The sequence below is a fragment of the Xenopus laevis genome, chromosome 8S, assembly GCF_017654675.1.
Source record: "Xenopus laevis strain J_2021 chromosome 8S, Xenopus_laevis_v10.1, whole genome shotgun sequence".
NCBI lineage: Eukaryota > Metazoa > Chordata > Amphibia > Anura > Pipidae > Xenopus > Xenopus laevis.
Window position 1 is genome coordinate 29,433,299 of NC_054386.1, and position 140,644 is coordinate 29,573,942.

The window sequence follows — 140,644 nt, forward strand, 5'->3', positions numbered from 1 at the left end:
TAACGAAAAAACTATGATAAGGAAGCTAAGCTGCAGCAGAGCAAGCAAAATCACAGAACATTCAGTCTCACTCAGTGATTATGCTGTTCTCTGCACTGCTGGTTCTGACTACCTGTACCACTCTCACACTGTCAGCGCTTTTCCAGCCAAGACCCACAATGCCTTGCGTGCTGCTGCCCTCCATCTTCAATCCCAGAACATGCAAGGCATTGTGGGAATCACGAGACTTTTACTCGGATTTAACTTTGCCTTGGATCCTACAGGCACTTGAGCTCTGAGTTAATATTGGGGAAGATTATCGGTTCAATTGAAGAAAATGTAAGGGATTTTGGTGGATTTATGAGGCTTTCAAGCTGCAGACGAAGGGGAAGCAAACCCTCACCATTCGTGACTTATGCACCAAGTTACATTTTTCTGGCCTCTAGGTTCGGACTGAGAATAAAAATAGGCCCTGGCATTTCAGGTACACAGAGACCCAATAAGCCCACACAGAGGCCGAAACAGCCCCACCAGCCCACTAAATACTGACTTTCTATGGCACCTTATAGCAGCCCCTCTGGCATTTTCCAGAACCCACAGATTGCCAGTCCGGGCTTGCTGGCCTCACATAAAGTCAAAGCCCCCAGCCTCACATCTACTCCCCTTTTATGGCTTAATTTCCTCGCACCTAATAACAAAGCGGCGATTTCCGTCCTCAACTTCAACTTGTACTAACAAGACCCTTGGGACACTAGCCAGGGGCCAAAGTGCATCTGCAGATAGCTGCTCAGATATCACAAGGAGCATATAACGGAGGTTGTGCTGTTAAAGGCTCCTAGGGGGAGGGATCAGCCCTTTTATCCACCACATAAAGCTATATCCCCAGTTTATTAAAGCAATTTAATTGTGATGATTTAATAGGACATTGTCCCTCTTCCCAGCCAGCTGCTCAGCAGAGCCCCCTGGAAAGGAATAATTCAGATAGATTGTCCTTTCAAGGGGAAATTTACCCAAAAACTGATTTTTGCCTAATGAAAGAAAATTCTTTGAGATTGTGGGTGTTTTCTAATATAATGGGCAGGGCTGTGTGGAATGGAAGCATGGGCAGACTAGGGACTTAGTAGGTAGAGCGCTGGGGGCAGTAGACTAATACTTGGGGCCCTGGGAGAAGAACCAGGCTAAGTAGTGTAGGGCCCCATAAATCCCAGTCTATACAATAGGAAGGGGTGGGATTAATAATGAGGATGATGTTACTGGTGGGCACTGAACAGGTGGTCAATAGATTGCAAGTGGGCGGAGTCTATGGGTGTATTTTTGAGATTCAGGAGCCCAGAATGGAAAACAGAGGCTCAGTGGAAGGAGTTTTACATCTCCAATTCCCAGAATCCTCTACCAGCCTTTGCTTGGAAGTTAAACAGACAGAGAGCAGCAGACACCCCTACACAGCCTTGGGCACCGCTGATTAAATACTGTCTGGGCTGGGATTTCACAGAATCAATATTAGCAGAGCAAACACGTTAAGCGGACAATTTGCAGATCCGCAGCCAAACCACAGCACCAGATTCCAGCCATTCCTCAGTGATTTCACGGCATTCATTGTCCACACATTGCAACACAATGTCATCACTGTGACATCACAGAGCTTTGAAAAGGAATGTTAAGAGCAAAAATGCTTAGAGGAGCACCCACAGTTAAAAAAAACAGTATCCCCCTTGTGCAACATGAGTTCAATGAATTGGGTTTGGACAGAAATTGCACCTCCATGTCTCCAATTTACTGGTTCCTGCAAACCAGCCAATCAGATTTCCACTACACAGATTAACCCCCCTGCATGATGGATTCCTCCTGATCTATAAGCCAAAGCAGTCAATAGGAAGAGGAGTGAAGGGAGGGGGTTGTTTATACAGATCTCATCATCTCAAGTTAAACAGGGGTGGCTGAAAGTGAGATACACGACTCAGGGGTGACTTTGTAAATTGAATATAGGAGCAGATACACCAATGCAGATACTATGCTGCTACTTTGTTTATTTAACACGACATGTTTTTCTTTTTCAAGTGTTACGTAACCATACTTCATTGAGGACATAAAGTGGGGAACTAGATACATATGATATATGATGAAGTAAGTAAGATGCTGGACAGTGGGGAGGGGGCAGTAGATGTGATCTATTTGGATTTTGTCAAAGCTTTTGATACTGTGCCCCACAAACGACTGCTTTCTAAACTAAGGTCTGTTGGGCTTAATGAAGTCGTTTGTACATGGATAGTAATCTGGCTACAGGATCGGGTACAGAGGGTGGTTGTTAATGGGACATTCTCCACTTGGAGTAAGGTTCTTAGTGGGGTCCCTCAGGGCTCGGTATTGGGTCTTCTTTTATTTAAATTGTTCATTAATTACTATTGGGGAGGCTATTGTAAGTAATGTATCAGTGTTTGCAGATGACACAAAACTATCCAGCCCAATTAATTTCATCCAGGATGTGGCATCCTTGCAACAGGATCTTGACAAACCTGGGATGTAAAAATATCCAAGCCACTTATACCCTTAATGGGACTGCACTAGGCAAATCCATTATGGAAAAGGAGCTTGGAGTCCTTGTAGATGATAAACTTGGCTGTAGCAAGCAATGTCAGTCAGCAGCATCAAGGACAAATAAGGTATTTAGCTGTATTAAAAGGGGCATTGATTCACGTCAGGTAAGGCCCCATCTAGAATATGCCGTACAGTTTTGGTCTCCAGTGCTCAAACAGGTATCGGAAATCTTAGCTATGGGGAAAGACTGGCTTAGAAGAAAAGAGGTTCCACCTAAATATTTGGAAGGGTTTTTTTTACAGTGAGAGCTGTGAAGATGTGGAATTCTCTCCCTGAATCAATTGTACAGGCTGATACATTAGCTTTAAGAAGGGGTTGGATGGCTTTTTAGCAAGTGAGGGAATACAGGGTTTTGGAAGATAGCTCATAGTACAAGTTGATCCAGGGACTAGTTCGGTTTTTCCCCCTCTGAGGAAAATTGGAGAGGCTTCAGATGGTTTCATTTTGCCTTCCTCTGGATCAAATGGCAGTTAGGCAGGTTAAAAAAAAGTCAAAAGGTTGAACTTGATGGACATTTGTCTCTTTCAACCAAACTTACTATGTCTGTGATTTCTGCACAAGCTGGCCCAGCACATCACGCAACTTCTCATGGGTGACACATTTGTGTCTTTGGATGTCAGATTCAGAGGGTTGCAGTTTAGCAGCAGCTTGTCTGTCAATAGAAGCTCACTAAGAGTTAATGGGACAGGCTGAGATGGCATTAAGGAGGACTGTGATGGCATTAAAGAGGACTCAGGGGTAATATCAGGGTAGGGGGGTGTAGTGCGGCAGCAGAACACTCCTGGATTATGGCCAGTCACAGCTTGGAAGGAGATTGAGCAGCCTCTGTGTCTGGTGTCGAGCAGCCTCATCATCTGCCCAAGTGTGAGCCTCAATTCTTATTATGTACCAATAAGATACAGGAGAATTCTACTGACTGTAGCGAGTCACAGTAAACCCCAAAATATAGGGTTTAGGGTAAAATGGGGATAAAGCACTGAGTATTCAACCTTTTGTTGGTATCAGGCAGTGGTCACTATAGGGTTAATCCCCCCTGTCATGTGGATGGAACAGGCACTTGTAACAAATAAATTAGCCTCTCTTCCCCCACGCCACCATCTTTTTGAATACCCCCTTAACAAGGTTTGGGAAGCTTTGCCCACTGTCATGTTCCAGTCCAGGAAACAAAAATCTCGGTATGTATTGATTTTCCTATTTCCTGTTCCTTCCACATGGCAGTGGGCACAGTATGGATGTACAGAAGCTGCCAACAGATATAGGTGGGATATGCTAAATTTTTACTTATTCAATGCACACTTAAGCACTGCGGAACCAAAATTGGAAAGGTTTTTGGAATAAACGTGTCCCACAAACTCCATACTGCAGCCTTGCAAATATCCTCTGAAGCTACCTGGGCTCCAAGTGCACAGGATGCCGCTGTACCTCTGGTTGAATGTGCCTTAAAGGAGAACTAAAGCTTTACAAAAGAATTAGGCTAGAAATACTGTTTCTAACAAAAGAATTAGGCTAGAAATACTGTTTTGGGCTTCTGTACCAGCTCAAGGCAAAAGCAGCCCTTAAGCAGGGACTATCAGTGTCTCCAAAGTTGCCCCAGTAGCTCCCCATCTTCTTTTCTGCTGATTCACTGCACATGCTCTGTGCTGCTGTCACTTACTGAATTTAGGGACCCACTCACAATATACAGTACACATAGAATATAAATGCAGTGTCGGACTGGCCCATGGGATAACAGGAAAACTCCCGGTGGGCCCAGGTGTCAGTGGGCCCTCTTGCTTCTAACCATTTGCCATATATGAAGGTCATTCCTTATTTTTAGGAAAGAAGAGGCTTAATATTGGAACAATAGAGTATAGTAAGTAGATATAAAAGACTTGGAGAATAAAGAGGTTAAGTGAGTAGAGGAGGAATAATAGTTTGGAAAGTGGGCCCACAGTCTAAGGTCTAAGGTGGGCCCCTAGCATCCTAGTCCGACACTGTATAAATTAGTACTGATTAGTAATTAATACAGATAATTACTACATGGCAGCAAAGAAACCAGGGCAATTAGCAACAGAATTTAATAATCAGCCCTGTAGCATCAGCTTTTTTTACAGACAAACCTAATTTTCTGATTGATAATTTGTGACGACCCCTAAGCTTAGTTTCTCAACAGCTGCTCAGAGCCCACTGAGCATGTGAATGTCACAGACACTTTCCAAGACGGTGACCCCGTGACAAGTTTGAAGTCCTGGATCATTGCTGCTATTGACAAGCAGAAACTTTAGGCTGGTGCAATAAGTTCAGTATGTAAAATTGTTTACCCGTAATCATTTTTAGGGTTTAGTTCTCCTTTAACCTTAGAGGGTACTGTGTGGGACTGGTGTGAATATGCCATTCTAATGCATTCCTTTATCCAGTTAGCCACTGTGTTTTTGGAAGGTCGATTTCCCAGTCTAGAACCTTGCATGATGATCAATAAAGAATTGGCTTTTCTGATCTACTTAGTCCTATCGAGGTCAATTTTGAGACCGTCTAGAGAATGACATTTCTCCTCTTCGATGGAACTCGGGTTCTCGAAAAATGTAGGCAGAATGATGTCTTGAGACATATGGAACTTGGACACAACCTTGGGGGTAAACTCATTCAGTGTCCTAATTAACTTGTCACGTAGGAAGTTAATTTTCTCTGTTTCAGCCAATAAAGCGTGGATTTCACTTACTCTCTAGCCAATGCGATTGTGAGAAGGAAAGTCAGCTTGATGTTGACCATTTAGACGGGTACCTTGTCAAGGGGTTCAAATGGAGCCTCTGTTAGGGCTTTCAAAACCAGACTTAAATCCCACAGAGGGACCCTGGTTTTAGAAAAGGCTCTCGTTCTTTTAAAATAAAGAATCTTTTGATTAGTGGTTTGGAACTCCAGTTGATGCCTGAGAAATGAGAGATGGCCTTAATCTGGCCTTTGAGGGTAGAGTTGCTCAATCTCAATTCCACTCCACTTTGTAAGAATTCCACTATTTGTAGTTTAGAGTTCAGCATGGGAGATGTATTCTTGATGGAGCACCAATCTGAACATTTTTCCCAGGTTTTGTAATATTTTTTTCGTTGTGGAGTGTTTTTTGGCAGCTAATACATAGGGTAGTGATTTAACCCCTCCGAGATGCATAAGAATCTTAATTTTTCCCTTTCAAACGACAGGCCATTAGGGCAAGTTTTTCTGGATGTGGGTGCATCTGTGTATGCTAAATTAGGAGATCCCGTCTTTGTGGCAGTTTCCAGAAATTCCCTTTGGCCAACCTGAGAAGTTGAGGGAACCATACTTGTCTTGGCCACCAGGGAGCAATCAGAACTACATTGGCTTGATCTTCCAATATTTTCTTGATGACTTTTGGGACCAATATTAGTGGAGGATCTATGTACAGTGGCCCCCAGTTCCATGTTATTGAGAAGGCATCCACCAAGGTTGGCTCTGGGTCTCTCTTCCAGGAGCAAAAAACTCGAATTTTGGTGTTGAGCCTGGATGCCATCAGATCCATCTTGAAAGGACCCCATTTCTTCTAGATGGTTTTGAATAACTGATTGTTTAGTGCCCATTCTCCCCCCATTGGAGGAGACCTGCTTAGTTTGTCCGCAATCTCGTTGTTCTTTCCTGGGATGTGAATGGCTTTCAGAGTCAGCAGGTTCTTCTCTGCCAAGGTAAGTATAATTATGGTCAAGGATAAGAGATTCCAACATCTTGTTCCCCCTTGTTTCATTAGGTATCTGACCGCTGTCGTGTTGTCCGATTTGATCATAACTGCTTTCCTTGTCAGGTATTCTGCTTGAGTCCACCAAGTCAGTCTCTTCAGTGTTTTTTACCCCAAGTAGATGAGTTGATCCTGAGCCACTTGATTTATGTTCCATTGGGACAGAAAATCGAACTGGAGAATCCTGTAGTGTAGTTGTGACCATCTGATGCAGTATATTCATCTATCATCTTCCCCAGTATTTTCTGGCAAATTTTTGCTGTTGTGATGGGGTGCAGTATGAGTTGTTTGTGAGGTTATATCCTTCATTCTTGCGGCTGGGAGACTCAAGAGCAGCCTCTTGGTATCCAGAGTTGTGCCCAAATATTCCAATTTCTTGCTGGGAATAAGTATGGATTTTTCCTTGCTTATCTTCCAGCCCAATTGCTCCATGTAGTCTCTTACTACCTCGAGATGATTCCTTAGTGTTACCATCGACTGGGCTTTGAGGAGAATGTCGTCTAAATAGGCATAGACTTGAATTCCCATAAGTCTTAGATTTGCTAAGATTGGGGCTAGGATTTTTGTGAAAATCCTTAGTGCTGTTGTGAGCCCAAAAAGCATTGCTGCATATTGGTAGTGTTCCCCAAGGATTTTGAATCTCAGGAATCTTCTATGGGCCTTCCATATCGGTATGTGTAGGTAGGCGTCTCTTAAATCCAGCTTGATCATCCAGTCTCCCCTGGATACAGCTGAAGAAATGGATCTTAGAGTTTCCATTCTGAATGTAGGTATGTTTAGGTTTTTGTTGAGATTTTTTAATTTCAATATAATGCTGTATTCCCCATTTACTTTTCTTCACAGGAAGAGATGGAAGTAGATTCCGGTAAATCTTTGACCTGGAGGGACTTTTGAGATTACTCTGTTTTGCAGTAAATCATTTATTATAAGCTTGAGATGCTTTGTAGCGTCTTTTGTTCGTGGCTTGAAGAGGTGAAAGAATTTTGAGGTTTCTTTGAAAAATCCATGTGATATCCTCTTGATACAATATCCACAGCCCATTTGTCTGTTATATTTTGAGCCCAAACTGGCTTAAAGTTCTTCAACCTTCCTCCCAGATAAGACAGCAGGACTCTCGCACCTTCATGCTTTTTTGTCAATTTTGGGCTCTCTTTTGAATCCTTGTAGACTTTGAAAGTTCTGGCTTTTGGTTTTCCATTGACTAGGGTTGTATCCCCCTGTTCTATATTGCCTTGTATCACGAAAGGAATGCGCAGACTCTTGTTGTTGAATCTTTTGTCTCTCCTTTCTTGGGGTAGCAAAGCCGATTTTCCAGCTGAGGCTATATGATTTGATCCAACTTGGCTCCAAACAATAAGTCCCCTTTGAAGGGTAAAGTGCATAAATCATGCTCAGTGTCTTAGCCAAAGAGACCTCCTAGCCATTACTACCAATCCCATTGCTCTGGCTGCCAGTTTAACTTTACTGAATGAAGCTTTTGCAGAATAGTCATTGACTATCTTGATATCATGGAGAATTTCCAGAAGTTTGGATCTTTCTGTTCCAGATTTGATGGTGCTTTCCAGCTCATTAATCCAAATTTTGTTTGCTCTTGCTGTTGTAGTATTGGTTACCTCTGCTTGCAAATGGCCCCATTCAGGAGATATGATTTCTTTAAAGTAGCATCTTGCCGTCTTTCCATTGTGTCTTTGAGAGACAACCCCTCATCTTCAGGTAGCATGGTCCTTCTGGCTACCCTGGTGATGGATGCATCCACTTTTGGTATATTGTCCCAAATCTTGGTATCTTCCTCTGCAAAGGGGAACATCTTTTTGAATTTTCTGGAAAGAATAACTTTTTTGTCTGGGGTTTTCCACTCAGTTTCCATAGTTTTCTTAATGACCTCATGTAGTGGAAACAAATGGTTTTTGGCTGATGATTTAAACATTTTGTCACGTTTGCTGGCTGATGTAGGTTCATCTCTTAAGTTTAGTGTCTTTCCTATTGCTTTGATGAGTGGTTCCACCATATCAAGAGAGATGTCTGATTCTGCATCCTCTGGTTCAGATTCAGAAATGTTGCCTTCTGATACAGAAGAGGTAGTTTCTCTTGGTCTGGAACGAGCGATGTCATTAACACTGGTATTTTCTGAGTTGAGGTTGCTTAGAACTTTGTCTGTGACTTGGGAAAACATGTAGACATGGAATTGTTGAATGATTCCTTCATCCAATTCATCATATCAGAAAACTGTTTAGAGTTAACGCCTGCAGCCTCATCCAGACATTTCTTGCATAATCTTTTATCTGGCACTGCTGCATGTCCACACTAAGTGCATTCTGTAGAAAAAATGTTTTTATTAAGGAGCTAATCACATCTCTGGTATTTGCTATTTTTTAAATAGTACAATACACTCACCCCCTTGAGTATGAGCGTCTAGAACTCATCACAGCAGTCCCTATTTGGAATAAACAATAATACTTAAAGGGGTTGTTCACCTTTGAGATAACTTTTAGTATGATAAAGAGAGTGATGTTCTGAGACAATTTGCAATTGGTTTTCATTTTTTATTTTTTCAGGTTTTTGAGTTATTTAGCTTTTTATTCAGCAGTTTTTCAATTTGCATTTAAGTCCAAATTACCCAAGCAACCATGCATCAATCTGATTAGAACTGGACATTCTATAACATACTGAAAGTTACCATAAAGGTGAACCACCCCTTTAACTACTGATTCCTGTCTCTATAGCAGTCAATCCAAAAAGGCTGAAGCGTGGTAAAAAAAAGGGCATACTACTTACAGCTTGTTAATACAAGCTGTAGGCTGCAAACAAGGAGCCTGCATCCAAGAGCGTCTAAATCCAGTTTGCGCATATTTTTTAAATCTTGCGCATTACCTTTTTGTAGATAACGGTCCTGCATCGCTGATCGGCAATGAATGGCCATGGACTCGCCAGTCCCCCGGGGGACTCTCATAAATCAGATAGCTCGGTCCTGGAGCTTCAGCGCAGGAGATGGCACCACAATGGCACTAGTAAGGGGGCGTGCAGGAAGGAAAAAAGATGGCGGCGCTGGGGAAGGGAGGCTAATTTATTTGTTACAAGTTCCTGTTCAGTCCACATGACAGGAGGGATTAACCCTATTGTGCCCACTGCCATGTGGAAGGAACAGGAAACACACAACCCCGCAACAAAATCCCTGCCATAAAGCATCACCTGACTGCTGTTGTCTATTTCCGCTCTTTTTTGCCAGACAGGAAATAGGGACCGGCGCAGTTGCAACATGGAAAGCATTCCCCCGTGCAAACGCAAAAGGTGACATTTTTTATCACACCTGTACAACGTTTCCGCCTAGTTTTTAGACCCATTTAATCTGGACAATGTTGTCAAGGATATGCCAGAAGCGACTGCTCCCCTGAATCAAGCAGACAAGCAGCAGCAGGTTGATTATGGGCCATGTAGCAGCGTGCGGACTGATAATAAGACCACAGCCAGTGGGACATTGCTGTCCTGCAGGTGCCATGGATCAGCCAACTGTCAGCCACCCATAATAATCCCGCCCCACAGCTCCCTTCACTTCCCTTGTATAACTGTCCTTCAAAAGCGCCATTTATTCACCTTTCTGTATAAATCCATCTGAGGCCGGGCAGTGCTCAGTGCTGTAAAGCCTATCTAACCAGCTGCCCAGGCTCCCTTTCTGCAGCCTGTAATATCAGTGTGGAACGGAAATGCTCTCAAATGACTTTTGGTGCAAAGAAACAACAAGTCAATCAAATTCAGCAAACGGCATCCCTTCTTGTATACATTACATTTCCTATACAGTGCATTTAGATGGCAAGCTCTTGAGAAAAGGACCCTCTATGCCATTTATACAGCTCTGCATGTTTTTGTCCTTTGTTGCACAGTATTACGTATTAAGCTGGTCATACATGAACCTATATAGGTAACAGGAAGTCTTTTAGAGCAATTGAGAACTGAATCAGATCAGACACTGCCACAAACTCATAGATATAAATGGGGTGCAAGTAGGGTTGCCAACTTTTTAAAAAAATAAAATACTGGCCAGTGGTGGGGGCGGGTAATAAAGGGGCGAGCCATGACGCAAAAAGGGGTGGAGCCGGCGGTCAGCGACATAAAAAGGGGCGGAGACACAGAGTAGTGCCGCAAAAGGGCCGAGGCCACATCGCAGAAGCCAAAGGAAATGTACGTTTTTACTGGAGGACAAGGGCTTTTGTAAAGGGTATTACAAATTACCGGCAGCTACATTGCCGGTAAATTTGCAATACCGGCCCTGGCAGGTGTTTTCCCGGCTAGGCCGGTAAAATACCGGCCGGGTGGCAACCCCAGGTGCAAGTAGGGTTGCCTCCTTTTCTGGAAAAAAATACTGGCTACAAAATAATACTGGCTTCCTATATATTTATATTTTTTCCCTATTAATAACATTGGGATCAACCATCATTTTTATGGTTTATGCAAGCTCAGTGGGTGACACTTTTATATGATGGAATAACTGAGCATTTCGGGTGAGTGCTTATTTGTTCCCTGGATATCCCTGGCATGGTGACTGTTACCCCCAATGTTTCTTTATATCTGTAACCTTGTTTTGAGCTAAGGGGGCCCAGCATGAAAGCCAGTTAGGGGGAGATTTGGGGTGAGTGCTTATTTGTACCCTGTGTACCACTGGCAGGTGGTTATTAGCACACACCTGTACAATGAAAATGAAGAAGACAGTAATCAATCACAGCCCTCTATAATTTACTGCCCCCTATCCAGGGTGGAAGCAGCTGCCATTGTGATATCACCACAAGCAACAGGATAAGTGAGTGGGGCTTTTTCTCTCTCATTTGTCTGTATCCATGTGCATAAGGGGTAATGAATAGGTTTGCCACCTGCCCAGTATTTTACCGGGCCTGTAAAAATTAAGCTTGATCCCAATTTTACTAATAGGGAAAATGCTTAAAAATATAGGAAGGCTAGTATTTTTTTTCAAGAAAAAGTGGCAACCCTAGTTCTGAATAAGCAAACAGGTTTGGTTCCCAGGAGGGAGTAACATCTACAGGAATGTAAATCTCTTACCGTCCCAGTTTCTAGTTTTCAGCCTTGGCAGTCAAATTGGCATTTCAGGGGCAGTGCAGCGTTCTGTGCCAGAACAGAATCATTATAAATGTACAGAGCGCAGGTGATAGATCATCCCCATCCCAAATCCTGCAGGTGCTTGCCTTCTCCTGCAACTCCCCGCCACCCTCTCGATTTATGGAGAGATTCTCAGACTTCTCTGCGCCTTGTGAATAACTGATTGGAATCGCCGAGCCCAGTGATATTTATTGCTCACTGAGACACTATTTCAAGGTAAAAATCTCCGCTCGGATGTTAAAACTCTGCCCACCAATATCATCGCTGGCAACTTCGATCATTCATGGGGCTTCAGCATGCGCCTAGATATATTATAGGCTGTGAGTAAATTGGAGAGAGGCCTCCTGCTGTGCAGCAAGAAAGAAAAGCAAGGACCCCTGTCTCAGGCAATCAATATGGCACCTCCCTCCCATATGTATAAATACAAATATACAGAGAAGCAATGTTCTGGGCACACAATAAGCTATACCCTCATACTGTACTGTCTAAGGGAAACAATATGGCACCTCCTCCCATATGTATAATTACAAATATACAGATAAGGAATGTTTTGGGCACACAATAAGCTATACCCACATTATGTACTGTCTAAGGTAAACAATATGGCACCTCCCTCCTCCCATATGTATAAATACAAATATACAGGGAAGGAATCCTCTGGGCACACAAGTAATATGGGAAAGAGGTGCTGTATGTATAAATGCAAATTATATATATTTATATAATCAAATAAGCCAATTCATCTTTTCCATACACCCCCATCCAACCTGAATCTCCCAGGGTGCATTTGGATTGCAAATTTCACATAACCCTTGAAGCCATCAGGGAGCCACTAATATCGAGCAATGTTCTGCACTTCTCTCTCTCCCCGACGGTGCCCTGGGAATCTGTGGGTTATTAAATGTAATCTGCATTTTCTTACTTAAAAGCACAACCGAGATATGGCAGCTCTCACATCCCACCCACTGTCTTATATTTCAGTCACTCAATTGCAAATACATAAAATGTGTCACATCAAGGGGTCTGAAAAGGGAGGAAATAGGGGGTTCAGCTATTATAAACCTGTGAAACGCAGGTATATTATTGTTATCCCTCTAGTATGGGTGAATAAGAGAAGCAGCTTTTCCTTTTTGTACTGAACACAACTTATTGTACCCAGCTAAATAGAATGTGACTAATACATGCCTTCAATATAGCTAAAATCTCAGCCATAAAGCAGGGCAGGACTGCTGCTTCCAATAGGGATCAGATAGGATCTGTGCAGCCACTGGGACAGAATGCTCTGTTATACAGATAGCTAGAATCTCAGCTGCCATAAAAAAGACCCAAAGATTATATTTCAATGCAACATCCCTTTCAGGCCCATTGTAAGAGTTGAATTGCAGTGTGTGACAATGAGGTTTTTCATATGAAGGAATTTCTATGCTCAGCAGAACAATAGTGAGATGGTATCAAGGTGACAGTTGATCTGCACTGTCTATTTCCTATTATAAAATCTGCCAGCGCCAAGAAGGGCCTAGTCCCCGGTGCTGACGGTGTTAATAGCCCTGTCACAAGTCACATCTAATCCATCTCTTTCACTGTCTCTCTCTCCATCGATGGCATTTGTTACCTACTAAGTACAGTATCATATTCCAATTTCCACTATCAGAGGAAAGCAATGACACCATTGGTTATGACTCAAGCTCATCGTTTCAACTTTGTTAATACAGGGCATGAACTCAGGCTTGAAGAAGCTGCTGGGGGTTGTAGTCCTTGGAGATACACAGAATGAAATTGACTTATAGCAGAGGAATAAGCCGAAGAGTTTGAAAAATAACATACTGTACATTTACTATCCCTTGTATCTGAAAGGGGTGTAGTCTAATGGGCGGGGCATTGGGACAGGTCTGTGAGGGCCAGGGGCATGACCCAAATGTTAAAGCAGTAATAGTAGGAGATACATTGTTATCTTAAAAGCCCTTGAGTGAAAGAAGTTCATTTATAAACAAAGCTAGTGTCAGTGACCAGTAGTTGGGGCTGGGCTAGAAATCCAAAATGGCAGCCTACAGACAGCCGGAACAGGCAATTTTCAGCAATGATTTTAAGGGAACGACAACCTGTAATTGAATGTTCATAAGCAATTTAGAACAGGATTCAATGACTTTAGTCCAGTCTACACCGCTTCCGTCAATAAAAGCACAATTTTTGCAGCACTGCGTTTGACCAAGTTCTTATCCACATTTACTTTTATGGAACCTGTAATTTAAGTCCATTTGTATTTCTTATTTAGAGACCCGAAACAGAAAGAAATTTCTGATTTCAGGCAGGAGATTTTTTAAAACATTTCTATTGGTTCTTACGAAATGGACTTGAAACGTGAAACAGATAATAACAGATGGAGACAAAGTGCAAGGCCTGGTGCGATTGAAAACGACAATTTGTTTCCATGAAGATTAATGTCTTGTTGTTGAAGGAAAAAAATAAAAAAAGTAACAGTCGGATTGCTGGCAATAAATGACCATATTTGGCCAAAAAGGCAATTTTATCAATTGGTTCTACCCCCTAACAGAGCTGGAGGCTGTTCCTGCACCAACATAAATCTAGCGACGGTCTTGCTGGTTCCAATGTTAAAGAATGGCAACCTGCAGCATCAACAGAGCTCCCAGTGGATGCTGGGAGATGTAGTTCTGTAGCAGCTGGACAAAAATCCTTTCCCTGATACCAGTCCACTATGGGACCTCTCTGTCTCTTTAAAAGTCTACTGCAGAGATGGGGGGGGGCTATTTTTACCCTTGCAACAAGTCTGTGAATTTTGTGCGCCACCTAGTGTCCAGACTGTCTTCAGATTTCCATAGACAATCATCACACATTTTTTCCAATGGTTTTAAATTGATGTTCTCTGGGTCTGACTCTTAAAAAAGAAAATGTAGCCGAAGTCAGTTCTCCTACAGATCTACAGTTGGCTTCTGCTACATTGTTTCAGGAGTCACAACAAGCAGTGCATATAAACAACCAGGTAGTGTTTTCAATAGTAATTATAATTTACAAATAACCTCTCTTTTCCCCCAAATTATGAATCCAGGAGCCAGAACTTTCTAAATCACGGAGAGAAGTTGCAGCAATGACATTCGTGTTGGTTATTCTATCCTAAACGCATCAGAGAGGAGACGGTAGCCTTCAAAATATCATTTCTATAAGTAAATCAGCCCAATTATTCATGCAGCCTTCATGGTGGGAGCAGAGAGGTAAATGATAGGCTGCCTCCAGATTCTGACGAGAAATGGTGGGCCAGAAAGCGCCCACCTTTTGTTTATAGCACTGTTGCCTGTTGGGTTCAGGGGAGAAAGCGCTAAGGATCTATCGCCCCTGTCTCTGCTATTGTTTCACTTCACTTAGTAGCCCTTTTGTAAGGGAAACTGCACACAGAGCATTCCTACTCTCTATATTTGTATTTATACCTTTGGGAGGAGGGGGTATCATATTGTTTCCCTTAGACAGTACAGTATGAGGGTATAGCTTATTGTGTGCCCAGAGCATTCCTTCTCTGTATATTTGTATTTATACATATGGGAGGAGGTGCCATATTGATTCCCTTAGACGGTACGAGGGTATAGCTTATTGTGTGCCCAGAGCATTCCTTCTCTCTATATCTGTATTCCCTGTCATTATCTTTAGCAGACTGGGGAATGAGGCAGGCAATATGATGGAAAGTGCTTTCTGGCCAATGGATCGGTGAAGGCAGTGAAGATCATTGTGTCCAATTCAGTTAGTGAGTGTGGGTAATGGAGCGGCAGATGAGATCCGTGCACATGAAAGAGACACATCAGTACATTGAATAAGTGCTAATTTATTCCCTAAGTGTCACACTGGGGAAATGCAGAGAGAGCAGAGACAATGAAAGGGCTTGTTATTATGCACAGTGTGCAGTGTTGGCCTGGACCCATGAAGAACTGGGGGCCTATAATGTAAATATGAAATGGATCACAACCAGGGACTGAGATCTTAAGGTGGTGCTTGGTACTGATAGGAGAGAGTGCCCCTGACCCGCAGGCACCTCCCTGACAGAGGCCAAACTTACACCCTTTGCTATAGCTCCTGTATTACAACTCCCGAAATCCTGTCTAATTGATCCAAGGGAAAGTCATCCACTAAATGAATACTTGGATGTGGCTGTGACTGTTGGGCTGTATATTTGCCATGATAAGTAATCTCTTTATACGAGTGAGACATCGGAACAATAAGCCTTTGTTTGCCGGCCCCTCTGCACTTTGGGAACTTTTAGGTCAAGCTGACCAAACGGAGAGCAGTTTCATACTACATTGTGTTGCTAAGGGTAACATAACACCGGGTGAAATGTGGAATAATTGTATTCTATAGTGACAAACACATGGAGGCCTAGAAAAGAGAGGCTAGTGTTGCAGCAACAATATTCTGTCTTGGAGAACTGACGCTACAATGCAGTTTCTTGACATCTGCTTTCTCATTGTGATTTCATCATTACAATTAAAGCAAGATTGCAATAAGCCAACAGAAAACAGATAAACTAAGGAGTTGTTATCATGAGATTTCATGTAGGGGTTGTACAAGAGTCCAGAATTCAGCTGTGTGCGACCTTTGGGTCAGGCTTACTGGTTTGCAATAGTAAGATATTTGGATCCAAAGCCACACCTCCCATCGGATCAAAGCCCAGAGTGGGGAGGGAATGTGGGTTATCATTTTTGGGGGTTAGGGGGATGCTGTATCTATCCAACACTAGCTCTATGGATTTGAATGGGCAATTCAACATGTACCCTCTAAGCAAATTATACGGGGGGGGGGGGTGTTCCTTTATGCAACAGAGGCCTAATGTATCCCAGTGCATAAGCAGCAGTACTAAAGGCTCCTCTCTTATTTATATATATTTCTAATACTTGGCAGCTGTCATATTGCTTCCCCTCGGCTGTCAATCATGAGATGTCGATGTTTTAATCAGCTTCCCAGTGACATCTTGCACTTTTTTGTGATAGACAGCAAGGCACTTGTCAGCCCGAGACGACTGTCACCCACACTGAGTCTGCTTCTTGCTTTGTCCTTGTGGGATATTAATCTGGATCTCTGCACAGTGGCACCACTGGGGTGTAAGGAAAGGCAGCTACACAGGGATTAACATTAATGGTTTTATCAAAAGCCAAATAATTTGAGAACATTATGATAAAGCAGGGCAGGACTGCTGCTTCCAATGGGGATCAGATCTGTGTAGCCACTGGGACAGAATGCTCTGTTATACATATATCTAGAATCTCAGCTGCCATAAAGCAGGACAGGACTGCTGCTTCCAATGAGGATCAGATAGGATATGTGCAGCCACTGGGACAGAATGCTCTGTTATACAGATAGCTAGAATCTCAGCCATAGAGCAGGGCAGGACTGCATCTTACAATGGGGATCAGAGAGTTTCTGTGCAGCCACTGAGACAGAATGCGCTGTTATACAGATAGCTAGAATCTCAGCTGCCATAAAGCAGGGCAGGAGTGCTGGAGAGCAGGGATAAGCCCTGGGTCAAACTACAGATTAACAATCTACACTAGTGGGAAATACATATTGAGCTGCACGTAGTAGAAGCAGAGAAATATTTGAGGCACTTGGTATCTTTGTCCCTAATCAAAATTTCACACATTTATCACATTTTGGGAGATGCAGCAGATGGACCATAAAATTGCAGAGGGAGAAGGGGGGAGGCGGCTAGGTGCCCGGATGTGCCATTAGACAATACAGAACCTGACTCCAAGGCATATCCAATGCCCTTTATAAAAATGTGCTAAAAGTCATTTTATCAAAGTTGAGATTGAACATATAAATTTTTTTGTAAGTTCTACTACCCTAGGCTGTTGAATTTATCTGGTTACTAAGGGCGTTCACCCTGGAAACCAAAAGCAGGCTAATCGGAAGCCCTGGTTTTCATTATTAGCACTTTCCTACCTTATTCTTCAGCCTCTCCCTCCAGTTTGTCCTTAAAATCAATGGTTTGGGTCAATGGAACCTAGAAAACTCGAACCCTAAATACATTTTAATTGTTGCACTTTAAAACAATGTAGCAAAAGCCAGCACAAAAAAACAAAACATGCACAGCAGCATACTTTTTCTAGAAGCAGCAGTGCAAAGAATATAAACAGCCTTGGGTACAGTTATGTCCCATTGCCCCTGGAACAGGAATTTCACCCATGGGAAAAAACTGACTGTGCAAGGGGCCCCTTCCCGGGGGCCGGTTTAATAGCTATCACCTTGATCAGACCCAAATAAGGAATGAGAAGCAGAATGATGAACAAGTAGGTCAGTGGTGCCTGCTGGGCAAGCCCATTAACCACTTTAGAAATAGGGGGCGACTCTGCCATCAGGGCCGTTTTAAGGCCTTGTTGGGCCCTGGGAAAAAAGTCAATCAGTGGGAACCCATACCCCTGGCGGGTAAAAATTAGGTTAAACCACGCCCACTTTTGGTCACACCCCCAAATACCACACAAAACATTTTTCAGTCATGCCAGTATTAAATGGAAAATCAGAATATATAATGCAGATAATAATCTGCATTATACAACGCATGCACAACGTTAATATTCCCTGATGTTCCCGCATGGCCTCGTCCATTACAGCGGGGGGGGGGGGGTTGGAGTGCGAGCAGATCATTCAGCGAGGAGCCCAAACTGCCCCTGGTACCTTTTTTTCAACTTAAAAAAAAAATCCTAGCACGATCAAACCAAAAATGTTGTGTGTCAGTGGGCCCCCAAGACAAGTGGGCCCTGGGCAGATGCCCCTTTTGCCTGCTTATTAAAGTGGCCCTGTCTGCCATTCATGACAACTCCTGGAGCCCAATCAGGGTTCTTTCGTGTTATTGGTCCGATTCTCACTATACTGCTACTTTACTACTAATATATCACATGGGGCTTCCAGACAATAACAGAGCACAGAAGGGCCCCTGGTTATTATAAAAAGTTGTGTGTGTGTGTGTATCTGCTTAATGGATAAACTTCTATCATGTAGAAGAGAGATTCTGACACAAATTGCAATTGGTCTTCATTTTTTTTTATTATTTAAGTTTTTTAGCTTTTTATTCAGCAGCTCTCCATTTGGCAGTTTCAGTAATGTGGCTGCTAGGATCCAAAATCCCCTAGCAACCTCCCCTGATTTGAATAAGAGACTGGAATATGAATAGAAGAAGGACTGAATAATAAGATGAGAAATAAAAAGTAAAATCTGTCACCTTACAGAGCATTTGTTTTATAGATTTAAAAGCTGGAAAGAGTCAGAAGAAGGTGGCAAATCATTAAAAAAAACTATAAAAAAAGAAAAAAATGAAGACTAATTGAAAAGTTGCTTAGAATTAGCCATTCTATAACATACTGAGAGTCAACTTGAAGGCGAACCAGCCTTTTAAAGTGCTGTTGTGCCATTACCCTTAAAGAGACACTGACACCAGAAATTAAACCTTTATTTGCATCTATCATGACATTGTCTTTGTATGCTATCTATAATTCTGCCCTAAATGTATTTACAGATGCTTTTACATTACACATCTGATCCCCCATGTTCCTCTATGAGGGGGCTGCCATATTTTAGCTTCAGTAGTCTGTTAGCATTAGAAACTCTAACTGACAGGTTGAGAAGGGACAGTCAGGTTGGCAAAACAGTCAGGTTTAGGAACTTCAAGTAACAATTATTTACAAAAGCAGAACTATCTGGGAAAAATGATTAACATGAGCTATAGGCAACTTTTAATGTACATTAATATTTTGAAGAATATTTTTTTTGTGTCAGTATCACTTTAACATGAGGGAAAGTAACAGAACAATATAAAAGTTCATATATAAATGAAATGATATTACAAAGGGAGAGGGGGGTAATTATATAAGGCAAGAAATGACTCTGTGCTCATTGTGACATCACTCACAGTATCACTCACAGTATCCATGCAATAACCTATCCGCACGCAGGTTGAGGCCTGTTAATTAAGCATGTGACCCAGTCTCGCAGGCGGAATTTCCATACCACCTCTTATTCCATGAATTAATCACGGAGCGTTGATAAGGGCTCCGGGGACATCCGTCCAATCAATAGTAATCACTTAATTACTTGACATATTGCTACAGTGGAGGATCTGCTGGGGCCTAATTAGAATTGCTGGACAATCTCCATTCTGAAGCCTGAACTCTATAGGCCCTCCCCCCGTCTAATTATACCCGGCCGATTCTGGCCTGATAACAACCTCCAGGGGAACATTCTTATTACTTGACCTGATTCCTGGGGTCACCTTGACACTGGGGGGATGGATTATAGTTTAGGGGGGGTTTAATCTATTACTAATATAACACAGGAATAGAATGATGACAGTCACATGGTATAACTGAATCCGTGAAGATTAAAGCTATCTAGAAATGTGGCACATCTATATCCATAGATAGATAGATATCCATACATATATACTCCTTAGCACATATCTGATACCGATACATGGAAACACCATAGGGGTGTGTAGGGTTGGACTGGGCCAGTGGGGCACCAAAAAAATCCTGGTGACTGACCAAGACCCACTCCTGCTACCCACGACCATGCAGAACAAAGGCTGACACAAAATATGACATCTTATTGCCTTGACTAGGTGCCCAGGATGGGCACGAAACGCGTTTTTATTAATAAAAATCCATACAGACAGGGGTTTCTTGTCTTTCATGTTTACCAATCCTAATACCCACCTGAGGTGGTCCCCCCAGTCTGACGCTGTAAGAGAGCACCCTATATCTCATCCTAACAAACCCAAGACCAAGGTACGTCCCAGGTAAGTGTTTCCCTCTTCACCAGCAGAATGAGGGACCTTTTAACAGCCTCCCAGCAACCCCGCTGGCCCCGTATGTCTAATTATCTGAGAAATAGAAACGTGTGAAGCTCAAATTGTCATTGATGGTGCATTTTTAGCCGACGTGTCATCTGGATGTTTATAATATAATCCATCAGTGAGTAATGGCTGCAAATTGGCAGCGTTCATGCAGCGGGGAAGGCACTCCCGCAGTAATCGCTCGACTACATGCACATTCCACCAGGGGCCATTACCCAGGAGTCTATGCTCTGGCAGAATAAACTGATAATACAGATTAACTTGGACAGGGCCCAAGCATTTGGGGTAACAACTGACTTTATCAGGCCCACAAAGTGCTCTCTGCAGTAAAGAAGCACAGGGATCACTTGACAGAAGTTGGGAATGATGACAAGGATCAGCTTCTACTTTATTTTAAGCCACATGGGAATGGTGGGGGGCAGCATCACATGGAAAAGGACACGGAATGGAGTTTCCCCTGCAGGGCGCAGTAAGAACATTAGCAGGAGACACAGGGATTTAACAGAGGGAGACCCAAAGATATCCATGGTACTCACTGGAACCCGCTCCCCTGATTAATATCCCTGTTATGCCGTTGCAATGTAAATTCACGATGATAATTATTTATTATAGGGCCACAGACAATGCAGCAAGCTTCAAACTGCAATGCAAGAGTCTAATTGGCCAGGTACAGGCTACTGGAGCATGCTGGGAGTTGCAGTTTAACAGCTGTAAGATGGACCCATAGAGGCCTAGACACTTGAGTTCTGGCTCATAGTTGGGTCTCAGCTGAGGCATATTGTCATAAAGAGAGATTGAATGCTTCGGCCACATCAGTGGGACAGGGGTGCACACATGAGCCAATTTAGTTCTGTTTAGAGAGGCCATACTGGCAGCCAATGTCTAAGTCAGTCTAATGGGTATAAATACAGAAACAGAAGATCCTAGGCAGGGTTGCCAGGTTGGTGGTTTTCCAGCCAAATTGGGCTACTAATTTAAAGCCCAAATTGCTTTTGAAAGTACAAACTAGCCAAGGTACAGATTTGGGCTACTTTTTGGGCCTTTGGCTGATTTGTACTTTGGAAATCAGGGAAAGATTTGTCTTGCCCTAATGTGCCAAGCCTGTGTCTCCCAATGCATGTTGGGTAAAGTATTTTTTGTTTAACAGTTTGCCAACTGCCAAGTTTAATGTAAGACTACAATACCCAGCATGCAATGGGCTCTGTACCCCAGTCTCCCATCATTCTTAAGCATTCTTTTCTGGTGACTTTCCTCAATTTCAGACAATTTTGGGGAAAAAATCTGCTGGCCACCAAAATGTCTAGAGGTTGAGCTGTTTTACCAATATTTATTGAAATTGTACATCTTTTAAGGCCTATGGGGCCCTATACCTCCTGGGCCCCCAGTGGCGGACTTACCGGGGGAGCAGGGGGTGCGAGCGGGCCAGGGCCCGCACCCCCCCCAGGGCCCCCCGGCAGTCCGTGCACCACTAACAAATGCGGCCAAATGCGGCCGTATGGAGGGGGCAGGGCCCGGCTGCGCGTCACGCACCAGGGCCCGCCCCCCTCTAGGATCGCTACTGTGGGCCCCCCTCTCTACTTACCCCCCCCCCGGTGACAGGGATATCTGTCCCATTTTGCTTCAGGTAAATATTTGAAAAAGGCATATTTTCATTTATATTCATTTATTTTTAGTCTTTTTTTCACTGCACATATTATGCTATTTTTGGTATACTTTTGACGTGCCTGGCTAGTTTTGGGCTAGTTTCGTAGCTGACTTTTGCTGGTTTTGAAAATTAGACCTTGCAACCCTGATCCCATGACAGATGAGGGCAAGGAATATAAAGGACCCAGTTGGGAAAGCTCCTTGCTCTGGCAGCGGTTGCTGCATTTGATTGCAAGCTCTGCAAGTCAAAGGCTCACCATGCTTGGAAAAGTACAGCCTTTTATATAATCAGAGACATTTGAGATGATGCCTTCTAACTGAAATACATTTCCCAGCATCCCCTGCTGACCAGTCAGCAGTTGCAGCTGAGGGGGGTTGCAGTTTTCTGCATTACAGATTCTCAGCGCTTTAAAGGGAAAATTAAATAAAAAGAATCAGGTCTGTTTCCCCCCTAGTACAGAAAATAGGATGAAACTCAAGACAGATCTAGAATTCTGTGGGTGCAAATGCCAATTCTGCCCATCCAGGGGGCCACTACAAAGCCCATGCAGAGTAAAACAAATGACAAAAGCCTGAGCTGCTGCAGAACTTCTTGGGTGAAATTTTGCCAATACAATTTGTTGACTAATGCCAATTATGCTCATCTGGGGGGTCCATGGTCCCAGAACAAGACAGGCCAAACAGACTCAGGCTGCTGCAGAACCTCTTGTGTGGCAGTGGTTTCTGGGGGATCTGCCATTACTATGTTTTTTGACGTATTACTGGGTAAGGCTAGCTGGGGAGCCAATACAAAGACCCCCTAGGACAGGCCAAACAGACCCAGGCTGCTGCACAACCTCTTGCATAGAAGCGGGGTCTGCCATTACTATGTTTATGACATAGATATCAGGGGCAAGGGTGGTTGGGGAGCCAATACAAAGTCCATCCTGATCCCAGAGTAGATCAGATCACAAACACCTGTTCTGCTGCTGCAGAACCTCTTGTGTAGTAGCTGTTTCTGGGGGATCTGACATTACTATGTCTATGGCGTATTGGGGGCAATGCAGGCTCGAGAGATGCCAATATAAAACCCATCCCAGACTGGATCAGACGGCAAACACCTGTACTGCTGCTGCAGAACCTCTTGGGCAGAAGATCAGTTTGTGTCCAGGAGGTGCAACAATCCTACACCCCAGTGTGCGCCCTATAAACTCTCCCCAGCCTGGTGGCACCTGCCCGTCTCTGTCCCCCACAGGCTCATCCTCCGCCGCTCGCAGCCCCCCTCACCCCTCCCCCTCTCTATCCCTTTCCTGTCGGAGGACACAAATCCCAGGCTTTGCCTTTAAGGCAGCGAGGATGCGAGCGGAGGAGCACGGAGAGCCCCGATCCCGGGAAGGGGACCCCCAGGCACCCACACTGGCACCGCGCTGCCGCATGTAAGGGGCTCTACTCGCTGGATTGGCAGCCCGAGCCGCCGGACGGAGAGGGAAGAGACTCGGGGACGGAGCGGACGATGCCCAGGGCACTGCAGAGCTGAGACACGGGGAAGGGCAGCTCCCCACTGGGTGAGAACTGACAGAGGAAGAGAAAAGGGGAGACCGGGCAGGAGGGGAGCGGGAAGGTGAGGGGTCGCCAATCAGCTGGAGAGTCGCTCAGGTATAGGAGAGTTCCTTCGGCTGTCAGACAGGTTAGGGAAAGGGTTAATCCCCAGTATAGTCAGGGGGGAGTGTAGGACAGAGGGTAACTAACAGAGGGGTCCCCCCAGGCTGGGCAGAGGGTAAGGAAAAGTGGGGTCACAGCCAGGCTAAGTGGAGAAGAAAAATAAGGGGACACCCCCAGAGGCAGGGCAGAGGGTGAGGAAGAAAGGGAGAACCCCCCCCCCCAGAGGGTGAGGAAGAGAGTGCTCCCCCAGACTGGGCAGAGGCAAGAAAAAGTGGGGTCCCCCCAGGCCTGGCAAAGGAAAGGGTAGGCAAGAGAAGGAGGAAGTGCAGACACCCCAGATGATTAGGGGGACATGATTTTGCAGCTGTGGTGGGAGCAAAGAGACACATTTGTGGCAGTGAAATAGACAGGAATAGAATAGTATTCTGCCTGTAGACATAAAAGCAAAGTGACTGGGATAGAGGAGTAACAATGGGGTGCCTGGTATAAGGGGTGTATGGGATAGGAAGGGGGTAGAAAGGCTCCTTAAAAAGGGAGAAAAGAGGAGAGTGTTTAGTAAAGAACAAAAGAGACTTCCTGGGATTTGTTCTTTGTGTAGGTGAGGGGGGTGCCTTGGACATGTAGGGGTTAATTGGTTTGGAAAAGGGGGATCTAGCAATAGGGGAATAAGGTGCACATGGATACAAGGGAAATTCTGGGATAGGACTGAGAGGGATTTGGGAATAGAGAGTTACAGTCTGAGCTCTCACACAGTTTAGTAACAGGGAATGAGGTGCAGCTGAACAGAGACACAAGGGGAACCTCCACCCTGAAGAGGAAGCACACGGCGCCATCCCCAAATGATTCCCACCTGCCTGACTCCCTGATCTGGATCATCTGCTCGGGACTCGGGAGGATGAGAAAGCTCAGAAGACTGGTGCACATGGTGCTGTTCTGCCCCATCTCAAAAGGACTCCAGGTAACTGCCATCAATCCTCCTTCCCCCCTTATCCCTGCAGATTGTAGGCTCTGGGCAGCCCCAGGGTCCCCCTAAACTCTCCTGCACCCACCTGCAATGTTTGGTGCCCAAGGAGCAATGTCCTACCCCACACTGATGTATCTCTAGAGCTGCGCTGGGTGCCCTGACAGCTATTGGGTTAAATGGAAGGGAAAGACTATTTACATCCATCATCATCAATAATAAAAAAGGCAAAGTTGTGAATATCAGCAATTAAATCCCATTCACTTTCTGTTCCCAGAGGAACAGCTGGGAGCCTAATGATGTGGCTTGGGCTGGGAATGCTCTCGGATAGATCTGCCTTATTAGATACACTCAGTGCTGTTCCCTGACTCCTACATGAGCTTCCCAGACAGCATTCAAAACTGTTATTTTGGGATGTACATGTGTCTTTAGGCTCCATGCTCCACCCCATTAACCATCACTGCTGTGAATTCTGCATACAAGATATATTGATGATGTCTACTGAACCCAGATAACACTGCCTGGGCTACAGAGAGAATTTACCCATTGTTTTAGTGGCCACATTTGGTATATTAAGAATTACTTGCCTTGGGTATTGGCTCGGAAGTACAAGCTCTGGGCAGGGATTGTGTCCATTTGGGCGCTGTACTGGTGCTGAGCTTGTGATGGAGGATACAGCGGATTGCTTTTTATACAGGTGTAGACATATACAGTAGGGGCCTGAAAATTGTCCAACCCTCTTTTTTTCTCTTATGGAAACTCCCTCTTCCCGTATGTATAAAAACAAATATACAGAGATGGAATGCTCTGGGCACACAATAAACTATACCATCATACTGTACTGTCTAAGGGAATCAATATGGCACCTCCCTCCTTCCATATGTATAAATACAAATATACAGAGAATTACTATTCTGGGCACACAATAAGCTATACCCTCATACTGTACTGTCTAAGGGAAACAATATGGCACCTCCCTCCTTCCATATGTATAAATACAAATATACAGAGAATGACTGTTCTGGGCACACAATAAGCTGTACCCTCATACTGTTCTGAGGGCAACATGGCATATTTCCTACTCAGCACATCTGACTATAAAGCAGGATTTAGTCCCCAAAGCAACAGCATTAGCCTAAAGCTGGCCATAGATGTTGAGATTTTTAAAAGATCAGATCCTGATCGTGAGACCACGATCTTCTCAGAACGATCGTACAAATTTACTAAAAAGACCAATTTGCCAGGAAAACAAAGGGGAGCTGCCTGCTTGGCCCTGCAAACATAGATAGATTGCACTGGGACCGACAAACATTTTTTGACCTGGCCGATCAATTTCCTGACAGATATCGGCCGAAAGATGTATGATCGTTCGAATCCCACTAACCGCACGATAATTTCGAAAGATTGGTCGGACTTCCCTAAAATCGGTCGTTCGGCAAGAAGAATCATCGCGTCTATGGGGAGCTTAAGCTGGGGTTATAGAAAAAGGCCTATAGGATATTGATAACACTGCAGTACAAATGAGCAGTGACCAGTTGGTGCTATTAGTTATAGTGCAGACATGAAATAGGGGTTTGTCGTCATTTGATCTGATTATCCCTGAGGTTCTTTATGGGATCAGCCATTACCCGGGGCAGGCTGCAGGATTTAAATCAGAGAGAGCTATATATATATATATATATATATATATATATATATATATATATATATATACTCTCTTCAATGAGTATCCGCACTCCAAGGCTGCTGCTGATGGCGGGGTGCACGGTGATTATATGTATATCAATTGCCAATGGACCAGCACTCCCTTTTTTTAAAACGTAATATTCTTTATTGTTGTCTTGGTATCAAACATATATATATATATATATATATATATATATATATATATATATATATATATATATATATATATATATATATATATATATATATATATATATATATATATATATATATATATATATATATATATAGGATATAAAGTGATGGCACTCACAGGATTTGATGAGACAACAACTGGAGATAAAAAAGAAAAAAGTTTATTGTTCCAACGTTTCGGTCCCACACAAGGACCTTTTTCAAGGACCTTTTCCTTGAAAAAGGTCCTTGTGTGGGACCGAAACGTTGGATCAATAAACTTTTTTATTTTTTATCTCCAGTTGTTGTCTCATCAAATCCTGTGAGTGCCATCACTTTATATCCTACATGAATTTCTGACGCATGGGCACCCAGGTCTCGTCCTCTTTTCAGGGTGTGCGGCCCTTATCTGCTGCTTTATATATATATATATATATATATATATATATATATATATATATATATATTTATTTATTTATATAAAATAAATAGGGCAGAGGCCCTCTAAGAAAACTGTATCCCATTCCCAGTAAGAGATCAATAGCAAATTACCTCTATTTAAACAGTCAGTTGAAGCCCCCCCATACCATCTGCCTTCCCATATGTTCTGTATAAACAGGCCACGCCCACTTACCCATCATTCTATTTGGTGCCCCATGATATAATCGAATCAGTGAAGGCCAAACGCACCTAGACATAACCCATAGAAGCTCAGTTTGTTTCATCCCAGTGATATCAGACTGTTTGTTCTGCCAGCCGCCATTAATAATTGCATTTAAAGGGAAAGGAGTGTGACATCAGGACATGCCCTTTGGCATCAATTGGCATAAGTGATCACAAACCTGCAAATGACAAAGGGTAAGGAGCTGAATTCTTGCTGTATATCTATAATCCCCAAACAGAATATGCCTTATCCAGTATGTGTGGCCCCTGGGGGCCCAAAAGTAGAGAATCCAAAGAGAAATGTTCTGAACTTTTAGTTCAGAGCTGTTGGCTACATGATGCCCAGGGCATTGCAGGGGCTCATATTCCCCATCTCCTTGTAACCTAGTGAAAGGGGATCCAGTGATACCCAGGTCAGGACGTCCACAGAACACATCACTCAACAGTCGGCTACAGAAATGGGTGTGTTGTTTCCCGAGATCCCTTTACAGCCCCCATTGTGGCGTTGGGTGCCAGTGTCATTTGAACGATCCCTGGCAAACCCCAGGGGTAACTGGATAGCGACGACCATCATTTAGACGTTACTGTAAGAGAATAAAAAGGATAAGTACTGATCAATGTGCAGATGTAATGAGAATGACCCATTGTAATATCACTCGACAGCCCTTACTTGCTTTTGTCACATCAGAGAGGTTCATAGTCTTCCCAAAATCAAAACAACCATAGCATTAGTATGGTGTATACACTACATAGCTATACATGGCCTGCTTGTGTGCCAATACTATATATTGTAGTGTGCCCAGAGCATTCCTTCTCTGTATATTTATAAATAATATACAATTAAATATATTGCAGTGTGCCCAGAGCATTCCTTCTCTGTATATTTATAAATAATATACAATTAAATACATTTAAAGGCTCTGGGTTCCATTCACTCCCAGGCCCTGTGGCCAAAGAAAATCTGATTGGGTAATTTTTACAATTCATCCTGAGGGCTTCACAGAGGAGTCTCTCCCATTATAATGGACTCAATATGCCTGAAAATGGGGGATCTGATTATAATACATATATAAGGTGGGGGTCATATAATATATTCATATCCAACAGTAGATGCTTCCCAAGGGTGTAAGCATCACCCCCTTGAGTTCTCTGGTGGGCCGTAAGAGGTTTGGGATCCCTAAACTTTGCATCCTACAGACCAATAGCTTTATAAAGGCTACAATTATATTGTTATTGAAGCAATTGTTACAGCTGAGGATGAACCTGATCATTTATTTAGAAAAAAATGAGGCGCCCTGTCAGAAGTGGCAAGTCTAAGTGGCTCCATATTCGAGGGCCATCAAACCCACTGTGATACATTCCCAGGAGCAGACTGGGGGGCACTCAATCAGACCCTCCTGTTCAAGATGCTCCCCAGTGTTTAATTGCAATCAGTTGTGGCACATCTCCAAGTTGCCAGCCCATAAAGAGCCTGTCTCTCATCCAATAAGGGACTGCTGGGGGCTTCAGAGGCTGTCTCTGCACCCACTTACAGGGCACCCAGAGCTGCAGAAAGAGTTAACTCTTGGCATAGAGGAACACCAGCACAGAGGCCTATCTGTTGGAGCATCCTTGTAATTAGCAGCACATTTAAAAGCCATTAATTAAGGGAACATGTACTTTGTGCAGCAGTGTGGCCCACTCTTTCTCAGTGTGACAGCTGGGGGGTTGCACTATGATGTGACAGTGTGGTTTAACACACTCTAATGCAGTGGTCCCCAACCAGTAGCTCGCGAGCAACATGTTGCTCTCCAACCCCTTGGATGTTGCTCTCAGGGTCCTCAAAGCAGGAGCTTATTTTTGAATTTCAAGCTTGAAAGCAAGTTTTAATTGCATAAAAACTAAGTATAGTGCCAAGTAGAGCCCCTTGTTGGCTGCCTGTCAACATAGGGGCTACCAAATAGCCAATCACAGCCCTTATTTGGCACCCCAGGGGACTTTTTCATGTTTGTGTTGCTCCCCAACTCTTTTTACATTTGAATGTGGCTCACAGGTAAAAAGGGTTGGGGACCACTGCTCTAATGTGTATATAGAACCACTGAGGGGTTATGTGACCATATAAATGCACAAATCTGCAGGCTGAGTAATACAGGGAACTCTGAGTATCACTCATGTATTATAAGGGATAATGTACCCCCTACTGTAAATTATAAGGATATTAGAAGTCACTGAGGGGTTCTGTGACCATATAAATGCACAAGGCTACAGGCTGAGTTATACAGGGAACTCTGAGTTTCGCTCATGTATTATAAGGGATAATGTACCCCCTACTGTAAATGATAAGGATATTAGAAGTCACTGAAAGGTTCTGAGACCATATAAAGGCACAGGACTACAGGCTGAGTTATACAGGGAACTATGAGTATCACTCATGTATTATAAGGGATAATGTACCCCCTACTGTAAATGATAAGGATATTAGAAGTCATTGAAAGGTTCTGAGACCATATAAAGGCACAGGACTACAGGCTGAGTTATACAGGGAACTATGAGTATCACTCATGTATTATAAGGGATAATGTACCCCTTACTGTAAATTATAAGGATATTAGAAGTCACTGAGGGGTTATCAGACCATATAAAGGCACAAGGCTGCAGGCTCAGTTATACAGGGAACTCTGAGTATCACTCATGTATTATAAGGGATAATGTACCCCCTACTGGAAATTATAAGGGTATTAGAAGTCACTGAGGCCCTTGTGCTCTCTCTAATATGGCTGGTTGCTTGATGTGTCCTGTTCTCTTTCCAGACTCGCCTTCCCGGCATCAAGGTGAAATACCTGTTCCTGGCCTGGCTTGGCATATTCGTGGGCAGCTGGGTGGTGTATATACACTATTCCTCCTACTCCGAGCTCTGCAGGGGCCAAGTGTGCCGCATGATCATTGTGAGTACTAACTGCTCTTCCTTATCTCCTTGCTCACTGCTGACTGTTTATATACTGTATATGGGAGAGGCCTCATAATACTACAACTCCCAGCATCCTCCAAAGTACCAACCAATCACCATTGAGCTTCTGTTGATATGGTGCAATAATGAAAGTAAGCATCTGATTGGATGCAATGACTTGTTTTTTTTTTTTTTTGAGGCTACCATGCCCTTTGATATCATTAGAAATATCTATATAATAAAAGGCCAGACGCCCAGTGGAAGATACACAGTTACTGTTGATTTATTAGCCCGGTACAAACAGAGAAAAGCGCAATGAGGCAGATAAAGTGCTCGGCTCCTCCTGAACTTCTCTCCATAGAGCAAACTGAGCCCCGGGGCAGCGTTATAATTCTTATTTGATGGGCTTGAACAGAAATTTAGTTTGGCCTTACAGGCGCTCTGATCCTACTAAGAATATTATAGAAATGATAGGAACCGGCAGGGTGTTAGGCAGAACAGCGGCCGTTATTTAAAGGGGTTGTTGACCTTTAAATTAACTTTGAGTTTAATATAGAGAGGGATATTCTTAGACAATTTGCAATCGATTTTCATTTTTTATTAGTTGTTGCTTTTGGGTTATTTAACTTTTTATTCAGCAGTTCTCCAGTTTGCGATTTGAGCCATCTGGTTGCTAGGGTCCTAATTACCCTAGAAACCATGCATTGATTTGAATAAGAGACTTGAATATGAATAGGAAAAGGACTGGATAAAAAGATGAAGAATAAAAAGTAGCAATAACAATACATTTGTAGCCTTACAGAGCATTTGTTTTTAGATGGGGTCAGTGACCCCCATATGAAAAGTCAGAAGAAGGCAGGGGTCCAGGGGCTACAGTGCTAGAGCATGTTGGAAGCTGCTATCCGCCCTGCAGTTTGGGATGCACAGAGACCCTCCCATTAATCTCCCACTGGGGGGAAGAGACACCGGGAGGATTTGATGTGAAAGGGTATTTTAACTTTATGCAGCACAAGATGTTTTCTACTTTGATGTTCTCAGCACAATGGAGGCAAATCATTTAACCCGTGCCTCCAAGCATCATGCCTCATACCAACACACAACACACTATTAAATGGCAAGAAAACACCTATATATATATATATATATATATACAGTATATATATATATATATATATATATATATATATATATATATATATATATATATATATATATATATATAGTATATAAAACAGATCTACCTTTGGGGCACCCCTGCATTAGAGTAATGGTTGGGCACAGTCACATTTTATTGTGGCCCCGTTGCTGGCAGAACATGTAGGACCACTGGAGCAACACCTCTGATTAAAACAAACTCCATTTCTGGCCGGGCGCCATTGGTACATTTCTCTCTAATTTATCGGACATGGTGCGTAATATTACTTTACGCCGTTACCCCTGCAAACTCTGCCTAATTATTAGCCGGCTCCTGGCAATATCTCCACTTAATGCTGCCGCTGCCCTCTGTCTCTCTCCATTAGCAGATCCTTAATGAAAGGGAACCATCTCTATATTCCCCATATCAGCACACAAGTGCCGAGGGGTTGGACTGGCGCCCATCCACCCGCTGCTTAGGAAAAAGGGCCCTAGAAACCAGTTGTCAGCCCTAGCATTCGGTTACACTTTGTTGCCATAGCGACTGGTATGAATAGAGGCGTTGCTGTAAATGATTAAAAAAAAAAGGGAGAGACATGTAAACAACAGTAAGGATTCTTGACCCCTGACCTGTATATTTTTACAAATAAACCATAGAAGGGGGTTTTCAACATGATCACCCCATTTGCTGGGGTGTGAATAGAACCTTTCCTAGAGAGCAGTAAGCAATAGAAGTACAAGCAGAAGCTCATAATGTATTCAGCTTTAAAGAGCAAGTAAACCTGGACTTTTCCAAGCGCACAGTCAGCCCGCGAGAGGCAACAGGAACCTCCTCCTTAGATCTCACGGTAGTGGCACAAATGAGCGCTTATATTAAAGGCCAAAAATTCCAAAGCATTGGGAAAAATACAGAATTTCAAGCTCCCTTCAACCGTCTCCTTGAAGCTACACAGTTATTCCAAATAGCGAATGTATCTGTGAACTGAAAATCTGTTACCTACTCCTCCACAAAAAGTGACTCAGCCGAAACAAGGAAGTGGATGGAAAATTCTGTTTAAAATAAGCCTTGTTCATGTAGCTTTAGTTTGCCTTGAAATGATTGTTAGAATTTGTGGAATAGGGATCCAAGTAGTCCTCTGATTTGGCAGCGGGAACAGAAAATCTGTCACAGGAACTCATTGCTGTCCTTTTCCCAGAGGTTGAGGAAGAAAGAAAGGTCTGAGTCCTCTGGTCAGATTTGCAGCATGTGCCCCGGCTTACAGGATGAGCCATGGTGCATGAAAGCTATGGGCACAGCATGAAAACACAAAGAGCTTGCACTCAGTACAGCAGCCAGGACCTTACTTGGATACCATGAGTCTGTGCGAAGGAGGGGTTGCAAGCTCAATAGCCCAACACACTATGAAATTCAAATTAGGTGTCAGAATGATTCAGTGCATGTCGGCTATGAACTCATGAATACACAGGGAAAGGAATGGGAATCATCCCTGCAGCAATTCTGCGCCTGTCGCTCACTGCATGGCTTTAAAGCAAGAGCCATTCCTGGTGCACCAGCTCTTGACAATCTTGCCATTCAGTCTGTCCATATGTTCTCAAGGAGACAGGCCTATTACATCACTGAATGGCGCACCCCCCCCTATAAAACGACTAATCACGCACTCCACTTACTTACCCTTTATTCTATCTGCAGGAGTCACATGGTAACACGGCGTTTAGAGTGTTACATTGTATCAATGAATCAATACAATGCACCTTTACATTTAATGAATTGGATTTTATAAGCAACCAATCTTGGCTGAATTTGATTGACGTGGATATTTTTCAAGCCTCACCTACTATTTTATTATGCAGGTGAGGTGCTTATGGGATGATCCCAGTACTGTCATATATTAGAGGTTCTGCTCTTCAGCCGAGAATGGATTCAAGGGCACAGTTCTGTGTAATTAAATTCATATTTCTGGTGAAAATCTGACACCAACACCGGTAGAGACGGCGGCATTAAGGAGTTTATCGTCCCCTTTCCGCCAGTGGGTAGTCGTAACTTTTTACTGCATGAAATAAATGAAAATGCAATATTCAGAATATAAAATTAAAAAAAAGAGCTGTATATGGGAGGGGGGAACCAAGGGAGGGCAATTAAACCCCCAAACGTGTGTCAGTGTAATTGCTGTTGTTTCAATTTATCTCTCTCTGAGCTCCTAAACAATGTAGCTGAAGACAGACCTGTACAACAGACATTGTTTCAAGAGTCAGAACCTGAGAACAGAGAATGACTTTCTTTGCTTGTGGTGATACTCTGCACTGCTATTGATGCAGTACTATTATTAGGTAAGACTCTGCTTGTAGGCAGGACACAGGGATAGATTAAGAGAGGCCGTATGTGGTTGGGTGCATGAAATGGACTTTTGACGTGCCTAATGAGCCGTTCTTGAAAGGGAATTTACTGGTGCTGTGGTTCTGTCCATACAAAGAGCCGAGGAAATGACAAGATTGACTGCCGTTTACCTCATCTTGCGTCGGTCGCGTCACCCTGAAGGACATGTTGGTAATCGGCCTTCAGAGTAACGTCTCGTGCCCCACTGGTTTTAATCTTATTAGTCTGCACTTACTATCTGCTCCAGCTGGGCCATTATATCTGCTGCTGAAAGGGAAATATACTAACCTGGGAGAAGAGCTTATGGGATAGATGGAGTGGCCTGCCATTGAGACAATTTACTTGCTTAGGTACAAAACTTGTAAGCTCTTGTGGTGCAATGTTATAATTAGGGCTTAACCTCATACTGCACTGTCTACAGGAATGTTCTGGACACACAATAAGCTATACGCTCATACTGTACTGTCTAAGGGAATCAATATGGCACCTCCCATATGTATAAATACAAATATACAGAGAAGGAATGTTCTGGGCACACAATAAGCTATACCCTCATACTGTACTGTCTGATGGAATCAAAATGGCCCCTCCCTCCTCCCATATGTATCAATACAAATATACAGAGAAGGAATGTTCTGGGCACATATTAAGCTATAGGCTCATATTGTTAAAGCCAAGGGCTGAGATTATTTGTTCGGTTCCCGAGGGAGGGCACAGATAGCGTTATACATGTAATATTTACTGCAGGCTTTCTCTGATTAAACATGTCCCATGTATTTCAAGTCTAAATCCTGAGATTGTGCTGTCTTATTTGGAGATTTCTAACCTCCCTCTATTTTTTCTACAAGTTCTGCTCCAGCTTGTCGGGCTGCTGTTTCCATGGAGATAGCAGAGTAAGGTATACACCATAGGTACCGGGGAAAGAAGCAACCCTGTCTCTGCATCCTGCCCAAGGTCAATACAGAGCCAGGCAGCTCTCATATGCACCTAGGGCTCCTCAAAATATGTGTCAAGCTGGATATATTTTATCTCTCAAGTACCCTGGGGCCCCATCTGTCCTGCTCATGGCTGAAAGCAAAGCTGCAAATCTCTGACTTTCCATTTCTGCCTGAGGCAAGAGCCGATGAGATACAGTGGGAAGAACAGATTCTACCCTGTTAACCCAAAAGGAAATCTGCCTTCTGCCTGCCATCTTGGCACTTTAATTAGCGATATGCATACACAATACCTGCATTTAGGTCTCACAGAACTAAATTTCCTTTCAGAGTGCCGGCAATTAAAGGAATGAGCAAATGAGTTAGTAAATGTGCTGCAGTGGCATCGAGAATTAGCACATATGCAGCTTCACCTCACAGTATTGGGGATTTAGCTAAAAGTCAATGCCACCCCCACTTCCTGATCTGTAGCTGTCCTTACCTTCTGTTCTATGGCTATCCTTACTTCCTGTTATATAGACCAAGATACCATCCCCATTTCCTGTTCTGTAGCTGTCCTAACCTACTGTTCTATGGCTGTGCTTACTTCCTGTTCTGTAGACCAAGATGCTATCCTCATTTCCTGTTCTGTAGCTGTCCTTACATTCTGTTCTATGGCTGTCTTTACTTCCTGTTGTATAGACCAAGATGCCATCCTCATTTCCTGTTTTGTAGCTGTCCTTACCTTCTGTTCTAAAGCTGTCTTTACCTCATGTTCTGAAGTCCAAGCGGTCTTGTTTTCTATTTTCCAGCATTACTTTCTGTACTTAGCTTAAGACGTCATCTTCATTACCTGTTCTGTAGCTGTCCTTATTCTACTGTTCTATGGCTGTTCTTACTTCCTGTTCAGAAAACCAAGAAGGCTTCCTTGTTTCCTATTGTGTAGCTGCTCTTACTTACTGTTCTGAAGACCAAGACGGCTTGTTTATTTCCTATTCCATAGTTGTCACTACTTCCTGTTTTAGACGTCATCTTCATGTTCTGTTCTGTAGCTTCCTTACTCCCTGTTCTGTAGACTAAGAAGCCATTACTCCCTGTTCTGTAGACTAAGAAGCCATCCTTGTTTCCTAATGTGTAGCTGCCCTTACTTCCTGTTCAAAGACCAAGATGCCATCCTCATTTCCTGTTTTGTAGCCTTTCCTTACTTCCTGTTCTATAGACAAAGAAGCCATCCTAGTTTCCTATTATTATGTAGTTGCTCTTATCTCCTGTTGAAAGGCCAAGATGCCATCCTCATTTCCTGTTTTGTAGCTGTCCTTACCTTCTTTTGTATGGATGCCCTTATTTCCAGTTCTGAAGACCAAGAAGCCTTCCTTCTTTCCTATTCTCTGGTTGTCATTGCATCCTGTTCTTAGTCCAAGAAGTCATCTTCATGTTCTGTTCTGTACCTGTCCTTACTTCCTGTTCTGTAGACCAAGAAGCCATCCTTGTTTCCTATTGTGTAGCTGCCCTTACTTCCTGTTCAAAGACCAAGATGCCATCCTCATTTCCTGTTTTGTAGCTGTCCTTACTTCCTGTTCTATAGACAAAAAAGCCATCCTAGTTTCCTATTATTATGTAGTTGACAAGATACCATCCTTCTTTCCTATTCTCTGGTTGTCATTGCATTCTGTTCTTAGTCCAAGAAGTCATCTTTATTTCCTGTTTTGTAGCTGTCCTTATTTCCTGTTCTGAAGACCAATAAGCTTTTCTTGTTCCCTGTTTTGTAGCTGTTGTTAAAAGACACAGGAAATTATATGGCGACAGTAGAATGGGTGGCCATGAGTGTTGGGAGCCCAGGGAGGTCCTAATGAGTCATTTTTAAACAAAATTTGAATGTGTCCTTTACTTTGCGTGGGAGCTGCCAAACCTGCAGCTTGCTAAGATCAATGGAAATACCTCTTTATCTGTGTCTGTGAGGGGATTCTGGGAATTTTTGTTCAATCATAGTTATGGTGTGATATGAGGACCCTGTCATCCTACAACAGTCCTAGCCAATAAATCCTGGCGCTGATTTATACAGTATATGTATCTCATGCATGAAGTGGTGCCCGGATATATGTGTGTGTATGTACAGAGACTGGTATAGGAGGGTCCCCCAGGGAGAATGACACCAGCTCCAATCAAACGGCAGCTGGAAAGAGGCTCTCACCTTATTTCACCCGCTGCCAGTGTGTATGATTATAGGGGGTAGAGAGACTATCAATTAGGAGAGAAGGAATTTTAGAAAAGGAATGTGTTTGGCAGATGATCAGACGGGCACTTGGGCACCTGCAGCTATAACTGGCACCTCCAGACGCCCATTATGTTGGAAACTGAACAAGCCCGGGATTTCCAATCGCACAGTCACACCCGGAGTGATGCAACGGGACCCTCCTCCATAGATCTGACGGTAGTGGCACAAAGTGGCGCTTATATTAAAGGCCAAAAATTCCAAAGCATTGGGAAATATAGTGAATTTTAAGCTCCTTTCAACTGTCTCCTTGAAGGAGTTATTCCAAATAGCAAATGTTAATGGGGTGGAAAAAAAAGAAAAATCATATAAAGTAGCACTCAATAAATTAAGACATAATTAAGACCCCCGGCCTAAAAAATTACTGGGTTAAAATGATCCAAATAGAGACGCGAGTTAAACATTATCTATCCCAATACTTAGGGGGGTTTAAATGATGATATCTTGGCAAATTTCATCTAATATTCTCCCCCCCCCCACATGCCCTGTGTGTTTATTATTAAAGGTCTTAAATGCTTTTTCCATCATTCACACACCCCCATTTTCCCCTTCATGGTACATTTGCCAGCTGGCGTGTGCAACATCAATATTGATCCAAATGGGTTCATTAATACTCGTTAGGGGCACTCGTCATTCCCACATTCAGTAGACCGGCTTGTTTTTCCTGCAAGACTTCTGTTAAACAGGCCATCGGAGGTTTGGGTGGCAATTTTATAGTCGGGTTTCAAGAGCCATCTGTGACATACAATCTCACTAAATATGGCTCAGCTGTCGCTCTAGTCTCCCACACAACTCTCCATAAGAGAAAGAAGTAAAATAATGCCACAAAGTAACAAACACTAACACAGTAGCAGTCCTGCCCTGCTTTATGGCCGAGATTCTAGCTATCTGTATAACAGAGAATTCTGTCCCAGTGGCTGCACAGATCCTCTCTAATCCCCATTGGAAGCAGCAGTCCTGCCCTGCTTTATGGCAGCTGAGATTCTAGCTTTCTGTATAACAGATTCTGTCACAGAGAATATCTGATCCCCATTGTTTTGCTGAGGTCAAAGATTATAAATTGATACATCCCTACTCTCCAGCCTCTCAGCCTTTCCAAGTAGAATCCTGGCAGACAGTGCCACCTATGCCAGCCAAAGGCCTCCAGCAATTTTTTTTTTATCCCATTGATGGTGCACAAACCAAAAATAAGGATTAATTCTGTCTATAGCCGGTGCCTGGGGGGCAATGAGAATTTCATGTAATGTCAAATGAACCCCATGGATCAGCGGTGGGGCAGGAGCGGCAGAACCTAAATGAACCTGGCATCAGATCTCTGGGAATATAATAATAATTAAGTATAATTTATACCTTTCAGCATGTGGAATGCTTCATCTGCTGCAGCCCCAACGTTGCTCCATTGAAGCTCGGATAATGATTTAATTTAACAGTAAAATGGATACAGCAGGTCCTTGCTTTGTGTCTATGTATTGCTGCCTTGCAGCGTTGGGGCCCTGGGTTCAATTATAATCAAGGCATCATCTATAAGGAGTGTGTATGTTCTCCCCATTGCTGGGTTAAGGAGGGACAGCCTGCTGTCAGAAAAACCAGGATTTTACAGATACTGAATACGAATAACTGATGACATGTTTGGGTTATTCCTGGCTCATAAAGAATGAGAAGAGTTGTAAGCAGCAGTGGTGCTGTTGGCATGTCGCCCCTGCAGTGTACCCCCCCCGCAATAAACTGTCACTCGCATTAACCTTGAAGCAGAGATTGTATCAGTACATCCGTCCCTGTGAAATGTCCCGTCTAATATGATCACTTATCCAAGTGCCAGCCTCCGGCATAACTCTGTCCCGTGATTAGTCCTCCCTCCCCCTTTGTTGGTGTCTGTCTGGTGACATAACAAATTAATATCCAATTACTGAGCAATTCTAATGGTACAGGAGGGTTATCACGAGTGCTCTGGACCTGTAGGGAACTATACAACTCCCCTAAGTTTGCTCATAGCCAGTACAGAAAGATCCAATAAAACTATTGCAGCATATGCATTCCCCTGTACTAAGCGCAATTCAGCAGGAACAGCCCCCTAAGTTTGCTCATAGCATGTACAGAAATATCCCAAAAAATTATGGCAGTATAGGTATTCCCTAGTGATGTGCGCCCTCCAACCACCCGCGCCTCCCCGAGCCTGAATTCCGGGTCTCTTTTATAGATACTGCGCCGCCCCACCGATGACGTCACAAAAGAGGCGTGGTGAGAGGTGTGCGTCTATAAAAACTCAACCCGGAAGCCGGCATTTGGAAGGTCACAACCCGTAAAGGAGCATGCGAGTCCCGCGGGTATTGTTTTGGCCCGCACAACACTAGTAATTCCCTGAACTAAGCACAATTCAGCAGGAACGGCTCCTAAGTTTACTCATAGCCTGTACAAAAAGATCCCATAAAACTATGGCAGCATAGGTATTCCCTGTACTAAGCACAGTTCAGCAGGAACAGCCCACTGGCGCATGATATGTAAGGGTGAGGGATGCCGGGGGAACATCGAACGAACCAGAGAAATCCAGCCAGTTCCAGCCCCATAGCAACTGCACGTAAGTGGCAGGCTTTATCAGCAGCCCAGAATGAGCAAGATTAATGATGAAATAATAACATTGTAATGAAGCAGCGCTAATTACTGGGAAGGCATTCTTCTGATCGCCATGGAGATTAGAGTGCTGCGAGTGAAAGAGATGCCACTTTCCATACAACGAGAGCAGAATCCCTTTAATAAACCAGAAGATGATGGGTTAAATACCAGTTGGCGCAAGGGGAACTCATTTTAAGTAATGCCCCCTGCCCCCCAAAATAAATAATTGGGTGTTCGTTATGGTGCCTGTTTGATCCTATTGAAATACCCTACAATATTTTAAAGGAGCATGTGGATTGTGTTACAATTTCACTAACAGTTCTAGCAAAACTCTTTTAGGCCCCAAGGGCTGTTGTGCAATTATCCATGCATCGGGGGGGGGGGGGGTTAATTATAGCTTTGTGAGTTTATGATAAAGATTGCATTGATTTCTATCAGTTAGTGTAAGCAAAAGATCCTGTCGGTCCCCTTGAAAACACATGCTAGGGTGTAGCATATTGTATGCCAAGAGCATTCCTTCTCTGTATACAGTATTTATATTTATACATATCGGAGGAGGGAGGTGCCATATTGATTCCCTTAGACAGTACAGTATGAGGGTATAGCTTATTATGTGCCCAGAACATTCCTTCTCTGTATATTTGTTTTTGTATTTATACATATGGGTGGAGGGGGTGCCATATTGATCCCCTACCAGTGGCTCATGAGCAACATGTTGCTCACCAACCCCTTAGATGTTGTCCCCAGTGGCCTCAAAGCAGGTGCTTATTTCTGAATTTCTGGCTTGATGGGATATTTTGGTTGCCTAAAATCCAGGTGTTCTGCGAAACAGAGCCTCCTGTAGTGTGTTAGTTCACATAGGGGCTGCCAATTAGAACCCTTATTTGGCAACCCAGAAACTTTTTTCATTCTTGTGTTGTTCCCCCAACACATTTTAGATTTGAATGTGGCTCACGGGTACAAAAGGATGGGGACCCCTTGCCTTAGACAGTACAGTATGAGGGTATAGCTTATTGTGTGCCCAAAACATTCTTTCAGGGTTTAGAACAAAGAGTCTGACAGACACAATGGGGGTCATTTATCAACACTGGGCAAATTTGCCCATGGACAGTAACCCATGGCAAGCAATCAAATTGCTGCATTCATTCTTCTACTTGCAGCTGGCTTTAAAAAGCTAACCACCGATTGGTTGCTATAGGTAACTGCCCATGGGCAAATTTGCCCAGTGTTGATAAATGAGCCCCACTGACAGTTACACAGAACTATAAACCCAGTGAGAATGAGGAATTAATGGATATTGGGAAGTTGCTTAGAATGACAATGTCTTTCATTTTTGGTTCAGTTTCCCTTTAAATGCCAGTATCTGAACCTGAAAATAAAGTGGTGCCAGTGGTGGGCACAATCATGGCATCTCCTGCACCCCTACAATTGCAGTCACCCCCACAGGTACCTTAGGGAAACCCGCCACTGCATGCTGAATATTAACATCCCGGGTCCCATTAGCGCATGAAAGTGATGCAGAATGTGCAGCCGCAGGGAGCGCAATGCTCTGTTTCTTATTAGGCACCGGGCGGCGCCACCACTCAGATTTAATGAAGCTGCTTGTGGGTCTGTCACATGGAGATTACTGGTAACCATGGGCTGATAACAAAGTATTAACCTGCTGTCCCCTGGGACTTGATTTTTTACTGGAGGCTGTGAGATTTGTGCCTGCGCCTGTGTTATGCACTGACACACAGAGAGGAGGGAGGGATTGCTTAAATAGTGCCGGGGTCATGGGGAATCCCACCATGGACCTCTCATTGCTTCTACAGGGGATCCTACAGCAGCAACTAAGCATAGATACGCAGCACCGTTATACAGAACAGCAAGGGCATTGATACTCAGTACAATGCGCCAAAGCATTATCGGCGTATACTTAGTACCATTATACAGTGCAGCAACAGTCTTATCAGCGTATACTCAGTACCATTATCTTTTATAACAGTACTGAGTATTTATACACTGATAATGCTCTTGCGGCTCTGTATAACGGTACTGAGTATATACTGATAATGCTCTTGCTGCTCTGTATACTGGTACTCAGTGGGGACACCTAGCGGTAGGTCTTCTAACTGTTTCCATCATTGTCTCCCCAGTGTGACCAGTACAAGAAAGGGATCATCTCTGGCTCGGCTTGTAAGGACTTGTGTGACCAGCGCAACTTGGTGTTCCAGCAATGCTTGTCTTCATCGCCCACCCACCAGGTACTTAGTTGCCCTTTTTTTCTAACAGAACCCCCAGTTGTGGCACACTAGCCTGGCACCAGGCAGGTCACACCACTTGTTCTGTCGCATGAAAAACTGGGGGATCCAATTATTTAAACCTGACATATAAAACCCACGTGCTGCATGGCTGAACTTGCAATTATCTCTAGCTTCGTGGTGCATATTGCACTGGTTTCTGTGCAACCATGCAGCATGCTCCAGAGCAATTTGCATATTAAGCACACAGTATGTGCAGCCATGCAAGATGCATCCCAGTAACTTGCTAATGTCATGCAGCATACAACTTAATTATTTTCTAATTAGCCATGCAGCATTCATTTCACTGACTAATTAGTCATGCAACTTAATGACTTCCTAATTAGCTATGCAACATTCATCTCATTGACTTATTAATTAGCCATGCAGCATATTAATTGCTTACTAATTAGCCATGCTGCATGCATCCCTAATGTCTGACTAATGCATCCCTAATGTCTGACTAATTAGCCATGCAACATGCATCCCAAATGCCTGACTAATTAGCTAATGCAGCATGCATCCCAAATGTCTGACTAATTAGCTAATGCAGCATGCATCCCAAATGCCTGACTAATTAGCTAATGCAGCATGCATCCCAAATGTCTGACTAATTAGCTAATGCAGCATGCATCCCAAATGTCTGACTAATTAGCCATGCTGCATGAATCCCAAAAACCAGACTAATTAGCCATGCTGCATGCATCCCTAATGTCCGACTAATTAGCCATGCAGCATGCATCCCGTGTCTGACTTATCTAATTCAGCATGCATCCCAAATGTCTGACTAATTAGCCACACAGCATGCATCTCAGTGACTTGCTAATTTAGGGCTCTTACACATGAGCGTTTTTACCTGCGCTCCGTTTTTCGGCGTTCAGCCGCAGGGGAGCGCAGGAATAGACGCATTTAATTATTTCAAATGGGGCTGTACTCACACAGGCGCATGTAGGCGCCGAACGCAGGTTGAGACGCAACATGCTGCATTTTTCCTGCGTTCGGCGCCTACATGCGCCTGTGTGAGTACAGCCCCATTTGAAATAATTGATGCGTCTATTCCTGCGCTCCCCTGCGGCTGAACGCCGAAAAACGGAACGCAGGGGAGCGCAGGTAAAAACGCTCATGTGTAAGAGCCCTTAGTGATGCAGCATGGGGGGTTTTATGCAGTGGCGTAACTAGATATTACTGGGCCCCACAGCAAATTATTTTTCAGGCCCCCAAAATGTTTAGAGGTTGACTTGTTTCTCCAATATTTATTGAAATTGTATATGAATTAGGGCCTCATGGGGCCCCTAAACCTCCTGGGCCCCCCTGCAGCCGCAGGGTCTGCTTCCTCTATAGTTACGCCCCTGGTTTTATGGGTATTTTGCCTATAAAGGGGTAACTGTACCTCTGAAAGCTGGTAAACAACACCTGCTGCCCCTGTTTATGCTATGAAGTGCCCACCTAACCACTGGGTCTTGCAGCAGGTTTATAGATTAGAATAGATTAGCATGTTGGTGCCTCATCTTTAACCAAGATGCCCAGAGCATGTTATTTAAAGGGACCTGCCATGTAGAGCTGACACATTTACACTGCATGTGCCCATCCCCCAGATCTACAGTGGCAAATGGAAGAACGGGGAAGTGATAATCAAATGTGGCGTGGAGGAGAACCTGAAAGTGGACAGCAACCCTGACAACCCCCCACGCAGGGAACTGGTTCTGTTTGACAAGCCCACCAGAGGGACTTCCATGGATGAATTCAAGGAGATGCTGGGGAATTTCTTAAAAGTGAGTTGTTGGTGATTAACAGCAGAATTAGCAGAATTAACTACTGCATGTGCCGGGGGGCCTGTATGGTGAAAAGGGGGCAATTCTCTGTTGCCGTCTCCGTTGGTCACATTGACTCAGACGCTGGATGCCTGACTTAGGATGCTGATCCTTGAGCAGGCCCTCCAGTCGGGAGGACGAGGGGGGGGGGTGACATAACGAAAATATAAAAGCTGTTTCTGCTCTAGGTCTGTTAATCAGATTACCTATTTTTTTACCAGAACCAGCAGTGCAGATAAATAAATGTACAATTGTTATAGTTTCTAAAGCAGTAATGCCCATATTTTACTAATGCAGGATCTACTTTTAGTCATGATGTTCAATTATGATCTACATGATCCATAATATCACATTCTGTTCCATGGAAAATATTACTTACGGTAAATATATTAGTTTATAAGATAATTTATATTGCTATATTTAGGTGATTAAGTCAAGCTGTATGTTGACAGTGTCTTGAGATCTACTGATCACCAACTAAAGATCTACTGGTAGATCCCGATCTACCTTTTTGACACCTCTGTTCTAAAGTATTAGCCCCTTTCTTTTGACTCTTTCCAGCTTTCAAATGGGGGATCAGTGACACCAGCAGCCAGAAGTTGTTTCAAATTCAAAATATAATTCACTATTAGTAGCTGCAAATAACTTAGAGAGTTTGTTTCCATAGAAGATTAGGCAATGATTGCCACAACAGCAGGAAGACCCCAAGCCACAAATTCTTAATTGTCTTACGTTGGTGGAAATTCCATGAAATGTGTTTTTTTTTTTTTTTTGTATTTCAGGCCAACTTAGGAGAGCAGGCGTCCCACACTGCCTTGGTGAGTCGGATTTTGACCATGGCCGACATCAACAATGACAACAAGGTGTCACTTGCTGAAGCCAAATCTATTTGGTCTCTGCTCCACCTGAACGAGTTTCTTCTGATGCTTTCTCTGCGTGAGAAGGAGCACACCTCTCAGCTTCTCGGCCACTGTGGTGACCTATACGTAACAGAGAAAATCCCACACGATTCCCTCTACGGCAATCAGATCCCAGGGTTCCTCCAGACATTGCTACCTTCTCCTGTGCATCGGCTCATCCACCAGTGGTTTGCCCCAGCGTGGCCAAGGAGGGCCAAAATCGCCATTGGGTTGTTGGAGTTCATCGAGGAGATATTCCACGGAACCTATGGGAGTTTCTTTATCTGTGATGCCAGATTCAAGAACATCGGTTACAATGACAAGTATGACTTCAAGGTGTTGGACTTGCGGAAAGTGGCCACCGAAATGACAATCAGAGGTTTCCTCAAGGGGCGTCACTGTGAGCAGAACTCAGACTGCACCTTTGGGAGAGATTGCACGGCGGCTTGTGACAAACTGATGAAACAGTGCAAAAACAATGTCATCCAACCAAACCTGGCTAAAGCCTGCATGTTGCTGCAGGACTACCTGCTCTATGGTTCCCCTTCCGACCTAAGGGATGAGCTTCAGAAGCAGCTTCAGACATGCATGACTCTCAGTGGCTTGGCCAGCCAAATGGAAGTCCACCATTCCCTCATCTTGAACAATCTCAAGGCTTTGCTCTGGAAGAAAATATCCAACACCAAATATTCTTGACTGAGCACGCCCTGCAAGTGGGCTACCAGAGGTGTCATGAACAGGGCAAGCCGACAACTATATTTAACTTGAAGGGCCTTCAAACGTGGTTGTCCAGTTGGCACTTTCGTTGTGATTATAGGCCAAATCATTGGACGGTCTGGATTTGCAGGCCAAACCATTGGACGGTCTGGATTTGCAAGCCATACATTTGTTAGGTCTGGCTTTGCAGACCATACCATGGTTAGGTGTGGCTTTGCAGACCATTCTTTTGTTAGGTGTGGCTTTGCAGGCCAAACCTTTGTTAGGTCTGGATTTGCAGTACAAACCCAAGTTTAGTTCTGGATTTGCAGACCATACCATGGTTAGTTCTGGATTTGCAGACCAAGCCATGCTTAGGTGTGGATTTGCAGGCCATACCATGGTTAGGTGTGACTTTGCAGTACAAACCAAGTTTAGTTCTGGATTTGCAGACCATACCATGGTTAGCTCTGAATTTGCAGACCATACCATGGTTAGGTGTGGATTTGCAGACCATACCATGGTTAGGTCTGAATTTGCAGGCCAAACCATTGTAGGGTCGGGATTTGCCAGACAAACCATGGTTAGGTCTGGATTTGCAGGCCATACTATGGTTAGAAAGGGATTGGGCCACTCCAAACTCACCCCTTGTGTGTGTTCTCCTTAGTGCAGCTCTATTTGACGTCCTGTGTGCTCCACCACCAGCAATCGCACTGTAGTTAAGACATGCTCAGTAAAAAAGAAAGGCGGAACTCTGGATTAAAAGGATGGTGGTTTATTGCAACAGATCACAGACCGTAACCTGATGCATTTTGGGAGCAACTCCCTTAATCATAGGCTTCAATAATAGCCTATGATTAAGGGAGTTGCTTCCAAAACGCACCAGGTGACTGTCTGTAATCTGTTGCAATAAACCACCATCCTTTTAATTTGGAGTGCTGCCTTTCTTTTTCTCTGAGCACATACCACGGTTAGGTGTGCAAGCTATACAAGGTTAGTTCTGGATTTGCAGAACAAATCATGGTTAGGTGTGTATTTGCAGACCATAACTTAGTTAGGTGTGTATTTGCAGGCCAAACCATTGTAAGGTCTGGATTTGCAGGACATACCATGCTTAGGTGTGTTTGCAGACCATACCTTTGTTGGGTTGGATTTGCAGACCAAGCCATTGTTTCCTCAATCTAAAATACTGTAAACATCCAGACAATTCTATTGTAAATAAATTGCTTTTATGTGAATTTTACTAACTTCTCTGTTTAAGTGCACAGCAGCTTGCAGTAGAGAGAACTTAAGTGGAGATGTGAAGCGATATCACTTTTCCCCTCTCCAGAGCAAACATTTTGCTCATTATTACTTAAAAGTGTAGAATCTCTTAGATTGGTTCTGCGGAAATTCACCAGGAAAACAGCTTTGAGTCTGCCTTATCTTCCTTAGCATTCATTTCCCAATATCAGTCAGAGCTCTGGTAATGGCAGACACACACTTGAAATATTTCTATGGCAACCTCAATTACCAGTGAAGGGTTATTCTGTCATGGAGTGGAGGGAGCTCAGTAATTTATTAATCCACCTACTGCTGGAAAGGGTCTCAAATCATTGTGCTATGCAGCTAGATACATTGTTACAGTTGTCAAGATAGCCACGAATGCTGGGATTTGTAGTCATTTGAGTACACTCCGCAGTCATGATTAATCGAAAGAAAAGATTGTGATGTTGTTCAGCTTAGAACTTCCCAGATAACGCTCCTCTGCTCACAAATTTCATTTTCTACCGCCTGGACTATGCTTAAATTTAACCCCCTTTAAACAGTTTGAACGGTATAGCTCCCACATCTCTAGGCGGATAGAATAATCACTATGACCAGCTGGCAGATAAATATCCAAGGAGTCAACCTGTAGATTCCGAAATCATAGAGTGTCTGAATGTGGGGAGGATTCACAGTGAAGAGATTGCAAGCAAGTATAAAAGGGCAGAGTGGCAAGATCTGTTGCTTTATTAGATGCCTGTATTTTAATTAGAAATGAAAGTTCTAATTACTGACAACATGATCTGTTTTAATCAGCTTTTGGAGAAAAGCAATAGGTTGTATAAACCCACAGTGCCCTCTAGTGGGATGTTGCACAAACTGCAACACTTACCCTCTGCTATATAGTGTATAGTCCAACAAAAACCCCTTTATGTTTCATTTAAACACCCCACCAACTGTCCCCCCCCCAAATGTAGAAAAACCACACAAAAGGCAATAGACAAATGATTTATTAGGAAATAATATCTACAGGAGAAAATAAAATTAAGGAACATGCAATTACATTCTCCAGGATGGAAACAGATATTTTTAGCAAAATGCCTTGCCAGACCTCCAGCCTTCCATTTGCTCCTATGGCTTCCTGAGAAGGAATGTTCTGGGCACAAGCTAAATCCTCATACTGTACTGTCTAGGGGAAATAACATGGCAATTCCCACTCTCGTATGTATAAATACAAATATACAGAGAAGGAATGTTCTGGGCACACAATAAGCTATACCCTTATAGTATACTGTACTGTCTAAGGGAATCTATATGGAAACTCCTCCCACATGTATAAATACAAATATACAGAGAAGGAGTTGCTCTGGGCATACAACCTATAGCATGGTCCTTTTGCTCCATCTGTGGCCCCTTGGATTCCTTGTTACTCACTCAGCAATAGGAGGCCACTATGTTGGCAAGTTGTTGCTTCAAACCTGTGGGCAGAGAGGAAATAATTAGGGTCAGCAGGGAGGCCCTTAAATCATTAACAGAGAAACCCAGAGCCATTAAAGGGGAAATTCACATTAACTTTTACTGTTATAGAATGGCCAGTTTGAAACAACTTTTCAACTTTCTTTTTTAATTTGCCTTTTTCCTCCGACTATCCAGCTTTCAAATGGGGGTCACTGAGCCCATCTAACAAAAATGCTCTGTAAGGCCACACATTTGCTACTTTGTATTACTTATCTTTCTATTCAGGCCTCTAATCATTTTAGCAACCAGACTGCTAAAATGACAAACTGGAGGAGAGGTACGGAAAAGCTAAATAACTCAAAAACCACAGATAAACAATGACCAATTGCAAATTGTCTCAGAATATCAGTTTCTACCAAGTATTAAAATTTAACTCAAAGGTGGAAAACCCCTTTAATTGTCTTAATTTGTTTCCTCATTTCTATGTTCACTTTAATTAAAGAGATGTGCTGATAAAGGGTAAATATATAGATTTAAATTTACAAGACTAACACCACAACAGGGTCCTAGAAGTGAGTGAATGCAGTCAGTATGTTATAGATGGGGGACAAGCCGCTGACTGGGCCTTTGTCCCTTACTCCTTATACATACAACTCCCAGCATCCTCCAGGAGCCCCTAAAAAGAGCTGGGGAATGAGTGTATGGCTGGTAACCATTCAGACTGCCCACGGGTCAGAGCTCTGAGCGTAGACTCAGCCATGGATTTGTCTCTGCCGCCTAATGACACAAGTGTGACACGTACAGTCCAACCTGTAACACCTCTAGGGGCAAATGAAGTTTATAGCAAGTGTGGAACCTACCTGAACATGACTCCCATCTGCTGCTCACTGCCCTGGAAAGAAAAGCAGAGAATTAGAGGCTTTGTATTATGTCTGTCTGTTTATATTCTCTGCACTGCTGGTCCTGAAGACTGAAACAATGTAGTAGGAGCCGCCAGATTACCAGACCTGGTGGAAAACTGACTTAAAGGAACAGTAGTCAAAAAATAAGCGTTTTAAAGTAATGAAAATATAATGCAGTGTTGCCCTGCATTGGTAAAACTGCAGTGTTTGCTTAAGAAACACTACTATTGTTTATATAAATAAGCTGCTGTGTAGCCATGGCGGCAACCCATTCAGAGGAGAAAAGGCTCAGGTTACACAGCAGATAAGCTCTGTAGAACATAATGTTATCAGTTATCCACTATTTAACCTGTGCCATATAGCTGTTATTCAATTTCTGCCATTGCTCCACAGCAGCTTGTTTATATGAACTATAGTAGTGTTTCTGAAGCAAACTGATCAGTTTTACCAGTGCAGGGCAACACTACATGATATTTTCATTACTTTAAAACGCTTATATTTTTTGGTGTTACTGTTCCTTTAAACTACACCAGCTCAAGAATCAGAACCATAGAGAACAGAAAGCAACAGAAACTGCAACACAAGTATGACTTTTTTTTTAAGAATCATTCTTGAACAGGAACTTCTCCCTTCCCCCCCCCACCAAAAAAAAAGTTAAATATGGGCAGCTGAAGCCCAACATTGCTGATAATGTCTGGCTGCTAATCATTCTTAGTACCCACAAGTAAGAGCACCGAGTGTAGACACAGCCAGTTTTCTCTATGCCACCTAATGACACAAACATGTAACAAGACACACGTCTGTAACGCCTCTAGGGGCAAGAATCCTCCACAAAAGCCATGCATACAACCCCAAAATAACCTAAAAGCAGGTACATTATCCCTTATAATACAAGGGATACAAGAGTTCCCTGTAGTCTTGTGCCTTTATATGGCCACAGAACCCCTCAGTGACTTCTAATATCCTTATCATTTACAGTAGGGGGTACATTATCCCTTATAATACAAGAGTTCCCTGTATAACTCAGCCTGCAGACTTATGAGAAAATATATATATCTCCATAGCATAAAGAAGCCGAATAAGGAGAGATTAAGTCTGATACAGTTAATCAAATGCTTACGACAGCTGTGCACACACAACTCGCTTTACAGCAGCCCCTTTTACGACACAACTATAGAGACATTACAGACTCCGCAGGGCAGAAAAGACGCAGTCAGGCTCTGAAATCAGTCAGCTTCAGTGAAATCCTTACCTGCAACTCCCATAGGCAGTGGGGCCGCGCATCCCGCTAGGGAGGCTCCATCCCCCCATGACCTTGATGCAGCGCCCAGCGAGCGACTGACTCCAGCGCAGCTCAGTACAGAAAGGACGACACGTGTTCCTGGGAGAGAATATAAATGGCTTACTACGGCGACTAAGAAGGGTCAAAATAAAACGCACATGCATTTCACAGCGCAATACCACGTTTGTCCACAAGAGGTCACCAAAAATAACACGTGTTTCTTTATGACAGTTTTTCATGTATATTAGGGGTAACACTGTAAGGGCCAGAAAAATGGTTTAACCCTCTCCACTACTACGTCCTACACCCCTGGTAACAAATGTCAATCATTAACTCATAGAATATTAAAGACAATAACCATCCCCTAACTGGCTGGGCCCCATTAGCTCATAACAAGGTTACAGATATATACCAGGGGTACCCAGGGCACAAATAAGCACTCACCCCAAATCTCCCACTAACTGGCCTTCAGGCAGGGCCCCCTTATCTCATAACAAGGTTACAGATATATAGAAACATTGGGGTAACAGTCACCCTGCTATAGTTAAAGGGGTACCCAGGGCACAAATACACACTCACCCCAAATCTCCCCCTAACTGGCCTTCAGGCTGGGCCCCCTTAGCTCATAACAAGGTTACAGATACATAGAAACATTGGGGTAACAGTCACCCTGCTATAGTTCCAGGGGTATCCAGGGCACAAATAAACCCTCGCCCCAAATCTCCCACTAACTGAATAAACTAAAGGTAACAATGGGAACACCTTCCATTAAATAGTTTGCTGATACAAATTACCAGTGTGCAGGGTCAAGTAAATTACTCATAAACCAAAGGAGAGGAAAAGAATGACCCATTGTGTTGCACCACCCCAGTATGTAATTCAGAGATTCCCACTAACCAAAAGTTTCCCTGATAAAACGTAACTTATATTAACTGGTTTATAAAAGTATGCCCAAAATAAACAAAAAATTGAAAATGTACGTTAGGAGGGAAAGCTATAAGGACTCTGAGGTCACTAGCTTGTGCCCAGATTGATATTAGAGTGTGGGGATAGTAGGTAGTCACTGCATCAGGTCACATAGCTTGTGAATACTCCCAAGTAAAGGATGTTAAGTGGGAACTATTACCAAGATGGAGTTCGCCAGTATATTGCATCTGGAGGATAGCGTACGCTGTTACTCTTGAGGATGTGTGACCACACCGCATTAACCATTCATTTGTGGCTCTTTCCCCCTCCCCGCAGGATTAACACAATAGCCCAAATCAGTGTCGGACTGGCCCACTGAGATACCAGGGAAACTCCCTGTGGGCCCAGGTGTCAGTGGACCCTCTTGCTTCTAATCATTTTGCCTATTTCATGGCCATTCCCTATTTCTTTATGAGAAAAAATGCTTAATAATGGAAGAATATAGTAAGTAGATATGAGGAGAGGAGGAATAATAGTTTGGAAAGTGGGTCCACGGTCTAAGGTTTTCTGGTGGGCCCCTGACATCCCAGTCCGACACTGGCCCAAATTAATATGGGAGATCCAGCACCCTGCCTTTGTTACCATATAGCGGAAGGTATATTTTATTACTCTTGCTGATGTATTATCAAACTGTATTGACAACTCTTATATCGACCTTTCCCCCTCCCAGTGGAGTTAGCACAATTGCCCTGATTCACAGAAGTGGGTTTGAATGAGAGATCCAGCGTCCTGCCTATATTCCCATCCACCCGACACAACCCCCAACCAGCGCAAATTCCCCTCGCATCTACCCTTCCCAGAGGACAGTTTATTTAGTAAATTCCGTCACCCTGCCTAACAAATTAAAAAATGTGCGCCTGGCTCGTGTTTCGCTCACTCTATATGAGCTTTGTCAAAGGCTAAAGTGGCACCGATAAGGGTGCACCTTTAAATAACCATGCACCTGTTTGTCAAATTCAAAGCTACTAATCACAGGGATGAAGACCGAGCATGGGAGGAGTGGTAGTGCTTCGTAGGCACATATGTCTATCTCCACTGCAATGTGATAAACTCCCCCTTAGGGACATTTTCGGCACGATCCAACATGCTGCGAGAAAAATAAGGTAAGTGAATGCATCGTTGCATGGTTGATCCGAAGCAACACGACTGTCAGATGCAGACACTTCACACTGCGTCTGCATCTGACAGTCGTGTCGCGTCGGATCAACGCTGCGACACCATGCGACAATGCATTCACTTACTTTAGTAAGGTCTACCCTTATGGTACAAAATAAATTATCATCAAAGGTGCTTAATAACCATAAATGGATATAATGTATGGCATCATTGGCTGCTACAAATTAATATCTGTAAGAATAGTTATACACTGTCCAAAACTGTAAATGAAGTGTATTAAATGTATTAGATAAAGATATTCATGGTAATACTTTCATTCAGACCGTGTGGGTTTAAGGCATCCATCATAAAAATCCATTCGCTCTCTTTGGCTAGAAGAGATGATTCCAAGTTACCCACTCTGATGCTTAGGGCTATTTTCAGGCACATTTCAGCATGTGATGCCACCTGAGGTGGCTTTTTGCCGCCCCTGGTAACTTCTGGGGAGCTGGTGATCACCTTGCCTCATGGCAGAAATGCTCCTGGCTACTTTGGATAGGCCAGTAGCTCCTAAACCTTTGACGGAATTGTTAAGATATTCCAAAAAATGTCTTCTGACTGGAGGTCATTTTCTTTCTGTTTAAATCCAGTCCAAGGCATTATCAATGCTGGATACATGTTCTAGAATTCTTTTTCCTGTTGATCCAGTCATTTGTTTGCTGGAATTACTTCTTAGTAAACGGTTTCTCAGATTGTTACTGCATTTGAGCGGACGGGACCCAAGTACTGTTGCCAACACTAGATCAGTGTTTCTTTAATAGAGTTAATTGCTGGCCATTGCTTGCTGTAGGTGCTGATAAAGCGAATTGGTTGTTCATCAACTTTATCCTTTGGCCGTAACCGATTTAAAAAAGCTATTTCTGGGGGACAGAGTGGTAAGAGTGCAGGAATATCCCCTTGCCATCAATCGTGTAGTGTTCAAGAGCGTGTTTAAAAGTAGATATATCCGAACAATTACATTGTAACCATAGAAATTCACCCACTGGGATTCCTCTTTTAGTTGACATAGAGTGATGACTGTGGAAATGTAAAATGGAGCCTTACGGAATAAATCAGTGGAAATTGTATTATTGTCCTCCAGGGTCAGTGTGACATCCAGAAACCCAAATCTACTATCACTGATGGTGTGTGTCAGCCTGACATTTAGATCATTATCATTTAATGTTAAAAAAATAACTCATCATGCAATTCACAACTGCCAGTCCAAAGGAACACCAGGTCAATATAACGAAACCATACTGATATGTATTGGGTAAAGCGGGACAACAAATTTCCAAATACCCAAAAAGCTTCCCACCAACCCATGAAGAGATTTGCATAGGTGGGCTCAAAAGCCGCATCCATGGCGACCCCTCTCACCTGTAGGTAGAATTTCTCAGTCCTTCAGGCTGGGCCCCCTTAGCTCATAACAAAGTTATATAGAAACAATGGGGTAACAGTCACCCTGCTATACTTCCAGGGGTACCCAGGGCACAAATAAGTACTCACCCCAAATCTCCCCCTAACTGGCCTTCAGGCTGGACCCCCATAGCTCATAACAAGGTTACAGTTATATAAAAACATTGGGGTAACAGTCACCCTGCTATAGTTCCAGGTGTATCCAGGGCACAAATAAGTACTCACCCCAAATCTCCCCCTAACTGGCCTTCAGGCTGGACCCCCTTAGCTCATAACAAGGTTACAGTTATATAGAAACATTGGGGTTACAGTTACCCTGCTATAGTTCCAGGGGTATCCAGGGCACAAATACACACTCACCCCAAATCTCCCCCTAACTGGCTTTCAGGCTGGGCCCCCTTAGCTCATAACAAGGTTACAGATATATAGAGACATTGGGGTAACAGTCACCCTGCTATAGTTCCAGGGGTACCCAGGGCACAAACATACTGTTCACATACCATGATATTCATTACCCACTCAGTCCACTGGAGGCTAAGGAAAGTGGGACACTACCAACCACACAGCTGCTAGAACATGCTTAAAGTTTATTGTAAGTTTAACTTCCCCTTAACACTCGGACTGTCACAGAGAAGCCAGAGACTGAAGTGTCAGGGCATGGGGCTGCTATAGATTTTCTCTTAAAGGGGAACTCTGACTATTATATAGAATAGTTGCAGGGGCATTTTGTTACCGAGGGTCCAGTTTATAGAAGGGACCCCCAAAGCTGTATATGGCCCCATCTGCTAGGGTTATATTCCCTTTAAAGGAGCAGTAACACAATCAGGTGAATATATATTTATTACGTGATTAACAAGCAGTGCAATGTTTTATTTGGGGGCGGCTTTATTACAACAAAAATATTCAAAAAATCCCAAAAAACTTTTTAAATGAAACAAATAAAACAAAATAAAAAGTCCTTCTTTACAGTGGCGAGGCTACGCGTCGGAGATTTTACTCTGCAGCCCCTGTAGCAGCTCCATCTGTTTGCGCTTGTCTTTTGCCCGGTTGATGGTCATTTTAAAGAGGCGACAATAGAGTTCCATGGCAGGCGGGGAGTCGTCGTTCCCGGGGATGGGGTAAGTGATTAAGCTGGGGTTGCAGTTGGTATCAACTATCCCCATGGTCGGGATATTCATCTTGGCTGCGTCGCGGATTGCCATGTGCTGCTCGAATACGTTGTTGAGGGTGCTGAGGAAGATGATCAGGTCCGGAAGTCTGACACCGACGCCGTATTGCACAGGGGCGTTAGTGAGCAGCCCACCTTGCCAGTAGCGTGTGTGCGCATATTCCCCACAGTCTTTGGCTGTGCTCTCAATCAGATAGGTGAACTGCCGGTTGCGACTCACAAACAAGATGATGCCTTTCCGGTAGGCAATGTGTGCGGTGATGTTTAGTGCCAACTGTAGGTGACTCATTGTCTGATCCAGGTCTATGATATCTTGTTCCAAGCGGCACCCAAATAGGTAGGATTCCATGAGCCTGGGGTGATAAAGTGTGAAACATTCTATCACTAGCAGTTCACTTAGTGTGCCCAGAGCATTCCTTCTCTGTATATTTGTATTTATACATATGGGGGGGTGCCATATTGTTTCCCTTAGTACTGTACAGTATGAGGGTATAGCTTATTGTGTGCCAGATCATTCCTTCTCTGTATATTTGTATTTATACATATGGGAGGAGGGAGGTGCCATATTGATTCCCTTAGACAGTACAGTATGAGGGTACAGCTTATTGTGTGCCCAGAACATTCCTCCTCTGTATATTTGTACTGATACACACCTATGGCGACATCCCTTCTTGTGTCCCAGATGAACTCGGGCATCAAATAATTCTCGAAGGGAGAAAAGTTCCTTTACATTGAAGAAATCCGGATGCTTTAAAGGATCCGCAAAAAGCTTCTGAGTAAAATCTGAAAACCAGAGAAAAAGCAGCCAATCACGGTCATTTATGTCTATAATTATATACATATTTATGTATATATTATGTATATGTTTCAACTATAAATGGACCATTATGGGGTGGGGGTAAAACACCATAGCTTACAACCTAAAGGTGACACCAATCACGTTCCAGTTGGCACCTTTTAATCATTATTTCGGGGATCTCTAAGCACCGCCTAAAGGAAAAATCCACCTGACATTATATAAAATAATTTAAAGGGTAAGGAGCAATCTGCCCTGTGCTATGAGCAGTCCTGTTACTCACCAGTGGTGCTGGTTTCCTGGTGCTGCTGTGCCGCAGGGGCTGGGACTGAGCTGTAACATCTCCCACGTGGCTTTTGGTATGAGACCGGCCCAACACATGCTGGGGACTGGAGACTGGAAGCGCCAATCCTTGGTAATGCTGCATGGGAACAAGGGGAATGGTCATTAATATGCAGAGAAAGCAGAGCCCAACCTATATAGCAGAAACTGGATGCAGAGGAGGCAGAACCCTACCTGTCCCTAGAAGAACATTGAATGCAGAGCCCTAACTGTCCCTAGAAGAACATTGAATGCAGAGCCCTACCTGTCCCCAAAAGAGCATTGAGTGCAGAGCCCTAGCTGTCCCTAGAAGAGAATTGAGTGTAGATCCCTTCCTGTCCCTAAAAGAGCAGAGTGCAGATCCCTTCCAGCCCCTAAAAGAGCATTGAGTGCAGAGCCCTAGCCATCCTTGGCAGAGCGCTGAAGCAAAGACAGAGCCCTACCCGTCCTTAGCAGAACATTGACTGTAGAGGCCGCCATGTTAAATCCCACACGGGGAAGGTCACTCTGCGCTGCGCTTCCTGTTCAGTCATTTCCTTTTGCGGAGAACGCGAGGTGCCACAGCGCCACCTGCTGGACATTAGAATATAGAATAGAGTGGAGCGGAGCCAAACTGCTCTCACTTCTGCAGTAAAACTCCCAGGCACCTTAACCAACCACCCTTGTGTGTTTGTGCTTAAAGGGGGAGGCGATTTTGGTTACACTCTGCATGTGTGGCCTTGTACTCTGCATGCAGTTCCTGTTGCGCTCTGAACGGTTACCTAGCAACTACTGTTACCAAGCAGTAAGTGGTTGTTACAACACATGGTGCACACACATTGATCCACAAGCAATCAACCTCTTGCACTGGATCCCCACCATGACAGACAGTCCAGCCCAGGGACCATCCTCTGACCCCCCCAATCCTGAGCCCCTGCACCCCCAGACCAGTGACTTCTACAGGGTGACTGAGGGTCTCCCTGCCAAGTTTAACCACCCAGAGATGTGGAGACGGGGGTACAGGTATGTACTGCAATGCATAGTGGGAGCCAGGTCATGTGATACAGTAAGGCTCTCGCTGGCAGATCTGTGGCCCCTAAGGGCCAGCTGAATGAAGACAGCTATTTAATGGTCACAGTGCTCATGGGCATACTCTAATATACACCAGCCTTAGTAATAGTGGTAATGGTATAAATGGCAATTACTCTTACTTGGCACAGTACAGAAACAGCTGAGAGTTTTGGGAATTGTAGTTCAGAATCTGATGCAAATGGGGTCCAATGGCAGCCAATAATATACCAATGCTTCTGGAGCAATGCTTTGGGAGGCACACTGATACATATATCAGTATATACTATACAGATATTTCCCCTTGTATTTAGTTCCACTACTAGAGTTAGACATTAGGCTTTAAACCAGTAGATATACAAAGATTGCAGCACTCCAAATGAATAATAAAACCGCCTTTATTCGAGGTACAGCATAGCGACGTTTCAGACACACAAGGTCCTTTTTCAAGCTTGAAAAAGGACCTTGTGTGTCCGAAATGTCGCTATGCTGTACCTGGAATAAAGGCGGTTTTATTATTCATTTGGAGTGCTGCAATCTTTGTATATCTACTGTTGCAGGTATGTGGAGGCACCCTATGAAGGAAAAATCCTTGAATGTGTCAAGTGTGCTGGATAATTAATGTGATTAGGCTTTAAACCCCAGCACTTAACTCGAAAACCTTCACCCCAACAGTCATCCCTAAAATTCTTGGTGGTGGTAATTGGGGTCCTAACAATAAATGTAACGCTTGGATACTCTGTTACTCCTTAATGTGGACATGTACCCTACTATATAACCTTATGTAAGAGTGCTCTTCTGAGCAATTGTTTTTCTAGTTGCCAGGGTCAGTGACCCCCAACAACCAGAGGTAGAATAGAAACACAATAACTTACTATAAGTTAACGTTAAGGTGTACTCCCCCCTAATAGTCTTAGTTACTAGGTAGCCCAGATTGGCCAATAACCATAGAAACAGAACCCAGTAGGGGAAGAATGGAGAAAGTACGACACTTGCTAAATATATTCTTTTTTTATTATAGACCCAAGGTTGATAACCCCTTGTACAGAACTTCTAACCAGGCATACGGAAGCAGACCCCCTACAGTCCATGAGATGCCGGTAAGAAACTGATTTATGTGACGTTTACCCAGTTACCGGGGGAGCATTCGCTTTTGGCCTGGGCACTATCTACAGGCAGTTTGTACAGCAGATATTCGTCCAAGTGCATCTTTTTGGGCAGATATCAGCTGGGCAGACAGTCGGGAAGACTCCTTATTGGCCCTTGTATAATGAAACCTTGGCCCAGCTTTGTGATTAGGGACGCAAATATCTGTAGGCAAACTATTTACATGTAAAGTATAGAAAATAATAATGGCACCCAAAAGTCACCACCAAAATGGACAGTGCCCCCGCTACCTCCTGTATCGGTCAGTATGTTATCTGTCTGATGTATACACCCTTCTAATGTACCCTGCTGTGGAATATGCTGCAACTTTATAGTACAGGTTGGGGACCTGTTATTCAGAAACCCGTTATCCAGAAAGCTCTGAATTACGAAAAGGCTGTCTTCCATAGACTCTATTTTGTCCAAATTTCTAAGAATTGTTTCCTTTTTGTCTGTAATAATAAAACAGTAGCTTGTACTTGATCCAAACTAAGATATAATTAATCCTTATTGGAAGCAAAACCACCTTATTGGGTTTATTTAATGTTTACATGATTTTCTAGTACAGGTATGGGACCTGTTATCCAGAATGCTCGGGATCTTGGGCTTTCCGGATAACAGGTTTTTCTGTCATTTGGATCATTCTTTATACCTTAAGTCTCCTAGAAAATTATGTAGACATTAAATAAACCCAATAGGCTGGTTTTGCTTCCAATAAGGAGTAATTATATCAAGTACAAGCTACTGTTTTATTATTACAGACACAAAGGAAATTTTTAATCATTTGTATTATTTGATTATAATGTAGTCTATGTGAGGCTGCGTTTTCGTAACTAGAACTTTCTGGATAACCGGTTTGTCCGGATAACGGATCCCATACCTGTAGTCTTAAGGTGTGCAGATCCAAATTACAGAAAGACCCATTATCCGGAAAGCCCCAGGTCCTGAGCATTCTGGATAACAGGTCCCGTACCTGTACGTGTAATAACTGTAATGCCGTTATCAGAGATGTGACTCTCTCTTTCCAGACGAAGTTTAACGGAATCTCTGACAAATTTTCGGAGAAAGCGGTGAAGTGCGGAATGTACAGGAATCACGGGTTCAATACGTCTATAGAGAAGAGCTACGTGAGTGGGCCAGACAATCTCATCACTGCCGCCGATAGGCTGAATTTCCATAGGAGCTACAAAATCGCAGGCCCTTCCCACTGAATGGCTCTCGGTTATATAGGAAATAAAGATGTAAGAACTGGGCCACCATAGGAAGGAAGCTGTTACTGTTCTTCTCAGTGCACAATATTTATATATACCTTGAGACCCTCTTTTTATTGGCTACACAGATGCATCTATTCACCTGGGCCTTCCAGGATGTGATCAGAGCCCCCCTTTAGCTCATAATGGCGACAGGTCATATACCCATAGTTCTATATGGACAAAGAAAAGGCCAGACGGTTTAACAAAGTCCAATATAAAACCTTTATTGGAAGTGAAACTTTTTTTAACCAATAAGCAGACAGAACAACACTATCTAAAATGTCATTTTTTTTGTAAAACAGGTAGAATAATGATTTGTGTATTGTGTTGAAAGTGAATAAAGAGCTAGATTTGAGCTACTGGCACCAGTCCCCCCAGTGGTTACAATAGTTTACCTGAGAGTCCTGGGTGGTGCTTCAATATGCTGAAAACTATACTGGCCGAGGGTACTATGCTAGGAGCTCCATGTTACAATCTTCTTCCATGTTTGCTGTGGCCCTGGGCCCCTGAGTTCATGTGAAGAGCCAGAGAGAACTCTGATGAGCATGAGCACCCAGACTGGACCATAGAGGAGATCTAGGAAGATGATCCTACAGTAGTACCCCAAGGCCAATACAGTTTTCAGTGAACGGGACCACTGGTCTGGGGTTGGCAATTATAACCACTAGGAGAGCTTACTCTCGTCATTGAAGGGTGGGCTGAGAGGGGCAGCTACTCACTCTAATGTACAATGTGCTATCTACATTTTATGGGTGGAAGGCTTGCCATATATCTGGCACTTTTCAGGTCGTCTGAACGTACGATGACACATGGGGTATACCTGGTATAGTACAAATCTAATATTTGTTCATGGATCCATATGGAACAGAATACATGTGCCGGAATAATAAAAAGGAACAACAAAATCATTATTGACATTTCATTACAGGTGGTGCCCAACAGGGGAAGCATGTGTCCATCTCTCGGTTTTACCACTGCAGCTTTCTGATCTCTTCAGTGGCTTTCCCTGGCAAGAGCCAATCTCTGTATTTGCTCTACTAGAAAGAGAAATAAGTACTATGTTAGATTGTAAGCTCACTGGGACAGGCACTGCTGGGAATGTGATACCTAAGATAGTAAGCTCATGGGACAGGAACTGATGGGAAAGTGATAGGGACCTTAGATTGTAAGCTCACTGGGACAGGGACTGATAGGAATTGGATAAGGACTTTAGATTGTAAGCTCACTGGGACAGGGACTGATGGGAATGTGATAGGGGCATTAGATTGTAAATTCACTGGGACAGGGACTGATATGAAAGTGATAGGGACCTTAGATTATAAAATCTATTGGGGCAGGGACTGATGGGATTGTGATAGGGACCTAAGATTGTAAGCTCATTGGGGCAGGGACTGATGAGAATGTGACAAGGAACTTTGGTTGTAAGATCATTGGGGCATAGACTTATGTGAATGGGATAGGGACCTTAAATTGTGAACTCCACTGGGACAGGGACTGATGGGAATGTGATAGGGACCCAACATTGTAAGCTCACTGGGGCTGGAACTGATGGAAGACAGGGATCATAGATTGTAAGCTCACTGAGGCAGTGATGGTAATGTGATAGGGAGTAGGGACCTTAGATTGTTAACTCACTGGTACAGGGAGTGATGGGAAAGTGATAGGGACATTAGATTGCAAGCTCCATTGGGGCAGAGAGACTGATGGGAATGATGTATAATCTCTGCAGTGGACAGAAGCAATGTCATCATTCTCTGTGCAAATCAGCATGGCAGCCCCGTTACATACCTTACAAAGCAGGCCGGGATGCAACGTACCATAAGGAAAAGGCTTATATTTTTCTGGAGACAGAACAATATAGGGTGTCGGCAGCCAATTTGCATCATTTGATGAACTCGAGCTGGAAAACAGCAGGTCAGAATCACTGTGGGTGAGGGGTGCACCAGCACCAGTCTACAGGGCAGCAACTATTATTAGTTGACACATTTAAAGGGAAAGTGTGTGCAGTGTGTTTTCTGAGAGTGACAGTGGCGTAACTATAACACAGCCCAACCCCAACGGACAGGGGGTCCAGGTCTGCTGTACAGATATCCTTTGGTTATTCAGGATAGTGTGTTTTGAGCAGCCAGTGGGTTCCTGATGGTTCTGGCACTGACAATGCGGGTCCCTGATTCCAGAATAAAAAGCAATGTCTGTACACCTTGAATGTATCTTTCCATCTCATACTGAACGCAGGGAAGGTATAAGCCTCTATACCATGTTTCATTAAAAGCTTTCAATCAAAGAATGCTCATTCCGGTAATGAACTACAACACCCAGCATCCTCTAGGGTCATGGATTGGTGTTGTACATGAATAGGAGTGATACAGTTTGCACATCTTTTAATCTATGCATGGCGTTGTGCCCCAGAGATCCGTCTCATCTGTTTCAAAGATAATCACTATAAAAGATCTTCCCTGTGGGATTCATTATAAATATTCCCCTCCTGTGACTCTTCTATTTATATTCTCTGACAGATATTTTCCAGCTGCAGGTTCTAAATCACAAAAATAAAGTTGGGAATACACAGTGCCAGTATAAGCTGTCGATTGGCCCCTCCAGATCATTGGTTCATGCATTGGGGGGGGCAATAATTATCTTTAAATTGTCTATGAACAGGTTAGAAAAACCTGTTGGGCAAGAACCGCTCTGGCTGGTTGATATAGCCCTCTCCTAAAAGTTCTGCAAAAGACCCCATTGTTAAGTCGTCACTGGCCAAGGGGTCCTTCACTAGTGGGAGATTCTTCTATATCTGTGGCTCAAGAACTTTTATATCTGGATCCTATAGGCTATGCAGGTGCTGACCCAAGCAGCCCCACATAACTTAGGTCAATGGCACATGAATCTTCTCCACTGGTGTTTCTCCAACCCAACTGCCCCCTTGTAATGATTCACTTGATTTAAAGGGAAAGAAATGGTAATACTATGGGGGAAGCAGTGGTCTAGGGACCTAGTGGTTTCTTCAGACCTGAGCATGTAACTAGAATACCTAGGAGCCTTGGAAGCTCTTGATGGGATTAAGGGAGAACTAAACCCTAAAAATGAATAGGGCTGAAAATGTCATATTTTATATAATGACCTTATTGCACCAGCCTAAAGTTTCAGCTTGTCAATAGCAGCAATGATCCAGGACTTCAAACTTGTCACAGGGGGTCACCATCTTGGAAAGTGTCTATGACACTCACATGCTCAGTGGGCTGTGAGCAGCTGTTGAGAAGCTAAGCTTAGGGTTTGTGGCAAACTATTAAGCAGAAAAGGTTGGCCTGTAATATAAGCTGATGCTACAAAGAAGATTATTAAATAATGATGCTAGTTGCACTGGTTTGTGTGCTGCCATCTAGTAATTATCCATATTAATTCTCAGCCTCATACTGTGACATTTCTATGTGGAGTACTGTATATTGTGAGTGGGTCCCTAAGCTCAGTAAGTGACAGCAGCACAGAGGATGTGCAGTGGATCAGCAGAAATGAAGATGGGGAGCTACTGGGGCATCTTTGGAGACACTGATAGTCCCTGCTAATGGGCTGTGGTTGGCTTGGGCTTTCCTTGTCCTTTGAAGCCGGCCATACACAGAAGATCGGTTTGTTTGAGGTCACCAACAATTTTGCTTAAAAACTGGTCTTGGTCCCTAAAGTGTTGAATCAAAATTCACACCCAACAGGAGAGGTGGAATCTTCAAGTCAATGTTGTCCTCTGCCAGTAGCATTTTCTCCTCTGCAGTTGACATCGGAGGCCTTCCTATCAGCTATCACCCGTGCTGTATCTGCTGGGTTTTTTTTGGAATCCAACTACAGAAGGCTGGTGTGCCCCCCCTATCGCTTCTGAGTCGGTAGTTTCACCTCAACCTCAAAGAGCCTATAAAAAGTAACCACTGAGAAGATTTATTGCTCATACAGGTATGTGATCTATTATCCAAAATACTTGGGAGGCCATTGCTTTGGCTCCATAATCTATAACCTGCCAAATCAGCAGCCAGTGTTGGCCTGTGCATGGCCATTTTAAAGGTGACAATACATTGATAGATTTGAAAAGGTAGTGTGCAGCATCTAGTCATCAGTTTACTCCACTGGGTGGCAGAAAGTCTGTATAGGTATGGATCTGAAATCCTATTATCCAAAAAGCTCAGAGTTAAGAGAAGGCGGTCTCTCATTGGGACTCATTTATCACCACAGGGAAAATTTGCCCATGGGCAGCAACCAATCAGTGATTAGCTTTTTAAAGCCAGCTGCAAGTAGAACAATGAATGCAGCAATTTGATCGGTTGCCATGGGTTACTGCCCATGTGCAAATTTGCCCAGTGTTGATAAATGACCACCATTGTTGTACTTGATCACAACAATTATTCCTTATTGGAGGCAAATAATATTCGTTTTATTTAGGGGCAGATTTATAAAATGTCAAGATGAATATTCGAATGAAAAAAATTATAATTGTGAGCTAGTTTTAGTGTACTTCGACTAGGGAATAGTCATAATGCATCATTTACATTCTCTTTAAAAATTAGACGTCGACCATTCGCCATCTAAAACCTGCCGAATTGCTGTTTTAGCCTATGGGGGACATCCTAGAACCTACTTGGAGTCAATTGGTGGAAAAAGTTTTTGAGAAAAAGCTTGAATAAAATTCGTTTGAATCCGCTATTCGTACAATTCGAATTTGGCCGAAAACTGATCTTTTCGACCAAAAAAAACTTCCAACTTCATTTCGGTTCGTCTTTTTGAATTTCGAAGTTTTTTCAACTTGAATTTCGACCCTTGATAAATATGCCCCTTAGTGTTTTAATGATTTCTTTTTTTAGTACACTTAGGGCCAGAATTAGCAAAGGTCGAGGTGAATTTTTAAAATTCCGAGCTATTTTTTGTGTACTTCGACTAGGGAATAGTCCAAATTCTATTCGAATTTGAAAATTGAAATTTATCATGTACTGTCTCTTTAAAAACTCTACTTCAACCATTCACCATCTAAAACCAGCCAAATTGCTGTTTTAGCCTATGAGGGACCTCCTTGAGCCTATTTGGAGTCAATTGGTGGACTTTGAAAATTCGAAGTTTGTTTAGGGAAAAACTTCTAATCGAATTCGCTATTAATTTGTTTCGTAAGATTCAAATTCGGCCGAATACGGACCTATTCGGCAAAAAAACCCTTCAACTTAATTTTGGTTGTTTTTGAGTTTCGACATTTTTTCAAATTCGACCCTTGATATATGTGCCCCTTAAGGTATGTGATCCATAATATGGAAAGACCCCTAGTCTGGAAAAACCAGGTCCCCAGTATTTTGGATAATAGATCACATACCTGTATGAGCAATACATCTTCTCAGTGGGTACTTTTTATAGGCTCTTGGAGGTTGAGGTGAAACTACCGACTCAGAAGCGATAGGGGGGCACACCAGCCTTCTGTAGTTGGATTCCAAAAAAAAAAACAAAACAGCAGATACAGCACAGGAATGAATAGCTCTCATTCTCTATTATCAGCCATAAACAACACCTTTGTACCATGGCTCTTTATGCTTTTTATTCCCCCACTACAAGAGCAAACACAGATGGCATTGGGTAGCCACTTCCCCCTGTAAATAAGAGCCCTGCTGCTCAAATATTTTACCTAACGGCTAACGGAAGTGAATATTTGCTAAGGCTTTAAGTGCATGTCCCGAATGTGCAAATTCTCAACCCCCACTATAGAATGGGAATATTCAGCAAACACATTTTCTTAAAGTACCCCAAACATGGCATTTACCCCGCTATTTATAACACAAAAGGAAGTTTCAAAAACGGATGAAACAGAAACAATCTGAATTTTTTATTAGGGTGTATAACCTGCACACAAATAAGTCATTTTCTTCTTTCAATCTCTTTGATAACAAACATTTGGAAAATCCACAGCAACTGGCGATGCGCAGCATAGTCAGTACGTGTATATATACAAAATAAGTTACAATTCTTCCGTTAATGGGAATTAATAGAATTTACATTGTGAGGGTAGACAACAGAAAAAAGATCACCCTCCCCACACTTTTTTTTATATAGAAATGGAATATAAAACATAGATGCTTAATTTGAGGGAGATGAAAATCAAGCAGCAGGAAATCACTTTCAGCTTTAAATTTAAAAAAAAAAGCTTTCTGAATGGATTAAAGATTAAGGGGCAGATTTATCAAGGGTCGAAGTGAATTCGAGGTAATTTTTTGGATACTTCGACCATTGAACAGGATACTACAACTTCAAATTTACTTCGAATTCGATTCAAAGTAAAATAGTTTGAATATTCTAATATTGGATAATCGAAGTACTCTCTCTTTAAAAAAAACTTTGACTTCAATAGTTCGCCAAATTAAACCTGCCAAAGTGCTATGTTAGCCTATGGGGACCTTCTAATGCATTTTTCTAGGTTTTTTGTAGTCAAAGTAATATCGTTCGATCGATCGCTGAAATCGTTCGATGAAAAAAGTTCGAATTCGAAGTATTTTAATTCAATGGTCGAATTTCAAGTATTTTTTACTTCGTAATTCGACCCTTGATAAATCTGCAGCAACTTTATGGACGAGCTTTCGGGAGGCACTCCCAGCATCCTCGAGAGCTCTAGGCACCTGGATTTAAAATCAGTGAACATGACAAGCCCTTCCATGAAGCTGTGCTAAAGCTTATCGTACAGAGAAGATCATTTTTCCACGGAAAACACAGTTGTAATCAGTGCTCCGACTACAGAAGAAAAATAATGGCCCAGATGAAGAACAAAGATCTTTTTTTCAAAAATAGTCATTTCTTTATATCCATGTGCCACGTTAGCCAAGCGGCCACAATTGGTGGCCAACAAGGTTAGCAACATTTGTGAACAAGTTTCTGTTGTAGGAACTTCTGTAACATTATGGCATTAGAGACTTTTTTTTTTTTTTAAACCCTTTATCCTGTCTAAATTAGTATTATTACTTTAAAAACAAACCAAACAAACAAATAAAAAAGTCAGTTTCCCACTTAGACTCTTTGGGGGTTATTTATTAAAGTCCGAATGCCAAAATTTTTTAGTTTTTTTAATATAAAATCTGAATCTTTAGTGAAATTTTTCCTTTTTCGTGATTTATGATACCCGGGGATGGAAATCTGAAAATCCGGCATGTCAAACCTGCCGAGGTTGTGTAATATGTAGATGGGAGAAGTCAGTCCTAAAGTTATCCTGATCTGTGCTGGGTTTTGTGCAAAAATCCGAAGATTTTGAGTTTTGGGGCAAAAAAATTTTACGATTCTAATTTTCAGACGATTTTCCTTTTTTTCACAGACTGCACTTTTTCGGGAAAATGTATTGGTAAGTAATGGGCTATAACCCTTGCGGATTTGGTCGACGTATATTTCAGAAAATAAGGAGATAAATTTGGATTTTGATAAATAACCCCCTTGGAAGTACTGTTATTTTAAGGAGAAGCTGCTAGACTATTACCAAAGCAGAATGAAAAAAAATGTAAATTAACACTTTGCACACCACAGAAAAAGTTGATACAATGTTTCCGGGGTTTCGCATTAACCTATGCGAGATTGTGATCTGCCAGGCAACAGAAACTCACGATTCCTGTTCTGGTGGAAACGGTTAAAACTTTAAATTCTGACTCCAGCAAGTAGGAATGAAATGGGCCCATGGCTGTTACAGTAAATTTCTCTCTCTTTAAAACAATGGAAAGTAGAGTGAAATTTCTTAAGACTTAGGGGCAGATTTATAAAGGTTGGAATGGTAAATTAGAATTTTCGACCTTTGATAAATAACCCCCTTAGTAGACTTGTAGCAGGGTTTTTAATGTATTTTTTCCACTTAACCCTATTGGAAGTGTTTGGCTGTGTTAAATTTCACTTACACTGAAATATCTCCGCCAGTGTCAACAGTCGATAAAACTAATCAGCATCCTCTGCTTGAATGCAGATAAATCTAAACAAGAGGCAACTGGCTTTGACAAAACACATGGTTTTCAAATAATACACCGCCAAGTATGACTTATTCCAATGCTTTTTCTTGATTTCTTCTTTTAAATTTTTAGAAAAAAATGAATTTGTCTTTGTATTTGTTTTAAAACAGAAAGCAGTGTCTCTATTTGCGGTTATACTACTGGAAAAAAATATTTAGGTTTTGTAAAGGTGGACTCCCCCTTAATTTCTCTTCTTCTTTCATCTATGCCATTGTGCTAAATTCAGTATATATTGTCATCTACATTTTTAGTGCAAATTACTACCATTACTTAATCCTCTCGGAAGGATCTGATACCCAACAGAAACTCCAATATGGTGCAAAATAACATAAGCCAGGAAAAGTTGTTTTTTTACTGTAATTTCTTGGACTGTTTTAAACGCTACAACTGTTCCGTTATGAATTAGCTTTCCTATAATACATAAGAGCCAAGAATAGCCTAAACATATAACCTTTTAAACAGTGTTTAGTGATGTCACTTGTGTCGTGTAGTATATGAAATTATTTACCCCCTAATATTCGAAATAACCACAGAGTTCTTAGACCTGCGTGAAAGAATTGCCGGTGACCTTGTGCCTTTAAATGGCCACAGAACTCCATGATGTATTTGAATCTTTTTATATTTTGCAATAGGGGGTACATTATTTAAAAAACAAATCTAACGCCTATGTCAGGAAAAAAAATAACAAGAAAAAGTAAAAAATGGTGCAAGTCAAAATAGTCAGGTCATTCCTTCAATAAAGCATTGGAACTCTAGTCTTTGTAAAACCACAACCCCTATTCCCACCGGCAAAGAATGATGGCAGTTGTAGTTAACAGGGGTCGCTCCTTGACTAATAGCACACAACGAGGTTTATCCTCCTCTGCCCGCAACTGCCCATGTTGTATATAGTAACTGACATGATAATTGCAGACGGGGTGGATTTCAATCCAGAAAACGCATTGGATGCCATTAAGCCAAGGCTGCCGTCGCGGTTGGGGAGAAGTTTATACTGGCCATAAAAGAAACTAGTTATCAAGTATCTGCCTCCGTATGTACATAGCTACTCTTTGGAAGCGGACACCGAGCTAAATAAGTTTTCAAAAATAAGCTTCATTTAAATGACAAAAAAAAAACAATTAAATGTTAAAATCAGTGCATACCAACGCTTTCCGTTGCCAAGGGATTTGGCATTGGAAAGAGAAGAGGAAAATATTTTATACAAACGAAGTTTGAAAGCTGAAGTTTTACGTTGCCAAGAAAAGAAGAGCAAAATACAATTGGTTAATTTATTTACACGAGATTGTAATTGACTAAATGGGATATGCCGTCCGTAAGCATCTGGAATGTACGAGTACACGTGGAAATACCAGAAACAAAACGCAAAGGCCTACCCCGCGGGTGAGATATAATCATGCCTGGTATAATCTCTGCGGGAACAGAACTGCTCCTGCAGAAAGGTCGGAATTGGAAGTGATCTTTGAAGAGATACGGTCATAAAAACTTGAAATTCTGCTGTTCTATGCAGATCTTTAAAGTGCAAACGTGAATTTTATTTGAAATTCATTTTTTTATTTAAACTTAACACGTTGTTTTAGGGGTGAATGGTGGGTTTTTTGGTGACAGTATCCCTATAAGATCATCAGAAATTTGCCAGCATTTCATTCCAGCAAAACAAGCCTGACAAAAGGAAGCTTTTCGGAATATTAAACATGCAACTTCATTAAAGCGATGGGCAGTCTCTTATAATACAGTTTATAAAGCCCATGCAGTTTATAAGGGATCATATATCAACACCTGGGGGCAATTTATGATCAATCTGCTTTTGGATTCCTTAAAAATTAACAAATGGACGCATTTTCCGAAGCAGCTTTAAACAGTCGAACACATTAATTTCCTATGGAAATCAAAAAGGATTGAGACGATTACTTTACCAGCTGAGACCAGTGTGAAAAATAATTTGATAAAATGTAAAACCCTTGGTTTTTCACCTAGTAGATGGGGATGATAAATCAACCCAGTTTGTGTTTTTTGCCAGAATTTTTTTTAAAGAAAAAATAATAGTGATTTCCAGGATTTTCGAAAAATGCTGGGAATCACTAGTAACACAAGGAAAAGCAAACGTATGGTGAGCAACAAAATCCTGCATTGACAACAGTGCGAGGCGTACTAAAAAATACAAAAAAGACTGAAAATCATTATTCTGATAGTTGTTAAAAAAAACAAATTCATGCTACCGCACCACTTTGTCGGATACTGGGCATGAAGAGCAAAAATAAAATGATATACAATTCTAAAAAATATTTTTTGAGATAAAATTACACAAACTCTAATGAGGGGAGGAAAAGGGGGCAGGGGATCTTTATAAACAATCTGTGCATTATATGCGATAACAAGATGAGTAACGCCATGTCATTTATGTCTTATCTTTCAGGTATTTACATCCTATACAGCTACAAAATTGATATGTGGCAAAACAACAACAATAAAAAAATAGTTACACGTTTTTGCTTTCTTGTAAATTTTTGATTTCCTTCATATTTTTAACAGAGTCTGCCACTAAGTCGTGACTGGCTGCCTCGTCAAGGTTTGTTCTGCCTTCCCTTTCTAAGCCCTCTCTCCCTGTCTTAAACTCTCTGCTTCTGGTAATGAAGAGAGGTGGGTTTGCTGCATGACCCGGCATGGGTACCCTACTTTCTGCACTTTTCTGTTGATCAACTGACCGCTCACTTACGCACGGAGGTTTCTGCATGTTCACCTGGCAGTACTGAATGCTCATTAAATTAATCCCTGTTTCATATGCTGTGGTGTTAATGGGGAGACGCAAGGAAGGAGAGTTCTCTTTAGACACTTTCGTGGTGAGCAAGTACAACCCAGAGCGGACAATGGGAGCTTTGGGAATGATGTTAATGGTTGGCAAGTCTTTTGATCTGTCCAAGATAGGCCCCTTCCTGTCCAGTGGTGGGCAATTAGCCAGCCGGGAATTATGCACCATGCTTTTGCAAATCTCGGTGGCTAATTTAGACGGACCAGTATTTCCTACGTTTATTAGAAGTTGTTTTTCAGTGCCGGACACACATTTTACACCAGCCACAAAATTTCCTGCAATGGGCAAGTGCTGGGGGCTGCTGAGATTGGCCTGCACAATCACCCGGCTGGGAGCAGTTGGAAGGCACTGCTCGATGGGTTTAATGATACTGTTCTGCTCTAATAAACATTCTTTTTTTATTATGAAACAATTCGGTGTACTCTGGGGACTCATTGCTGTTCTGAGGGAATTCAACGGTCCTACAGGCAGTAGACTTTGTTTGCCACAATGTAGCGGTAATGGCTGAACCGCAGTGGTCTGTGAAGTGGCTGAAGCAGAAATGTTTTTACACTTATCAGGTTGAAGTACAGTTTCAGGTGCAGGATCTAATACAACTGCCTGTTGCGGATATATAGTTTGGGTATTTATTTCTATTTTAGGCAAGGGGCATGGAATAGGAACAGCCTCGTTTTGTGCTGCTGTAAGCGCCGCTGACTCTCTCGCTCTTTTGGCCAGGAACTTCCTGATCTCCTGCTCTATGCTGTCATCGCTATCCACAGAGCTGCTATCCTGTGCATCGTGGAAGGCACGTGTTTTGCTGCTAGGCTCATCGGAGGCACAAGCTGGCATATGTTGACCATCTTTATTACACTGGGGAGGAAAAGAAACCGATGGAACACTTCTCTCCACTGCCTTTTCCTCTCTTCTTTTCTTTGACTTCTCAGGAGAATTTTCCTTTGCAGTATTGGAATTTAAAAGGCAACTTTTGATGAATGGTGGATTTATGGGAGGTTGTCTGGAGTCCTCGGATATCTCGAGTGGCTTGCTAATGGTTTGATCAAATCGGACTCTCTTCTTACACTGAGACTTACCATCTTTAGGACGCTTTTTGCATTTCCTTTTTGACTTGAGCAGATCTTTTATGGCGGTGTCTAGATCTTCGTCACTGTCCAAGGAACTGCTTTTATCTCCACGAGAATAGCTTCTTGCCAGTTCATGGGATCTCCCTCTGCCCCTGTTTAACGCTGTTGAGACCTCAAGAACCACAAGACTTTCTCCAGTTCTCATGTTCATTTCTGAAGGTGCAGATTTAGCAGATAACTTACCACTGCTCTGTAATCGCTCATCTGGCTGTGGCTGCTTATTAAACTCTACATTAGAACCCATTTTATCCGAGGGAAGAGTTTTTCTCATTAAATCCGATTGTATTGCCTTGGCTTTTTTCTTGTGTGTGAGAGAAAGCTTTGATTTTGAAGACAAACTTCCAAGTTCGGGACTAGTTTCCATTGTTGACTCCTCTTTAACAGGTGGAAAGCCGGCACCATCCTCCTGGGCCTTGCGAGCCAAAAATGTCCTTATTTCTTGCTCTATGCTGTCATCACTGTCGACCAAACTGTCACTATCAGACTGAGGTTCAGGAGGAGGTGGGGGAAGCTCTGCAGGAATCACATTAGTGCTTTGTGGTTGAGAAGGCAGGATTGCTTTAGAAATGTCAAGTATTGCTTCTGCACACAAAAGCTCTGTAGCAGTCTCCGCTCTGCAAGTTGTTTGAGCACCAGTTTCACGCTTCAAACAGCTATCCTCTCTGGATAGGAATGGTCTCTTGCTGAACAGAGGCTGGCAATTTGAGATATCCTGGAAGGCAGCAGGTTTGCTATTCAAGCTTTTTCTTTTCCTGCTTTCCAAATTTATCTGCAAATCAGCCAGGGTGGAACTTTTTACTTTCTCTGGTGTGATGGTGGGCGTTACCCCTTGCCTTTTCTTCTCCAACTGATAAAGCTGAATTGCTTCTTCGATTCCATCATCGCTGCTTGAGTCTGAAAGCTCTTCCATTACAATTGATGTGGATTTTTGAGACGGAGCGCTTGTCTTGGCGTTCTGCTTTAGAAAACAGGCATTTGGTTGTGTTTTAGAAGTCTCTGAGCTAGGTCTGGGGCATTTAGAATCTGAAGCATGTTTCTGCAAAATCTCAGACCCTCCTTGGTTCGAGTTTTGCTTTTCTGAAGTCTTATTGGTTTTAAACGTTGGTTTTGCCGGAGCTTCGATGCGAGGAACTTTAGGTGGTGAACTGATGCTGGTCTTACTATTTTGCTGTTTTTTCTCATTAAGGAATTGCTCAATTTCTGCCTTGATGCTCTGCTCAAAGGAGTCATCACTGCTCACACTATCGGGGGAAGAGCTTCTTTGCAGCTCTTTCAGTCTAAAGCTATTGCAAGTGTCACTTGCAGTAACCATACCGACGGGACAGGTATTGGCTGCAGAGATGTTCTGAGGGTCTTTTAGCAGAACTTCATGCCCAATGGAAGTGCAGCTCTTTGTGTTGAGCCCTTCGTTAGATGCTTCACCGGTACCTTTCTTTTTAAGGTACTCCTGAATTGCATCCTCTATATCTCGATCTACAGAGTCATCACTATCCGATTCCAATGCCTGAGGGCCAAACTCCAAATTATCATCTTTATTATCTTTGAACTCAGCAGTGGCCACCAGCGTAGCACTCTCTCTTGGGTGTCCCTTGAGCACAGTGGCATGAGTCTTCAGTCCTCTTTCGATATTAAAATCCCCCTTCCTATTCTCCTGCATAATACCCTCATATTCCACGGTCACTTCAAGAGAAGACTCATTGCTTGGGAGATTGTTGCTAACGCCCTGGATTTGTGTGGATAGAGCGGCCCTGGAAAGATCTTCTTCAGACTCAGAGAAGCTGACGGGTATTCTACAAGTTGTGGTCTGCCCAAATGGTGCCCATTTTGTTTGGAAAGTAGCCAGAGGAGGGACATTCACAAGAAACATTCTAGCAGAAGAAGCAACTGTCTGAGTGAGCCGTCCCGTGCATGATCATATCCTAAAAAAGATAAACACATGAGATAGGTGTTACGCAGAAAGCAAAGGACAACAATGACGTATTTATCCGTTTATCCGAGAGGACACAGCTTGATGGTTAGCACAGAGCTGGTGTACATGACACACAAATTCCATGACTTAACACGCAATCCCTCAATACTTTATACACTCTTGATAGCAGGTGCAGGTTATCTACCAGCAAACACTTGACTGGTACTACAGTCTCCGCCAACATTTCACCCTCCTGAGAGACAATAACCAAAACAAATTCAGGGACTCTAAATGAACTAGTATAGAAAATATGATTCTCATCTTATTCCTACCCTGATAAACATTGCCCAGTCTGTGTCTCCCAGGTGTTCCAAATAGGAAGCTAGGATCTGTAATCCAACAGCAAGAGTGCAGAAGCAGATAAGACACCCCTGCTTTACTTGATGCCCCAAGAACAAGACCAATGGCTGATTCTTACTTCCCCCTGCATTGTATGCCCATCCCATGCCCTGAAGGCTGCCATTCTGGTTTGGATTGGTACAGATCAAAGGATGTTGGGAGTTGTTCAAGAGCAACATCCAGTGGTAAAGGAGTTATTGCTGGCACAGGGGGGGGGGAAGCTACTGGGCTGGCACGGGGGGGGAAGCTACTGGGCTGGCACGGGGGGGGGGAAGCTACTGGGCTGGCGCGGGGGGGGGAAGCTACTGGGCTGGCGCGGGGGGGGGAAGCTACTGGGCTGGCGCGGGGGGGAGCTACAGGGCTGGCGCTGGGGGGAAGCTACTGGGGCTGGCGCTGGGGGGGAGCTACAGGGCTGGCGCTGGGGGGGAGCTACAGGGCTGGCGCTGGGGGGGAGCTACAGGGCTGGCGCTGGGGGGGGAAGCTACAGGGCTGGCGCTGGGGGGGGAAGCTACAGGGCTGGCGCTGGGGGGGGAAGCTACAGGGCTGGCGCTGGGGGGGGAAGCTACAGGGCTGGCGCTGGGGGGGAGCTACTGGGCTGGCGCTGGGGGGGAGCTACAGGGCTGGCGCTGGGGGGGAGCTACAGGGCTGGCGCTGGGGGGGAGCTACAGGGCTGGCGCTGGGGGGGAGCTACAGGGCTGGCGCTGGGGGGGAGCTACAGGGCTGGCGCTGGGGGGAGCTACAGGGCTGGCGCTGGGGGGAGCTACAGGGCTGGCGCTGGGGGGGAGCTACAGGGCTGGCGCTGGGGGGGAGCTACAGGGCTGGCGCTGGGGGGGAGCTACAGGGCTGGCGCCTGGGGGGGAGCTACAGGGCTGGCGCTGGGGGGGAGCTACAGGGCTGGCGCTGGGGGGGAGCTACAGGGCTGGCGCTGGGGGACTACAGGGCTGGCGCTGGGGGGGAGCTACAGGGCTGGCGCTGGGGGGGAGGCTACAGGGCTGGCGCTGGGGGGGAGCTACAGGGCTGGCGCTGGGGGGGAGCTACAAGGGCTGGCGCTGGGGGGGAGCTACAGGGCTGCGCTGGGGGGGAGCTACAGGGCTGGCGCTGGGGGGGGAGCTACAGGGCTGGCGCTGGGGGGAGCTACAGGGCTGGCGCTGGGGGGGGAGCTACAGGGCTGGCGCTGGGGGGGAGCTACAGGGCTGGCGCTGGGGGGGGAGCTACAGGGCCTGGCGCTGGGGGGGAGCTACAGGGCTGGCGCTGGGGGGGAGCTACAGGGCTGGCGCTGGGGGGGAGCTACAGGGCTGGCGCTGGGGGGGAGCTACAGGGCTGGCGCTGGGGGGAGGCTACAGGGCTGGCGCTGGGGGGAGCTACAGGGCTGGCGCTGGGGGGGAGCTAACAGGGCTGGCGCTGGGGGGAGCTACAGGGCTGGCGCTGGGGGGAGCTACAGGGCTGGCGCTGGGGGGGAGCTACAGGGCTGGCGCTGGGGGGGAGCTACAGGGCTGGCGCTGGGGGGGAGCTACAGGGCTGGCGCTGGGGGGGAGCTACAGGGCTGGCGCTGGGGGGAGCTACAGGGCTGGCGCTGGGGGGGAGCTACAGGGCTGGCGGCTGGGGGGGAGCTACAGGGCTGGCGCTGGGGGGGAGCTACAGGGCTGGCGCTGGGGGGGAGCTACAGGGCTGGCGCTGGGGGGGAGCTACAGGGCTGGCGCTGGGGGGGAGCTACAGGGCTGGCGCTGGGGGGGAGCTACAGGGCTGGCGCTGGGGGGGAGCTACAGGGCTGGCGCTGGGGGGGAGCTACAGGGCTGGCGCTGGGGGGGAGCTACAGGGCTGGCGCTGGGGGGGAGCTACAGGGCTGGCGCTGGGGGGGAGCTACAGGGCTGGCGCTGGGGGGGAGCTACAGGGCTGGCGCTGGGGGGGAGCTACAGGGCTGGCGCTGGGGGGGAGGCTACAGGGCTGGCGCTGGGGGGAGCTACAGGGCTGGCGCTGGGGGGGAGCTACAGGGCTGGCGCTGGGGGGGAGCTACAGGGCTGGCGCTGGGGGGGAGCTACAGGCTGGCGCTGGGGGGAGCTACAGGGCTGGCGCTGGGGGGGAGCTAACAGGGCTGGCGCTGGCGGGGGAGCTACAGGGCTGGCGCTGGGGGGGAGCTACAGGGCTGGCGCTGGGGGGGAGCTACAGGGCTGGCGCTGGGGGGGAGCTACAGGGCTGGCGCTGGGGGGAGCTACAGGGCTGGCGCTGGGGGGAGCTACAGGGCTGGCGCTGGGGGGAGCTACAGGGCTGGCGCTGGGGGGGAGCTACAGGGCTGGCGCTGGGGGGGGAGCTACAGGGCTGGCGCTGGGGGGGAGCTACAGGGCTGGCGCTGGGGGGGAGCTACAGGGCTGGCGCTGGGGGGGAGCTACAGGGCTGGCGCTGGGGGGAGCTACAGGGCTGGCGCTGGGGGGGGAGCTACAGGGCTGGCGCTGGGGGGGAGCTACAGGGCTGGCGCTGGGGGGGGAGCTACAGGGCTGGCGCTGGGGGGGAGCTACAGGGCTGGCGCTAGGGGGAGCTACAGGGCTGGCGCTAGGGGGAGCTACAGGGCTGGCGCTAGGGGGAGCTACAGGGCTGGCGCTAGGGGGAGCTACAGGGCTGGCGCTAGGGGGAGCTACAGGGCTGGCGCGGGGGGGGAGGAACTACAGGGCTGGCGCGGGGGGGGGGGAACTACAGGGCTGGTACCAGGGGCAGTAGGGGCGTATTCTATACAGTTGGATGTCCAGTCAGTGCACACGGGGAAGTTACAGGGCCCTATTCCATACAGGTGGATGCCCTGCAAATCCCAGCATCCTATGAAGGGTCAGGGCCTGCTGTGAGTTGGTCAGGCAGTATCTGGGGAGCCAAGGATACAGGGAGTTCTAACTGGTACCAGGGAAAGAAAGTAAAGCTGCAGCTCTCCCCCAGCGGCCTTGTCAATGGGCTACACGCTACAGGAGCAGCAACAGGAGGAGGAGGGAGGGGGAAGAGGCCCGCTGGGAGCTCCTCCCTGGCACAGAGGCCTCGGTGCGTGCCCTACTCCAGCCTTACACTCACCCGATGGGAAGAGACAGTCCTAGGACAGGAACCGGCTCCATCTCTTGGTCGGAGTCCGTCATTCAGTCAGTCTGCGGCGTGGGAAACGGTGAGATGTCCGTGTGGAGGTGCCAGGCAGAGACAAGCGGACTCAACCCGCACCCTTCTGCTGCCGCCTGTTCTCAGGCCCCGGACACCAGCACGCAATCCTACGCTCGCCTTCCCGTGCGGCCGCGCGCACGCGCCTCCTTAGCAACGCATCGACGCACCCCCCACCTCCCTGCACGTAAGGGCACGAACTCCAGAGCTATCCACGCAGCTTGGCGCCTCACCGTTACCATAGCAACCGACTCTTCCTCACTACAACTCCCAGAATCCCATCCGCTTGCCTACCTTGTGCGAGAACTCTGGGGACTGTAGTATCGCCCTTCTTAGCGCAGCTTTGTCTTTCAGGAACATAAACCATTATACTGGAGCTAGCTATTGCTGAAAGACATCTCCTAGCCGCACTTAAGCCCATGTAGTTGTTTCTCCAGCCACATATGAACTACATCTCCCACATTCACTTGAGACTTGTCCTGGACTGACTGACCCTCTGGCTGTGGTTAAGGTGAAACTGTAGTTCAGCAAGAGCTGGTGGCTCCCCAGGAATGACATGATTCGGCCTCTTTTTTACCCTATATACAATACAGGCCTTGGTGGTCCCCTCTGGCATCACTCAGCAGTTTCTATTGCCTGCTGGAATCACAATCCGCCCATTAATTCTTAAACGGGCTGTTCCCCTTTCAATTAACTGTTAGTATGATGTAGAGAGGGATATTCTGAGACAATTTGCAGTTGGTCTTACTTTTTTTAATATTTGTGGTTTTTGAATGATTTAGCTTTTTATTCAGCAGTTCTCCAGTTTGTAATTTCAGCCATCTGGTTGCTAGGGTCCAAATTACCCTAGCAACCATGCACAGATTTGAATGAGAGACTGGAACAGAAATAGGAGAGGGCTGAATAGAAAGATGATTAATAAAAATAAACAATAACAATACATTTGTAGCCTTACAGAGCATTTGTTTTTTTTAGATGGGGTCAGTGACCCCCACGTGACAGCTGGAAAGAGTCAGAAGAAGAAGGCAAATAATTAAAAAAAAAACTATAAAAAAGAAATAATGAAGACCAATTAAAAGTTGTTTAGAATTGGCTATTCTATGGTATACCACAAGGGAAACCTCCCTTGTATTCCATGGCCATTGGCTTGGCTCCTGGCTTGTTTTAAAGGGTAAATAAGACAATAAAGTGCTTTTTAGATGGGGTCAGTGTCTCTGTTGGGTCCTATAAGATCTGTTTGAACTAAAGATGCACCAAATCCACTATTTGGGATTTGGCTGCATACTGAATCCTTATTTGCATATGCAAATTAAGGGCAGGAAAGGAAAATATGGAAAAAAAATGTTGTACTTCCATGTTTTGTGACAAAATCCAAAGTCCTTCCCGACCCAAATTTGCATATGCAAATTCAGATTTGGTTCGGCCAGGTACAAGGATTCGGCCAAATCCTGCAGAAAAAGGCAGAATCCTGGATTTGGTGCATCCCTAGTTTGAACTAAAATATGGATCCAGAGTTGCTACAGGGCTAAGATTTTACGCCCCAAGAGTTATAAATTCGACCGGAGAAGATGAGGTGCATTTGGTGGGGGGTCTCATTAAACATCTGCTTCCTGGGACTCCAGTTATGTTGCCTGATATGCCGTTAATAATTGAGCTAGGGCTGATGGGAATTGTAGTTTGGTATTAGAGGGAGAGGCCGGCACTTATACAGCAAGGTAACCCTAGGGATTCCAGCTCTCTGACTTTCAGACTGATAATTCTTGTATTTGCGGTCTAAAGCGGCTAATATCTCAGAAACCACTAAAAATAGAAATTAATATTAATTGCAAAAGTGCTCAGAAGATCATGCTGGGGCAGTTTACATCAATTCATTTGGGGGGGGAGGTTTAGATCCTGCATAGAAGGATAGATATTTGCAATGTATTCGATCAAAGGTAAATGATTTTTTTATTGATAGTAATGAGAACCTACCCATAATATCTGAAACTTACCTGCTTATATACCGTTTCTTGGAGTCTTTTTTTTAGGCCAACAGGGGGAGCTGTTTACTCACATAACAGGAGCAGCCCAGGATTGAAAGGGACCCGGTAATAATTGAAACAAATTCGAGTGATCACAGCAGAAAAGCAATTAAAATGATGAGGACGGTTTGCCCTCTGTCGCTTTACACATTCTGCTCTTTAGATTTTCATTTTTCTTATAATTATTTTATGTTTTAAGCAGGAAAAATCCATTTCCATCGGTAAATTAATAACTAAACAGAGACTTCAACAATACTCACATCACAATGAGGGCACAGCGAGCATAATAACAGTCCTTTTATGGACCCAAATCTGCGCTTACAGAGCTTATACATCATATCAGTCCCTGTCCCAGTGAGCTTACAATCTAAGGTCCCTATCACATTCCCATCAGCCCCTGCCCAATTTTAGCTTACAATCTAAGGTCCTTATCACATTCCCATCAGTTACTGCCCCAGTGAGCTTACAATCTAAGGTCCCTATCACATTCCCATCAGTCCCTGCCCCAGTGAGCTTACAATCTAAGACCCTTATCACATTCCCATCAGTCCCTGTCCCAGTGGAGTTTACAATCTAAAGTCCCTATCACATTCCCATCACTCCCTGCCCCAGTGAGCTTACAATCTAATGTCCCTATCACATTGGCATCAGTGCCTGCCCCAGTGGAGCTTACAATCTAAGGTCCCTATCACATTTCCGTCAGTCCCTGCCCCTGGGGAGTTTATAATCTAAGGTCCTTATCACAATGGCATCAGTCCCTGCCCAAAAGGAGTTTACAATCTAAGGTCCCTATCACATTACCATCAGTTCCTGCCCCAGTTGTGCTTACAATCTAAGGTCCCTATCACAGTCGCACCAACCATGCACATATTTGAATAAGAGACTGGAATATGAATAGGAGAGGCCTGAATAGAAAGTGGAGTAATACAAAGTAGCAATAACAATACATTTGCTTTTTTAGATGGGGTCAGTAAACCCCATTTTCGAAAAACTATAAAAAATAAATAATGATGGCCAATTAAAAAATTGGTTAGAATTGGCCATTCTATAGCCACCCCTTTAATCCATGGCCATTGGCTTGACTCCTGGCTTGTTTTAAAGGGTAAATAACACAATAAAATGAAGTTAGTTTTCACTGCATAGGCAAAGCTACAGACCAATAGGCTCTGCTGTAAACTGTTCCGGTCACCCATTCTCCCCAAGTGCTCTACTGGGTCGCTTACACCTCCTGCCCCCCCAGTAGTCTCAGGATCTGCTTCCTCTAGTTACACCCCTATTTGGAACTTTGAATTGCTCCTGGTGCAAAATAATACTTTCACTGGGTGCATCCAAATAGCATCACCATTAGCTCTCAAAATAGGAGCTTATTTCGCCTTTAACTGCTGGGCTCCCTGTAATGAACAGTGTAACCTATGGCAAGTCCGAAGGGCAAGGCTCAAGGGGAGACTGGATTTGCATGGGTTCACATTGAGATAATTTAAGCAGGTACATGGAGCTCGCCCCTATTCCAGAATAAAATCCAAATATGCAGGGATCTGCAGTATGTCCCGCGGACTCGTTAATTAAGTGTCATACGTATCATTGTGATCACTGGGCAGAAACTGATGCCAGAACTCCAGAAATACTTGTCCCCCCTCCCTGGGGCAAGGCAAGGGTAAACGTCACTCATATCAGAAGTGTTAACTCTGCAAGGAAGGAAGTGTAGAGGAGGCTCACTTTTGTTTTGTTCGGCATCAGCATAAAATCGAATGGTAATTAGAGATTTGTACAGACAGAATTCTGTTCTGGTTTCATTTTATGATGCTAAACTTTCAACCTTTTATCTGTATTGAATAAAGGGAGAGTTGTTGCACAGGTCTGCGGGACTCTTTTACAAACGCAAGTGCAACTGCAACACTATGCATGCATTGCCACTATTCCTAAGGTCACTTGCATCTATTCATGCTCTTTAGTAACTTGGGTCACTTGCCAATGCACGCGCCCAGCCATGGCTGTGGGTTTGGTAGGGGGCCCCTGGACCTATATGATAGTTCCTGCCAGGAGGCATAGAGGACCTAGTAGGACACTGACCAATAAGCACTTTCAAGAAATGTTTATTAAAATAATAATTATTATTATTATATTATTATTTTTATTTTTTTTAAATGCATCAGTTAATAGTGCTGCTCCGGCAGATTTTTGCACTGAATTTTTTTTATATTTAATTTTGAAATCTGACATGGAGCTAGACATATTGTCAGTTTCCCAGGTGCCCCCAGTCATGTGACTTGTACTCTGTCACATGACCAGGCAAAATGACCTGAGATGTCACCTACACACCAATATTGCAACTAAAAAAAAATACACTTGTTGGGTTAGGAATGACATTTTTACATGGTAGAGTGGATTATTTCCAGTGTAAACTGTCATTTTGAAATTAAAACTACACCATAAAAATCATGACCCTTTAAAGATTAGGGGGGGTCCCAGAGTTTAAGCCATTTGACATTAATTCAACATTCAACCAATGACGGTTCATTAACCAACTGGTGACAGAACACCAATAAGAAGTGATGTATATGAATAAGCTTAGTTATTATATGTTCTGCACTGCTAAGAACATGTGCCGTGTCTGCTGTATGCCTCTCCCTATTATTATACAGCAGCTGATTATCTTATTATCATTACTGATTAACTCAGGTAAGGAAAGTGAGATTTCTTATCCGCCCCCACCAAAGCCCAGGCCCATCAACCCAGTGTGCCAAGCCTTTGCGGAGTGTGCGCCATCCCACAGTCACATTCATTTGCTGACATTTGGCAGGGAAGCCGGTAGATAGATAGAGGAGCGTCTGAACTTTGGGGAGACATCTGTTTCATTCCAGAAGTTTCACAAATTCTCATTATCTGGGACACAGTGTTATTCTCCTTGGCTGGCGCTGTGTATCCAGACTGCTGGCCTTTCCTCTAAAGTTCGCTCTTCTCATGATCAATCGTGTGGCCATTAGGGATGTCGCGGACTGTTCTGCGGCGAACTTGTTCGCGCGAACATCGGCTGTTCGCGTCCGCCGCAAGTTCGCGAACGTCGCGCGACGTTCGCCAATAGACGTTCGCGTCAAAATCGTTCGACCATTCGGTCGCTAAAATCGAACGATTTTCGTTCGATTCGAACGAAAATCGTTCGATCGAACGATTAAAATCCTTCGATCGTTCGAATCAAACGATTTTCGGATGTTCGAAGTTCGCGAACTGTTCGCGAACTGTTCGCATTTTTTGCCGGTGTTCGCGAACGGCGTTCGCGAACACATTATCGGCGGTTCGCTACATCCCTAGTGGCCATTTGCCTGGAAGAGTCACCTGACACTTTGCATTGGAGAGACTCAGAGCTCGTTTTATTGGGAGAACTGACCCTGTCATTGCAGGGATGAGACAAACTCAGATAAACCATAAGGATTTGTAAATGTACTGTATGAGTTTGTTTTGTCAGTTATACATTTGCATGCATAGTAGCTTGTCCAGGCTTGCAACTGCGTTCTTTTATACAGAAAACCCCAGTTCCCACGTATGCTTGACTCTATATTGCATAAAACACAACTATTTATAACTGTACTCTGTTTTCATTCACTTATTAGAGTGATTGTCTCCCCAGACAATGAATTTGAGAGGAGAAAGAGACATTTACATCATAGCAGAAGAAGACCATTGACTTCCAGAGTATCCCTGCTTAGTGTATCTTTTTTTGGCACCCAAAGGATAATCAAGAATCCTTATGGATTTACAAGTAAGTCATTAAATCTTACAAGGAGAAGCTGTCCTCTTGCGCCCAGCCAAAAACTGAAAATGCTCTCCATCTTCAGTGATAACTAACACCAATTACTAAATATCTACAGGTATAGTAACATTGATTACTCCCTCATAGAAAAATGAACCACCCGCAAGTTTTACATTCATGGGAAAGTGACTCAGAGCATAAAGCTGTAAACGGGCAGCCTAATGGATCAAGGAGAACTGCTATATATCATGGACGTAATAAAAAAGGAAAAAAAAATCAGCTTGACAATGCAGGAATTATAATGTAATAAATAATCAGGGGATCTATAGTGTAGGGCTACAAAGCAGGGACATATCGCTTAATCAATGCGATGTTTCTCAGTACTTAAGAACAAAAAATATTGCCAAATGGACAGCAGCATTATATTGATTAGTTAATGGGAAATATTCATCCTTACAGGATTTACTAGACACAGTTAGAGTGCTCCTGAAGAGATTCTGACCCCCCACAACCGGCAGCGCAGACTTTTGCTTTCATATGTGCTCCTTTCTGCCCTCTAAAGGAAGGCATCAATTAGTTTCCTTTAAGTCTATAAAGCTGCAAGTAAAGCCTAATTGTCTCAGTTCTACCTGAAAGCAATTTATAGACACAGGAAGATTTCTGGCCTCAGGGAACCATGGTACGGCATAGTGCTACCCCAGTGTAATGGTTCTCATTAGCTGTATTCAGAAGGGGTGGGTGGGGAGACAAGTAGGTGCCAACTCTAACTGTCTCCTAACTTGTAGGGGAGTTAACACAGGCTTCAACAGGGCCCTATGGTAGGCAGCAATGACAGGGCTTCCCTGTGCCCAGTGGGGGAACTACCCGGATGCCACAAAAATTGTTTCAGGAGGGGTTTGGGGGGCACTTAGGCCCTGTAGCTTATAGTTACGTTAATGCCTGTGCCCCCTGATGCTACACTGTGCACAGCACAGCCTTTCCCCAAGGCAGAAGTCCTCTATGGATGAACTCTAAGGGTGGCTACTGGAGGAGAATAGTCGCCCAGCACCTATTCGCCGGGCCACGAATCTTCCCTAAATGCCTTCCCACCGGCTAGAATGTAAATCACTGGCAGGTTGAACACTTCGTTTTCAGAAGTCGCCAAAAGTTGCCTCACTTCGGTGCCATGCCGCCAGCAATTTAGATTTTAGCCGGCGGGAAGACATTTAGGGGAGATTAGTCGCCTGAAGAAGAGGCAATTTGTCGCTGGACAACTAATCTCCCTCAGTAGCCACGTCTGCCATCACCCTTAGTCATACAGTCCAAATAACTATATGGCCTAGTGCAGGGGTGGCAAGACTTTGTTACACTGGGATCTACTCTTGACGCCTGCCCCCCATCAGGAGATCTACCTTGATAACGCGCATCAATTTTTGACCACGCCCATTTTTGTGGCCATACCCCTTATTACCAGGTTCATTTTACAAAATTTGAAGGTTATGAAAGTTTGAACACACTCCCTTTCCCTCCGTGCTTGCTGCTCTCAGCTTTCCCTGTTCTCAGCCTTCCCTCCTGTGTCCTTCCCCTCTGTGCCTGCAGTCTGACCTCTCTCCCTTCCTCCATGCTGTGCTTGTCCCCACCTTCCCTACATGATGTGCGTGTCCCCTTGTCTCCCACCTTCCCTCCATGTTGTGCTTGTCCCCTTGTCTCCCAATTTCCTTCCGTGCTGTGCTTGTCCCCTTGTCCCCCACCTTCCCTCCATGCTGTGCTTGTCTCCCACCTTCCCTCCGTGCTGTGCTTGTACCCCACCTTCCCTCCGCGTTGTGCTTGTCCCCCACCTTCCCTCCGTGCTTGTCCCCCACCCAGGGGTGCTTCGCCAATGAGGCGAGTTGAAGCTGTCGCCTCAGATGGCAGCGCCCCACTAGGTACCAGGGGCAGCAAAAATGCTGCTCCTGGTACTTTCAGAGCGAATTTCTGGGGGAGGGGGGCAGCAGCAACTGCTGCTGCCTCAGGCGGCGGAGGGGCCAGGATCGCCCTGCCCCCACGTTCCCTCTGTGCTGTGCTTGTCCCCCACCTTCCCTCCGTGTTGTGCTTGTCCCCCACCTTCCCTCCGTGTTGTGCTTGTCCCCCACCTTCCCTCCGTGCTGTGCTTGTCCCCCACCTTCCCTCCTTGCTGTGCTTGTCCCCCCACCTTCCCTCCATGCTGTGCTTTTCCCCTTGTCCCCCACCTTCTCTCCGTGCTGTGCTTGTGTCCCCTCCCTTTGTGCCGCTATTATCTCCCCTTCGTGCCACTCTTCTCTCCCTGTCTTTCCTCCCTCTCCTTCGTGCTGTTTTCTCTCTGCACCTTTCTTCCCTCCCCTTTGTGCCACTCTTCTGTGTGCACCCTTCCTCCCTCCCCTTCGTGCCGCTCTTCTCTCCATGCCCTTCCTCCCACCCCTTTGTGCCGCTCTTCTCTCCATGCCCTTCCTCCCACCCCTTAGTGCACCCTTCAGCCCTTTCTTGCTTACTGCCCAGTTCTGACACCGGGCCCAGAATGTCCTGGGCACCCCTGGCCTACTGCATGAAACAGCTGTTGTCTGGCAGTTGTTTCATAAATCTCCCTGATTTCCCCCCCAAATTAAATTTGTACACTAAATATATTGCAACAGTGAGCCAAACAAAGACATATGTTAAACATATTGACATCAGTTGGGGCATCTGATTTTTTTGTCAGACTTGACAATAATTCTTTTCCGCCGCACGCTTCATGCCGGCGCAATTAGTGACAAAACTGAAAGAATAAAATCTAATCTCCACTTTTACACATGCCATCTGTTTTCATAAGCAAAAATGAAAAGTTACAACGGAGCACACTGCACGGTCGCCTCTCTACGGATATTCATGTTCATCAAGAGACCCCATCCATTTAGTTTGTTTTTTAATAATATATGCCCGTTCATCTGTTGGAGGGCAGCTCCTCATTAACCAGAAACACTTGTATTTATATTTGTATCAAGCACTAATTCAAATAAAATTATTGGCGTCCTAGTTCCCAGGCTGTGCAACGAACTGTTGTACTTCAAAATGAACGTACGCTTCCCAATCAGGTACAAATTAAATGTTGTCAGAAGGTCCTAATGTCCCTGCTGAAAGACAGATTAATATGCGCAGGTTGGCAGAGACTCATACAGACTGCGGATGTCTTATTTAGTCATTAATAATCAGAACATTCTGTACCTCCACACCTGAACAATGAACGTGTTTTATAAGCTTGTCATCCGGACTGTAATAAATCCAAGGTAGTTTATCTTTATTCAGCCCCGGAAACTACACTACAAATACTTGTCAGGATTAAGAAGTATTGATCTTTTTTTTTTACATCTGGAATTGTTGTATGAAACAGTACAAAACAACAAAACATGAAATGATTCACCTGTTCCATTACCATCTGCCATGTTTCTGTGGCATAAAGCAAGGCACTAAGTTTTTTTTTTATATTAAATCGAAAGAGCTTCACATTCGTTTTGATGTCAATATTAAAACATTTGCCTTTGCGTGCTCCCTAAGCAATATTCATTTAAGGAATAACGAAGAACTAAACCTAAAGTACAAATAGCTTGTTTTAGAAAACATTTGTAACATTTATATAAATTATTCTGGGGTATATGTGGCAAAAAGGGTCTTGATACCTGGTATTAATCTGACATGTGCCCTCATTTTCCCACTACATAGCCTCTACTCTTCTGGAAAGCTTTCAACTTGATGCTGGAACATTGTTTGTGGGATTTGGTCCTGCACACGGGTGGCCACATGTTTGGAGAGGTCTGGCCAGGGCCGGACCCAACCAACCGGGCACCCTAGGCAACCCGGTCAGCTGACAACGCCCCCGCTCGTGCACATGTACGTGCTCCCATATTGTTGCGTCCTAGGCAAGCGCCTCTTCTGCCTACCGCTATTTCCAGCAGTTCTGACAGTGTATGAACAGCTTTAGATTTCATGCTGCAGTTTCCTATTCAAATATCTCACCCTAAATAACCTTTAGTCTGCCCCCTACCATCCACTTCTTTGGATCCCCTTGGGGGCAGTTATAGTGATATAGCAACTTGATAACTTAGGTTGAAAAATATCAATAGCTGCCTGTGGTGTTCATGCAAATGGCCTGTAGATGTCACCGTGTGCTCATACTTATACTGTGCATACTTCCTGATAGCTTAAAAGTGAAAGCTTACTGTTGTGTAATGCCTGTATGACTCTGCTAATAAAGCACTGTTATACTCTACTCATCCTCGGCTACCCAAAACATAACACTGCCTAATTTCTATTTGAGACAGAGCAAGGAAAATATCCATTTGAAGCCTTTCCAATTTGCCTCAGAAGGAGAAAATAATTATTTCCTAACTCCAAGAGGGCAATTTGATCTGTCTCTGGGTCAACTATGTATACACATCAAGTTTAAAGGAGAAAGAAAGCCCAAATCCAAAGGGGTGGCAAATGTTAGGGCACCCCCCAAGGATTGTAATGATTTTCCTTATACCCTGAGTTAGTGCTCCTATTAGCAGAAAGCTGGCCCAGGGCACTTGGAAGATGATTATTCAATCACAAGTTCCTGTTTTCTACTAACAGGAACATGGGCTTGGGTTATCAGGTAAGTCATTACAATCCTTGGTGGTTGTCCTAACATTTGCCATCCCACCCCTTAAACTGAAGCTTTCATTGTCCATTAGACTTATATCCCTCTATTTTCTAGGTCCTGTCTGTGTGCAGTATTCGCTCTAGGTCTAGTAATCTATAGCTGTAACGTTCACAACGAGGAACCGTTGTGACCGAGGATAGCCACTCCAAGGGGAGTGGATATGGTGGACGCCCAGGGGTGTAGCCATAGGTAATTGTAGGCAAAGACATGATGGAGATGAAGTTATAGTAGGTTTATTGCAGTTGGAACACAGAAACACAAAAGGCAGGAACAAGCAAAATGGCTGATCGAGGAATCCACATGGTGAGGGAAAAATGGGGAACACAGGAACAAAGGTACTCACTCAGGAAACAAGGTAACAAGGTTTTCAGGAACAAGACATACAAGGTTTTCAAGATTCAGGTTCAGATTCAGATTCAGGTTCAGGTTCAGGTTCAGATTCAGATTCAGATTCAGATTCAGATTAGCAGGTCAGGAACAAACAGGATACAATCAATGACTCAGCCCTGAGCAAAGCTCAGGGCGGGGTTTATAAAGGGAAGGTGATTAGGAAATGGGAAACACATGAGGGTAAACGAGGTGGGTGGAAAACGGACTGTGAATGGCAGATAACAGAAAACAATACACTCAATAGTTCAGGACCAGTCCCGAGAGCCCCCAGTGGCTCATGAGGTAAGTGCTACAATGAGCAGAACAGCACCACCAGAGTTCAAGTCCCGGGCTGATCCTGACATTACCCCCCCCTTGAGGATCGACCTCCGGGCGATCCCAGGATCAAATGGTCCCCCATCCTTTTTAGTCCAAACCCTGGGGAAATGGGCCGAAGCCTCGCCAGAAACGAGAACAGGATCTTCTTGAGAATTGAAAAACAAAACAAAGAAATTGCTGGGGTCAGGAGCCAGAACAGGAACATTGGCAGAATTAGGAGCCAAGATATCACAGCCAGAGTCGGAAACCAGGACATGAAGACAGACAAGATCAATACAGGCACCCATTACAGGTGGCGGCCCAGGAGCTTGGACACCCATCACGGGTGGCAGACCAGGAGTTTGGACACCCATCACGGGTGGCGGATCAGGAGTTTGGACACCCATCACGGGTGGCAGACCAGGAATACAGGCACCCATCACGGGTGGCGGATCAGGAGTTTGGACACCCATCACGGGTGGCGGATCAGGAGTTTGGACACCCATCACGGGTGGCAGACCAGGAATACAGGCACCCATCACGGGTGGCGGATCAGGAGTTTGGACACCCATCACGGGTGGCAGACCAGGAATACAGGCACCCATCACGGGTGGCGGATCAGGAGTTTGGACACCCATCACGGGTGGCGGACCAGGAGCACGGGCACCCATCACAGGTGGCGGACCAAGAGCACAGGCACCCATCACAGGTGGCGGACCAGGAGCACAGGCACCCATCACAGGTGGCGGACCAGGAGCACAGGCACCCATCACAGGTGGCGGACCAGGAGCACAGGCACCCATCACAGGTGGCGGACCAGGAGCACAGGCACCCATCACAGGTGGCGGACCAAGAGCACAGGCACCCATCACAGGTGGCGGACCAGGAGCACAGGCACCCATCACAGGTGGCGGACCAGGAGCACAGGCACCCATCACAGGTGGCGGACCAGGAGCACAGGCACCCATCACAGGTGGCGGACCAGGAGCACAGGCACCCATCACAGGTGGCGGACCAGGAGCACAGGCACCCATCACAGGTGGCGGACCAAGAGCACAGGCACCCATCACAGGTGGCGGACCAGGAGCACAGGCACCCGTTAGAAATAGGAAGAGGCAAGCCAGGACAGCAATACCAACACCTACAGCAATAGACCTGATAGAGACAGGATTAACCGCCCTACCAGGTCCAGTAGCAGGGAAAGTGGCACTGTCCAGGGCAGGCAGGTCCTCAGGCCCGGAGGCCAGGGCAAACAGGTCCTCAGGCCCGGAGGCCAGGGCAAACAGGTCCTCAGGCCCGGAGGCCAGGGCAAACAGGTCCTCAGGCCCGGAGGCCAGGGCAAACAGGTCCTCAGGCCCGGAGGCCAGGGCAAACAGGTCCTCAGGCCCGGAGGCCAGGGCAAACAGGTCCTCAGGCCCGGAGGCCAGGGCAAACAGGTCCTCAGGCCCGGAGGCCAGGGCAAACAGGTCCTCAGGCCCGGAGGCCAGGGCAAACAGGTCCTCAGGCCCGGAGGCCAGGGCAAACAGGTCCTCAGGCCCGGAGGCCAGGGCAAACAGTACAGAAACTGGCTCGGGAAGAAGCAGTCGTCTGCGAGCTGGCACGGGAACGGAGTCTGGCTGGGCTGCTGGCACGGAGACTGGAACCGTCTGGGCTGCTGGCACGGAGACTGGAACCGTCTGGGCTGCAGGCACGGAGACTGGAACCGTCTGGGCTGCAGGCACGGAGACTGGAACCGTCTGGGCTGCAGGCACGGAGACTGGAACCGTCTGGGCTGCAGGCACGGAGACTGGAACCGTCTGGGCTGCAGGCACGGAGACTGGAACCGTCTGGGCTGCAGGCACGGAGACTGGAACCGTCTGGGCTGCAGGCACGGAGACTGGAACCGTCTGGGCTGCAGGCACGGAGACTGGAACCGGCTGGGCTGCAGGCACGGAGACTGGAACCGGCTGGGCTGCAGGCACGGAGACTGGAACCGGCTGGGCTGCAGGCACGGAGACTGGAACCGGCTGGGCTGCAGGCACGGAGACTGGAACCGGCTGGGCTGCAGGCACGGAGACTGGAACCGGCTGGGCTGCAGGCACGGAGACTGGAACCGGCTGGGCTGCAGGCACGGAGACTGGAACCGGCTGGCTGCAGGCACGGAGGCTGGAACCGGCTGGGCTGCAGGCACGGAGGCTGGAACCGGCTGGGCTGCAGGCACGGAGGCTGGAACCGGCTGGGCTGCAGGCACGGAGGCTGGAACCGGCTGGGCTGCAGGCACGGAGGCTGGAACCGGCTGGGCTGCAGGCACGGAGGCTGGAACCGGCTGGGCTGCAGGCACGGAGGCTGGAACCGGCTGGGCTGCAGGCACGGAGGCTGGAACCGGCTGGGCTGCAGGCACGGAGGCTGGAACCGGCTGGGCTGCAGGCACGGAGGCTGGAACCGGCTGGGCTGCAGATACAGAGGCTGGATCCAGCTGCCTTGGCATGGTAACGGGCACAGGCAGCTTTCGGGGAGCAGGCACAGGCAGCTTACGGGGAGCCGGCACAGGCAGCTTTCGGGGAGCCGGCACAGGCAGCTTTCGGGGAGCCGGCACAGGCAGCTTTCGGGGAGCCGGCACAGGAGCAAGGACTGGCTGGGAAGCCGGCACAGAAGCAAGGACTGGCTGGGAAGCCGGCACCGGAGCAAGGACTGGCTGGGAAGCCGGCACCGGAGCAAGGACTGGCTGGGAAGCCGGCACCGGAGCAAGGACTGGCTGGGAAGCCGGCACCGGAGCAAGGACTGGCTGGGAAGCCGGCACCGGAGCAAGGACTGGCTGGGAAGCCGGCACCGGAGCAAGGACTGGCTGGGAAGCCGGCACAGGAGCAAGGACTGGCTGGGAAGCCGGCACAGGAGCAAGGACTGGCTGGGAAGCCGGCACAGGAGCAAGGACTGGCTGGGAAGCCGGCACAGGAGCAAGGACTGGCTGGGAAGCCGGCACAGGAGCAAGGACTGGCTGGGAAGCCGGCACAGGAGCAAGGACTGGCTGGGAAGCCGGCACAGGAGCAAGGACTGGCTGGGAAGCCGGCACCAAAGCTGGAGGCTGGAGAGCCGGCACCAAAGCTGGAGGCTGGAGAGCCGGCACCAAAGCTGGAGGCTGGAGAGCCGGCACCAAAGCTGGAGGCTGGAGAGCCGGCACCAAAGCTGGAGGCTGGAGAGCCGGCACAGGAGCAGGTGACTGAAGAGCCGGCACCGGAGCAGGTGACTGAAGAGCCGGCACAGGAGCAGGTGACTGAAGAGCCGGCACAGGAGCAGGTGACAGAAGAGCCGGCACAGGAGCAGGTGACTGAAGAGCCGGCACATGAGCTGGAGACTGGAGAGGGTGCTGGGAAACTGTAGAAAAACTAATAAACTGGGGTTCAGGTCTGAGAGAAAAAGAGGGTGACCTGGGTTTGGCAGCTGCCACAGGAGCAGAAGGTTGTGGAGGAGACAAGGGCCCAAAAACTGGAAGTGGCCGATCTGACACAGGCCAGACAGCAGTTTGTAGTTCATCTTCATCCGAGTCTAGATCCTCCCAGTCCTCATCGAAGGCTGAATCCTCCCAGTCATCATCGGAGACAAAATCCTGCCAGACATCATCAGTGAAATGGATGGCGTCTTCTGCCTTATCCTCTCCATCCCAAGGGAGTTGCAGTTTAACAACAGAGTCAGAAGGCATGGAGGGCTTTCCCAAAGGCTTCCTGTAGTTAGGCTGAGTCATTCTGTAACGTTCACAACGAGGAACCGTTGTGACCGAGGATAGCCACTCCAAGGGGAGTGGATATGGTGGACGCCCAGGGGTGTAGCCATAGGTAATTGTAGGCAAAGACATGATGGAGATGAAGTTATAGTAGGTTTATTGCAGTTGGAACACAGAAACACAAAAGGCAGGAACAAGCAAAATGGCTGATCGAGGAATCCACATGGTGAGGGAAAAATGGGGAACACAGGAACAAAGGTACTCACTCAGGAAACAAGGTAACAAGGTTTTCAGGAACAAGACATACAAGGTTTTCAAGATTCAGGTTCAGATTCAGATTCAGGTTCAGGTTCAGATTCAGATTCAGATTCAGATTCAGATTCAGAATCAGATTCAGATTCAGATTCAGATTCAGATTCAGATTCAGATTCAGATTCAGATTCAGATTAGCAGGTCAGGAACAAACAGGATACAATCAATGACTCAGCCCTGAGCAAAGCTCAGGGCGGGGTTTATAAAGGGAAGGTGATTAGGAAATGGGAAACACATGAGGGTAAACGAGGTGGGTGGAAAACGGACTGTGAATGGCAGATAACAGAAAACAATACACTCAATAGTTCAGGGCCAGTCCCGAGAGCCCCCAGTGGCTCATGAGGTAAGTGCTACAATGAGCAGAACAGCACCACCAGAGTTCAAGTCCCGGGCTGATCCTGACAATAGCAACCAGCAGGTAGTATTAAAGCAAACTACTGAATGGTAAATGTGGGTGCAAACTTTGCGTTCTTAATTACATTTCCTATTGGGAGTGTGATGAGCTCAAGCTCTGGCTGGAAAATAAGGGCGATCAGTACTTGATGAGCGCCACCTGCCTTCAAATAATGAAGCATAAGGGAAGGGAAGAAGTCAACAACCCATAGATCATTTACATGTGCATATGTGATTGTGTATAGACCCCATCTCAGTGAGTGTTAGTGAAACATCATATTAACTGGGGCACTCAAAAATATAGAGAAACGTAGCAAAACAAAAAAGAAGCTAATTGTATACCCTCCATTGCAATTGAACTGAAGATTCCTTATAGTGAATAGTCATCTGATTTGCAAGGTCCTGAGTACCGTGAACTGAAAAACAAAATAACACGTAAGAAGAGGACAAAGCAAATTCCGAGAGCGACAGTCTATAAGTCTGGCCTGGGGTGATTTCCGCTAAAGTAAAAAGGGAACTAAAAACAAAAAACAAATAAAATTCCTTGTAGCTTCCATTAACTCTAACATTTATCCATTAATTTACTTAGCAGCACTTCTTAAAATCGCATGTCAAAAGGTGTTGTCTGCATAAAGGGATGCATCATAGAATATGTTCAATCCGTATGCAATTGCTGGTCTGAGAAAATAAGAGTTTATTTTAAATGGAATGGAAATAGTATATGAAATATAAAATCCTTTAGACTCACCTCAGTTTAAGCTGCAATATAGAAACAGGTAATTGGTTTGGAACCAAAAAATGTTCCTCCATAAACCTGTGGCTGTTTATAGTATGCAAAGTTAAGTAAGTTCTCACTGTAGACTTCTTTTTATAAGACAAACTCAGGATTTCATTGTTGCAAAGAGCATATATATTGCTTCTAAGCGCTGGAGCAGTATAAAGTGTTGAGGAACAACTGACACATTAAGCTGTCGGGAAGTATTAGTGATGATTCCTCGTGGTACGTCGGCTTGTGATCATTCAAGCTACATCAAAGAGGCTTCTTTGAAAAGGTGGATCTTCTAGTGTGCATTCAAAGTTCCAGCAAGAGAGAGTGTGATAGTCAGTTTGCTATTACAACAGTAGCTTGTGTGGTCCCAGCATGTTTAGACATCACAACCATTGTGCTACAGCTATTTGAAAAAAACCTTACTAAATGTGGGAATGAAAGGCAATTTAATATGTTCTGTGTAGCATGTACTTAAACTGTAGGTCTACCACAGGGATCTCCAGCCTTTTTTACACGTGGGCCACATAGATAGATAGATGATAGATAGATAGATAGATAGATAGATAGATAGATGATAGATAGATAGATAGATAGATAGATAGATAGATAGATAGATAGATGATAGATAGATAGATAGATACAGTACATAGATACATAGACAGAGAGAGCGATAGATTGATAGATAGATAGATATATAGATAGATAGATAGATAGATAGATAGACAGACAGACAGACAGACAGACAGACAGACAGACAGAGAGAGAGATAGATGATAGAGAGATAGATGGAGAGATAGAGAGATACACAATAGATAGATAGAAAGATAAATAGATAGAAAATAGATAGATGGAGTAGCTTGTGTGGTCCCAGCATGTTTAGGATCACAACCATTGTGATACAGCTATTTGAAAAAAACTTTACTAAATGTGGGAATGAAAGGCAATGTAATATGTTCTGTGTAGCATGTACTTAAGTTGTAGGTCTACCACAGGGATCTCCAGCCTTTTTTACATGTGGGCCACATAGATAGATAGATAGATAGATAGATAGATAGATAGATAGATAGATAGACAGAGAGAGAGATAGATTGATAGATAGATGATAGATAGATAGATAGATAGATAGATAGATAGATAGAGAGATAGATAGATGATATATGAGAGATAGAGAGATAGATGGTAGATAGATAGATAGATAGATAGATAATAGATAGATCGATAGATGGAGAGATACATAGACAGACTGAGAGAGAGATAGATCGATAGATAGATAGATAGATAGATGGAGAGATAGAGAGATAGATGGAGAGATAGAGAGATACACAATAGATAGATAGATAGATAGATAGATAGATAGATAAATAGATAGAAAATAGATAGATGGAGTGATAGAAAGACAAATGGATAGATGGAGAGATAGAGAGATACACAATAGATAGATGATAGATAATAGATAGATGATGGATAGATAGATAGATAGATAGATAGATAGATAGATAGATAGATAGATAGATAGATAGATGATGGATGGATAGAAAGATATAGATGGATAGATAGAGACAGACAGATATAAAGGAGATAATAGATAGTTAAACAGATAGATAGGTAGACAGATAGATAAAAAGACAGGATAGATAAACCCATACAATGCTACTGTGAGGTTTGGCTGCAATTCATCCAACAAGCTTTAGACAACCGTGACATTTTACACGCTGACACAATTTGATTCGGACTTTCCTGCTTTATATATATATATATATGTAGGCACAGGTTTCACACACCCACACACTGGCAAAAAGTATGGCATTAGACAGCGGATGAGTTGTGAAACCACAATGGTGGTATATATTATAAAATGCCCCTGTGGGTTGTTGTACTGTGGAAAAACGGTGAGGCAACTAAAAGAGAGAATTGGCATGCACCGATCTAGCATTAGGGCAGCTTTGAATCCAGAAAGGATAGCAAGAGAGGGAAAACAAGATATTGCCCAACAGCCAGTTGCGAAGCATTGGGCTGAGGCCAGGCATGATGCCTCCTCCTTCAGGTGCATGCCAATAGAGCACGTTAAAGCGCACCCTAGGGGTGGTGACACTGAAAAAATGCTTCTAAAACGGGAAGCATTTTGGATTTATGAACTAAATTGTATATCCCCGAATGGCATGAATGGGCAAGTGAATTTGAGTTGTTTTTTGACTTGATCAGGTAGCAGTTTTTTCCCAGTTGTTTGTTGTAATGCAAATGGAAACTTTACAAAATAACATTATTGCAGTTGGAAACCTTTTCAGTGGATACAAAAATGATGCCTAGATTCCGATGTGGTAGTTACAGTAATGTTTTTAATTGTTACAAATTTATCTTTCTCTTTTTAGGATTTATGACTAATGGACACTTTTGGACACTGTAACACGAACTCTAATAGAATGCACTGATGACACCTTGTGGAGACACTAAGGTTTTACAGTTTTATATGTTGATAAAAAATTCACACTGACACGAAAAGATTTAAACAGTAAGATTTTATATATTTATATTTTTATATATTTATATGAAACACAGGATTAAAGTGTAAATTACACATATATGTTTTAAAAGATGATGTTTTGCACATATATAAATGATTTTAAATGTTATCACTGATTCAAATTTTAATCAATTAACCAATTGAGAGACACCAGGGTATGGATTGGTTTGTTGTGAAGCACTTGGGTATTTAAGATTTTGTTTGTTAGCACTGTGGATCTTCCTTGAAAAAGATCCCTATCGGGATCGAAACGTTGGAATAAGATACCATGTCACAATAAAAGATTGTTGATTTTTCACCAAAAGGGAGTGCTGGTCTGGAAAATTTTGCTGTATGTCAATATTACCGTGCACCCCTATTTATCCATTGCCTTGGAGTGCGGATACTCATCAAAGAAGTATATATATATATATATATATATATATATATATATATATATATATATATATATATAGATAGATATATAGATAGATATATAGATAGATATATAGATAGATATATATAGATATAGATATTCAGTCCCCCCTGAAAAAATTGGTATGAATCATTTTCCATTTTCAGGTTTTCAGAACAAATCCATTTCAAGGCACTTCAGAATCCCTGGGAACATTGTGTTACATTCTGCACTTGTTTGTGTAAAGGGCAGGTTTTTTTTTTTTAATCTGCACAAAAAAAGAAATATGAAACAGTGTTGTCTGCCACGTATTGATTCGCGTAAAAAGAATAGCTTCTCTGCGTCGCATCTCTCAAAAATACCGCTTTGTCCTTATCACAGCGAGATTCAAATTAGATACAAGGTGTGCGGGTAAAGAACAGAGAGCAGAAGTAATGGTAGGGCAGTTGTAAAATGTAATCGCAGTCGTTACGCCTCCATTACAGGCAATGGCAAACATCTAGTGAGTGACTGTGGTTTCACTCCTTTATAGTCTGTAATGTAGGAATAAAGAAACTCAGAGGTGTAGTTATATCAATATGAAAATTTGTATTCATCTTATAGACTCCTTTTAAATTCGTACTTATGTTGCTGCTGTTTGCTCTGAAAGCACTCTCTCCAAATGGAGAGTTTCAGACAGAACAGAGTACTGACGGTTTTGGCTCTACAGACCGTTTACCATGTAACGTAGACACCTAACAGCTAGTTGATAATTAAACAGACTAAGGTCATCAGCTGATCATTCATTTTCTGTTTTGACCAATCCAGTTTGATTGCAATTGTGCAGAATAAGCTTTATGAGAACCATACTCACCACACAATGACAGCAGACATCCAGGCCCAGATTTGTGGAGAGGCCACCAAGGCCCGGGCCTAGGGTGGCAGGATTTTAGGGGGCGACATGCTGCCCAACCAAACCCACATTGGTTCAAAAACACTGGGGATGCGCAAGAGATACAATAGTTTTTTTCATTTCCCATGAGCCAATCCCCATTGCTCCTGACCCGATGATGAAAATTTGAGCAAATAAAGGGTTGGGGACAGAGGTGATGAATGACAGTGGGCCTAGGGGTGCTCGCTATGTAAATCCGGCCCTGCAGACATCAGCATGTTTTGGGACAGCTTTACTTGTGGGTGGCAGTTGATCTGTGAACATTGCTTGCTACAACTTGCTAATTAAACAGTAGGAAGAATTTACCTCATCTTGAAGGTTAAAGGACCAGTAACATCAATTTTTTTTTAAAATTCGTCAGTATAGAATGAAGAAAACCAAAAAGAGAAATTAAACTTTTAAATAGCTAAGTCTTTATTAAGAAATAACTTACCAAAATTCTGCTTGCGCTCATCTTCAGAAAAGGTGACACGGCAACGATCCATGATGCTGCACTCGATTTCTCCTCCCTGGCTATCTCCTCTAAGGAAGGCAGGGAGGTGATATCGAGTGCCGCACGATGGATTGCCGGATCGTCTTTACCGAAGTTATTTCTTAATAAAGACTTAGCGATTTAAAGGTTTAATTTGTCTTTGTGGGTTTTTTTTCGTTCTATACTAACGAATTAAAAAAAAAATGATGTTACTGGTCCTTTAAGTTCTATGCTTAAATGTTTTTTTAAATTGTATATTGGTTTGATCATGTGACTTATCAAACTAACCTGATGTCACTGGTGGTGTGGTCTGAAGAGGGAACAATAAGGGATGCACAGAATCCACTATTTATGGTTCACCGAATCCCCAAACCCTTTGCGAAAGATCTGGCCGAATATCGAACCAAATCTTTGCATACACAAATTAGGGTCAAGGAAGGAAAAGGTGGGAAAAAGTTTTTTAATTCCTTGTTTTGTGATGAAAAATCATGTGATTTCCCTTCCTGCCCCTAATTTGCATATGCAAAGGGATTCTTCACATGTGAAGACATTGAAGCACAAGTGGCAACAGCCTCGTCCAAGCGAGTGGAGGCGCTCCAATACACTTGACACGGGTTGCTAAGGGAGGACTCCCCAACAACACAGCTGGTCCAACGAGGCCTGCCTAAACGCCATCTACGGCACACTATGCAAAAGCCTCCCCCTTGAGTGTGAGAATACCATCCAACAGACTGGTAACCATCAGCGCTATCTTTATTCTTTGAACCAAATGGGACGATGTAATCCCCAAACGCTGATCGCTCTGCATTATTTTGAACTTTTGTCGGCAAATGAATATGTCTTGTAATAGTTACCTCTATGTATCCGGTTAAACATTGTAGCAATTGTATCACTAAGTATATATGATTGAACACTTTATTATTCTTTTGTGAGTACGCATATGTATATTGATTCTTTTCTTGTGTTTTCTACTTATTTATTTTCCACACACGTCTCTGTGACATCGCTACTTTCTCTTTTTCCGCCACTGGGGGTTTAAAAGGTTGGTGCTTGTTTGTACTTGCACTTTGAGAAAGGCTAGAGTGCTAGCCGAAACGTTAGTTGCTCTTTTTTCCAATAAACAACTTTATTTTTTTGTAAGACTTGTGAGTGCAAGCTTTTTCCTTTTTCTACCAATATAAATATATATATATATAGATATATATATCTATATATATCTATATCTATATCTATATCTATATATATATATATATATATATATATATATATATATATATATATATATATATATATATATATATATATGTGGGACCAAAAAGACGGTGTAAAATTCCAGAAATCATAAAATTATGGGATGTAAAATCAAGATTTATATGTTTGTATTTCATCACTTGAATAGAGCGAATGTGTAAAACAATGTCTGATAAAAAAGGGATATTTTCTTTATTTTCTCATATGCCATTTCTGTTTCGAGAGGGTGTATAAAAAAGTGGTAACATTCTGTGTTCTTAGGCAAAGAAAATGTAAATATGTTTCTCTGCGCAAGGCGATGAAACACATCAAAGAGTTTACTATCTATAAAGCCAAACCTCTGGGCATTCTATCTCTTGATTCTCTTCTCATGTCTGCTGACTTCTCGATAGGCTTTCAAAGATTTAACATGCAAGGACGGAATTACATTTTACTTTTTATTTATTAATATTATTTGTGTTATTTACTATTTTCTTTTTTAGTATAATCATTTGCAGTTCTGTTTTATTGTTTGGTGGTCTCCCCTTGGTACAATCCTTTTAAAGGGGAGTTGACCAATTAAAAATTAACATACATTACATCATAGAGGTCCTTAGCAAATCAAGGAGAACCTTGTTACAGAAACAGGGACCAATAGGAATGGATTGCTAGTACTGCATCATGCTGAGCCTGATCCAATAAGGACATAAATGTAATCTAACAAAAAGTCTAGAGGGAAAAAAGTGCATAATACAAAAGTATCAAAAAATAGCAATATATTTATATATAATATATTTAACCAATAAGGCAAATTATGTGGTTGAGAATCTACCAGTATAAATGTTTAGAAGTAGGCACTAGCCAAAAGTGTGCTGTTTGGAACATTCCCCATGTACAGTATAATGGAAGTATCCAAATTCTTACTCGTGAGACTAGGGTGTGTAACATGAAAAACCGTGTTGAAACATTGCATACACACTAAGGGGCAGATTTATCAAAGGTCGAGGTAAATTTTCGAATGAAAAAAATTTGAATTTTGATCTATCTTTTGTGTACTTCGACTACGGAAAAAGTCCAAATTCGTTTCGAATTTGAAAAAATTTAAAAAATTCGAATATCGAAATTTATCATGTACTGTCTCTTTAAAAATTCTACTTGGACCATTTGCCATCTAAAACCTGCCGAATTGCTTTTTTAGCCTATGGGGGACCTCCTATGTCCTATTTGGAGTCAATTGGTTGGGAAAAAATTTGAATCTAATTCAATCGAATACGCATTCTCTTTGATTCTTACAATTCGAATCCGGTCGAATCCGGACCTATTTGATCGAAAATGGACCTATTCGACCAAAAAAACTTTGACTTAATTTCGGTTGGTCTTTTTGAATTCGAATTTCGAAGTTTTTTCAATTCGAAATTTGACCCTTGATAAATCTGCCCCTAAGTTTTACCAAGTCACCAATTGTTGAAACATAAATGACAAATTATTAAGTTGTAAATAATAAATGCTAGATAATAAAATCAATATTTAAAGGAACTAATCTAGTTCGGAGCATTTCGATAGCTGGGCATTATTATTTAATCTCAAAAGTCGATGTTAAAGGCTTAATATCTTATCTGAGAGTTGGATAATATTTTTGTGCCGTTTACAGATTTAGTATTTTGTGCTCATGAGTCTTACTTAAATCCTAAGGTGCGGTTGCTCCTTTATATATATGAGCCCATTTTTAGTGCCTATGATAAAATTAATTACTAACAATTTACACTAGTGTAGCCTTATTCAGAGTATTGTTTTGTGTATTAATCAAGCTTAGTTTTGCTAAGTCAGCACACAAGCCTACCTAATAGCCCATATTCCCAAAATGTGTGGCTGCTTGTCGGTATTCTCCTGACTCCTGGCCCTCTTTCCTTTTCTGCAGACTTATGTAATATGCCCCAAGTGCAATTACAGAACTTGCACTTGTGAAGTAGCATCTCCTCCTTGCTTAATTATCCTCATCAGGACGAGAGATAGCTTTCTTCCCTTAATATGACTTTCTTACCTCTTGTACGAGTTACTTGCTTATTACAGTTGCATCTCAGCATAAACAGTTCATTTCCAGCAGGGAAGCTGAGAAGTTATGATGTAGTTATTTCCAAATTAGGCTATTAGGAGATTTTTGCTGCCAGCAGCAATTAATGATTTGGAGCCTGGTCGTTTCTCGAGGCGCAGATTAAAAAATATATCCAGCCAAATATAGTACCTGGTGGCAAGAGAGTGGATATCAATATTAGGCCAAGGGCTTTTTACTTTTCAATGAATTGCAATTTTTTCAGATGGGAAAATGTCACAAGCGCCCAAAGTTGCATTCGGTAAAAATCGGCCATGATAATTAGCACGGGGACTACTATATTTGTTTCAGACGTTTGGATCTAAACGTGGATTGATTCTGTTATTTGATTGCTCGCAATTCATATGCACTCCAGCACACGCTCTGCTGAAAGTCAAATCCATACTAAGCAGGGAAGAAGCGAGCTGATAGCACACACACAACAACACCTATTTCATTTGCAGAAAAATAGAACATCCATAAACATTTATCATGTGAATTTTTTTTAATTCGAAGATGCTCACAATTCGACTCAGAGGTTATTTAAGAAAAAAATTGAATGGCTAAAATTTGACCAAATGATTCCGACTCGAAAATTCAAATTTTTTTCGAATTCGTATTCGAATTCATACAAACCTATTTTTTCTCCTGAAAAAAAAAACTCGAATGTCAGGAAGGCTATTAACATCTCCAAATGGCTCATGGACCTCTGCCATTGACTTGTACATGAACTCGGCAGGTTTTAAATGTTGAATATTCGAATTAGGACTGTTTCCATGGTTGAGGTGTAATAAATCTCACATTTACATTTACATTCGAATAGGGGATTACAATTCAAATGTGTGAATTTTTATACTCGAAAATTCGAATTTACTATTCGAACCCTTGATAAATCTGCCCCTATATGTTTCTAGGACTCATTCAATATATTTACAGGGGCTGTAAGCACCCAAAATAAAATATTGTGTGATGAAAGATGTGACTTCCTAATTTAGCTTCTGGCTACAATTCAAAATAGGGGGGGGTTGTGGGTGCATAGTTTAAAGGGGCAGTTTGCAGTTTCCTCTATATGGGTGCTAGGGTCCAAATGACCCTAGCAACAATGCATGGATTTAAACAAGAGACTGCAATATAAACAGGATAGGCCCTGAATAGAAATATGAGAAATAAAAAGTAGCAGTAACAATACATTTGCAGCCTTACAGAGCATTTGTTTTTTTTTAGATGGGGTCAGTGACCCCAAGTTGAAAATTGGAAAGAATAAGAAGAAGAGGGAAAATAATTAAAGATTATTTAGGAATTAGGCCGAAAGTTGAATCCCTTCAAACCGAATCAAACCGAATCTAAACCCTAATTTGCATAAGTAAATTAGGGAAAGGAATGTGAAAGAGAACCCACTGTGCGCGTGGTTAAATTCTTTTGACTTCCTTGTTTGTGTGATGAAAAGTCAAGTAATTTTTTGGATTCGGATTCAATCCGGCCGGACACTTGGTTTTGGCTGAATCCTGCTGAATAAGGACAAATCTTGCAAAACCAAATCCTGGATTCAGTGCATCTCCAGGGTCGTACTGGGCTCTCGTGGGGAAAACGGTCAGGAGGTGGGACGGTGATGTAGGGGGAGGGCCAGATGATGTCAGGGGTTAGTGGTGCAGTATGGGGCAGGTGAGTGGCATCAGGGGTGGGACTGATGACGTGGCAATCAGTGATTGGCTGACCGCCATGTCATTCACTTCAATGTCCTGTCCGGATTTGCTAATTTAGAACAGTGGCGGGGCAGAGGTGTGCGGTTTCTGAAGGTGGGTTGTGGGGGGCCGGAGGGGGGCCCTGAGGCAGCAGCCCCTTGTTTCTAAAGTCAGAACTGCCAGGACAGAGAACATGAAGGGACCTCGTATACATGCTACATATTGGGTGTCAGGGAAATGCTGCTTCCATTCTAGGCAATGGGAAAGCTGAAATGCAAGCTGAGCCTAATTTTAGTTGCCGTTAAAAGCATAAAACTGTATTGTTTCCATATTAGCGTTGGTTAACTTTTATGCCCTCTGTTTTGGCAGCACATTTCTAAATTAAAGCAGCAGCTGAAAACGGTGTTAAATAAGCAAAAATCATTCACACTGTTTTCCTTCTAATTTTATTTGTATTATGTTCGCTTGGGTACGACGGCAGAATATTTTTGCTAGAGACAATTGTAGTTCAGATATTCAGAGGACTAGACGTAGGGTAAATAGCAAAACGTGCAATATTTTCTTCTACTCCTCCCTATTGTAAATGGTCTTATATGTTCACATATGTGTTTAATCTAAAATTGTGCGATCTACATGTCTACAAACCCCACCTTGCCATGCATCAATTTCCCCCCCCATTTTTCAGTATGCTCAGTAATGATACCTGGTGTCTGCATCTAAAGCATGTCTTATACTAAATTGATACTGCTTATAGGCTATGCAAACTACACCTTTCTAACTGAGAAAAGGAAACTTTAGGCAAACTGTACCTGCCCGGTTGCAACCAATAAGCAATTCCTGTTAAAGGAGAACTAAACCCTAAAAATGGATATGGCTAAAAATGCCATCATTTATGGACTGAACTTATTGCACCAGTCTAAAGTTTCAGCTTGTCAATAGCAGCAATGATCCAGGATTTCACACTTGTCACAGGGGGTCACCATCTTGGAAAGTGTCTGCGACACTCACATGCTCAGTGGGCTCTGAGCAGCTGTTGAGAAGCTAAGCTTAGGGGTCGTCGCAAATTATCAAGCAGAAAATTAGGTTTGTCTGTAATATAAGCTGATGCTACAGGACTTGTTATTACATTCTGATGCGAATTGCACTGATTTCTGTGCTGAAATGTAGTAATTATATGTATTCATTTCTAATCAGCCTTATATTGTGACATTTAAATTCTATATGCACTGTATATTGTGAGTGGGTCCCTAAACTCAGTAAGTGACAGCAGCACAGAGCATGTGCAGTGAATCAGCAGAAAAGAAGATGGGGAGCTACAGGGGCATCTTTGGAGACACAGGTCTTCCCTGCTTAAGGGCTGTGGTTGCCTTGGACTGGTGCAGAAGCCCAAAACATAATGTACAACATTTCTAGCTACTTCTTTAGTTAGGCTTTAGTTCTCCTTTAAGCAGAATACTAAAGGTTAGCAAATGAAGGCACAGAACTGATTAGTTGCTATGGGTAAATTCATCTGTGCTGCATTATCAGGCCCACTTCTCCCAAGGACTAGGTTTCAAATAGATACTCCAAAATAGTAAAATAAAGGTTTAATAACATATATTTTTTAAAAAAATGACAGTATATGTGAAAATAACATAGGGTATGGTCATTACCCACCTATAAGGTTAGTACGTCTTCATAGTGATTTGACTGCTACATGAGGAGGATGAGAAACTGAGCATGTGCAAGTAGGAGGCGGCAGCTGGACAGTATTCTAGAAAAGAGACATAATGGCATTTTGGGTGGGAGGCAAGTGTGGGAATGAAATTAATGTTCATTACTGTTAGTACTAGTCAATATACAACCATTCAAGCCTCAGGTTTGAAATATATCCTTAAACTGTTCATGGGTAGGTAGGAGCATTGGTTTGTTTTATAGTGACTAATCAGAGCTTGCCAAAAGAGCCATAGAAATATCTTAATACCCTGCTGTTTGACTTACTGCCCAGGCTGGCCCTGCTGGGCATCACACAGAGGTTATCTTTCAGCATGTCACGGCTTAATGTGATTTTAATTTGGTAAAAAAGAAGGAACAATTTCTTATGGATTCGCTGAAGGCTTCATACATATCCAAGTTAAATCTTACAAAGTAGGCTTACCCTGGGGGTGATTCTAAATGTGCCTATTACTCCTGAAGATTTGTAGCCTGATCATTCTTTGGGCTTCTTCCGAATTATAAACTCATATCATGTAAATACCAGTTGGTATTCACAATACAACAGAATAACCTTATTATATACCTTATATGGGGAGCGTGATTGCGTAATATCTCCCCCTGCTCAGCCGTCTCCAGTAGGACCCAAGGGGATGCGGACCTAGGCACCCCCGCACCCCTGGAAGTTACACCACTGGGTAGGGGTTGCTGTGCGCCCAGGCTCTTCTATTTATTTTTTTTGGTACAATTTGTATCCACAGTGCAATGAGGAGAGCTGCATAATTCTTCCTTTTCTTCCGAAAAGAACCCACTTAATTTATATACAGATTTGGACTCATCCTTCTTAATTGCTTTCTTATGAAATGATCAATATGTCTGTTTTATATATGAGTGTGCGTGTATTTATAAATATATATATATATATATATATATACAGTGCCAACCTTTTCCTATGCCAGAGCGGGTCGGTGGCACATTGGTAGTGTGGGTAGTGCAGTTGCACTCTCTCACACTAGAAAAGCTGAATTTCTGGTTTAAAAAAGAAAATTTGGCATTAAAGGTACCATGAGCTGCTTTTTTGCAGCCCCTAGTGACCGGGTCGGTGCTGCTCGCCTCACTGGTGTAGCACCCCCAGTGTCGGACTGGCCCACCGGGATACCAGGAAAAGTCCCGGTGGGCCCAGGTGTCAGTGTCCTCATGCTGCTAGATATTTGGCCTATACCATGGCCATTCCCTATTTCAATGCGAACTAAGTGGCTTAATAGATGGAATAATAGACAGGGGCGCTCCACCAATGAGGCGAGCCTCAGACGGCAGCGCCAGAGAGGATTCCAGGGGCGACAAAAAGCCGCTCCTGCACCTTTAAGAGCCGAATTTCCGTTTTTTAAACCGGAAATTCGGCTGTACTATTGCGAGAGAGCCCAATTGCGCTCTCCGCAATAGTGTTCCTGCCTCCCCTCCCAACACGTAAGTTGGTGAGGGGGGCGGCATTGCAGGAGCCACCTCAGGCTGATAATAGATTATAGTATTATAGTATGTAAAGAAAAGAGACTAGGAGAATAGAAATTGAGTGAGGAGAGGAAGAATAATAGTACTGAGGGTGGGCCTCTGGTCAAAAAACTTTTGGTGGGCCCCTGGTCAAAGGTTTTTGGGTGGGCCCCTGGTGTCCCAGTCCGACACTGAGCACCCCTGCACATTGGCATTACATGAATATATAAATATGTATGTTTTTTGACCTTTGTGAAATTTTTAAGCAATGTGCCACCCTACGCCCTAACTATATGTCTATCTATGTAACCCACCTGTCACTGAACAAGCTAAACCATGTGACCAGCATAAAGCTCATTAGTGCACATGAAGGAAATAAAAAAAATGGCAGTAATTACACAACATATGCAAATTCCTCCTTTATATACAACGCTCTGTTTGAAAAAGGTTAACAAAACAGATTCAGCAATTCCTGCTGCTACAAAATAATTGATGCAGAACACTCAACCTTTGGAAGCTCGGAGCGGGATTCACGGAGCATAGAAAATGGAAATGTATTTAAGAAATGAATTACTGCCATGCAGATGTTGCCATTGCGCTGTGCCCCTTGGCCTGGTGATAAATGTATCTGTCAGAGAAGCAGGCGCACCGGAGATGTTCAACAGTCAGAGCAATATTTACAGTTTTTGGAAAACACTTTTTTTTATTGAAGTTTAAGAGGTTTAAAGGAATATTATTTACAAATAGCAATGAATTTGCATTGTAGTTTGCTGCAACCGTGTACATGCTGGTTCTTGACTGTGCCAAAGTATTGGCGCCGTAGTCTTGAGTAGGAGCTCCAGGGGACAATAAAGCTGAGCAGATTTAAACTGACTATGTATTTTTAATCAAGCTCTGATTAAGTTCTGATGATGTGGTTAGAAGGGTTTTCTTTTTACAGTTGTGTTGCACTATACTTCAGTAGGTAGAATTTATTTCTATCAATCTGTACAGTTTACAGTGAAATCAGCTTAAGAAATGTATGCGTTCCTCAACCTAACATTTTCTTCTAGTTGCAACCACTTCTGCTGTGAGTCACTGACAGATTTTGGCAGCTGTCATTCGCTCTTTCTACTATCAGTCGCCAATTTACAATGCGCAACTGACAAACTAACGTTTCAGTAAGAATAGAACCATGTTCGGACAATTCCACTTATTTCTGGCAAGCACTCTTCTTCACCAACACCCTTTAGGGGCTCAGGAATGGCAGGGGCTAGGGTGAGACAAAGTCCTAGTGATAGTTAGGGCGGTTGAAAAGAATTAATTACAAGACTGGAGTTAAAACCACAAAAACACTGAAACATCTTTGAGCAGGACGTCTTTGAGTAAGCAAAAAAAGCATAATTTAAATAAAACTAATTTCAAAGGCATTTGGCTCCAACAAGGAGGAAGTATGCAACTTAAATGTACAGCAACCAATAGAACCCCCCCCCAAAGGCCCAGAACGTTATTATGCAGGCAGTTGGATCACTACAAAAGACACCCTGGCATTTACCCCCTTCCAGTCTAAGTGACAGAATCTGCTACAGGCTCAGTATATTCTAAATTGAATTACAGTGTAATGGAGGTTTGTGATGCCATTTTGAGGCCAAAACACTAAGAGAGTTTTTATTTAAAATATCTTTTTTGTTCTAAATTTGTAAGCCAAAATATTTTGTAGCTTACTTGTCATTTAAAGAAAACCCTAAAGTATTAGCAAACTCCTTGTAGTAGTCTATAGATTCGAACCCTATGGTTTGGAATATCGCCAAGCTTTCTCTTTAACAGAGGGCACAGCTCAGAATGATTGATCCCCTTTAAATGCTGCATTTGAAGGGCAAAGTACATCACATAAATATCCTGGCTCTCATTTGTTTTATGCCGTTTGCCAACACAGACATATGCGCTTGTTTATTACCTGAGATCATTCCAGTGATGGAACTAAAAGAACTTTCCAGAGTAGCATTTAATTAGGCATAAAAGTTTGATGAATCCCTCCTGGCGTGTGCCATTTTGCATGCCCTCTACTATTGTAGAGTAACTCTGTTATCCAAACCATATTCTCATGTTATGGTACAACAGGCGGGACTGAATACTAATGCTGTGCTGCCATGCTGAAATTCATTTGGAAAATGTGTAAATACAATAATATTTCATGACTGTCTGACTATCTACCCATTTAAGATAACACATGAAACATACTTGCTTTAATGTTAAGATAATGAAAGACTTACAGTTATCCAACAGTACCAAATGGTACAGCTTTTCTATCCAATTTCAATTCAGTAGCAGGATGTTCATTCATATAACGGAGCATTTTGGCTAAGCCTGGTGTGATTCCAAGTGAGTTGGTAATATCTTAAACTAGTTTGCTCCTTGGGTCATGGGTGTGAAACCTATGCATGAATAATGGAATAGCCTGTCTTGTTGAGCACAAAAGGTATTGATGTTAAGGATAGACGCACCCACCTGTATACACCTTTCATTTGTGTGGTGTTCTCATCATCTACCTCTAATCGGTAACAAGTGGTGTAAGACAGGAACTTACTAGTGTTAATAATATAAATATTAATGATAAGACCCACTCTCTCCATGACCTTTGTTAGCAAAGATAAATGTGATTTCTTTTGGGCCAATGCCCATGGAACCAGGCTACATTATTTGACCTCCATACTGTTGTAATGTACCTTAATAGTTTCTTTGATGACTTCTAAGGACTGTCCCCAATCAGGATTCTGAAAGCTGCCCTAAATGTTGATGAGCACATTGTCCTTTAGTACTACAGCACCTGGGAAATGTAAATCTCTTTCCTCTCTTACTGGCAGTTGCATTAACTGCCAGCAAGAAAATCCAGCCATGGACACACCATTGAAGAAAGGTAACGAGAAAGGAGAAGGAAAGGTAACGAAGCAGTTTATTGTTAATAGATTATCCACAATAGTGCAAGTTATAACACTAGTTATTCTGTGGAATACTTTACCATACCTGAGTAAACAGCTCTAGAAGCTCTCTCTGTTTATTTAGGATAGCAGCTGCCATATTCACTTGGTGTGACATCACTTGCTGCCTGAGTTTCCCTGCTCAGTCATAGCTCTGGGCTCAGATTACAGAGAGGGGAGGAGGGAGGGGGAGAGGAGCAAACTGAGCATGCTCAAGCCCTGCCCTGGAGGTTTATGCTGAAAACAGGAAGTCTGATACAGAAGTCCATGTGTACACAGTAGAAGGAAAGAAATGCTGTGTTTCTTTTGACAGAGGGCTCAGATCAGCATTACTTTTAGGGTTTTCTGGTGTATTTATATAGACCTTTCTGATAAAGCTTACTTAATTTTAGCCTTTCCTTCTCCTTTAAGATGAAGAAAAGAGGACATTCTTGAGGAGCAAACTAGGAGTCAAAACTGACTTGATGGCAATACTTTGACAGAAAACTTTAAGAGATTATTGTATTGTACTGTTAGGCCATCCATATTCCAGATCTCATGGAGTCAGAAATGATGGACGTCATTCTGAATTCATAAGTGTGGAGGTACTTGTCCAGAGTGCTATGTTAGGAGCAAGAGCTATTGGTTGCACAAGAGAAAAAACTACTACTGCACTAACTGCCATTCATTACTATCTCTAAAGGCATTGGTTTCACCTCTCTGGACAAAATAGTAATAGTCCACCTGACACCCCAAGATCTCATTTTACTGGCATGGAAACTAAGAGGAAGTTCTTACAGGTCTTCGGGCAGCTAACTGATTTAGCACCAAACCTTGTTGAATAGCTTGAGGAGCAAACTAGGAGTCAAAACTGACTTGATGGCAATAATAAAAATAATACAGTTTGAAAAGTTTCATGATGACGCCATTCTTGTGCAGTTAGGCCATCCATTTTCCAGGCCCCATGGTGTCAGCAATACTTAGAAATGATTGACGTCATTCTGAGTTTATAATTATAAGTGTGGAGGTACTTGTCCAGAGTGCAATGTTAGGAGCAAGCGGTTGCTCAAGAGAACAAATTACTATTGCACTCAGGCCTCAGAAAGAAAGTTAGGCCATGGCCATCTAGTTAGATAGATAGTTCTTCATGGCTTTACTCTTTAAGTCACTGCTTGTTATTTCCACAGATTAAAAAGGAAAATGGAACTTTTGGAAATAACAATAAGTATCATTTTCTTTCCCTTTGCGAGAGAGAATACAATACTTGTTACACAACAGGTTAAATTCATGGAAATCATTTGCACGTAGGCAGCTTCTCCATGAATAATATTTTCTTCTTGGAAGCCTTCATATTAAGATAATTCACTTTTCGCCGAAAGACATTATGAGAAAACAAGAAGAATTCCATATTTGAATAAATGGGGATTTAGTGCGCTTCATCAGTAGATTCGCATTTCCAATTACGTCTTGCTAATGAGCACCCATCTGGTAATGGTGGAGCCCATGGGGCTGAAAGGAGCTACATTTGATTGCATTTTCTACTTCTACTTTTTTCCTCTGGAACCTCTAATATTTTCATCTTCTAACCCATCTTTTTAGTTATTTTTTTTTATCTTATTTAAAATATTTATTTTTTTGGGGAATTTTTGATCAAGGAACACCATGCCCAGGCAACATGAAACTCTGATTATCATCAAAAATCATGATGCAGATCCACTGGGTCATTGGTGTCACTAGAGACTAATGGGCCACAGGTAGAGGGTCACATTGGGCAGATCCGTTCTTTTGGTCCCCAAACTGTGAGGCCATTTCAAGTGGTGTAAAAATATATTACCTGTAAAGTGCTGTCTCCCATTCTGCCAGCAGAGGAAGCACGTGGTTTATGGGACACAATTCTGAACTTTCATGAACGAATGGATTAGTAACATGATAACCTTGCAGAAGAGATACTAATAAATAGTCATTGTACATCATGAAACAAAATCTGAATATCTGTGCATTTACAGAGCTCATAAATTCATCAGCTCCTGCATGTTAATGCTATTTAAATAAATTGAAACGGATCTTCTCTGGTAAAAGACAGCTGTATCTGGTTCTGGGTCCTATGATAAACAACAGTTTATAATAATAAGTAGTGAAGAATCTAATAAAATGTTCCCATGCATATTAAATGCTGTTATCTTGAACTGAAATAGAGCATATTTATAAATTATCTTGTATCCGATTGCCTTAATGGGGCTTTAAAGTACTGTGAGGCATAATTTATTGTGTGCCCAGAGAATTCCTTCTTTGTATATTTGTATTTATACATATGAAAGGAGGTGTCATATTGATTCCTATAAGGGTATAGCTTATTGTGTGTCTAGAACATTCCTTCTCTGTCTATTTGTATTTATACAAATGAGAGGAGGGAATTTTTGTTTATTAGATTAAAACAAATTACCGCACAGGTTACATTGGATCTTGCTGCACTCTTTACTGATGTGGCCCTGGACCCCACACAGCGCACACACCTTGTTCTCACAGTCACTGGCCAGATGGCGTTTGGAGCCGCACCTGAAGCACTGGCGAGGTTGCCAGGGTAGAAACAGGAACCTCTCTCCTTGCCTATGAAAGAAGAGTTGGGGAGATGTTTAGGGACATTATTCTGCACCTCCAACCTGACTTGTGCCCTGTACCCCACTACCCATAACTGCTCCTCATTGTAAATAAGAGTGAGTGGGGACAGCACCCTGCACTGACCATAATATCCTCCGGGGGGATAGATTGATTCTTAAAGAGGATAGTCACCACCGTTGTCTCTGGCCTGGTTATGGGAATGGGTCTAAACTCCTCACATTCCTGCAACCCTTCTTCTCCTCATACAGTGCCCAGAATTTCTTCAGTCCCTTAAATTTATTTAATTGCGGCAAATAAATCTTGTCCCAGGAAACTTTTCCGTCTCCCCATCCCACCTGATTCGCACATCCCTCCTTTTGAAAACTGGCCCTTCCAAAGTGCAACTTTGCTGTCCCTGATCAGTGAAGAGCTTTTTCCTCCCCCAGACACTGTGATCAGCCTGCTGTCCCCCAAAATTGGGCTGCATTACTTGATTCCCCCCATTCACCACAGCTCACACACCAGCCTGCACTCACTCTGTGCCTCCCCCAATCTCATCCGTACCACTGGCACCCTCCACTCGTGCCCCTCCCCTACTGTCACTCACCACACAGCTTACACTCATACTCTCAGCAACATGAGGTTCAAGTCCAGATTCTGTTCTGCCCTTAGGGGGCTCAGTGAGCTCAGGGTTCAAGTCCAGGATCATTTGTTTAACAGTCTGTGAAGTCAGTTGTCTCCCTCCACTCATTGTCTCAAATTGGCCTTTATTGTAGAAGTCTTCCCAGGGCTTGATTATGTCCCAGCAATGTCCTGTTTCAGCTCCTCCAGCTCTTTATTTAACTGGACCATTGTCCTTATGCCCTGGGCCCTGAATTCCCCACTAGTAAAGCCAGTGCTTTCTATCTGTCTCATTAATGTGACGTTCAGTTCCACCTTCCTCTTCTGCAGACTTTCCATAGCTTTAATGGCCTTAATGATTTAATCAGAGACCAACACACTCTCCCCTTGTGCTGCTTTAGGGGGGGGGGGCTGAATCTATATTCAGTTTAGCAAAGTCTCTAGCACTCTGGAACCCCAAAGAAATAGAATGTTTTACCTTGTCTGCAGGTACAGCACATTCATTCCCCCTCAGGGTTTCCTCAGCAATAGATTCTGCCAGTAGTTTGCAGTCCTCCTCCAGCTCTGCTGGCCCTCCAGCCTTTCCAGCAGCCATATTGGTTATGCAGCACAATCCCTCTGTGGCACTTTCTGGCTCATGGGCTCCCTTTGCTGGTCTGCTGCTGGAATCACTGCTGGGCTTGTTCTCCAAGGCCTCCCCAATGCTCAGACATGCTGCCTCCTCCATTATGGCTGCCTCCATGGCTAAAACAATGGCCAAGCTACTGTTTCCTTCCCCAGTGTCCTGACCAAATTCCCCGGCAGTAATGGCAGAAGTGCTCTCAGCTGAGACAGGCAGGGCTGTTACAGAGTCCATGGCTTGTGTTGGCCCTCCTGCTTCCCCTCCAGGTACTGTGCTGTTCCCATGCTTTGCACTTTCCTTCTTTCCTGCTGCAGACAAGGCCTTCACTTTCCTCTGCAAACTTTTCCTCTCACTTGGCTTCTTTGCTTCCAGAGACTTCATCTGAACTCTGGATTTAACTGCACGTTTGCCAGTACCCACACATGCTCCGGGGTTCTTAGCTTCAGCCTCCCTACACTTGGCAAGAAAAGCTGATTTTTTTCTCATTTAAGAGGCAAAAACAAAAATTTTTTAAAAGCAAAGCTTAGCAAGGACTAACCCTGAAATTTCTGTGGCAAATGGATCTCCCCCAGATAGGGTTGCCACCTTTTTTTTAAAAAAAACATTACCGGCCACTGGTGGGGGCGGAAAAGAAAGGGGCAGGCGTGACACAAAAGGGGCGGAGCCGATGAGGGGCGCCACAAAATGGGCGGGGCCACGGGGAGTAGCTTCACAAAAGGGGTGGCCCTGCCCGAAGCCGACGAAAATGTACGTTTTCATCGGCGGGCAGGGGATTTTGTAAATGGTATCACAAATTACCGGCAGCTACAGTGCCAGTAAATTTGTAATACCGGCCCCGGCCCTGGCAGGTGTTTTACCGGCCGGGTGGCAACCCTATCCCCAGACCCTCACGGGCCTGGGAAAACCACTACTCCAGCAGTAGCACTCTCACTAACTCCTCACAGTATGAGGATATAGCTTATTGTGTGCCCAGAACATTCCTTCTCTGTATATTTGTATTTATACATATGGGAGGAGGGAGGTGCCATATTGATTCCCTTAGACAGTACAGTATGAGGGTATAGCTTATTGTGTGCCCAGAACATTTCATGTTTGTATATTTGTATTTATACATATGGGAGGAGCGAGGTGCCATATTGATTCCCTTAGACAGTACAGTATGAGGGTATATCTTACTGTGTGCCCAGAACATTCCTTCTCTGTATATTAGTATTTATACATATGGGGGGGAGGTGCCATATTGATTCTTTTAGACAGTCCAGTATGATGGTATAGATTATTGTGTGCCCAGAACATTCCTTCTCTTTATATTTGTATTTATACATATGGGAGGAGGGAGGTGCCATATTGATTCCCTTAGACAGTACAGAATGAGGGTGTAGCATATTGTGTGCCCAGAACATTCCTTCTCTGTATATTTGTATTTATACATATGGGAGGAGGTGGTGTCATATTGTTTCCCTTAGACAATATAGTATGAAGGTATTGCTTAGTGTGCCCAGAACATTCCTTTTAGTCTGTGTATGCATATGACTTGACTCAGTAGAAGTACATTCGGAATTCCTTCAGCAAAACCTCTCTACATAGTTTTAATAATCTTTTGTTTCCCATATGAGAAATGATTTGGCTGAGATGTAAAGTTGAGCTATTTATCCTTTCGCTTGTAGCTTTTCCATATAATCCCAATCCTTTTAATGTCCTATTGGGTCTCAACCATGTTGTGTAGCCAGTATCCATGCCTCTTTGGTTGGTTTTCTCCTGAGGGCGTCCAGAAGCCAGGCGGTGCCTTAGGGTAAAATCAGCTTTAGGAAGTAAGAAATCTGATCTTAATATGTGATTCTTCCATCTTGGTACGTTGGCGCATAGCATACATTAGCGCAGAATCCATTAATTTTTAACCTATTAGCTCCCAATTAGGAAAAGTAATAATTTCTTCACTGCGGATCAGAGTCTTCTTTAAGAAAACCAAAGCTGCTATTTACATGGGTATAATCAAATATTTATAGATTCAATTAGTAGAGAGGTGGGGGACAAGGGGATCGTGTGTAACCTCGTTCATGTTAAACATAATAACACAGATACTGCACGAAACGAGTCTGTTTCACCTGCAAACATATCTGGGAGAACTTCTTTATCGAAGACGGCCAGGCTGTGGGAGAATCCTCCCTTGGATTTCCTTGTCGCTCCTGATTTATTTATGAATCCTCTTTAATGTCAGATATAAAACATGCTTTGATAAAGCTTACATCTCAGGTAATAAGAGGAATTCTATCAAGTGAAGGCTCCCAGCATAGCGTGTTTGCATTGCGGCCAGACATTCCGGGAGGGGAGACACGTGCGTCATCTGTAGTTGGACCGAAAAAAATTCTCATTCTAAGCAACTTCCCAATGTTCATATTTAATGTTTTATATGTGTACATGTAATTGCTAGTGGTAGTTCACCTAATTTTTAGTATGTTATAGAATGGCCAGTTCTAAGTAACTTTTCAATTTTCCTTTATCATACCTCCCAACTGTGCTGTTTTTCGAGGGATAGTAACACTTTTGACAGCTCAACCCACAGTCCCGGATTGTTACTGAAATGTCCAGACTTTCTCTTTGATCTCCTGCACTGAACAGCCAGAAAAAGATACAATGTTCCTTACTTAAGCCCAGAATACATAGCAGGTGCACGTTAGATACATTTGTAACAATTTAGGATGAGCAAAAAAAACCAATTGTAACTGTATAAGATAAGCAGGTCTCTTGGTGAAGCTGTGATTTGCAGCTTAAAGGGCAATTCACCTCCATTAGCAAAACTGTAATAACACACAAACAAACCTTCATAACCTGCCAAATGAATATGGTAATTAGGGGGTGTGACCACAGAAATTCGCCACACTACCCGCAGCAAATCTTTTTGTCTTTCTATTTCCAAAATGTTGGGAGGCATGCTTGATTTTGGCTTTTTTAAATAGTTTTTTAATCATTTGCCTTCATCTTATGTCTCTTACCAGCTTTTAAATAGGGGTCGCTGACCCCATCTAAAAAACAAATGCTCTGTAAGGCCACAAATGTATTGTTATTGTTACTTTTTATTCCTCATCTTTCTATTCAAGGCCTCTTCTATTCATATTCCAGTTTTTTATTCAAATCAGTGCATTATTGCAAATATCCTGTACCCTAGCAAACAGACAGCTGATATTGCAAACTGGAAAGCTGCTGAATAAAAAGCTAAATAACTCAAAAACCACAAATAATACAAAAGTGCAAATAGTTTCAGAGTATCACTCTCTACATAAATGAGGAATTCCACCCAAATAATCAAAAGAAAGAAAAGTGTAAGCAACTTCACAGTGTACTAAAATCATACCTCCCAAAATTTTGGAAATAAAAAGAGGGACAACCTTTTTTGAGCTCGCCCATTTTTGTGGCCACACCCCCTAATTACCATGCCCATTTTTCAAAATTTGCCAGGTTATGAAACCTTGAACATATTTCTGTTTTTTTTCAGTTATTACAGTTTTGCTAATGAAGGTGAATTGCCCTTTAAGTTGTGAGTCTAACTACTCCCAAGGGACCTGTTATCTTATATTGTTACTTATTTGCTTATCTCAAAATTGTTACAAAAGTAACTTATCTGAACCTCCTGGCTGTTCTGGGCTCTCTGCCAAAAGTCAATTAAGTTAGAAACATTGTTTCCTTTTTTAGCTGTTCAGTGCAGAGAAAATCTGGACTTTCCAGTATAAACATGGGTCTGCGGGTTGAGCTGTCAAAAGCGGGACTATCCCGCTGAAAACGGGACAGTTCGGAAGTATGCTAAAATATATATTTCCTTTTTCACTGTAATAATATAACAGCGCACTGTACTTGATCCCAACTAAGCTGCATGAATCCATACAGGTAGCAAAACCATCCTATTGCCACTAGTAATGCATTATCCAAATTACAGAATGATCCCTTATCTGGAAAACCAGAATGTATATAATCCGCAGGAATACAGGATGGTCTGCAACTGCCTCCCCATGGGGTGTATGTGGGTCATTATAATGCCTACACAGTGCTGTACATATTTGCAATCCATTAATAGTATAAACAGGGGGATTACCGGTTCAGTGAAATGAATCCATACTACACAATCAATAACGTTAATGATGGAGCCGGGAAGCGTTTATTGAACATAAATGTGCAAACAGTACTGTTCCAAAACCTCCCAAATGAAACGTTGTTCCGTCGAGAATTTTTTTCTTCTTCAGGGTGATAACGAATTGCCCTTTAATCTAACAAATGAAGGATTGTAATTAGCAGGCAGTGTGGAGAGCATAAAGTGTCGGGCACATCAGGTGAAAGAAACAGCAGAATTTAATTAAAATAATTACTTTTTATAGCTATTGTTTTTACCAGGATGCATCCTTGTACCGCAATCGTTTTCACAGGTTGGAGGCCACAGCCCAATCTATCTATAATTGGATATGAAATCAGCAGACGTGTTGGGATCAGCACATTGTTTGGCCTGAAAACAACAGAGACTATATTCATCTTTGCATTTATACAACTTCTACTTTTGCACTGTGTTATTATAACATTTAGGGGGTTATTTACTAAACCTCAAATTTATCTGGTTGGCCTTTTTTAAAAAAACTCAAATTTTTTGAGATTTATTAAAGCCCATTGCTACAAAAATCCCAAGTCTGAATACTCGCTATCTCCGACCTGCCGAAGTTGTTTATAAGTCAATGTCAGAGGTCCCTATCCTTTTTGTAAGTTTCTGCACTGTAATTAGCCCAACAATTCAGGATGTGGGAAAACCCTGAAAAAATTGCACAATTCAGGGTTTCGCTCAATTTTATCTGGAACCAATTAAATCGAGCTTTTTAAATAATAAATAGGGTAAAATAGGGTATTGGAGTTTGGTCGTGGTTTTTTTTATTTAAATAATAAGATAAAATCGGATTTTAGTAAATAACCCCCATGATCTGGCTTTGTATCATACTCCTATTTTTACAGGAATTTATAAGTAGGAGTTTTACATAAATAGGATCTCACGTCCTCCATAAAGTGCAGACCAATAAGAGCTTGGGCTAGAGTCCTGCGTGGATCCAATTTTTGAGATCTGGACCCGACCCGAATCGCAATCTGCAAGTTTACCAACTTGGATCTGCTGCTTGACCCAGCCTGCAACTGCGTTATCTGCATTCCACCTACCACTATTAAACAGGAAGCGCTATTGCTGCAAACCGGAAGTGATATCATCAGAAGTGGCAGAGATAGAAAACGTTTTGTAAAATTTTAAAAGGAGTAAAATATAAACAATATAGCATAAGATAAAAAATATAGCTGAGACCCGCATCTATACCCGCACCACAAAATCCTACCCCCGGGTACCCAACCCGCCGTAGGACTCTAGTTTGGGCCTATATTAAGGTATTAAGGTATCCTCTGTGTAGCTAAAACACCTGCCCTACTAGTTGGGCTGCTCCCATTTACTTTACCTTTAATTCTCCTTTAAGGATGTTGAGATATGTAACATTTATATTATATTTATTATTTGTTAAAGGTGTATTGTCTGTGTTGCTAATCTCATGATATGTCAGCAGGATCAGCATGGTACCTATTGGACACGGCCCCTTGCATAGCCTCCCTAAGTAGGAACTACCTACAATGTCATGCTTCCCCCCAACTATACATCAGACTGATACACATACATTTACAGAAGCACAAGCATATGGATATTTGGAAAGAGGTGTTGAAAATATCTTTCCTCTCTCCTGATAATACCCAAATCTGTATGCTGTTTTCTTTACATTTGAATTCAGCTTTACTCACCTGTTGCTTTATGTGCACTTTATTGATTTGCTTCCATTTTTTATTTTATTCCTGCAAAGCAGATCGTCAAACACTTCATAAACACAAGGCCAGGGTTTATAGTGGGTCTGTTCGGAAATGTTCCCGCAGAGATCCATTGCCAGCCAACAAAACTGTGTTAAAAAAAACGTTGCTGGAATAAAACAAGCAGACTGCGACAGTGGATTTTTTGCTCTGTTACAGATACTTTTAGCCTGTACTAGACATATATTAGCAGAGGAAGGTGACTAGAGTGAAGGGCTTAATAAAACATATACTGTACGCATATATAGGAGGACTTTTCGGCCCTTATGGGTGGCATGTGTCTTCATCAATTGTGGTACTCAACCAAAGACCTGGTGAGGGTTTATTGTAGCATGTCCCTAGCACTGCACTATTTTGCATGGAATTTTCTGATGTTGGTTCTGGAATCTGTTGGAGCCATTCTCGTAGCTCAGGAGTCACCGGCCGAGTTCTCCTGCCACTACTTTGACCACTTTGGCCTTCACTTTGCACTTTGCTCTTTCAGGACTTGTTACTTCTCCATATTTTCTAGCTACAAATCATATCTACACATTTTTTTTCTGTTTGCATAGTAAAGTTTCGTTTTGGTATTTTTAGAACAAAAACTTGGATTCTGTTTGGCTAAATCATAAGGCAGGACCGCCATCAGGGGACAGAGTTTAAAGGGGGGACTGTTCTGCACTTACCAGATTAGCAGGGCCCCCTTTCAGTGAATGAGATGTTGCCGAAGTTGCTGAAAGGAGACAAAGGGGCAGATTCACTAAAGGACGAAGTGGTTAATGCTAGGTACAAGTCGCCATCGTTACCATCAGCAGGGACATCGCAGGCCTCAATTCTCTAGCAAAAGAGAATGTCGCTAGCATTAGTTCGCACTCTATCGCCAGGCGACTTTTCACTCTGGCGTTACTCCACAAATTCAGTAAAGTGCAGATTTTACTGAACCTTACCTCTTTTGCTAGATATGACTTTGCCACCCCAGACCAGGCAAAGTGCTTAAAAGAAGCTAGATCTTCCTCAGTTACTTACATCATATCCTATGTGGCGAAAATGCATTAAAGTTCAAAAAATGCTGGCGACTTTTCCTTTTTTTAAGCGTGATTGGCTGAAAAAATTCCTAACTTAAACTTTTTTTGGGTAACCGGTTTTCTCCAAACATTTCACAACATATGGAACATTCATTTACATGTGTAGGGCATTATATTAATTCTCTTGTCTTTATTAAGGTTCCCTAGACATTTTTAATGAAAAGTGGTAACTTCAAGCATTTGCAACAACATTTATAATAAAGACCTCCATACCACTTTAAATTAACTGCCCTATGCAAATTGATCTAAGGGCAAGATCACTAGCGAATTTAGCTAGGCACCAAGAACAATAGCGCATCTTCGCTATGAAATGCTCACACTTCTGAAGTAAGTCTAGCGAAAAGTCACCAGTGTTCGCGCCCAGGACGAAACTTCACATATTAGTGAATTGGCGTATCGCATTTGCGCCTACCTATGTGGTGCGAGGTGTGCGAAGTGGACACTGGCGAAAATTCGCCCATTCCACTGAATACCAATGTTTTTTTTTTCTTCCATGTAACCCCTGGCCACCAAAGTTCCCCTGGCCACCAAAGTTCTGAACTTAATCCACCAAAGAAACAAGAAGCTTGAACTAAATCAACGGAAGAAGATTAGTGGATCGTCACAAGCTATAAAATTAATAAGTATTCTGCATGTTTATTGAAAGTACACGAAAACCATTAAAAGTTGATGAAGGATTGGGCTGATATGTATCTATTCTAATCTGAGTTCAGCCTTAGGCTGCATCATACAGTATGTGCTTGAAAATTTTCTGTTGATCGTATACAGAGAATTACTATATTTTTTACAGGGCGCAGCAGAAATAATGCACAAGACAACAATCTTCTCTGCCTAGGGATCATTTTGAAGCAATCAATTGATGTAAACCGGCCTTGCTTCCTACCACTTTCATTAATGAATTGCACTGGGATGTTAGAACTGGGGCAGTTTTCCTACATCCAGTAAAGCAGAGCGCTACAGCAATATGGAATCTTTATCACAACACAAGCCTCTTCTCACAAGTACAGGCTCTAAAGAATTCTGCAGGTTGGAAAAAGGATTGTGCTGTATTCTGCCAGAGCCCCGGCACACTCCCGGAAGTCATGCAAATGCTGAATCCCATGGGAACGAAACCTGAAATAGCTCATTTTAGCTTGAGAGCTCTGTAAAACTGCTGCAGTGACTGTGGAGATCCTAATGACTTTTTAATGCTAGTTTGCTTATCCCTTTCTTTTAAAGAGCATGTTCCCTCATTGGGATAGGAAAATATGCATGTATTATTTAGCGAGTACAAAAACGAAATGAACAAGAACTGTCAGTGAAGTGAATCGAAAGAACACGCATAGTAACCCTTGCAATAACACCACCAATACCCATATGATACAACTTCATACCTAGTTGTTGACCATAAGTGTGTATGGATGCTGGGTTTTCATTTGGAGGGGTTGAACTTGATGGACTTTGTCTTTTTTAAACCCGATTTGACTACGTAACTATGTAACTATGTAGGATTTTGAATGTAAGAAGTGGAGGAGACAGGTGAGGTAGTGAAGTAGCAGAACCTATAGGGATAATAAAACTGTAAGGGCAGCAAAGAGAAGAGGGGTTAGTAAGTAAGTAAGGAGCATACCTAACCCCAAAGTTTGTTTAGGCAGTGAGGTTTGAATCATACATGCTGCTTTTCTGGTTATTAAGCAGCCAAGTGCATACCATCTAGACAGAACAGACCTAGGCAGATTCTGCCAGTATCCACCAGTGCCTATCCCCTCTATCCTTGGTCTCCCACCATTTGAAGGACGCTGCAGTGAAGTCATCATGGGCTCCTTCGTCTTTGTGCAACAGAAGTGGGAATGAAAGACTGGTAGTGGGCGAGCAGCAGGCTAGAGATTCTAATGTAGATGGACAAGCCATGAACAGCAGAGGTTACCAGTGCCAGGGCCCATTGAGATTTTTTTAGATACCCTGGTGAGCCAGTCATCCCTGTACAGGACCTTCATTACCTCAGATCAAGAGGTACCTCAAATTAAAGGTATATGAAAACTTTCTTGTGTCATCCTTACATAGTTCCAGGTATATTTAGGTGAACTATTATAAATCTTTAGTCACTGATCGAAACAATGGGTGTGCTCTTTTTAAAATATAAGTTGTTTTTTTCTTATGTTTTTTACAGCAAAAATAGTCATCACTGGTGCTGTTCTGATTCATTACCTCCGGCCTCTGCAAAGCTGGACCTCCTGTTCAGTCTCAGCGTGGTGTGTTACTGATTATGGTAACCAGCAGAAAGCCAACTAGTGCTGTAGGGTGTTGTAGAAGGATGGCATGTATACATCTTATTACCCCTTACCCCTTTTAGGGTCATATCATCTAGAAGCAGGGGCGTAACTACAGAGGAAGCAGACCCTGCTGCTGCAGGGGGGCCCAGGAGGTAGAGGGGCCCCATGAGGCTCTCAATGATGAGCAATTTCAACATATATTGGTAAAACAGGACAAACACTGGATATGTTGGGGGCCCTAAAATTAATTTGCTGTGGGGCCCAGCAACATCTAGTTATGCCACTGTCTAGAAGCATTTTTAAATGCCACCAATTTCAGTGAATGCAACTGGAATAGACAATGATGTGGCAGTTCCATGGCAACCTTGTGCTATCAAAGTTGAACTGCTGCAGCTTAAAAATTTAGGAAGACGATGAAACAGGAAGAAAAATATTTTTAAAGTTGTGATTGTCTAAAGGAGTGCTTTCTGTTAAGCCAGCACACTTTAGACAAAAGCTAACTGCATCTTTGATATTGATTTTGTGGCTCTGTATAATGAGACTGTGTTTCCTTCCTTAGTGGGAAAAAAAGGCCTGTTGTTTGCTACAAGCATAAGTCAGAGGATGAGTTCATTTACCTAAAAGCGTAGGAGTTAGCCATTCAGGATTTACATCCTCTTCAGTTTCTAAACCACCATATAGATTGGAGTAATTATTCTTACTTAGTTTTGCTGATACAAAAGCAAATCCACACTTTAATGATGTCCTGATTATAACGAAGAGGATGTATTTAGTGTTTTTTGCTTAGCTGAAGGTCCTACATATGAACTCACTCTTCATTAAATTGTGTTCTGTATTTCATTCTGCTAATATGCAAACAGATGTAGCCTTGACTATCCCAAACAGGTCCGGACTGAGAATCAAAATAGTCCCTGGCATTTCAAGTACACAGAGGCCCAATCAGCCCACACAGAGGCCCAAACAGCCCCCACCAGCCCACTAAATAATGACTTTCTATGGGACCTTATAGCAGCCCCTCTGGCATTTGCCAGAACCCACAGATTGCCAGTCCGGCCCTGATCCCAAAGTATCCTAAGATCCTCTAATATATATTCCTTAAAGGAGAACTAAACCTAAAAATGAATTTGGCTAAAAATATCTTATTTTATATATTGTACTTATTGCACCGGCCTTAAGTTTCAGCTTCTCAATAGCAGCAATGATCCAGGACTTTAAACTTGTCACAGGGGGTCACCATCTTGGAAAGTGTCTGCGACACTCACATGCTCAGTGGGCTCAGAGCAGCTGTTGAGAAGCTACGCTTAAGGTTTGTCGCTAATTTACAAGCAGAAAATTAGGTTGGCCCGTAATATAAGATGATTATACAAGGCTAATTATTAAATTCAGATGCTAATTGCACTCGTTTCTGTGCTGCCATTGAGTAATTATCTGTATTAATTATGAATCAGCCTTATATTGTGACATTTTAAGTCTATATGTACTGTATATTGTGAGTGGGTCCCTAAGCTCAGTAAGTGACAGCAGCACAGAGCATGTGCAGTGAATCAGCAGAAAAGAAGATGATGAGCTACTCGGGCATCTTAAGAAACACAGATCTTCCCTGCTAAAGGGCTGTGGTTGCCTGGGGCTGGTACAGAAGCCCAAAACATTATGTACAACATTTCTGCTCTACTTGTTTAGTTAGGCTTTAGTTCTCCTTTAAAAGACAAGGAGAGGTAGAATCGCTGGGGACAAGTTGTTAGTCAAGTCTGTACTGGACAAGCAGAGAGAATGTTGGGTAAGCAGAAGAGCACGGTAGCACAGAAAGGTTCCTGAGCTTGGGCATTTTTAGAAGCACCAGCCCTGGGTTTTAAGTAAGCAACTAGAATCACCGGCAGTGCCTAATAACTCGGTACCACCAATGTTTCTATATTTCCTATAACTTTAAGATGGTTGAAGATAATATAAATTCTTTTGGGAAGCCTATCTTGAACCCATGGGTATACAGCTTCTGGGAAATTATTTGACACTACTACTATCTGTATGTATCTGGGTCAGATTTGATTGTTATGTCGTAAGCTTTTTTTTTTTTTTTTTAGCAATGACTCAAGTACAATTTTATGAAATTGCCACTAAAATGTATTTAAGAACCTTACCCAGTAGGGTGAAGGGCTGAAAAATGTGCAGTTTCCTTCCCAAGGATTGAGGTATGGGGTTAAAAATCCACAAACTTTCAGTTACTGAAAGAGATTAATGCAATAACAATAATGTCTTCCAGGACCGGAACTAGGGTTAGGCAGAGAGACACATGGCTAGGGCTCAAAAGGCGAAGGGGGTGCCAGGCACGTACCTCTTCCATCCTCTTGCCCCTCTTCCCCATCCATGATTATATCTGCGATCTCTGTCACCCCCATATGACATTACCACACAAACGAGCGTGGCCCGACTCTGATGTTTTCTCTCTTAACCGTACATGAGAAGGGGGGCATAAATCCATGCCTTAGTGCAAAACCAAAGCCCATGTTGTTAATATGCAAAAGTCTCATCTGTGACTGTCACAAACATTTAAAACTTTTCAGCAACAAAAAGGCAAAACATCTGTGCCTTCTAGGAGCCGGGTTCCCAATGGCCTGTCTCTCTCACAAAACCAGAGAAGCAATGTAGCGTTTACTTTATTCTCTTTCTGCTTAAATGCCGAGTTCTGCCTTTATATACTATACTATAGCAAATAAATCAAAACCCCAGGTATATCCAGTAACGGTTTTAAAATTGTTATGAGAAATCAGTAAAAACTGAGATGGCAGGAACATTTCAAATTTCCTTAGGGAACTGTCTTCCTAGCTCAAAGCTGACACAAGCCACATACGTGAAAAATAGAGACTTTTTCCTAAGGAAGAGAAATGTGTTTCTAGTTTTTTTTCAGTGACATGTGCCTTTAAAGTAAAAAAAAAGAAAAAGAAAAGAAAGCTGCAGAACTGAGACCAGAAGGTTTTACTGATGGGGTGTAGCAAGGATTTTTATTTTAAATAAAAATGGAAACTTTAGTGTAGAGGGGCCCAGCTAATGCTATTAGGTTCTAATAGTCTAGTGCATTAGCAATCACTGGAAGGAACGGTATGTTGCCCATTTAGCAAGGACTAAGGATTGATCTAGAATATTGTATTTGTACGTTGACTAGCCTACCTACGTTGGGCACCCAACCATACATCAAGCTCCATGTCCATACTGGAATTATGGCGACGTAGTTATCAAGTAATTGTTAATAATATTACAACAATCAATATCTCAACTATCATATTCAAGAATATAAATAAGTACAATTGTATTTGTACAAGCCCCCTAAAATTCCTGAGATAAATTGAAGATTTTGAAGAAGCCCGTTCTTCCTACCATCTGAAATATCCTTTGCACGATGTCCCCTTTTAAGTAGGTTTTAGAAAAAGTGTTTCTACAAATCCAACCATATATTGTCCTACTGTTCCTCAATTTATTGTCTATCGGGATGAGTGGTTGATGGGTGGAGATGTATTTAAGAATATTCATTAAGAGATTTTACATGTTTGTTGATCAACTGGAAGGGTGGCAATACCATCTGGGTTCATAGCAAGACGAGAAGCTTTGTAGTTTATTTTTGTACCGTTGCATTGAGGTTGCAAGAGTAGTATTAGCTCTATGCAATGAGCATTTTCATTTAGGAGCATGTCTTTTTAGGATTTTACTTACCTTTTAAAGATCCTTAAATTAGCTGTTATAACCACAAATACATCACCAAAAAGAAAGACTGCAAGGTTCAAGCTTATGTACAAGCCAGTAATCTAGTGACAGCAGTGGGGGTTAAGGTGCAGCCAATCACTGTTCATTTGTCTTTTCCTCCAAATTTAAAGCAAAGAAGCTGTTTAATCAACCACTGCACAGAATAGCTTTATGTCTGTAAACTAGATTAACATGAGCAGAAAATTGAATTCCCCGGCCATGCACCGAGGGAGAGGCAGGATGCTGCAAGTAACAGTTCCTGCCGAATATTACGGAGAGACATGGGTGGGAGAATTGAGACATGATGTGATTTCTGATCACAGCAAGGATGTCTTGTTAAGGGGGGCAGTAGGTATCAGCCCAGTAAATAGTTATTGTGTCAAAAAGTCTGTAACTGATAAAAGACAAAGTCTTATGTAATTATTTTCTAAGAAATGGCACCTTCTGTATAGAGATTGTGACCTACTGTTTCAATATGCATCAATGTTCTAGAAAAATATGAGCCCCATTCAATCCCGGGTCTGCTTTGTACCCTGTCACCAGACAAAGAAAGAAACTGCAGTGTGAAGAGCTACACTTGTTCTCTGAAAAGGCACCTTTGATTGAAGTGACCCTTGTGTCTCAGAATCCTTTCATGGGAAAGATAGGAAGGATCATACTTCTTAGCATTACCCCAGGCTGCTTCCCACTAATCATGGCAAAAGAGGATACCTCTTGCTATGTACCGAATAAGTCGGGATTTGGCCAGGATTCGGCCTTTTTCAGCACTACATGGATTTAGCCGAATCCTTGTGCCTGGCCAAATTGCATATGCAAATTAAGGGCGGTCACAAAACAAGGAATTAAAAAAAATTGTATTCAGTTCGGTATTCTGCCAAATCTTTTACAAAGGATTCTGTGATTTGGCCAAATCCAAAATAGTGTATTTGGTGCTCCCCTAGTGTATATGGCACTGTGTTCCTCTTCTTCCACTGTCACTTCTATTAGCCTTGTGCTCTGTTTGCGTGCTCTCCTGAGCTGTTGAATGTTCTTCATATAACCAAAAATTAGCCACCTGGCTTGTAAACAAATTAGATATAATACTAATAAAGGCCCCTTTTAAAAATGTAATACTAAACATGTAATTACCGATCCAATATACAGTCAGAGAGCATCAAGTCAGCTCCCAGAAAATCATATCAGCTCTTTTTCTTTAGAATAGAAGAGACTATGTTTCATTCTCTGGTTAATTACAGACACGCTGACTGTTGTAATCCATCACGCCACTCATAATAATGTATTGTTCCCTTTTCTCCGTACAGATTAACCAATGCTTTCCATAATTAGCAACACCTAATTCTGCGATTTTATATGGACAAACAATGCCTGTTTTGTTTAAAGGGTAAGGCATTTTTCAGTAGCAGTATGCACAAAATGTATCTGTCTTAAATATATTGACAATGGGTTGAGTGCAGAGGACTCTTGTATTTGTCAATAAGATACCAGTCCATAGAGACTTGCAGGGGGTAGAGTACCTGTGGGTTACACAAAAAAAAAAAGCAGGTACCGTGCAGGATGAAGGTAGGATTTTGTGGGTATAGATGTGGGTCATGGGTCTGCGGGTTGCAGGCCTCATCTATATTTCTTATCTTATGCGGGTTGCAGATAAGGCTCGGTAGCGGATCCAAGTGGGTAAACTTACAGATTGAGGTTCAGCACGTGGGCTGCGGGTTGGGTTCGGGCCCAGGCAGCATCGGACTGGGCCGGTGGGACACCAGGAAAAAACCCTGTGGCCCACCAGCCCAGACCCGCTCCACAGAGCTGGTGCTCCTGACCTGCCCTCCCCCCTGATTGCATAAAGAAGACGCAAAGCGGGTACATGTGGGCGGGGGGGATAGGCACAGAGGGGGACCTGCGACTGGAAGGGGGGCCCTGATGTGGCAGCCCTGGTGGGCCCTGACCCCTCCAGTCTGACCCTGGGTCCAGGTCTAAAAAATTGGTTCCGTGCATTCCCCTATCTATAACCTTATTATAAGCTAAGGCAGGCCTGACCAAATGTTGGACTTCAAAGTGAAATCTTAACATTAAAATATCCTAAACTGGCTTAGAATATTATGGTCCTTTTGTATTATATTGGTAATATAGAATGATATTGCTCACTCAGCAGCCTCATTAATTTAGTCCTGCCCATGAATTCACTGCTGGAATCCACTCTGATCATTTATATTTAATTTATATTTAATAACCAGACCATTAACAAAAAAATAGCCCATACATCACGATTCTGCAGGTGACAGTTATTCTCCAAATGACCTTTTCCCAGTCTATCCCAAATTCATTTCTTATTGGAGTTATTCACTGAGCTAGCATTATAGTGCCAAAATGATCTGAGCGTGATTTCAAAGTTTTATAAAATCCAACTGTATTATACAATAGGTTATTAAACATACAGGCTTTAGGTTGAGTTAATTTGTTCCTTATCAACTCCGATAGCTTTCCAATGTTTTTCTATTTGCATTAAAAGAAAGCAGGAGGAGGCTCTGGTAGTTAAGGATGTGTGAAATGGAACTCTACACGAGTTGGTATTCCCGCTATTGTAATCCAATTGTTTGGCCCTAGGGCCATAAATTGGATTACGCTAAATATTCGCCACCTAAAACTTGCCGAGTTCATGTTCATGCAGAGATCTGTTGGGCCATTTGGAGATGTTAATAGCCTTTCTGACATTCAAGTTTTTTTTTCAGGAGAAAAACTCATTTAATATGAATTGAATACGAATCAAATACGATTCAAATTTTCGGGTCAGAACCATTCTGTTGAATATTAGCCATTGAAATTCTTTCTTAAATAGCCTCCCCGTTGAATTGTGAGTATATTCGAATTAAAAAAAATTCACATGAATTTGAAATTCAACCTTTGATAAATGGGCCTCCAAGTATACACTTGCCTTCAAGCCCACTGATATTTCTAGCTTTTCCCCTATTAGAGTTACTTTCATTGGATAAAAAAGTAGAAAAACATCCACAGCTACATTTCCAGTAGTTAACTCTCTAAAGTTTTACTTCAAACTGTTGTATTTCTGCAGAAAGTGTTTAAGTCCCACTAGTGCCAGAAACAAATCCTTGTTCACTTTACATTTTTTTCTTTTTTTGCTTTTCTTTTGATTACTTATATACTTAAAATGTATTTTTTTCCCCAGTGCTTTTTCTTCCCAGTTATTTCAAGGTTTGTCAGAATTTCTTTTTTTTCCACTGCATAATTTATTTGTGAAATAACCTGATGCATTCGCTGGGACAGCAAGTACGGCTGGATATTGGCTGACACATTTGTAAATGATAAAAGCACCTAAAAATGTCCTTTCCCAGTGAGAAATAAAGACTAGTTAAAAAAAAATATGTAAAATGTTTGCACACAGCTGAAGAAGCTCTAGATGTTTCCTCATTAATAAGAAATGTTTTACATTTATACAGAAGAGCTTCGGAATCGAACCTGGACACTGTTTTTCACAGTGAATGTTTTTAAAGCAGATACTGAAGCCCAACTGGACTGATTTAAAAGAATGTCTCTTGGTTGAGAACAATTTTAACTTAAAGATGTATTTAATCAACTTGCCTGACTTCATATGATTTACAGAGCCAGAACTTTCAACAGCAGGTGTTTAATATTTATGGAATCCAATATTCTAAATTATTGTTCAGTGCAACATTGCTATGCTGGAAAAATGTTGTCCCTTGGTAATGGTGCTAATATCACATTGTAGCTACAGGTATATTCTGGCTAGCTTCCCTTATGGTGCCTGTACTTTGAGCCTTGCATAATAATCCATTAGGACTCATTTTCTAATGCAAATTCGATTGATTTTTTTAATTGATTCACCATGTTTTTTTTTACCCAGACTGCAGAGCTTTTCCCTGCCAGGGGGAGTTTCCTTCAAGGCAATTTCATGCGCATGTTTTGACGCTAGGACCGTGTGGCCTAGGGGCGCCAGCCCAGGTAATCCGGCACTGTCTGGCACTCATCTCCAAAATTAAGTCTGTGTGTAAGTCTTCAGGTAGATTTCTTATTCATGAGGGTTACTGTGGGAACTGTCGAGTTACCACCCACTTGAAGGTGGCAGTAAATCCAGGGTTTCCCAGCATCAGCACGCGCACTTGAGGCGGGACTGGTGCACCGAACACAACTACATGGAAGTGCAGGAATGCGACTTTGGACACAAGTACTTGTAATAAATGGTGTCAACTCGCACAGCAACGTCTACAGTTGCAGTCATGAATCAACTCTATTTAGCGATGCTGCACCCTGTATCCTGAATTCTCTTCTTCGGATTGGGCTGCATACCGAGCCAAATCCGAATCCTGAACGCTCTCGAAATTTTATGGTATAATGGTTTGCACATTTGGTTTGGCCAGGCTCTTGGATTCAAACAAACCCAAATCCTCCAGAGAAAGGATTTTGGTTCACCCCAAATTGTTTTATAGCTCTCTTGCACAACCTATACTAGGTAATTGCTTACTCTTCTACCCTACTTCTGTTCTTCTTCTGCTCTATAAAGCAGGGGTCCCCAACATTTACTACCCCATAGCCACATTTAATTGTAAAAAGAGTTGGGGAGCAACACAAGCATGCAAAAATTCTCTAGGAGTGCCAAATAAGAGCTGTAATTTGGTAGCCCCTATGTGGACTGGAAGCCTACAGGAGGCTCTGTTTGGCAATACAACTGCTTTTTATGCCAGCAAAACTTGCCTCCAAGCCTGGAATTCAAAAATAAGCACTTGTTTTGAGGCCACTGGGAGCAACAGCCAAGGGGATGGTGTGCAACATGTTGCTCGCAAGCTATTGGTTGGGGATCACTGCAACAAAAGTTGTTTATGAAGTGAAACTAGTTTTCCTCTCCTGTTTCAGCCATTTCTGTCTCAGGCAAAAAAAACCTGTTTAGCTCTATTAATCATTAAATTAAATCTACTCCATACTTTCCCTAGATTGAGAGCTCTTGTGCACAGGGGCAATGCATTATTCATTTGGACTTTGTTTGCATTTTGTAAGGCTCATTCGTGCACGAGCGTCAACATGGACGCGGACGCAAGCGCGTCGAAAACTGTCGCGCGCCGGGGTGGACGCGGGCGACGAAACGTCCGCTGACGCAACGGCGTGCGGCGTAATGACGCTAGCGTCCTCACGTTTGGCGCCAAAACATTACTTTAAAAAGACGCTCTGGGAAAGGATCCTTGCTTGGTTATAATCCTAGCTCCTGGATGTGATTTGATTTCTGATTCGGCTTTGACCTTCGGCTTGTTTCCTCGGACTTCTGATTGACTTCTTCCTGCTTGACCCCTGCCTGTTTCTGGACTTCGCTTGCTATCTGCCTGCCCCCGACCCAGCTTGTTTCCGGTTACGCTCGAATTCTGCCCGCCTCGACCTCGGCCTGTCCCTGACGATTCTTCTGCTTATTCCTTGGTACCCCGCTTCCGGCTAAATCTGGGACTATTGATCACTCCTTGTCTCCTCACATTTGGACTTATTACCCAGGCTTGACAGTATAACCAAGCCAAGATGGAGTCCAAGGAGGAGAGGTCGGTGCTGAAAACTATTTCCCAGCAGATCGCAGGTCTAGCTCAAGCTGTCCACGAGTTACAAGACGGCTATCAAGTTATGCAAGATCAGCTACAGGCTCTGCAAGAACCAGTGACTCATTCACGTCCTGCTTCGGGTCCTTCCTTCTTGTCTCCTGAGGATTCTGGGGCCGGTTCTGGATCTTCCTCTGAACCCAAAGTGGCGTTACCCGACAAGTTTTCGGGGGATAGAAGCACCTACAGGACTTTCATTAATGGGTGCAAACTCCTGTTTACGCTAAAGCCTAATACGTATGCTACTCAGCAGGCTCGGGTGGGAACAATGATTACCCTTCTACAAGGACAACCCCAAGCATGGGCCCACCGCTTGATGGAACAGGACAGTCCTATCCTAGCTACTACTGAAACTTTCATTCAGGCTTTGGGTGCCATCTATGAGGATCCTCACCGCATTGACACAGCAGAAATTGCCTTGGGGGCCCTTCGCCAGAAACAGAGACCAGTGGAGGATTATATTGCCGAATTTCGGAGTTGGGCCCCAGACACGGAATGGAATGACAGGGCTCTAAAGAGACAATTCCGCATTGGGCTGTCTGACGGTCTTAGAGATGAGTTGGCTCGAGTAGGTATTCCAGATACCTTGGAAGAGTTGTTTCGGCTGGCGGTTCAAATTGACCGAAGACTGTGAGAGAGGCAGCTGGAGAAGGTGCCAGTTAATTTTTCACCATCTCCTTCATGGGTCATCCCGGTAGCTCCGCCTCCCATCCATCATCCAGCTCCCTCCGCTATCTCTTCTGAGTCTGAACCTATGCAGATTGGTGTGGCCCGGGGAGCTTTGACAGCTGAGGAGAGACTTCGTCGCAGACGTTTAAATCTGTGCTTGTATTGTGGCCAATCCGGTCACTTCCTTCGAGGCTGCCCAACTCGTCCTAAGGGTAGTACATCTGCTAAATCGTCTTCAGTTTATAATTCTTCAATTCCAACGAACTCTTTTGTGACTATTCGTCTTTCGTTACAGATGGGGCCAAGAAAGATTGAGGTTGACGCCATTGTGGACTCTGGGGCTTGTGGTTGCTTCATGAACAAGACTTTTGCTACACTGCATAATCTTCCGTTACTTCCCAAGTCCCAGCCACTCGGTATTAAACTGGCGGATGGTTCCTTGATGTCTTCGGGCTCAATTCTTCATGAGACTCCACTTTTTGTTGCTTCCCATGTTAAACATTATGAAGAAATAAAGTTTGATGTGATGGATTCCTTGTTGTTTCCTGTGATCCTAGGTCTGCCTTGGTTGAAACTTCATAATCCTTCGATTGACTGGTACACCGGTTCTCTGGTATTTAACTCTTCTTTTTGTCTTCAAAACTGTCAATCAAATCTTCCCTTGAAAGAGTTCATTCTTCTGGATAAAGGTGAAATTCAAGCAGTCCCTCCTGTTTATCACGAGTTTTTTGATGTCTTCGATGAAAAGGGAGCTGATTCTCTTCCTCCTCATAGGGACTATGATTGTCCTATAGATCTTCTCCCTGGTGCTCCTATTCTGTTTGGCAGAATCTATCCGCTTTCTGAGCCTGAACTTCAAACTTTGAAGAAATATATTGATGAGAATTTGGAGAAGGGGTTTATCCGAGCTTCTACATCTCCCGCTGGTGCAGGAATATTCTTTGTGGAGAAAAAGGATCATTCCTTAAGACCCTGCATTGATTTCAGAGATCTTAACAAAATCACAGTCAAAAATCGATACCCCTTACCACTTATTTCAGAACTTTTCCAAAGGTTGAGTCAAGCTAAGATTTTTTCAAAGTTGGATTTGAGAGGGGCCTACAATTTGATTCGAATTCGCAAGGGAGATGAGTGGAAGACAGCTTTTCGTTCACGCTATGGGCATTTCGAATATACGGTGATGCCATTTGGTCTCTGCAATGCCCCTGCTACGTTCCAACATTTCGTAAACGATATTTTCCGCGATCTCCTTGATCAATTTGTTGTCGTTTACTTGGACGATATTTTAATTTTCTCTTCTTCTCTGGAACAGCATCGTGTACACGTCAAAGAGGTCCTGTTACGCTTAAGGAAACATAAGCTTTATGCGAAGGCCTCTAAATGTGAGTTTGAAAAGTCATCCATTGAATTCCTGGGTTTCGTTGTGTCTGCTTCTGGGGTCTGTATGGATGTAAAAAAGGTGGATGCAATTCTTAAGTGGCCGCCTCCCAAGGATCGTAAGGGGGTGCAAAGATTCGTGGGCTTCGCTAATTTTTATAGAAGGTTCATTAAAAATTTTTCTGCTATAATCAAACCAATCACGGACTTAACCAGCCTCAAGAGAAAATTTTTTTGGTCTTCGGAGTCACAAGAAGCTTTTGAGAAATTAAAGAAACTTTTTATCTCCGCTCCAATTCTCATTCATCCTGAACCCTCTAAGCCTTTTTTACTTGAAGTTGATGCCTCTGAAGATGGGGCAATTATTTCTCAAAGGTCTGGAATTAAGGACAGTGTTCACCCAGTTGCTTTTTTTTCTAAGAAGCTCAGTCCCACTGAAAGAAATTATGGTGTGGGAGATCGAGAGTTATTGGCCATTAAGTATGCTCTAGAGGAATGGAGACACTTATTGGAAGGTGCGCTACATCCAATTTTAATTTTTACAGATCACAAGAATCTTGAGTACTTAAGGTCAGCCAAACGCTTAAATCCTCGCCAAGCTCGTTGGGCCCTGTTTTTCTCAAGGTTTCAGTTTCACATTACGTATAAACCCAGTTCTAAGAATGTGAAGGCTGACGCACTTTCCCGGCAATTTTCTGAAGCAGAATCAACAACTCCTCCAGCTACCATTCTTCATTCAGGAAACTTTCTGCTTCTTCAAGCCTCTTTTCTCAAAAAGGTGGAGGACACCCAGCAGTCTGTTGAAGATTACCCTGATTCTAAGTGGTTACATGTAAAGGATGGTGTCCTCTTGTTTAATCAACGAATCGTGGTTCCTCCTTCACTTCGGGCTGAAGCATTGAGTTTTATGCACGATCATCCTTTAGCAGGTCACTCTGGAATAAGGAAGACGTTAGATTTGGTGAGACGGTTTTTTTGGTGGCCATCGGTAGTGAAAGACTGCATTTCTTACGTTCGTTCTTGTGAAAATTGTGCCCGGTCTAAGATTTCTCACCTCAAACCAATGGGTCTTTTGAAACCTCTACCACCTCCAGAGGCACCTTGGAGTTCAATTTCCATGGATTTTATTGTGGAACTTCCTCTTTCCAATAAACATAATACTATTTTTGTGGTGGTGGATCGTCTCACAAAGATGGCTCATTTCGTTCCTCTCTCTCATCTCCCTTCGGCTTCTGAGACTGCGGATGTTTTCATCAAGGAGATTGTACGGCTTCATGGATTGCCTCGAGAAATCATCTCGGATAGAGGCACACAATTTACATCCAAATTCTGGTCTGCTCTCTGTAAAGCTCTGGGAATAGTGTTAATGAAATCCTCTGCATACCATCCTCAGACTAACGGACAAACAGAGAGAACTAATCAAACTTTGGAACAATACATTCGGTCTTTTCTTCTTATTTGCAGGACAATTGGGTGTCAATTCTTCCTCTGGCTGAATTTTCTTACAACAACACCATTCATTCATCTACGAAACAGACGCCCTTCTTTTCTAATTTTGCATTTCATCCTACCATGTTTCCTGGCCTTTTTCCAGAAGTATCTCTTCCTTCGGTCCAGGATAGACTTACGTTTCTGAGGGAGAATGTGGAGGTGCTTCAACACATGATCCGCAAGGCTCAACTCCAATTTAAAGTTTTTTCAGATCGAAGACGGGGAGCAGATCCAAACTTCCAAGTAGGAGACAAGGTATGGTTAGCCTCTACCAATCTTCGCCTTCCTCATCCGTCAAAGAAGTTTGCCCCTAGGTTTGTTGGGCCTTTTCCAATTAAAAGATGTATTAATCCAGTCACTTTTGAACTAGAACTTCCAGGATCCATGAAGATCCATCCAGTTTTCCATGCCTCCTTATTGAAGAAATTTCATTCTAGTCCTTTCTCCTGCCAGCATCCTGTTCCTGCTCCTCCTGTTGTTTGTCAAGAAGGGATCGAGTTTGAAGTGGAACAAATTTTGGATTCTCGGCTTCGTTGGGGGAAATTGCAGTATCTGGTCAAGTGGAAGGGGTTTTCGGTTGAAGAAAATTCTTGGGAACCGGTAGGAAACATCCATGCTCCGAGGCTCATCAAAGCTTTCCACAAGAAACATCCTGAGAAACCATCCAGAGGTGTCCAGAGGCCACCCCTCAGGGGGGGGCAATGTAAGGCTCATTCGTGCACGAGCGTCAACATGGACGCGGACGCAAGCGCGTCGAAAACTGTCGCGCGCCGGGGTGGACGCGGGCGACGAAACGTCCGCTGACGCAACGGCGTGCGGCGTAATGACGCTAGCGTCCTCACGTTTGGCGCCAAAACATTACTTTAAAAAGACGCTCTGGGAAAGGATCCTTGCTTGGTTATAATCCTAGCTCCTGGATGTGATTTGATTTCTGATTCGGCTTTGACCTTCGGCTTGTTTCCTCGGACTTCTGATTGACTTCTTCCTGCTTGACCCCTGCCTGTTTCTGGACTTCGCTTGCTATCTGCCTGCCCCCGACCCAGCTTGTTTCCGGTTACGCTCGAATTCTGCCCGCCTCGACCTCGGCCTGTCCCTGACGATTCTTCTGCTTATTCCTTGGTACCCCGCTTCCGGCTAAATCTGGGACTATTGATCACTCCTTGTCTCCTCACATTTGGACTTATTACCCAGGCTTGACACATTTGTTGTGTTTACTGCTTTTGCCTCTGGGTACGGTTTCATGGGAAATGTTCATAAATGAACTATTGTCTCAGACAAAGCAATGGAAATAATAATAGTGGAAAATGTTTTAAATAAAACAAGGAGAAAAGAGACTGTAAAAATTATCCTAATAGCCGTGGTATTGCCAGAACATGTCAGTTCTACAAATACACCAATGGCGCAGTATACAGGACTCAAACCATTCTAGCATTTTCTGTCATATTTTTCTGTGGTGCTCACAGGGTGCATGGCAGTGGAACTGTGCTATTGGGAAAACTGTATTTCATGCAAGAAGTCACTGAACACCTGGTACAATTTAGTTTTGCTGAATATATAATATCAGCTCTTGATGGAAAGCTACAACCAGAAACTGACTTTCTATGGCACCTTATAGCAGCCCCTCTGGCATTTGCCAGAACTCACAGATTGCCAGTCCGGGCCTGGCTTCCATCATATCCTTCTGTCATTTTCTTGCCTTATTCATCCAATCCTGCTCTATGGTTTCCATTGTATCCATCTGTCACTTTCTTGCCTTATTCACCCAATCATGCCCTATGGCTTCCATCATATCCTTCTGTCACTTTCTTGCCTTATTCACCCAATCGTGCCCCATGGTTTCCATCATATCCTTCTCTCACTTTCTTGCCTTATGCATCCAATTCTGCTCTACGGTTTCCATCTTATCCTTCTTTAACTTTCTTGCCTTGGGTGGCCATACACTATTATATCCGCTTGTTTGGCGAGGTTGCCAAACAAGCGGATCTTAACCTGATATTTCCACTAACAACTGGGCGATATTGGGTAAATCCTGGGGCCGAACAATCTGATTACAATGCTGCGAATGAGCACCGAGGGGTCCCAGGACCACATCAACTAGCCAATGTTGTCCTGGATTGCAGAAAAAAAATCAAACTTGACCGATCAATATCCTGCCAATTTTTGCCCTGATATTGATCAGGAGAACCTGTCGGGAGCCCCACACATGGGCTGATAAACTGGTCTAAAGGAACAATATCGGCAGCTTTAATATGCCCGTGTATGGCCACCTTTATTCTCCCAATCCTGCCCTACAGTTTCCATTTTGCCTTCTGTCACTTTCTTGCCTTACTCTCCCAATCCTGTCCTTCGGTTTCCATCTTATCTTCCTTTCACTTTCTTGCCTTACTCTCCCAATCCTGCCCTTCTGTTTCCCTCTTATCCTTCTTTCACTTTCTTGCGCTACTCTCCCAATCCTGTCCTTCAGTTTCCCTCTTATCTTTCTTTCACTTTCTTGCCTTACTCTCCCAATCCTGCCTAATGGTTTCCATCTGTTACCATCTTGGCCAATTTTACCCCTTACTATTTTCATCTTACTCTACTTTCTCAATTCTGCCCTACTGTCTGCATCTTGCCTTACTGTCACCATTTTGTTAGACTGTTCTTCTTCTGTTCAATCTTGATTTAATATATTCATTGTCCATCCCATTTACTACCTATGATTGCTGTTTCCATTATCCTACTATGTAAGGGGGTCTTAACAGCCACCCCCAAATGCAACTTTTGCTTTACTGCATTATCAGTAGCTGCACATATACAACTCCTTGCTGTATAAGTAAAGAGGCAAGCTTTGAGTAATGTTCCTGAATTCCTATTAGTGTTTATTAGCAAATATTTCAAAGTCTATTGTAATCACCATGACTAGGTTTCCACTGCTTGGTACTTCTTTATAATGAATGGTTTCAAAGAGCAGAACAAAGTATTATTAATTCAGGCTGGCTCTCCAAGGGCAACCACTATTATTATATGGTAAAAATGAAATAATTGTCATTATTGTGGACGGAATCCTTGTAAGTGTGAATAGTCCCTCTGTACTGTGCAAAATCAGCATTTAAATGCTTTATTTCTTCAATAGATTCAGCAATAGAAGCATATGGTAGAACACAAGTTTTGCTGATGAGCTTGCAACCACAGCTTCTCCCAAAGCCCTCTTCTTGCCTAGCACCTCTGCTTGCATAGAATATTTACAGAAACAGGCATTCTGTACACTAAGCAAATGGAAAAGAACCCCCCCCATAAAGATATACAACTGCCCACTGTTCACATGCCATTCAAAGATATACAACTGCCCACTCTTCACTTACCATTCAAAGATATGCAACTGCCCACTATTCACTTATCCTTCTGGTTAGTTGCAAAACAACCTTTTTATGCACATTGGTATCATTAATTAACTTAGTGCTGGCATTCCTCAACAGTACCCTACAATTACAGTGCCATTATTTCATGTTTAATTGTTTTTTTTAGGAATGGAGATCCAAATTATGAAAAGATCCCTTATCCAGAAAACCCCAGGTCCCGAGCATTCTGGATAACAGGTGCCATACCTGTACTGAAAACATGGAACACACACTCCTTCAGCTGAGTATTACACACGTTGCACAGCATAAACTTTCTGGTTTTCCAGAGCCTATTAATAAATAGATTTTCCACATTTTTAGTAGCCTTGAAGTCTGGCAATGTGTTTAACCTCCCGATCACTGGCATTAAGACAAAGTAAGGAGACATTACTGACACTGAAATATAAATTCTACACCCATTCCTTTAGCCAGATAAGCAAGAGCACCATGCATGCAGCATGTCTAATGACAAGTCATAGACCCGCATTCCGTGAGATTCAGGATTCACCAGTAAAATACAAATAAATTAATTGGTGATTAATGATCAGAAATATGGGTGCCAAGTTTCTAGGGTAACACAGAGCTAAGCAGGCTGCTGCAGCAACAATTTGATTTGTTAGACACAGGAAGGAAACAAACATTAAAAGATAAAATGGCAATTTAAACAAAGTGCATTTACACTTGGAAAACTTTAATATTCTTACCCTAAAAATGAACTTGAAATGATCAGAATGGCTCAATATCTCTGCGAGATCGGCACAGAGATCATTAAAAACAGAGAAATAAATTCTGCTAATCTGGCAGCGGATGTTAATCTTTCCACAAATTCAATGTGTTATAATGGCAAATAAATAACACACAAGTATAGCACAGAGCTGCAGCACTCCTCCTACCTGAATGGCACAGTGTGTGGCACACAACCCTGCTGGCTTCATGTTCATAAGGAAAGATAGGCTGGAGCCTATTCATATAATAATATTCAATCACTTTACCGTATAAAGGCATAAGGCTGCAGGCTGAGTTATACAGGGAACTCTGTATGTAATTCCATATGTTCTATGTATATAATTCATATGATTTAGTTGTATAATCACATTTACTTTACAGTGCTACGCAATATGTTGGCGCTATATCAATACATGTTAATAATAATAATAATAACTCTGAGTATCACTCATGTTTTATAAGGGATAATGTACCCCCTACTGTAAATGATAAGGATATTACAAATCACTGAGGGGTTCTGTGACCATATAAAGGCACAAGGCTGCAGGCTGAGTTATATAGGGAACTCTGAGTATCACTCATGTATTATAAGGGATGTACCTCCTACTGTAAATGATAAGGATATTAGAAGTCACTGAGGGGGTTCTGTGACCATATAAAGACACAAGGCTGCAGACTGAGTTATACAGGGAACTCTGAGTATCACTCATTTATTATAAGGGATAATGTAACCCTCACTGTAAAGGATAAGGACATTAGAAATTACTAAGAAGGTGCAAGACCTTACAAAAAGAACTTCAATATGACTTTTTAATATCCTGAAATATTTAAGTAGGGGTAGGATACATTTTAAAGTTAATTCCTTAGTAGCCTGTAAATGATATCCTTATAAACTGCTTTGCACTTTGATATGGTCATGGAACTCCTTGGTGACCTATATCCAGTGTCGGACTGGGATGCCATGGGCCTACCAGAAGAAGTTAGGGTGAGGGCCCACTTTCCAAACTATTATACCTCCTCTCCTCACTCAACCTCTTTATTCTCCTAGTCTCTTTTCTCTGCATTCTATACTTTATTATTCCATTATTAAGCCTCTTGTTCCCTTAAAGAAATAGGGAATGACCATGAAATAGGCCAAATGGTTAGAAGCAAGAGGCCCACTGACACCTGGGCCCACTGGAAGTTTTCCTGGTATCCCAGTGCAGCGCTGTTTCTTACTAAAGAGCCGCCTAAGGTGGCTCCTGTACTGCCCCCCCCCCCGCCTGCTTACCTTTCTGGGGGCGAGGCAGCAACACTAGTGCGGAGAGCGCAATTGCGCTCTCTCTCACTAGTAAAGCCAAATTTCCAGTTCAAAAACTGGAAATTCGGCTCTTAAAGGCACCAGGAGCGGCTTTTCACCTGGCGCTGCCGCCTGAGGCGACTTACTCAACTCGCCTCATTGGCGGAGCGCCCCTGTCCCAGTGGGCCAGTCCGACACTGCCTGTATCCTTATATTTTTACAATAGGGGTTACTTTATTCACTATATAAACAGATCCCAATATACTGTACTTCAGTGAAATCAGACTTGTCCTTGATGGAGGTTAGTTCATGTACACCAGCCAGACATATATCTAGCACTGCTCTGCAGCAATTGTTCCTATGCCACATTCTACACAATTGTTCTCAATGTACATTAAAATCATTATAGGATTAAAAGGATACTTTTACTTAAAAACTAAACACACTTGTGCTTATATAAGTCATCCGTATATATATATATATATATATATATATTTATATATATATATATATATATATATATATATATATATATATATATATATATATATATATATATATGAAAATTGAGCGTAGGACTGGCCAGATATGGGATGACTTTGACGTAGTTGGCCAGCTTAAATATATTGCAATATATGGACAAACAATCCCTGTTTTGTTTAAAGGGTAAGGCATTTTTCAGTAGCAGTATGCACAAAATATCTCTGTCTTAAATATATTGATAATGGTTTAAGTGCAGAGGACCTCTTGTATTTGTGTGTGTGTGTGTGTATATATATATATATATATATATATATATATATATATATATATATATATATATATTTATTACATACAGAAATATTTTCAAGTAAAAATGCAGGAGTTGCAAGACATTTTATTTTCCACTTCCACAGTTATGACTTATAGCTAAAAGCTCAACCGCTCCAAATAGCAATTTCACTCCCTAGGCAATGTACTGAAGTAGATGCGGCTGTTCAGTAAATTGCTTCCCTGCCTTAGGCACCAGTGCTACCAGCAGAGATAGGTGGCTGCCTTGTGTTTTTAGGTGCAAAGATCCACAAGCTTTTCCTAAACTGTCTCCAGTAGAACCGGAACTGTATTTTCATATGTATGTGGGTCAGACGGCAGAGAAGCTTAAAGGCAAAGACTAAAGTACTTATTTCAGCGAAATTAAACATTGAACATTAGAGAGGCAGTGGGAGCTGAGGGAAATTCATTTGCAGC

The 140,644-nt window shown here is 43.3% G+C and overlaps 5 protein-coding genes, 1 long non-coding RNA gene and 2 other non-coding genes across 9 annotated transcripts; 2 read left to right on the top strand and 6 right to left on the bottom strand.

Annotated features, from left to right (window-relative positions):
- The first annotated feature begins 23,166 nt into the window (after window positions 1-23,166).
- On the top strand, window positions 23,167-45,737 carry dipk1b.S (fdivergent protein kinase domain 1B S homeolog). Of its 2 annotated transcripts, XM_018232585.2 has the most exons (6): window positions 23,167-23,434; window positions 24,285-24,489; window positions 29,805-29,939; window positions 41,384-41,491; window positions 43,123-43,299; window positions 44,121-45,737. In XM_018232585.2, the coding sequence occupies exons 2-6, from the start codon at window positions 24,427-24,429 to the stop codon at window positions 44,931-44,933; spliced, it is 1,296 nt and encodes a 431-aa protein (XP_018088074.1). In that variant the 5' UTR covers window positions 23,167-23,434; window positions 24,285-24,426; the 3' UTR covers window positions 44,934-45,737. The 2 variants fall into 2 exon arrangements, with proteins under 2 accessions (XP_018088074.1, XP_018088073.1); XM_018232584.2 differs by having other exon boundaries at window positions 23,167-24,489.
- A 1,435-nt stretch (window positions 45,738-47,172) lies between these two features.
- On the bottom strand, window positions 47,173-49,940 carry LOC108699910. The gene is made up of 3 exons (XR_001932891.2): window positions 49,791-49,940; window positions 48,497-48,528; window positions 47,173-47,656 (listed from the first exon to the last, which is right to left on the bottom strand). It is a non-coding gene; the product is annotated as an uncharacterized LOC108699910 (long non-coding RNA).
- Window positions 48,333-48,468, bottom strand: LOC121397815. The gene has a single exon (XR_005963941.1). It is a non-coding gene; the product is annotated as a small nucleolar RNA SNORA17 (small nucleolar RNA).
- LOC121397814 lies at window positions 49,228-49,360 on the bottom strand. The gene has a single exon (XR_005963940.1). It is a non-coding gene; the product is annotated as a small nucleolar RNA SNORA17 (small nucleolar RNA).
- A 4,266-nt stretch (window positions 49,941-54,206) lies between the features above and the next one.
- mrps2.S (mitochondrial ribosomal protein S2 S homeolog) lies at window positions 54,207-56,114 on the bottom strand. Its single transcript, NM_001095643.1, is given in 4 exon segments — window positions 54,207-54,860; window positions 55,161-55,290; window positions 55,587-55,724; window positions 56,068-56,114. Coding segments are annotated over 4 exon segments (849 nt in total). The 5' UTR covers window positions 56,105-56,114; the 3' UTR covers window positions 54,207-54,316.
- Window positions 56,115-56,333: 219 nt separating this feature from the next.
- Window positions 56,334-59,978, top strand: c9orf116.S (chromosome 9 open reading frame 116 S homeolog). Its single transcript, XM_018232587.2, has 3 exons — window positions 56,334-56,626; window positions 57,693-57,771; window positions 58,846-59,978. Exons 1-3 carry the CDS (start codon window positions 56,334-56,336, stop codon window positions 59,026-59,028), a joined length of 555 nt encoding a protein of 184 aa, XP_018088076.1. The 3' UTR covers window positions 59,029-59,978.
- Window positions 59,979-69,439: 9,461 nt separating this feature from the next.
- On the bottom strand, window positions 69,440-76,602 carry ppp1r26.S (protein phosphatase 1 regulatory subunit 26 S homeolog). Its single transcript, XM_018232586.2, has 2 exons — window positions 76,348-76,602; window positions 69,440-72,907 (listed from the first exon to the last, which is right to left on the bottom strand). Exon 2 carries the CDS (start codon window positions 72,853-72,855, stop codon window positions 69,535-69,537), a length of 3,321 nt encoding a protein of 1,106 aa, XP_018088075.1. The 5' UTR covers window positions 72,856-72,907; window positions 76,348-76,602; the 3' UTR covers window positions 69,440-69,534.
- Window positions 76,603-110,553: 33,951 nt separating this feature from the next.
- Window positions 110,554-112,485, bottom strand: LOC108700642. Its single transcript, XM_018233827.2, has 2 exons — window positions 111,836-112,485; window positions 110,554-110,745 (listed from the first exon to the last, which is right to left on the bottom strand). Exons 1-2 carry the CDS (start codon window positions 112,463-112,465, stop codon window positions 110,665-110,667), a joined length of 711 nt encoding a protein of 236 aa, XP_018089316.1. The 5' UTR covers window positions 112,466-112,485; the 3' UTR covers window positions 110,554-110,664.
- Between the last annotated feature and the right edge of the window lie 28,159 nt (window positions 112,486-140,644).

Excerpts from the sequence above, each read along its gene's own strand:
- dipk1b.S (XM_018232584.2), top strand. The coding sequence starts at position 24,427 with ATGAGAAAGCTCAGAAGACTGGTGCACATGGTGCTGTTCTGCCCCATC. Across the intron at positions 24,490-29,804 it reads CCATCTCAAAAGGACTCCAG|ACTCGCCTTCCCGGCATCAA; the intron begins GTAACTGCCATC and ends TTCTCTTTCCAG. Across the intron at positions 29,940-41,383 it reads AAGTGTGCCGCATGATCATT|TGTGACCAGTACAAGAAAGG; the intron begins GTGAGTACTAAC and ends TTGTCTCCCCAG.
- c9orf116.S (XM_018232587.2), top strand. The coding sequence starts at position 56,334 with ATGTGTGGCCTTGTACTCTGCATGCAGTTCCTGTTGCGCTCTGAACGG. Across the intron at positions 56,627-57,692 it reads ATGTGGAGACGGGGGTACAG|ACCCAAGGTTGATAACCCCT; the intron begins GTATGTACTGCA and ends TTTTTATTATAG. Across the intron at positions 57,772-58,845 it reads CTACAGTCCATGAGATGCCG|ACGAAGTTTAACGGAATCTC; the intron begins GTAAGAAACTGA and ends CTCTCTTTCCAG.
- ppp1r26.S (XM_018232586.2), bottom strand. The coding sequence starts at position 72,855 with ATGTTTCTTGTGAATGTCCCTCCTCTGGCTACTTTCCAAACAAAATGG.
- LOC108700642 (XM_018233827.2), bottom strand. The coding sequence starts at position 112,465 with ATGAGAAAAAAATCAGCTTTTCTTGCCAAGTGTAGGGAGGCTGAAGCT. Across the intron at positions 110,746-111,835 it reads GTGCTGTACCTGCAGACAAG|GCAAGGAGAGAGGTTCCTGT; the intron begins GTAAAACATTCT and ends CTTCTTTCATAG.